Below are 144,179 nucleotides of genomic sequence, written 5' to 3' on the forward strand. Positions count from 1 at the left end.
GTATCCTTTTCAACATTTTGTGTTTTTATTTATATATGTTAATGTTTGTCTTGTGGTAGTCTTTTTTTAAACAATCCTAATAAAAGTTATATTTTAACTCTTACGGCATAGACCATCCCCCCCTGGAAACTACATGTTCTAAATTCATAGCCACATTTTTTCAGATGTGAGTGCTAATACGTGTACACTTTTCAATCTTAGTATTGAATCAACCTTCTTTTATAGAAACAAACAGTACACAGCACCGAACTCGAATACACTAGTCAGGTAAATCACCTGCCCAACTGTTATAGAGCATCTCAAGAATACCGGATAGTAGTGCCATTAGCCCCTCTCCTTTTATGTATGTATCTATGTATGTGTGAGGGAGCAGGTGTATGTGTGTGTATGTATGTATCTATGTATGTGTGAGGGAGCAGGTGTATGTGTGTGTATGTATGTATCTATGTATGTGTGAGGGAGCAGGTGTATGTGTGTGTATGTATGTATCTATGTATGTGTGAGGGAGCAGGTGTATGTGTGTGTATGTATGTATCTATGTATGTGTGAGGGAGCAGGTGTATGTGTGTGTATGTATGTATCTATGTATGTGTGAGGGAGCGGGTGTATGTGTGTGTATGTATGTATCTATGTATGTGTGAGGGAGCAGGTGTATGTGTGTGTATGTATGTATCTATGTATGTGTGAGGGAGCAGGTGTATGTGTGTGTATGTATGTATCTATGTATGTGTGAGGGAGCAGGTGTATGTGTGTGTATGTATGTATCTATGTATGTGTGAGGGAGCAGGTGTATGTGTGTGTATGTATGTATCTATGTATGTGTGAGGGAGCAGGTGTATGTGTGTGTATGTATGTATCTATGTATGTGTGAGGGAGCGGGTGTATGTGTGTGTATGTATGTATCTATGTATGTGTGAGGGAGCAGGTGTATGTGTGTGTATGTATGTATCTATGTATGTGTGAGGGAGCAGGTGTATGTGTGTGTATGTATGTATCTATGTATGTGTGAGGGAGCAGGTGTATGTGTGTGTATGTATGTATCTATGTATGTGTGAGGGAGCAGGTGTATGTGTGTGTATGTATGTATCTATGTATGTGTGAGGGAGCAGGTGTATGTGTGAGGGAGCGGGTGTATGTGTGTGTATGTATGTATCGGTGTATGTGTGTGTATGTATGTATCTATGTATGTGTGAGGGAGCAGGTGTATGTGTGGAACTCCGAATGCAGGAACAGATACATAGAACAAATGAAAGAATTTCTTGAAAGCTTTACTGATTGCATGGAAAAAAGAACAGCAAATAGTGCAGAATACAGAACTACCTGATGAAAATCATTAAAAGTAAACAATACACTAGAGCAGAGCTTTCCAAACTTTTCATGTTGGTGACACACTTTTTAGACCTACATCATTTTGCGACACAGTAATTAATTCAGTTGTACTAGCAAAAAGGAGGTTAAACTAACTTGTTTTAAAAGATACGGACACATACATAAATGATATAATAATGAAATGTAATTTCAAGTAACAGTATGTATGTGCAAGAATTAAAAAAAAAAGTTTAATATCACCAATAGCTACTTACTATTTTAATGGGATGTATGAGGTTGATGGGATGAACACAGTTTCAGAATATTTGGTGGAATATTAGATAAAGACACATCTCATCATCAAGCATTTTTAAGCTTCCACTTCCTATCCATATATCAAGAGCAGGAGCAGCAATGCACTACTGGGAGCTAGTTGCAGAACAAAAAAAACACTTTGACTTCTGACTTCAGCTCAGCGTTTAAGCTGCCCTCCTCAGAGCTCTGAGTCCAACTGACTACTGCCTGCGCTGCACACTGCAGTCCCACTCACTGGCTACACATGCAGTCAAGAGACAATTAAGGAGACTACATGTGCAGTCAAGAGCCAATTAAGGAGACTACACGTGCAGTCAGGAGCCATTGTGCCGCCAAAGCCGCCAATGGGAATAGTTTCAGTTCCCACTGAGCTGCGCCATTTGGTTAAGATGATCTGTGACCCACTAGGTATCAATCACGTGTCAACCATGTGATATGCGTAGCAGGCAGGCGGAAAGTCAGAAACCAAAAAAAAATTAAAAAAAAAAAATTAAATGTAAAAAAATTTGTGCTGAAGCAGGGACACACCTACACACTGATGCCGACACACTAGTGTGTCCCGACACACAGTTTGGAAAGCACTGCACTAGAGTTTGATGTGAAAAAGGAAAGGTACAAAATACCTATTAGGTACAGCAGGCGCAGCTGATCTAGGAAGGCTGACACGGGTATAGTAGAGACAGGTTTCTCAGCAGGCACAAGATACCCAGCAGGTACTGTTGGTGAGACTGTCACTGCTTTAATAGACACAGGTTTCTCAGCAGGCACAGGATACCCAGCGGGTACTGTTGGTGAGACTGTCACTGATATAATACACAGGTTTCTCAGCGGGCACAGCTTCAGGAATAGGATGAGCATACACCAGTATCAGGTAATTTTGCTTGTCTTTCAGGATCCAGACAAGCATATGCAGGTATCATGGCAAGTATGTTTGGTCTCAGGAGCAAGGTGAGCATACACAGGTATCAAGGCAAGTATGTTTGGTCTCAGGAGCAAGGTGTGCATACACAGGTATCAAGGCAAGTATGCTTGGTTTCAGCAGCAAGGTGAGCATACACAGGTATTAAGGCAAGTATGCTTGGTCTCAGGAGCAAGGTGAGCATAAACAGGTATCAAGGCAAGTATGCTTGGTCTCATGAACAAGGTGCACATACACAGGTATCAAGGCTAGTATGCTTGGTCTCATGAGCAAGGTGAGCATACACAGGTATCAAGGCAAGTATGCTTGGTCTCAGGAGCAAGGTGCGCATACACAGGTATCAAGGCAAGTATGCTTGGTCTCATGAGCAAGGTGAGCATACACAGGTATCAAGGCAAGTATGCTTGGTCTCAGGAGCAAGGTGCGCATACACAGGAGCCAGAGAAGAATGCTCTGAATAGGGCAGGTTTTTATAGGGACTCCCACTCCTTAGCCTTCCAAGTGGGAGTTCCTCTTATCAGTGGATGACCCTTTAAATTTAGTCAACGCACGGTCGTGTGCCTAGAGAGTCAGATGGATCTTGGCATCTCTCTATGTGGGACGGCGAGAAGGAGCGCAGCACACTCATCGTTTGCCGAGACCAGGTATGTATGTATGTATGTGTGTGTGTATATATATATATATAAATAATTTTTAATTTCAATTCATCTTAAAAAAAACAACATAATGTTTCGGTGTCTAACAACACTTTTGTCAAATGTCATAAAAGCATCGAGAAACCCAATTCCCAAAAAGCACGAGGAATTGGGTTTCTAGATGCTTTTATGACATTTGAAAAAGGTGTTGTTAGACACCGAAATGTTATGTCGTTTTTTAAGATGGATTGAAATGAAAAGTTATTTTTTTATGGAAAACAGTGAGTGTCTTTTTTGATGAGACGTTAATGTAAGTTAAAGTGCACCCTGGCTGCTGAAATACATATGTAAGATTGTGCTTATCCATTCTCGGAGGATTATATATATATACAGGTATAATATATATATATATATATATATATATATATATATATATATATATATATATATATATACACACACACACACACATAACAAGGAAATGGACTGCACTCTAAAACCAGACTGGATACACATCCCATGACCTTGAAAAAGTTTACATTCAGTCCTGGGTGCTCACTAGTACTCACAGACAGCTTCATAGCTTTTAAGGACTCAGGCAGTTAACCTAAGACAAGCCTAAATGCAAAGCCATAGAGAACATGACTACACAAAATTCTATGTGACATAGAAAGTCACATAGAATAAAAGCAAAGCACTGTCACATTCTCAGTGTGTTTCTTTGAAGACATTGTGTGGCTGTAGGTTAGGTACCTAGATGAGACCTTGATGTAGCTTTGGGCCTATCAACATTTGGTCAAATGCTGTAATTAACTCTTCCATTTTTCTTTTAATCTAGGGTTGCTTGTAAGAGAGTGCTATACTTTCTATGTGTTCTGTTTTGTAATTTTCCCTATGGGCTTTGAGCCCAGGCTTGGCAGGGGTTAACTGTCTGAGTCCCTGAAAGCTGTGCAGCTGTCTGTGAGTACTGGTAAGCACCCAGAAGTGGTTACTCTTGCTGCATCCACCCCATAAATGGGATAGCAGTCTTTAAAACAGTACTTGGAAGCAAAAAGCATGAGATATTTTATGTCTAATTTGTATATTTTACCCAGAGTTCCACGGTGCATTGGTAACAATGTATACAGAGTACTTCTGGGGAAAAGCAAGCGGGGATACTTGCCCAGTATACATTGATTCTATGTCTCTTATTTATTAATTTAGGTATATATATATATATATATTAATATTATTCAACGAAAATGAATATCGAAGTGAATGAACCAACAAAATTGAAATAAAATTAAAAAATACTGACTAAATTCATCAGTATTCATTTGTTTTATTTAAATTACCCTAAAGCACTCTGGAGAGTGCACTAACCAGATCCTCTTTTCACCATAGCCCCGGCTGCACTAACAGGAGGCTTAGCACACTTGGCTTTAACTTAAAGGGACAGTCTAGTCAAAATTAAACTTTAATTGATCAGATAGGGCATGCAATTTTAACCCTTTGATTGCTAAGCAATTTCCCACCTGGGTGCTAAGCTGAATTTGAGGGGTTTTATTTTTTTAAATATATATTTTTTCAGATCCCCAATACTTTGAGAAAGTTAGGCGATTACCTTTCCAATGGTGTGTCTTGGGGGTCTGTAGCTGCTTAGATGCCTGAGATACAGGCTTCTAAGCAGCATGCCCTCATTTCCCTATACTGTCAATTGTAATTTTTCAATAAAGTTGAGCGGTGACGTCATCACGTCATTGCGCGGTGACTTCACCATGCAAAACGTGAAGCCCCGGTGATGCCTGTCACTATACAGGCCAGATCGCTGAGGTGGGAGTCAGTGAGAGCCCCCAGATTGCCCTTAAGGTGGGTGAGTGCTAGCGACGGCTCTGAGCCGTTGTCAGCACCTGACTGGGACAATTTGCGATGGCTCAGAGCTAAACAACTTTCCAATTTACGTTTATAATCAAATTTGCTTTGATCTCTTGGTATTCTTTGTGGAAAGCAAAACCTAGGTAGGCTCATATGCTAATTTCTAAGCCGTTAAACTGCCTCATATCTAAGTGCTTTTTGACAGTTAAATACTGTTAGTTCATGTGTGTCATATAGATAACATTGTGCTCACTCCCATGGAGTTATTTAAGAGTCAGCACTGATTGGCTAAAATGCATGTCTGGAAAAAGAACTGAGATAAGGGGGCAGTCTGCATAAGCTTAGAAGGTAATCAAAGAGATAAAAAGTATAGTAATATTAATATAACTGTGTTGGTTATGCAAAAACGGGGGAAAGGGTATTAAAGGGATTATCTATCATTTTAAACAATATAATTCTGGAGTAAACTGTCCCTTTAACGGGACACTCAACCCCAATTTTTTCTTTCGGGATTCAGACCGAGCATGCAATTTTAAGCAACTTTCTAATTTACTCCTATTATCAATTTTTCATCATTCTCTTGCTATCTTTTGGCTAGATTACAAGTTTTTTGTTTTGAGCTGTGCGGTGCTAACAAGCAGTTTTCCCTCACCGCTCACTTACCTACAGCGCTGGTATTACGAGTTTTTTTTACAAACTCATCGTTAAAAGGCAAGAAGTGAGCGTTGAGCAAAATTTTGCTAATTACCGCACTCCAATACCAGCACTGCTTAAGTCAGTGGTGAGCTGGTCGTACGTGTTCGTGCACGATTTCCCCATAGGAATCAATGGGGAGAGCCGGCTGAGAAAAAGTCTAACACCTGCAAAAAAGCAGCGTAAAGCTCCTTAACGCAGCCGCATTAATTACTATGGGGAAATAAAATTTATGTCTACACCTAACACCCTAACATGAACCCCGAGTCTAAACACCCCTAATCCTACACTTATTAACCCCTGATCTGCCACCCCCGACATCGTCGACAATTACATTATTCTTATTGACCACTAATCTGTCACTCCGGGCACCACCACCACCTACATTATACTTATGTACCCCTAATCTGCTGCCCCCAATGTCGCCGCCACCTACCTACACTTATTAACCCCTGCCGCCCCCAACGTCGCCTCCACTATATTAAAGTTATTAACCCCTAAATCTAAGTCTAACCCTAACACCCCCTAACTTAAATATAATTTAAATAAATCTAAAGAAAATTACTATCATTAACTGCATTAATCCTATTTAAAACTAAATACTTACCTATAAAATAAACCCTAAGATAGCTACAATATAACTAATAGTTACATTGTAGCTATCTTAGGGTTTATTTTTATTTTACAGACAAGTTTGTATTTATTTTAACTAGGTACAATAGTTATTAAATAGTTATTAACTATTTAATAACTACCTAGCTAAAATAAATACAAAAGTACCTGTAAAATAAAACCTAACCTAAGTTACACTAATACCTAACACTACACTATAATTAAATAAATTAACTAAATTAACAACTATTAAATCAATTAAATTAAATTAGCTAAAGTACAAAAACAAACAAACACTAAATTACAGAAAATAATAACCAAATTACAAGATATTTAAACTAATTACACCTAATCTAATAGCCCTATCAAAATAAAAAAAAGCCCCCCCAAAATAAAAAAAAACCCGAGCCTAAACTAAACTACCAATAGCCCTTACCTAGTTAAAATAAATACAAAGTTGCCTGTAAAATAAAAATAAATCCTAAGCTAGCTACAATATAACTATTAGTTATATTGTAGCTAGCTTAGGGTTTATTTTATAGGTATTTAGTTTTAAATAGGAATAATGTAGTTTATGATAGTAATTTTCTTTAGATTTATTTAAATTATATTTAAATTAGGGGGTGTTAGGGTTAGACTTAGATTTAGGGGTTAATAACTTTAATATAGTGTAGTGGCGGCGACGTTGGGGGCGGCAGATTAGGGGTTAATAAATGTAGGTAGGTGACGTTAATGTTAGGGACAGCAGATTATGGGTTAATAATATTTAACTAATGTTTGCGAGGCGGGAGTGCAGCGATTTAGGGGTTAATATGTTTATTATAGTGGCAGCGACGTTGGGGGCGGCAGATTAGGGGTTAATACGTGTAGGTAGGTGGCGGTGACATTGGGGGCAGCAGATTAGGGGTTAATAAATATAATGTAGGTGTCTGTGATGTTGGGGGCAGCAGATTAGGGGTTCATAAATATAATGTAGGTGGCGGCGGTGTCCAGAGGGGCAGATTAGGGGTTAAAAATTTAATTTTAGTGTTTGCTATGCAGGAGGGCCTCGGTTTAGGGGTTAATAGTGTACTTTTTAGCACTTTAGTTATGAGTTTTATGTTACGGCGTTATACCATAAAACTCTTAACTACTGACTTTAGAATGCATTAGGACTCTTGGCAGGGTAGGGTGTACCGCTCACTTTTTGGCCTCCCAGGACAGACTCGTAATACCGGAGTTATGGAAGTCCCATAGAAAAAAGACTTTACGAAGTTTACGTAAGTCGTTTTGTGGTAAGGCCAAAGAAGTGTGCGGTGCCCCTAAACCTGCAAGACTCGTAATAGCAGCAGGCGTAAAAAAGCAGCATTAGAACCTCTTAAAGGGACAGTATACACTCATTTTCATATAACTGCATGTAATAGACACTACTATAAAGAATAAGATGCACAGATACTGATATAAAAATCCAGTATAAAATTGTTTAAAAACTTACTTAGAAGCTGTCAGTTTGGCTCTGTTGAAAAGGTAGCTGGAAAGCCCCCCCTCCCCCTTCTTTTGCATATGAAAAGACCCTTTACACAAACAGGAGCAAGCTGGAGAAGGTAGCTGACAGTATTCACATAAAACTTTGGGGCTTGGTTAGGAGTCTGAAAATCAGAGCAATGTTATTTAAAAATAAGCAAAACTATACATTTATTTAAAAAAAATACTTTATGGGCTATATAAATAGATCATCTACAAAACATTTATGCAAAGAAAATGAGTGTACTGTATAATGTCCCTTTAACGCTGCTTTTTTACTCTAACGCACAACTCGTAATCTAGCCGTTTATTTGAAAAAGAAGGCATCCAAGCTTTATTTTTTGGTTCAGGACTCTGGTCAGCACTATTTTATTGGTTGATGAATTTATCCACCAATCAGCAAGAACAACCCAGGTTGTTCACCAAAAATGGGCCAGCATCTAAACTTACATTCTTGCATTTCAAATAAAGATACCAAGAGAATGAAGAAAATGTGATATTAGGAGTGAATTAGAAAGTTGCTTAAAATGTCATGCTCTATCTGAATCACTAAAGAAAAGATTTGGGTTCAGTGTCCCTTTAAGTGAAGGTCCTGGAAGCAGAGAGCGGCTAAGCCTCCTGTTAGAGCATCCGGGGCTCTGACAAGAAGAGGATAGAGTTAGTGCTTTCTCCAGAGTGTTGTTAGGGGAAGTATTGTAGCTACAGCTGAAATTTTCTTACCAAAACAAATGTAAATGTTTAACTAAAATTCAGTATTAAAACAACTAAATAGTGCAGACAATGAATATTGGGGGAAACAAATGTCCTTGAATATTCAGAATGAAAATGTGTCCGATATGCAGTAGTGCAATGCTGCTGCTGAGGATCTGTACAATATATATAGGCTTTTAAACAGAAGTGTATTTTAAGTGTTTTCAAATGATTTGCTCCATCGGAATCATGAACATTTTGACTTCCATGTTCCTTTAATCTTTAATTATTATTTTGTTTTTGAATTGTCTTTATTTTTGCCTGGCATGTTGGTGTTATATCTTTCACTTGGATGTTATAAGTTGCACTGAGTAATTACAACTGGATAAGCAAAAACTGTGTCTGTCTTTATTTCAGGCTGCAAAAAGCAACAAAATGTGATTATTTTCAAGGGGGTGCTAGATTCCGAGGAGAGCGCAAATGTTTGAGCCAGAGCGATAAGGGGTTTATCACAAGGTTTTGTGCTCAACGGGTTTACCGCTCCTATTACAAGTTGAAAGTAAATGCGATCGCTTGAGAGCAATTGCGATTTACGTTAGGATGATTACTGCGACTTCAGAGCTCTGTTAACTGTATCACAAAACTAAAAAGTTGCACAAAACAAATCAAAGTATAGATAACTATTGTACGAAAATACCATTTAATATATGTAGAAATAAATAGAACATTGGAATGTGAAATATTCATATGTTAGCGCAAATGAGAATATGCGATTGGGTTTGCGCGAGTGGGGTGTTAGGTTTTTCGCCACTTTTTTTTCTCTATTAACTCCTTTTGATGAATACGTGAACACGCACGCGATATTGTAACTTTGGCTTTTTGCGCTTGTCGTGTTAGCATAAGAGCAAAAACAGTTTACTTTCAACTCGTAATATGAGCGCAATTTGTGCTTAAAGGGACACTAAACCCAAAATGTTTCTTTCCTGATTGAGGTAGAGAATACAGATTTAAACAACATCACAATTTACTTCTGTTATCTAGTTTGCTTTATTCTTTAGATATTCTTTGTTGAAGAAATAGCAATGCACATGGGTGAGCCAATCACACGAGGCATCTATGTGCAGCCACCAATCAGAAGCTACTGAGCCTATCTAGATATTCTATTCAGCAAAGGATATCAAGAGAATGAAGCAAATTAGCAATTAATAGAAGTTAATTAGAAAGTTATATAAAATTACTTGCTCTTTCTAACTCACGAAAGAAAAAAATTGGGTTTCATGTCCCTTTAATTTGCACTCCACTGATAGCCTGGCCCATTATTTTTAACTTTAATTGTGTGTGAAATATACAATAATATGCAATCAATCTGCACTGCTGTAATCGTTCTCAGAATGTCTGTTCAACTGTAGTGTTTATACTTTCACTTCTGTATTTCAGTTCTTCATTTCATTCTCCAATTACCAGAAACCTTGCAATCTATATAACCTGTTCTAGACATATATATTAATATTAGTTCTACTTCATAATGTTTTCAGAAGATAGGGGGCCCAAGTTAAATTACAAAATAGTGGGAACTGACAATTGTAAAATTTACCTTTAAAGTCTATGGACATTTTTGTAAGTAGTTTACCCCAGTAACAGAAAAATAGGAGCCTACATTTAAAACTGAAATTCTGATCCATAAAGAAATCAGTAACCATTAGATAGAGTAACTTTATTATATGTATTAGAATCTCAGATTGGGCTATAAATACATAAAACATTTTAATATTAAAGAATACATAGTACAGGTGCAATGTTTTCAGCTGCATACACAAATATCTATGGTTTGGGTCAAGAGCAGATTAATAGGTTTTGCAGCAGATACACCAGAACCCTCAACATTTAGTAGGATGAAGGTTCTAAGCATCAGATCTGAGATAGAGCATGTAGCTAGCAAAGTGTTGTCTCTGTCATTGCTGAGTAAATAAGTAAGTATATACATACTTTGTTATTCAAGTCAAAAACCTATTTTAAAATAATGAAAATCTGGACAATTCTACCTCTTATTTAACTGGGTCAATTTATGTCCAGTCTTAATTTGAAGGATGAACAGCAACAAACAGGAGCACCAGGCTAGGTCCGTATTTTTCAACTTTATTTCAGTATCTTTACAACATTAAAAACAGTTCAGCATGTATGCCAACAATGGGTGGGTATATGGCAGACCCAGCTAACGCGTTTTGGCATTAGCTGTAATCATAGCTTGGGGTACCTGCCATAACTCACCTTCTTTTAAAATGCAAATTGTATTCTAATTGGTTAAATTAAATTCAACTCCCATTTTGATTGGCTGCTATTTACTGGTTAAAGGCACACCTGCTCGATCAATCTTACTCTGGCCAGTGTCTGTAAATTCATCTCATGGGCTTAAAGAGGCATAGAGAAACTTTTTGCATTATTTGCCTTCCATATTGTACAAAGCTTTTTTCACAGAATATTTCCAAATATATATACCAAAAGTACTAAAGTTCCTTAGTGCAAATTTCTAGACCTACAGTTGTAATATACATTATTGTAGAAAGACACATAATAGTCATATTTGTGATTTTCGTTGCTTCATAACTGTAGTTATAGGCATTTGAACCGCGGATCAGACCTTAGGAGACACACAGGGGCAGAGAGGCTGGAGACCGGGTGAGAAGAGCAACTGTGACGTCATCAGATGCCCCCAGAAGTCAAGGAAAGGAGCACAAGCTACTCACTTGCAGCGGGGTTTCAACAGACTCCGAGGGAGCACCTGTGTGAAGCACTTTGGATGAAAGCCTATAGCATCTTCTGTAGACTGACCTAGCCAACAAGCAGGTATACCGAATACTGCACACTGTAACTTGTGACAAGGACTGTCTTTAAACAAGAAAGGTTGGTGCATACTCAAAAGCACATCCCCTGAAACATAAGTATTATAACGATTCTAGAACTCTCATGTCCGTAATAAGAACTCATTTAGTTCAGTGTGTCAACTCTCCATCAGAATAACAACAATGTGTGCAGTACACACATATATAGTGCTCATAATCACTTCAAACCATACATTACCTACCCCCTCCAGTTCATATGGTGCCAAACAGATGTATTGAAATGCAAACTTGGTTCCACTGTTTCGTGAAACCAGAAGTACAACAACGTCACTTCTGGGTATGTAAAAGTATGGAAAACGTTAACATTGTAAATCAATTACATATATACGCATAGTATGTATAAATAATGACAGTGATATCTGGCCTTCTCTCTTAGCAGTGTTGCCTAATTACGAGAGGTAAAAACATAAAAAATATGCTATACGTGGTGCAAATAGCTACTGCCTGTAGTCATGGTTACTATTTGACAAGTAAATATACAGCACTCTTCGTTTGTGCGATTTTGCTATCATGTTGGCTATAGTATAACTGTTTTTAAACAGCATAATTGTGTACTAATCTCCATAGTGATATGTCTTTAAAGCATTGTGATTAAAGTAAAATACATGATTCATTGTGATTAACCCTTGTGCATATAGCTAATACATGTAGCACCGGTTATTGTGTGGCAGGTTAGTACCCAGCACATTATTCCCATGCTTAGTTACAGTTTACCTGTTACAGTCACTATTTTTGGTTACATAATTTCATACTGATAGCGTATGATCAGATATAGACCTCATCATACTGTGCTAATTTTAGCCAATTTATAACCTGTAAAAAAAGCGCTTCAAGATTATTTGTGTTATTTCACTCACAACATGTAACTCACAGGCAATTTAAAATTGTGTCAAAAATATGACTAATTCCTAACCTATGTACAATGTTATCCTAAATTCCTAAAGTTGTTCTCACTTAAAAACAAGTAATTACAGGTGCTATGCACATCATCATCCTGTATCCATTCACTTTCCTTTCTGTTATGAATTATACTCAGGACCATGTTAAGTATATTAAATAGAGGAACATGCTACTACAATAGGAGTCTATTACATATGATGGCTTGAAGGTTAAGCCGACAATAACTATTGTAACAAATGATCAGCCAACTGTATACATATTTCTTATCTACATATATAGGGTATGTTAGGGGGTGCCTCTGCCAAACCTGGCCTGTATACCACAACCTATGCTTTAGGACTATTGGCCTAATGGTGTGCACCCCCGGTATGTAATACACATCCTAGGCTCCTGGGTCATTAGATCAAATGCCAAATTCCTCATATTCTTGGATTTCTACTATGGCCAGAAGTGTTTTGAATAATGAGTGACTTTCCACAGCGTTGGGTTCCCCCGACAGTGTATGAGGCTATTAAGGCTTCACACTTTAGTCGGCATTTGGTACTCAGAGGGCAGGATTGCCATACAAGGTTGGCATACCTTCCACCTTCCCAAAAAGGACCCACAACCCCAGGAATAGCACCACAGGTATGTATCACCCTCCTTCGTTATACCAGTAGTTTAAAATCCGATACAGAGTTCAGTCCCCCTGGGTGTATGGTACCCAGCCTGTAGATCCACTAGGCCTCACGGATCAATAATTCTTTGTTCCTGTCACCACCCCTATCCAACTTAGGTATGTGGTCAATCAGTACGTAACGTATCGATGATACTGGGTGTGACATTTTTGAGCAGTGCCTCACAACTGGTTGTTCTGATTCACCTCTTTCGAGAGCCTGTCAAATTGCCAGCCTGTGGTTTGCCATACGTTCTCGTAAAGTCCCTTGAGCATGGGCAAAACAACAGGTATACTACATGTGTAGTGTTGCAGGAGAAAGAGTGTCTGATGGTAAACAACTTATTGGCATGTGGATGGTGAAAGGTTTTCGTTGCAATAAGCCTATTGCTTGTTGTGCATCCTAGGCACTATTATATGGAATTTTAATGTACACCTTGGAACGCCTACTGCCTTATCTGTGTTCTTCCTGATTGTTCTAATCATTTATGGTTTGACTATTCCTCTTAAAAGTGCCGGGGGGTGGCAGCTGTCTGCCCTCAGAATGGAATTCCTATCAGTAGGCTTACTGTACAATGTAGTGCCCAGTGTGTTTTCAGATATGTAGATATTCAGATCTTAAAAGTGTATATGTTGCTTGCTCATTGTCAGTTTGAATCTGACTGTGGTCTCAGTGTTATTGATTTTGTCAAACCAGTCAAGAAGTTTCTGCTGGCCCCCACGCCAGATGAGGAAGACATTGTCTATATATCTTCGGTAGAAAATAATAGACTCATCATTGATGCCCCAACGATATCTATCCTCAAAATGGGACATGAAAATGTTGGCATAGGATAGGGCCATATTTGACCCCATCGCTGTCCCAGCGATTTGGAGATAGAATCTTTGTTCAAATAGAAAATAGTTTTTGTTCAAAAAGAATTCAATGAGCATCAGCAGAAACTCAACTGGTGGTCCCCTATGGTCATGGTTCTGTTGTAGGTGTTCCTTCACTGCTATCAGGCCAATGTTGTGGGGAATGATGAGTGACTAGCAGGTCTCTTGTCTTAATGTGTACCCCTTTCAGCTGTCTAATAAGTTTGTTAGTGTCCAAGATAAATGAACGTATGTTTCTCACATCTACATACTGAGCTACTGGTTGTAGAAGTGACTGAACAGCTGAGACAATGGGACATCCCGAGGGTTTGTCAAGTGTTTTGTGGATCTTGGGAATTGTATACAATATGGGGATTCTGGGATATTGAGTACAACAAAATTCTTTGATTTGTTCAGTAATATATCCCTGTTCATGCCCAAATGGTATCAATTCATCCAATTATTTTTTGAAGACATAAATGGGTCATTGGGTAACTCTTTGTATGTGCCCCTGTCAGAGAGTTGTTCAAAAATGTCACTCCTATAGTCAGCATAGTTTAATAAGACTATGCCGCTGCCCTTGTCCGCTGGTCTTATGACAATAAAAGTGTCATTTTATAAGGTTTTAATTGTTTCAAGCTCTGTTTTGTTCAAATTGTGTTTCCATGTTTTATTCAGGTGCTCATAATCCAAATACTGTGTGACCAACCTTATGAAGGTCTTGGTGCTAGCGCTATAATTTGTTGGCTCAAAACCACTTGGTTTTTTACATTTATAATATAAGATTTTGTACTTATATTAGTGTTGCATTTAACTTGGGAAAATTCCTTAACCTTCAAAGTTTTGTTGAGTTAAAAAAAAATAATTTAAGGTCTAGTTCAGATATGTTAATACTTGGGACAAATCACAAACCTTTATTAAGTACCTGTCGTTCAGCTAGTGTCAATGTATGTGCACTCAGGTTTTCCAACTATGTCATCTGCCTGCCCTGTCGAGGGGCATCTGTGCCTGTTATTGCCCCCTCCTAGTATGGGGTCCATAATGCCTCCCCCTCTGGACCTCGTAGTCACCCCAAAAAAATGACTCAGGGTTTATTGTCCCCTGTGGGAGAAAGGGAAATTACGTGTATTGAAAGTGTTAGCAGAGGTAGATGAGGTTTTTTATGTCATAGAGAGGTTTTGCTCGAGGTCAGAAGAGTCTGCCCCACTTGCATCAACTGTCTCAAACAGTACAATCCTTGTTCTCTGTCTCCTCCTATTGTGTCCCTCCTGGGAGTTTGTGAGCCACTTATATACTCTGCCCTGCATGTGGTCTGCATTGACAGCATCCAGTTTTCTGTTCTTAAATGTAATGAGTTCACTCTGGTATTTGTCTATTTGTTGGTTTAATTTAGTTAGCCAATTTTCTTGCTGGTCATTGATCAGAGTACTGTTATGTGTCTGTTCAAATGTGTGTATCTCTATTTTTACCTTTGCCAAAAGAGTGGTAATCTCTTCTATAACCAAAAGTACTAAATCTAGAGAGCACTTGTTCAGTATAAAACACCATTTTTACTGAACTCAGGGTTATTTTTGCCTATGGTAGGGATGTTCCGTACCCTAAAGCCCCTAGGTATGTGACTGATTCTGTAATACTCTGACAAGTAACTGCTGTGTAATGATAAATCAGCCTCATGTTTCTTTAATTTTAACAATGAATAATATAAATTGATAGGGGTCTCACCAGTAGATCTTGTAATTGGGGCAAATAGAATCCTCACAGCATTATCATGGGTGTAGGAAGCAGTCCCAATTTGTGCCAGCCTGGCCTGGGTGTCAGGATCCTCTGTATTAGTAGCCCCTGTAATTACCGGTTCCTCCTGAATGCTCAATTCTAGGTCCATCTTGTAGTTCCCACACGTCCTGGTCCCATCAATAATATTAATAACTACACATGTAGCCAGGCAGGAGTGAGAATGTGCAGCAAAGTCCACAAGATACTGAATAAAGTATGGACAAATAATGGGGGTGTTCTGCTCAAGTAATACAACTTCTATCAAATCTTCAGACCAACCCACTGGAAGCTATTAGCCTGGGTGCAGGAATGCAATAAATATATCCTCCGTTTCGTGAAACTGGAAGTACAACAACGTCACTTCCGGGTATGTTTAAATTATGGAAAACTTTAACATCGTAAATCAATTACATACAGTCGTATGCAAAAGTTTAGGCACTCTAGACAATTTCCATGATTTTCATTTATAAATAGTTGGGTGTTTGGATCAGACATAACTGAAGGACACAGTAATATTTCAGTAGTGAAATTAGGTTTATTGGATTAACAGAAAATGTGCAATATGCATCAAAACGAAATTAGACAGGTGCATAAATTTGGGCACCCTTGTCATTTTGTGATTTGAATACCTGTAACTACCTTGCACTGATTAACTTGAACACACAATTGGTTTGGTGAGTCCATTAAGCCTTGAACTTCATAGACAGGTGCATCCAATCATGAGAAAAGGTATTTAAGGTGGCCAATTGCAAGTTGTTGTTCTCTTTGACTCTCTTCTGAAGAGTGGCAACACAAGGGCCTCAAAACAACTCTCAAATGACCTGAAAACAAAGATTGTTCAACATTATGGTTTAGGGGAAGGCTACAAAAAGCTATTGCAGAGATTTAAGCTGTCAGTGTCCACTGTGAGGAACATAGTGAAGACAGTTCTTGTTAAGGCCAGAAGTCGCAGGCCAAGTAAAATATCGGAGAGGCAAAGGATGGGGATAACGGTCAAAAACAGCCCACAGACCACCTTCAAAGACCTAGAACATCATCTTGTTGCAAATGGTGTCACTGTGCATCGTCAACAATTCAGCGCACTTTCACAAGGAGAAGCTGTATGGTAGAGTGATGCGGAAGAAGCCAAGAGTCGCTTGAGGTATGCAAACTCACATTTGGACAAGGTAAGGGATAACTTGTGCCCTACCAGTCTATTGGAACAACGGATACATCTACAGCAGTTAAATCTGCTCTTGCAGCAAGTTTTCATCAGCACACAGCAATCAGCTGTTTTTTTTTCTCACGCTACTGGAACGACAATCCATTACCTGAGAAGAGCGGAAGTTTGTGACGTCAGACGCCGACTCACATGTGCAGAGGTCTGTACACTTCTATTTTTCCAGGAACGGCAGTCACTACAGCAGAGGTCCAAGCTTTGACCGCAAGATTTCCTTTCCTCGGTAACACCCTCCAAGTACCCTCTTGACTCACGGTACAGTACATTGTATCTGTTTGTGGCACCAATTTGTTACGAATTCTAGCCGTAATGCTACAATATTGATGCTCATTTGCACACGGTCATCTGCACTGAGATTATATTTCTGGACTTGGTGCTTGTTTTTATTAATAATCCTTGCTTTTATGATTATTATCAGTGTTATGCCATACATTTAAGATTATGATTGTTTTTTAACATTTATTTACATCCTATTAATTGTTAGCTGCTATTTGCAAATATTTGCACGGACTACTGATTTTTTATCCAAGGGAGACGTCCCTACCGCTAATTTCTATATATGTTTTTATGTAATTTGTCTATTTCATTTAATAAATTTAAATATCTTTTAATGTGGTGTGTATACTTTTAGCTTGATAGCGCACTTTCTCTATCTTGAGGCTTAGGCTTCATTATTGGTCATCACATTTGGACAAGCCAGCTTCATTTTGGAAGAAGGTGCTGTGGACTAAAGAAAGATTGAGTTATTTAGTCATAACAAGGGGAGTTATGCATGGCGACAAAAGAACACAGCATTCCAAGACAAACACTTGCTACCAACACTAAAATTTGGTGGATGTTCCATCATGCTGTGGGGCTGTGTGGCCAGTGCCGGTACTGGAAATCTTGTTAAGGTTGACGGTCACATGGATTCCACTCAATATCAGCAGATACTTGAGAATAATGTTGAGGAATCAGTCACAAAGTTAAAGTTACGTCAGGGCTGGATATTTCAACAAGACAACGACCCAAAACACTGATCAAAATCTACTCTTGCATTTATGCAGAGGAACAAGTACAATGTTCTGGAACGGCAATCCCAATCCTCAGACCTGAATATCATTGAAAATATGTGGGGTGATTTGAAGCGGGCTGTCCATGCTTGGCAACCTTTAAACCTAACTGAAATGGAGATGTTTTTCAAGGAGAATTGGTCCAAAATACCTTCATCCAGAATCCAGACACTCATTACAGGCTATAAGAAGTGTCTAGAGGCTGTTATTTCTGCTAAAGGAGGCTCTACTAAATATTGATGCCATATTTCTGTTGGGGTGCCCAAATTTATGCACCTGTCTAATTTTGTTTTGATGCATATAGCACATTTTCTGTTAATCCAATAAACCTCATTTCACTACTGAAATATTACTGTGTCCTTCAGTTATTTGATAGATCAAAATGAAATTGCTGATCCAAACACCCAATTATTTATAAATGAAAATCATGGAAATTGTCAGGGGTGCCTAAACTTTTGCATACGACTGTATATAAGCATAGTATGTGAAAATAATGACAGTGATATCTGGCCTTCTCTCTTAGCAGTGGCTAAAAGTTCTACTTTTGGTTTGATGATGTGCACTGACAATGTGTGTAATTGTTTGGCACAAGTATTGAGGTTTGAGTGATATTATGTGGCACTTTTTAAGAGTGAGATGTACACTGTTTTTTTGTTCTGAAGAAGGGGATAATACATCCCCAAAACATTAATTAAATTTATACTTTATTGATAAATCCTGAGACTTCACTGTTTGTTTATATATATATATATATATATATATATATATATATATATATATATATATATATATATATATATATATATATATAGCCATATAGGAAGCTATTTTGATATAAAAATGTTTTGACCACTTGTAAATGACTTAGGAGGAGGTGGGTGACACAACCCCCCTTACTGATCAAGACATCTCAGAGTTCAAAGCAGACATTGCTTTAAAAGATTTCCTGCCTGAATAGTTGTTTTTAAAGTTAGTTCATCATAGACACCAATGTGGGGAGAAGTAGATCTAAAGTCTGAGATTATAATGGAATATACACAAAAATCCCTGGATGACCAGCAATTAAACTACTTCCCACCTAAGAGTAAAATAATACACACTGAGTTTCAATATACAAAATCTAGAAGTTGCGTCTCTACTGACTATGCAAAGAAAGTCTCTTTGAAGTCCCAATACACAATATGCTGGCTAGAGGAGGCACTTACAGGCATGTGAAAGAAAATTGGGATTTTAAATCATTTATGTTAGAATTTTTCAGATATTTCATTTACCTCAGTAATGTATGAATGTATATATATATATGGGTTCTGAGGTTTATCTCATGTCTCACCCATGTTGCACCATATATTAAATATTAAGGGAAATAAACAAATAGTTGTATTAGTGAATTTGAAATGTTTAACAAACTATTGCAGAGAATGAGATTTTAAAACAGATGCCCACTAAATAAGCTGTCCTATGAATATTATCATAGACATGAGTCAATGCACTTAAAAATTATTAAGACATGTAAAATTATAAAATAAAATATATATATATTAAATAGTCAATAATAATAAAGTAATATATATATATATATATATATATATATATATATATATATATACAGGGAGTGCAGAAATATTAGGGAAATTAGTATTTTGACCACATCATCCTCTTTATGCATGTTGTCTTACTCCAAGCTGTATAGGCTCGAAAGCCTACTACCAATTAAGCATATTAGGTGATGTGCATCTCTGTAATGAGAAGGGGTGTGGTCTAATGAAATCAACACCCTATATCAGGTGTGCATAATTATTAGGCAACTTCCTTTCCTTTGGCAAAATGGGTCAAAAGAAGGACTTGACAGGCTCAGAAAAGTCAAAAATAGTGAGATATCTTGCAGAGGGATGCAGCACTCTTAAAATTGCAAAGCTTCTGAAGCATGATCATCGAACAATCAAGCGTTTCATTCAAAATAGTCAACAGGGTCGCAAGAAGCGTGTGGAAAAACCAAGGCGCAAAATAACTGCCCATGAACTGAGAAAAGTCAAGCGTGCAGCTGCCAAGATGCCACTTGCCACCAGTTTGGCTATATTTCAGAGCTGCAACATCACTGGAGTGCCCAAAAGCACAAGGTGTGCAATACTCAGAGACATGGCCAAGGTAAGAAAGGCTGAAAGACGACCACCACTGAACAAGACACACAAGCTGAAACATCAAGACTGGGCCAAGAAATATCTCAAGACTGATTTTTCTAAGGTTTTATGGACTGATGAAATGAGAGTGAGTCTTGATGGGCCAGATGGATGGGCCCGTGGCTGGATTGGTAAAGGGCAAAGAGCTCCAGTCCGACTCAGAGGCCAGCAAGGTGGAGGTGGAGTACTTCTTTGGGCTGGTATCATCAAAGATGAGCTTGTGGGGCCTTTTCGGGTTGAGGATGGAGTCAAGCTCAACTCCCAGTCCTACTGCCAGTTTCTGGAAGACACCTTCTTCAAGCAGTGGTACAGGAAGAAGTCTGCATCCTTCAAGAAAAACATGATTTTCATGCAGGACAATGCTCCATCACACGCGTCCAAGTACTCCACAGCGTGGCTGGCAAGAAAGGGTATAAAAGAAGAAAATCTAATGACATGGCCTCCTTGTTCACCTGATCTGAACCCCATTGAGAACCTGTGGTCCATCATCAAATGTGAGATTTACAAGGAGGGAAAACAGTACACCTCTCTGAACAGTGTCTGGGAGGCTGTGGTTGCTGCTGCACGCAATGTTGATGGTGAACAGATCAAAACACTGACAGAATCCATGGATGGCAGGCTTTTGAGTGTCCTTGCAAAGAAAGGTGGCTATATTGGTCACTGATTTGTTTTTGTTTTGTTTTTGAATGTTATATTATATATAAATGCAATCCTGTGAATATAGCAGAAATTCTCACTTACAGGATACAACCTCAATCCTATGAGGTAAGATGTTGACACTGCAAAAGTGTACTCTTATGGAAATCAGCTTCCCTCTTGGTGTATGGTGAAGTTTTCAAGTACCTGACAGGAGTCAGTATTCCTTCTGCCCCTCAGATATATGATCTTTCCTTTTCAGAGTATGGCAGATCTCCCCAGGGATGTATGTAAAGAGAACAAAATGCTGCAAATAGTGTGATATCGTTTAAAAATATACGATACACTTTATTCCCATAAAAAATACACACTATAAAAATGCCTGCTTACATGAATTAAACTCAAACTGATATGAGGTATTGAAAAGGCTCTTGGGAATTTGCTTACACATGTAATAATCACTCTGGGTTAGCACCGGGCTAGTGTCCCACAAATAAGCCCCAATAGTCCACAATAGCAGGAACAAAAAAACGGGTTGTCCGGTATCAAAGTTTAGTTTGTATGTATAATGCATTTCAAAGGATCTTTCTCAATGCTTCCTTCTTCTTCAGGGACTTGTACTTAAATGAGCAGCTGTTCTCTTCTTAAACCACATATTGTGGTCTTGGAGTGGTTTTATGGACTGATGAAATGAGAGTGAGTCTTGATGGGACAGATGGATGGGCCCGTGGCTGGATTGGTAAAGGGCAAAGAGCTCCAGTCCGACTCAGGCGCCAGCAAGGTGGAGGTGGAGTACTGGTTTGGGCTGGTATCATCAAAGATGAGCTTGTGGGGCCTTTTCGGGTTGAGGATGGAGTCAAGCTCAACTCCCAGTCCTACTGCCAGTTTCTGGAAGACACCTTCTTCAAGCAGTGGTACAGGAAGAAGTCTGCATCCTTCAAGAAAAACATGATTTTCATGCAGGACAATGCTCCATCACACGCGTCCAAGTACTCCACAGCGTGGCTGGCAAGAAAGGGTATAAAAGAAGAAAATCTAATGACATGGCCTCCTTGTTCACCTGATCTGAACCCCATTGAGAACCTGTGGTCCATCATCAAATGTGAGATTTACAAGGAGGGAAAACAGTACACCTCTCTGAACAGTGTCTGGGAGGCTGTGGTTGATGCTGCACGCAATGTTGATGGTGAACAGATCAAAACACTGACAGAATCCATGGATGGCAGGCTTTTGAGTGTCCTTGCAAAGAAAGGTGGCTATATTGGTCACTGATTTGTTTTTGTTTTGTTTTTGAATGTTATATTATATATAAATGCAATCCTGTGAATATAGCAGAAATTCTCACTTACAGGATACAACCTCAATCCTATGAGGTAAGATGTTGACACTGCAAAAGTGTACTCTTATGGAAATCAGCTTCCCTCTTGGTGTATGGTGAAGTTTTCAAGTACCTGACAGGAGTCAGTATTCCTTCTGCCCCTCAGATATATGATCTTTCCTTTTCAGAGTATGGCAGATCTCCCCAGGGATGTATGTAAAGAGAACAAAATGCTGCAAATAGTGTGATATCGTTTAAAAATATACGATACACTTTATTCCCATAAAAAATACACACTATAAAAATGCCTGCTTACATGAATTAAACTCAAACTGATATGAGGTATTGAAAAGGCTCTTGGGAATTTGCTTACACATGTAATAATCACTCTGGGTTAGCACCGGGCTAGTGTCCCACAAATAAGCCCCAATAGTCCACAATAGCAGGAACAAAAAAACGGGTTCTCCGGTATCAAAGTTTAGTTTGTATGTATAATGCATTTCAAAGGATCTTTCTCAATGCTTCCTTCTTCTTCAGGGACTTGTACTTAAATGAGCAGCTGTTCTCTTCTTAAACCACATATTGTGGTCTTGGAGTGGTTTTATGGACTGATGAAATGAGAGTGAGTCTTGATGGGACAGATGGATGGGCCCGTGGCTGGATTGGTAAAGGGCAAAGAGCTCCAGTCCGACTCAGGCGCCAGCAAGGTGGAGGTGGAGTACTTCTTTGGGCTGGTATCATCAAAGATGAGCTTGTGGGGCCTTTTCGGGTTGAGGATGGAGTCAAGCTCAACTCCCAGTCCTACTGCCAGTTTCTGGAAGACACCTTCTTCAAGCAGTGGTACAGGAAGAAGTCTGCATCCTTCAAGAAAAACATGATTTTCATGCAGGACAATGCTCCATCACACGCGTCCAAGTACTCCACAGCGTGGCTGGCAAGAAAGGGTATAAAAGAAGAAAATCTAATGACATGGCCTCCTTGTTCACCTGATCTGAACCCCATTGAGAACCTGTGGTCCATCATCAAATGTGAGATTTACAAGGAGGGAAAACAGTACACCTCTCTGAACAGTGTCTGGGAGGCTGTGGTTGATGCTGCACGCAATGTTGATGGTGAACAGATCAAAACACTGACAGAATCCATGGATGGCAGGCTTTTGAGTGTCCTTGCAAAGAAAGGTGGCTATATTGGTCACTGATTTGTTTTTGTTTTGTTTTTGGATGTTATATTATATATAAATGCAATCCTGTGAATATAGCAGAAATTCTCACTTACAGGATACAACCTCAATCCTATGAGGTAAGATGTTGACACTGCAAAAGTGTACTCTTATGGAAATCAGCTTCCCTCTTGGTGTATGGTGAAGTTTTCAAGTACCTGACAGGAGTCAGTATTCCTTCTGCCCCTCAGATATATGATCTTTCCTTTTCAGAGTATGGCAGATCTCCCCAGGGATGTATGCAAAGAGAACAAAATGCCGCAAATAGTGTGATATTGTTTAAAAATATACGATACACTTTATTCCCATAAAAAATACACACTATAAAAATGCCTGCTTACATGAATTAAACTCAAACTGATATGAGGTATTGAAAAGGCTCTTGGGAATTTGCTTACACATGTAATAATCACTCTGGGTTAGCACCGGGCTAGTGTCCCACAAATAAGCCCCAATAGTCCACAATAGCAGGAACAAAAAAACGGGTTCTCCGGTATCAAAGTTTAGTTTGTATGTATAATGCATTTCAAAGGATCTTTCTCAATGCTTCCTTCTTCTTCAGGGACTTGTACTTAAATGAGCAGCTGTTCTCTTCTTAAACCACATATTGTGGTCTTGGAGTGGTCTGATAGCTGCGCTTCTATTGGCTACAGCGCACACACCTCTCCTGCGTTAGAGCGTCTTACTGATTGGTTAGCTCTAGGAATGTTTGGCACTCTGATGCTGTTTGCGGCTAAATCGCTGCTTGGCTAAAAAATGAGAGGCACCTTGATTGTCTATCTATATTTGTAAGAATACATAAATATTATTTACTACAGAAGTGATTAATACTGTTTGCGTCTGGGTCTCAATTTAACAAATTAAGATAAGGGGATCCTAAATTATCTATCTAAATTTCTGTAGTTACAAAATTTTTATTAAAAACATATATTTCAAAACTCCATTACAGTCGTACTAGATTATATAAAGTCCTTATATACCTAAAATAACTTAACCAGCTGATCTGATATACCTGATACAATGAACATTCAATAAAAACAATAAAAAAAGTAAAAAATGAATTATTTTGTGTACTTTAAACCTATTTCACATATAATATCTATATAAAATCCATATTTTCTTTAAAATATGCTAAAACATGTAGATATATAAATATGCTAAAAAATATGTAGAAAATATATTGATTAACATATATCTACAAATTAATGTTGTACCAAAAATAAAGATTTGTAATGCAATGTAACAGTTTAAAACTACCTAGATAGCATATTTCATTCATTAATTTTCCAAAAATGCAGCTAAATCTATGTCTTTATTGAGACCATAGGACATAAGGGTGTTCATAGTATGTATCCAGAATGTTTCTTTCCTTCTTAATGCAATTGTTCTGTTTCCCCCACGTTTGTGTGGTTTAACATGTTCAATTATAGTTCCCTTCAGACATTGTGGATCTTTTTTATGAATATTCTTGAAATGTAGGGACAGGTTATACGATTTCTCACCTGCAATTATATTGTTTAAATGCTCTAGTAGCCTCTTCTTATAAGGTCTAATGGTTCTACCAATATACTGCAAATTGCAGCTACACTGTAACATATATGCGACGTATTCAGTTTTACAGTTACACAGTGTTTTTATTTCAAACTCTTTCCCTGTACTGCAAGACTTTTTTGTTGGCTTGTTTCTGCTGAAGTGGTGGATACATGCTTCACAATTTTTTCTGTTGCATTTGTAGAAACCTTCGGATTGTTTCCCTAGCCAATTTGAATTATTTGTTACGTTGGTTCTTAATGGACTGGGTGCCAAAATAGATTTTAGATTTTTATTTCTCTTATATATTACTTTCGGGTTATCCCTTGTTATTTTTTTTAGAAGCTCATCTTTTTTCAATATGTACCAGTGTTTTTTTAAAATCCTGTTGATTTCATGGGCAACCTCATTATATGTAGTTATTAAACTACAAGATGTATAGTTGTGCGAATTATCCCTATTTTTTCTTTTAATAATGTATTTCTTGGGATTATTCTCATTTTTTTAATCTACCTGTTCTAGGATTTTGTGTTTATAACCCTTTTTCTGAAAATTTTTCTTCCATAGATTATCGTTCATAATCCTCCATTTTTGAACAGTTACAATGAATTAGTTGAAACTGTCCAAAGGGGATATTTTCTATCCACTTTGGATTATGGCCGCTATTTGCTTCTAAGTAACCATTGCTATCGGTGTCTTCTTTGTATAATTTTGACAGGATGTTATTGTCTTCCTGAAAGAACACTAGGTCCAAAAACTCTATTTCTCTTTGGTCTGTTTTTGTTCGTAAAAGAGAGATTAAAATCATTTCTGCTGATGATAAAAGTAATAAAATCCTCTAAAATTTCATGTTTACCTGACCAAATTAAAATAATATCATCAATAAGTCTACCCCAATAAACAATATGGGGTAGAAAAGGGTTATTTTCCCAAATGTGGGTCTCCTCCCATGCCCCCATATATAGGTTGGCATAGCTGGGGGCAAAGTGAATACCCATTGCGGTACCACTTGTTTGTAGGTAAAATTGGTCTTTAAAAGTAATTTTTTTTTTTCAAAAATAAACAATTGATTCTATTCAAAATATTTGTCAGGTTCTATATCAGTAAGTTTATTGAACCAAAATGTCATTGCCTCCATGCCCTTATTGTGCAGTATATTGGTATAAAGTGCACTAGCATCTAAGGTGGCCCACAAATAATTAGATTCCCATCTGATATTTGATATTTTATTTATTGTATCTGTGGAATCTTTCAAATGGGATTTTAGTAACGGAACCAGGGGTTGTAGAAAAGTGTAAATGAATTCTGATAGTTTTGATATTAAACAATTTATACTTGACATTATAGGTCTCCCTGGTGTGTTTTCCTTATTTTTATGCACTTTTGGCAAATGATAAAAAATGGCTATTGATGGTGTTTCGTTTCTTAAAAAATAAAGTTAATTTTCATTTAAAAAATAACTTGATTTTGCAATGTAAATTAATTCTAAGTATTCATTTTAAAAAGTTTTTGTTGGGTCCCCTTTAATTTTCTTATATGTAGCCTGATTCTCCAATAATTGTAGTGCTTCTGTCACATAATCAGTTTTTTCTTGTATTACAATACCCCCTCCCTTATCTGCCTCCCTAAAGACAATTGAGGGGTCTTCCTTTAGAGTTTTTAGAATACATTTTTTCTCTTGTATTCAGGTTATCTCGATTAATTCTATAATTTTTTACAGAATTTATCTAGATCCTCCTTAACCAAATTATAAAACACAGGTATGAAGTTGTTGAAATTGGTTTAAACGTGGTATGGGCAGCATAAGATAATGTTACTTTTTCATCATTATTACTCTCTATGTACATGTTTTATTCCTGGAGGGTAATTAGGGCCTCAAGGTCTGAATAAGTTAATGATTGTGTATTATAAATATTTAAAGCCTTTTGGGTATCTTTTTTCTGTTTTTCAAAATGGTGTTTTAAAGTAAGTTTTCTAATGTATTTAAGTCAATAAAAATTTTGAACAAATTAGGTCCCTTAGTAGGGGCAAAAGATAGCCCTTTCATCAAAATACTGATTTCCTCAGTGGAAAAAGTTCTGTTTGAAAGATTGAAGATTTTTGTCTCCAAATTAGTGTCTTTTTCAACATCTAAATGTGTGATCTAGGGATCTTATCCTTTGCTGTCCTTTTTCCCTTTCCTCCTTTACATCCTCTCTGCCTCTTTTTGTTTTTCTTGAGTCCCTCTGGTTCCATTCTAGGGGTGGGGGAATAAGTTGTTGATTTTAGATTGGTACACTGTTCCCTATATGGGTCTTTCTTTGTGGTGGCACCAGAAAACTTGTATTATTAGTATTTACATTTCTATTTATATGGACTGTCCCTATAGGAGTCCCTATTTCTCTATTAAGTTGAAAGTAAAAATGACTGTTTTCATCTAGACGGTTAAAATTGAATCTATTTCTATTTCTATTTTGTTGGTAATAACTACTATTTTCTGTTCTATATTGGTTATAATAAGGTGCTCTATTGTAATATGGTGCATCTTCTCTGTGTAAACCAGATGGTTTATTATTAAAGTGTCTATAATCATATGTGTTACCATGTTGATGCCACTTATTTACCTGATGATTTCTATAATCATGATTCTTCAATGTGTTTAGTTGTCTTCCATATGCATTATTATAGTTATGCTGTCTAGCTGCATTGCTATTTTTCCTATTTTGTGATGGGGTGAGATGAGATTTTCGATTTAGAGAGTCCTCCTTGAGTGATTTAATCCTATTTCTAGTATTCTTTTGGAAATTTCTAAAGTTTTGGTTTACAGAGAAGTCTGGAGAATGGAAATTAGACCAATTGGTACACTGTTCTATTTGGCTTGGATCCTCTCCCAAGTCTTTCCATATCTCTTCATCCTCCATTTCCAAATCAGTTTTAATTGCTCTCTCCTTTTCCTTTATAATGTTTAAATCCCTTAGGAATTTATTCTTTTTCTTACTCTCTACTTCATGTTCAAACCTCTCTATCTTTTTTTTTTTTGGACTCTAATGTCTTTAATTTGTTCTGTGGTTCTAAATTTAATTAGAAAATTCATCAATTTTACAGATATTTATTCTAATACAGAGTAGTAGTTCAATTTCTGAGCTATCAATTATTGTAGTTTTTTCAAACTGCAAACCTTTGGGGATTACCTTGTATTTCAGATATCTTTCCAAACTGTTACAATCATTCCAGTGAATGGAGGGCAAACGTGATACTTAAAAGCGGAAAGTGCAGGGTGCTAAAAAATATGAGACTGAGAAAGAGAGACTAGGTTGCAATTGTTCCCTAAATAATAACTAGAACCCTAAGCTGCTATCCCTTTAAGGAGAATGAGCACTGGAGTGGAAATCCAGTTAACACTCCCCCAATTGAAAATGGAAAGAAAGAGGACAAAAAGGAAAATAAATAGTGCTGGTTCTGTTATTTCAATTAGATACATGCAATGTATATAATAATAATGGTAAATTTCTGAATAAAACTATACTCTCAAAAATATATACACATGATAAAATAATTAGTATTAACAGAGGTTAATGGACCCATATGATAACATATTCAAACGTATATATGTTATATTATATATAATTGCAATCCTGTGAATATAGCGGAAATTCTCACTTATAGGATAGAACCTCAATCCTATGAGGTAAGATGTTGGCACTGCAAAAGTGTACTCTTATGGAAATCAGCTTCCCTCGTGGTGTATGGTGAAGTTTTCAAGTAAGTTCTGCCCCTCAGATATATGATCATTCCTTTTCAGATTATGGTAGATCTCCCCAGGGATATATGTAAAGAGAACAAAATGCCGCAAATAGTGTGATATCATTTAAAATATATAGTTAATTAATTAGTTCAGAATTCTAATTAAATGCAATGTGGTATCAGAATATTGAATGATATAATTCTATTAAAATCAAATAATTAATAGAATAACTAATTATCAACATGGTACTAGAAATATTGAATCGTCCCTTTATATTATAAGTAGGAAATTATATTGAGAAATATGTGTATTTTATATATATATATACTATTATATATATATATATATATATATATATATACACACACACACCCATGCCTGTCTTGAAATATGCATACTCAGTTATGCTTTATTAATACTAGTAAATAATAAGTATATTGAATATACATTTATAAAAATATATAAAGGGAATATATTTTCCTGTAGTTAATTATTTTGCTAGTAAAAACTATTTTACAATTTCTGTTGCCCCCAATGTTCGATGAAAGAATTGCGGCCAAAAGGTATTTGGTTGTCAGGAGAGGTAAATTGCCAAGGGCCAATGAGAGCTAAGGGCGTACCCAGAAAATGTCATTGTATGATTTAGAAATGAAGGTGGAGTTTGTCAGAGACAAAAAACACTATACAAAAAAGGGAAGACACACAAAAAACACACTTTGGTTTTGGGACCTGAGTTTGAACAGCTCTCTGTTGGAAAGAGAGATATACCTTTGTGTTTGTGATACCCTGTTTGTAAAAATAGTGAATACCTTCACGTATGACTTTGGAAAAACTCTGATTGGAAAAGCTGAAACTCTCAAAAATTGATAGCTGGTAATGTATGGCAATTTTCATAATTTATTATTTTTAATTTTTTTAATTTTTTTTTTATTTGTAATTTTTATTAGTTTTTTGAAATAAGAGAATGATAGATACAACAACTGTACGAAACAATCGTACATCAAATGTAAATAAATTAGGACATAAAACATAAGCAATACAGTCATGACGTTAATACCTATTAAAGGGATGTCAGTATTTCAAAGGGACGTAGGGTAACGTCAGGAGGGGGGGGGGGAGGTAGGAGGAAAAGGGAGGGGAGCATGTTAAGGTGACTTTAGGGGGAGGTCATGAGAAGGGCCAGTTCAGGTATACAGGGGTAAGGCCAGGCCTTCTGCCAATGCAATTGGGGGTGCACTATCGCCTAGGTGTCGAAGCTAGGGAGCCAGTGGGTATCAAACCTATTTTTCCAATCGGACCATACCAGCTCAAAGAAATCGATCCCACCAGAGGCATAATAGATGCTCTTCTCTATGGAGTATATGTAGGCCATAGTGGAAATAATATCTGACCAGGCCGGGGGAGGGATCTTTTCCAAGATCTCGCTATATTAAGTTTAACAGCCGACAGGAGGTAAACACTAAGTGAACCATAATGTTTGGGTAGTTTACATGTGCCTAAATGGAATAGAGCCGTCTCGGGTGTTCTGGGTAGGTTGATACCTAAGCTGGTTAGTGTAGAAAAACATTTGTTCCAGATAGGTTTTAGTCTGGGGCAGCTCCACCAAATGTGGATCATGTCCCCTATATGTGAGCAGTTTCTCCAACAGGTGGGGGAGGCTCCAGGGAAGATTTTCGTGAGCCTAGCTGGGACATAGTACCAATGCGTGAGTACCTTAATGTAGGTTTCAAGGATGGTAATGCAATGGAGTGTTTTCTTCATCAGTAAAAGCGTACATTGCCACTCTGTGAGGGGTTTCGTGAAGTCTAACTTCTGTTCCCATTTTAGAATATGTTGGGCTTTGTCAGCAGGGGCAGCACCTTCCATAAGGGTATAGTGTAAGGATAGTGGTTTGCCTAGCCTGAGCCCCTGTTGCCATCGAGCTTCCCAGATGGTGAGCTGCCAAGGCGAAGAGGGTTTGAAACCCCACCTTCACATGAAGCTAGCAACTCTTGAGTATTCAAACTTCATATATAGGGGTGTGGATGGAGAGACATCAAGTTGGTTAAAGGGGGAGAAGGTTGCTGGAGGTGAGGTGGACCAAAGATCTACCACTCTCGTGACACCCAGCCTAGCCCAGGCAATTGGGTGTGAATCAGGTAAACCGGACAGGAGGCAGGCTATGGAAGTAATTGGGGATGGGTGAGGGGCTATTTTAGGATTATGCCTTAGGCGGTCCCAGGTGGACAGGCATTCCCTGATAATCGGTTTAGAGGCGCCTAGGTTCCTTCTACAATGGGGTGGCGTCCATATTAGATCCCTCAGGGCAAGATTGTGTGGTAGGGAGGCTTGTTCAATTGTCCTCCATTTGCAATCTGACTCCTTAACTCCTCATTTGGAAATATGGGTGAGCATAGCGGCATCGGCATATCTAAAAAAAGAGGGAGAAGCAACACCGCCGTGATTTCTAGGGTATTGCAACACGTTATGGGCAACTCTGGGGGGCTTACCCTGCCAAATGTATTTAGTGCAAGCACTCTGAAACTGTGCGAGAAGGGTTTTGGGTACCCTGATTGGGAGACAGCGGAGGGCGTATGTAAATTTAGGGAGGTAGCTCATCTTTAGGGCCGCTATTCGCCCCAACCAAGAAATGCATTTGAAATTCCATCGCAAGGGCAGGGACCGAAGCTCGGTCAAGAGGGGTTTGAAGTTATCTTCAATAATTTGGGGAAGAGAATTGGATAATTTAACACCAAGGTGAGAGATATACTTATGGCTAGGGATAAACTTATATTTTTCGCATAGGTTCCTGGAGACCTCCTCGGGAAACCCAGAGGTAAATAATTCTGATTTAGAGTGATTTAGTTTGTAGTACGACATGGTACTAAATGTCTCCAGGAGGGACAGGAGCCTCGGGATCTCTCTCAAAGGTCTGGAAAAGAGCAGAGTGGTATCATCGGCAAACAGGGCCACTTTGTGAACCGTACCGTGTAGGGTGATTCCCGAGATCTCTTTATCTGCCCTAATGGCCGCGGCCAAGGGCTCCATGGCTAGCGCAAAGAATATCGAGGAGAGGGGGCAACCCTATCAGGTGCCATTGGAGATAGAGAAGGGAGTGGGGTCAAACCCCAATCCTCTCACTGAGGCTACTGGGGAGGAATATAAGGCCTTAATTGCGGATATAATTTGTGTAGGGAACTGGAAGTTCTCTAAGACCAGCCAAAGGTATTCCCATCTGACGCGGTTGAAGGCCTTCTCAGCATCAAGAGAAAGCACCGCTAGTGGTCTATTCATTCTCTTGGCTTCTAGGAGGATGTCAAGAAGCCTCCTGGTGTTATCCTGGTCCTCTCTCCCTGGAATAAACCCAACTTGGTCCGGGTTAATAAGTGCTGGGAGCAACTTAGCTAACCGGTTGGCCAAGATTTTGCCGTAAATCTTAACGTCTGTATTGATGAGCGAAATGGGTCTGTAATTAGCGCATAGGGTTGGGTCTTTATTGGGTTTAGGGATGGTAATGATGGAGGCCTCAAGGAATTCCTTATCGAATTTCCCTGTGGACATTGACTTATTAAAGAATCTGGTGAGCATAGGGGTGAGTTCTTCCAGGTACGTCTTGTAGAAAATGGCCGTAAAGCCGTCCGGCCCGGGGGCTTTAAGGGACTTCAGCTTTTTGACGACCGACTTAACCTCTTGGTTAGTGATCGGGGTGTCAATACACTCTTTATAAGTTTCGTCAAGGGTGGGGAGTTTTAGGGATTGAAGGAATGAACTAATGTTTTCCGAGGGGGCTTTCCCAGGTGTCGCAGTGTCACCTATATTGTAGAGCTTAGAGTAAAACTTATTAAACTGTCGGCCAATCTGGGAGGGGAGTCTAAAGGATTGTGTGCCCTGTTTAATTTCATGAATACGGGTGGCACCTCAATGCTGCCTGATTTTGTTGGCAAGTAAAGAGTCTGCTTTATTGCCTTTGGAGTACAGGAGGTGTTTTAAACGGAGAAGATTAGATTGTGTCTTACGGAATTCCAACTGGCAGATGTGCCGCCTAAGGTCTTCCACCTCAGCTTTGTAGTCTACCGGATTTGAGGTCCGTCGTTGGGTTTCAAGAACCCGTAGTCTACAGTGTGCTTTGGATAGGGAGAGGCACGCTTGCTTCTTAAGGTGAGCCTGCTTGCGGATGAAGAGGCCTCGGAGGGTAGCCTTAAACGCTCCCCATATAGTGGTCACGCTAACATCTGCGGTATCATTAGTCTGGAGGGTGAAGCGGATCTCCTTCCTGATCTCCTCCCTAAATGGGACATCCGAAAGGAGATGATGCGGCAGTCTCCATGGGGCCCTGGTCTTGGTAGTGTGGCTAGAAACTATGTCTATGGTAACAAGGTCGTGATCAGACCACGGGCAGGGATGGATGCTCGCAGAGCGGATCAGATCTAGGTCTGCGGGGTGGCAGAAAAAATAATCTAACCTAGAGTAGGTAGCGTGTGGATGGGAGAAGTGGGTAAAATCCTTATCGAAATAAGTAAACTGGCACATAAGTTCCCTGAATCTATGACAGGTGGGGTCATGGCTGGAGGGCAGTCTCTTAGGGGGGCAGGTTTTCCTATCTATCTTCCCATCCCACACCATATTCAGGTCCCCGGCAAGGATTACCCTGCCCTGTTTAACTTTTTCCACATGCAGGAGAACTTTCCTGAGGTACCTAGGTTGGAGTGAGTTCGAAAGATAGACCGAGACCAGAGTGTAAGTGACATGGTCTAGATTACAGATAAGAATGAGTTATCTGGCCTGAGGGTCTCTGAAAATGAAGAGGGGCTCGTAAGCCACTCTTTTGTGTATTAGGATGGCTACCCCTCTTGCTTTTTTGGTGAAGGAAGCCGCCTCGAATACTGGGTAATCCCTAGATTTGTGGAGGGGGGGGTGTCCGCTAGTAGGTGTGTCTCCTGGAGGAAGGCTACATCCGCTCCATGATGGTGCAGGGACCGGGAGAGAAGGCATCTCTTGCCCACAGTATTAAGGCCTCTAACATTATGAGTGAGGAACCTGAGGAAGGCCATTTAGGGATCTTGTGAGAGGGTGGAGGGAAGGGTAAGGGACGAGTATTGGGTCGGGAGGGATGGGGAGTCAAGGGAAGCAAGTGGAAGTAGTCCACCTATGTGGGGCCCTGGGATGGGCACCTGAAATTGGGGGGGAGTTAACCTTGCCTGAGAGGCAGAGGGACTAGTGCAAGTAGCCCCGCTCTACTGCAAGAAAACAACAAAGTAACTAAGTAAACATATAAATACTCACACTCTAACCAGAACTAGTTACAGTAACATTAAACATGCAAGCAAATAACAGTGCTTAAGAATGACATTGGTATTGAAGTGTAATTCAACATCCTCAGGTGGGTGAGGCTTGAGGCCTCAGGGTGTGGTCAGGGGGGTTGAGTTTTGGTCGCTTTGGTCTCTGTTCTTTAATAGCCCATTCTGGAGCTGTGACCCTCAATCTGGAGCGGACCTCTTGCTGGTTGTCAGGGGCGGCTTGGAGGCCCCAGTTAGCTAGTAGAGTGCCTCCCATAGAGGGTGAGGAGACTGTGTGACTTTGATTATCCTTGGTCACAATCAGTTTAGTGGGGAATCCCCACCTATATTTGATCCCTGCTTTCCTCAGCTGAGTAGTAATTGGGGCGTAGAGCTTTCGTTGTTGTAAGGTATGTGAGGAGAGGTTGGGTAGGAGTTGGATATCCTTGAGATTATCAGGTAAAGTGGGTTTGCTGTATGCTGCTTGCATCAACCGGTCTTTGAAGGCAAAGTGGTGGAAACAGGCGACCACATCTCTCGGCTTGTCTGATGATACTGAGCGTGGCCTGAGAGCTCTGTGGGCCCTCTCCATAGCATGCATGTTGCCCTCCAATGGGCCTAAGTATGCGGTGAACAAAGATATGAGGTACTCCTGTAAGCCACCTGTGTTTACAGTCTCAGGGATGCCTCTGAACCTGATATTGTTCCTCCTAGCTCTGTCCTCTACATCCGCCAGTTTTAGCTCGAGTTGGGAAATTTGTTCGGCGAGATTTTCCGCGTAGGCTAGGAGGTTCGAGTTGTCAGTAGCCAGATCATCTTGTTGTCGTTCGAGAGAGTCAACTCTGTCCCCTATTTCCTGAATTTCTTTTTTTTTTTTTTAAATATAATTTTTTATTGAAGTTAAAGTATAGATTAACAAACAAGCTTCGCCATGAGGCCAAGATTACATCAGAGTAAATAATACATTGTCTATAATTTGACATTATTGGAATAAGAAAAACAAGATACACAGGTAACAGTATAATTACATATCGAAACGTTATCTGAAGATAGACAATAAGTTTAGGCGAAGTGAGATATAACTTCGTTTTATATTATATTATTGATAAATGATCTCCACAGAACTATAGAAAATAATCAATAAAGTATCAGAGTCTGAGATATCAGGCTGTGGAGATCTATCATATGCATCAGCCACTCTTGGGCTGAGATATATAGGGGGGGGGGAGATATTCAGCGGGTAAGCACCGCTATACATAAGAGGTAAACAGTGTAGGGGGGGGGGGAGGGCGGAGCCTTATATAAGTATGATAAGTTTAGAGTATGTGCTAGGAGTTTAGGAATGTTCAAGTGGAAGGGTCCCCACTCTGTCTAGGGAAGATTATATCTAGTAAATCATAGAGCAGATTAGGGTATACTCTGTCATTAAGCTTCCCCTCTGTTAATATGGTTGTACCTATAGGGTAGAAGAAAGTTAGTTAGCAGAGGGACATTATCAGGGCTTAGGATGGCTTAACATTGTCATCACGGCAAGACGTGAACTATGGACAAGGAGGTTAAAAAAAAATAGGTTGGTTTTGACCATCGTGAAGTTCTATAAGAGCGGGGAAGTTAGAAAATGTGGATCAGGACTTAAAATGGCTTAGCATTGACATCACCATAATATTTGTGAGCTATGGGACAGAAGGTTAGGGGATTATGTTGGTTATAACCAGAAGGAAACTTAGGAAACTCTCCAGAAGGGACAGGGGATACGTTCAGGCGTCTGTCTAAGCTCAGGCTGGATGGCTGGGGCTCTGTGTCTGAGAGAGCTGTCATAAACAATGTAAGGGTCATACATAAATACACAGCGAATATATGCCACAGTTAAAGTATCTACGCTCTCAGGGGAGTACAATTATTAATATATAAATAAAAATTAAAAAAATGGTTTGTACAGATATACAATTCTCTGCATGCTCTAAATGATTGAGTAAGATATAGTTTCCCTACACATATCTATATATTTGCCCAAAAAATAAACATTATCTGATATAGTGTGTCTCTAAAGAATGCCTCTATTCTGTCAGTAGAGGCAGGCTTGCCTGAAACAATATTTCTATGAATTGCTCCAATTATTTGGGTATCAAAATGTTAGTTCTAGTGGTATTTAAGGATCTTCCCCAGTACAACAGTATCTTCAGGCAATAGCCATGTGTCACTAGGGGGTAAGCTTAATTATGATACAGTAGTTATACCTATATGTGGGAGTTAACACTTTTAACTAAATCTTTGTACTTATATAAAAGTAGCTTCAAAACATTTTAGCTTAAAGATAAAGAGTTCTCTGTCTGAGCAGCAGAGTAAATTCCAGAACAGACCACATACATGGAGCCTAACATAAAGCAGATATATTAAATCGTTATGCCCAGGAGTATTGATAATCATCCCTTCTATAGTATAATTACAGGCTTAGACAAAAAAAATTGCCTCATTAGAACAACTATAGCCTAAAGAGGCTAATCAAACTGACAGAAATGTTATAAGATGTGAATTATGCCAATACCATAACTCCTCTTCTACTGATATTATTGCGTTCTACATAAAATATATGGGGAAAGCATGTAAGGGGGAGGTGTAGTTAAGACAGTATATTTAACCTATAATTACTGCAATTGAACAGTCTCAGTGAAAGCAGGTGAAATTTGACCAGGGAAACATTATAATCCTGGTATAAGTATACATGTAGCATAAATGTGAATACAGATAACTGCCATCATCTTAGATAGCTCTAAACTCCAAAATGCTGAAAGATAAAAACTTAATCCTAACTGATGTTATGAGAGGAGTTAAACTCAATCTTACTGCAGTAGTATTAAGCAATATGCGATAGAAAAGACTGTAGGCTAACAACATAGATGACAAGTTTTACACGCAGTATATAGGCTATTAAAGTTAAACAAAAATAAAACTTGGTGATAACTGAATGAAAAGAAACTGTCCGTATCAAACTACTAATGAGAGGGTTGCCAGGGCACACATTGCTTCTAAAAATGGTAAGGTAACTTAAGTACTTTTGCAGCTAGCCACTAGTCCATTACCCAACATCAACTTTCTGAGGGACCTGAAGATCCTGCGGGGAAAAGTCTATTCCGGTAGCATGACATATATAGACAGGGACCCTTGATGCCCTCCTGATGCTCCAAATAGCCTGGTGATTTAAAAGGCGAAGATTCTTCATTAAAATGTGGAGGGACACCACAAGGCTTCTTAGTTGCTGCTCTTTGCGCAGCTGTGGCGTGAGAGCAAGGCTCCTAAACTGTGGATCCCCATAGCGAGCAGTCAGAGTTCTTAGAGCGGAGTCTAAATGGAATTTCCCATCGACCGGCCGTGTCAGCCCAACACCGTCGGGCAGGATGTCAGCAGTTGGAGGTGCGCAGAGTAAAGCGTCAGAATGCTCACATAACTGCCCCAAGTCCTCAGGCAAGGAATCGGCAACGCAATCTCCCACCTCATGTTGAAGATCCGTTACATCGGACATGCTGCTCCGTGCCTCTCTTCTCAGATGCTGGTAAGGTTCTAGTGCGTCTGTCCCGCTTGAGACCTCCAGCCTATTGCTAGTTGCCGGTATCGGAGTCGGATCCTTAACCGCTCTCAGCTCAGAAATTAGTTCCTGCTGGTGGTCATCCAGTGCCGACATTAGGTTACGCAGCATGTCTGCAATGCTCCCCTCCATATTTGAAGTGATGGTTATGGTAGATGTGCTGTGCTTCTGGAGATGCTCTGCCGCTATTTCAGCTTCTCTCTTTTAGCTTCCTACTAGTAGTTCTAATAAAGCTGGGAGTAGTAGGTTGGAGATCGCTAACACTCTGCAATATGCAGTAATATGCAGAGGGCCCCGAAAATGGCGGCTGGGCCTATTCATACGGAGTAGTTAGCTTCCTGGCCAATGTTATATGTCAGCTGTCTATCAACTGTTGTACAATTAGAAGGTTATCCTGCAGTCCCAGGTATAGACAAATGCAAACTTAGCACTTTCGGTAGTATATTATACCCTTTTAATTTCTCTATAATCAGGAGCTCTCATGCCACACGTCTCACTCCTTCAGCTGCTGGCTCCGCCCCCCCTGAATTTCTTTTTTAAGTTCAGCAGAACTTCTCTGGATCTCAGTGGTGATAGATTTGGTCTGAGCTGCAAGGAGTTTCTGTAGAGTGCTTTCAGTAATGTAATGGTTAAGATGTGCGACAGACTGAGAGCTTGATTGGGAACCCTCATCTTGAGATTCGGGGTCACTAATGTCCTTGTTCACTGAGGAAAGCTTCTTGCGTGGTTGAGAGAAATGGTCAAGAACAGTCTGTTTTGAGGCCGCTTGGGCCTTGGTGTTTTTTCTAGCTGAGTGTGACATATTTGGCATTGTAGAGACCTATGAATGGGTCGGTAGAATGTAAAGGAGGCCCGCTCTGACCACTTACACACAGAGGAGTCATCAAACTCTTGGACTAATCACATAAGCAAAAAGGAAACCTAGATTGACACAAAAATTAAGCTTCAACACTTAGTTAGAGCATTAGCAGTGAATGTTACACTGTAAGAGCGGGGCCAGCACAGCCCTCGGTTTGAATTACACCTGATACATAATATTAAACCTTTACATTAATGATAGCTGAAGTCCAGTAATTGAACCGTGTGCTGGCGACTGTGGTGGTTCCCAAGAGCCCCCACGCGCCTCAGGGAAGGAGGATACGACCAGAGGGAAGGGGAAAAGGAGAGTGGAAGTGACCAGCCCAGACGAGCTGAGCCGGAAAGGGGGAAGCGTGAGGGGGACCAAGGCAGCCAGTCTCGTTCGGCGAGACTAGTAGATATACCTTTATAAACACAGTGTAGGGAAAATGGTAAACAGCATATACAGATGTTTGATTAGTATTGGAAATTATAGGGTATTAGAGGTCCTGCGAGTGGTTAATGAGAGTTGGGGGGACACAGACTTAAGCAAGGGGGGGGGTCTTAGGTGGGTACGCCTAAGGTGTGTATTTATCAGTTTAGTGCCCAAGACGGAAACTCGGAGTAGAGGAGATAATTAGTTCCATAGATCAATATTCAGGCCAATACTAAGTAGTGAAGGTACTGCAGGTACTTAAGGCAAGATAATGGGGAATACTATAGCGTGAGTGTTGGGACTAAAGTAAGCAAGGGCCACAGCCAATGGTTATTACTTCAAGCTGGCTTACAGTACTGTGGGCATAGGTTGTTGGAGAAGGGTTATAGGCCTAGGCTTAGTCAGTAGTATGTGTTTGTGTGTCACTTTACTGTAATTGATTGAAAAGGGCTATGGTGAGTGTAGTGGGGTGTTTGTGTGCGTGTTATAGGTTAAGAGGCTGTGTGTAGGTGTCCAAGTGTATTTTAATGTGTTTTCTAATGCTTATATGTGTCTGAGGAAGAGAAGAATGGGTGTAGTGTGAAACTTGTATAAGCTGTTTTAGGCGTGATTGATGGGGCACAAATAGTCAAGAGCCAGTGCCAAGGAGTTATTGCTTGAGTGATGGTTAATGTTGAACCTAGGGAATACAGGAGTCTAAACTGAGGTATTTGAGTCTCTAAACCAACAAAATTTGTCCCCTATCACAGTGGCTTTATCTCTAGTTCTAAACACAGCAAGGCAACTCCAAACACAACAGGTAAATTATGCATTAAGTAGCCTCTCAATGTACAGGCACAATTCACAATCAGCAAGATATCTGAATACAAGGCAGGTACAGTTTACAGTCCCGGACTATGTAGATAGTTGGTAAGTAGGGAGATGGCACAGTCTCCTAGGTGCACAAACCGTTGCCTTCTAGATTAGCCTACCAATGCTGCTGGTTATGAAAGAGGGTCCAAGAGTTCCACAATGTGCACTGTCTCAAAGGGTGAGACCCAGGGGGGCCAATGCTCACCAGTAGACACTAGTTAAGACAGCCAACCAAATTTTCAGCAGTATTGGGACAAAGGGTAAGGCTGGGATGTTTCTCCCTCCCGGTAACTGAGAGATATATGCAAACGGCACCTCTGCCAAAAGTGAGGTGGTTGATGAGCGGTGAGGGTTTCTTTATTATGTGTTGGGCTTAGTATTACCTATTCCAGTATGATTGCTTAAACAGTTTGGTATGGTATGAATTAGTTTATCTGTGAGTGCCTTATTCCTTATAGTCTAAATTGTCCTCACTGAGTACCGGGGACTAGGCAGCAGGGTTAGTTGTATGAGAAAGTGTTGCATGCACAAGGCACTCTTACCCTGGTCTGTCCCGGACCTACAGCAGGAGAAGGAGGTGTGGGAAGCCGCAAGATGGTGGAGATTCGTGCCCTGAAGGTTATGGCGCACTTTCAAATTTTGGCTCCCCGTCGGGTCCCCACCTCGGGCTAGTGATGACCACAGGTTGCGGATCAAAGTGAATGATTAGCTGGCCTAGAGCAAAGGCCCAGATCAATTCCTCCCAGCGTGAGTCGCCGCTTGATGCCTCTCGTCTGAGTCCTAAAGTAGCTGCAATCTGACCCGGAGCGGAGCCCCGGCCCTCCGGTCAGTCACAGCAAGGAGAGATACACCAATTAAGCATGCGGGTTTGTAGTCCAGGTATTCCGGGTGGGGACACTGCTCGTGTCGGCTTCTTATGTACTCCGTGACTTGCGTCCAGGGCCACGGGCTGGTGGGTTGATCCGACCAGGATCTGCCTCTGCAGGTTGTCCTCAGGGTAAGCCCCCGACCTCTGGGAAAGGCACAAGGTCTCCAGAAATGCCCCAGAGCAGAGCCCCGACCCTCCGGGGACTTACTGGTTAACGCCAATGAGCTGTATAAGGTTTCTCAGAGTCCAGCAGCCTCTCACACTTCTTGCGTTGGTAATGGAGCCTGCAGGTTTTCAGTCGATTCTGGCGGTCTTTTTATTTTATCCTTTTGCCACTTGATGTAAGTAGGCTTCTGGAAGTCAGGAATGATATGAATTTTCCTTCTGTTAGAGAGTTTGAACAACTAAATATTACTTTTAATGCAAAAACAGGGAGAGCTCACAGCTTATGCTGCCATCCTGGTCTGCGGTTAACTCCGCCCCCCCCCTAATTTATTATTATTAATATAGTCATAGTTAAATTAAAGGTGTAATTTATAGTTATTTATATTTTATAGGCCTGTGTAGTCTATAAATAATTATATTAGTGCTAAGTAAATTTATTATTAAGAGGAAAGGATTTAGTATTTTCATAGGTTAAACCGAAGCTACTGTGATATATTTTAAAAATTGCATATGTTGCGGTTAAATTTAACTTATTTAATTTGATATTAATTGGTTCATGTCGAATTGAAAATATAGTGTTAAATCTGTTTGTTTAATTGAAGTACATAAGATTATTTTGGCAGAAATTAGTGAATTATATTTTCCTAAAAAATCCATTAGATTTGTGGGAGTTAAGCTAGGATTCCATTGAGAGGTTTGGACATAGGCTATATATTGAACTGGTTAATATTTCTGGCAATTATAAATTGTTTTAAAAAGATTTAATTGCGATATTTGATAATTCATTTTGAGTTACGGTAGATTTATAGATTAAATTGTGTCCATAATACAGAGGTACCAGATGGCTTAATTGAATATTAAATGATCTAAAGATTTTTTCTTAGTGTGTTAAATTACTTTAAGATTGCAATAATCACTTATTTGGTTTAGTACACAAATATAATCATTGTGTTTCATAAAGATTAACCGGTTAGTACTTAGGAATTGCTTTAATTGAGATTAAATATGAATGTTTATTAATAATTTTTTTTGTCAAATTTATAGATAACTCAATAGTATTATTTTGAAGTACACTACAGATATCTAACATTTCACTGGAGTTTACTGATAAGATTCTACTGTATTAATTGGAGAAATTGCTGACAATAATTTTATGATTGTTATTAATTATTAATATTCATAATCATATAATTGGTGACAATATTAAGATAAATACCCCAACATTTTATTTGGAGGTACTGCTGTAGACCATTATTCTTTATCACGTTGACATAATTTATTTTGTAGTAAAGTAGAAATTATAATAAAAAATGTAGTGATACTTTAAAACATTTTTTGTTAGCGATTTAAGTTAATTAAATACTAAGCTAAAATCACAATGTCTATTACTAAAAGCGAATTAAATGAATCTATACACAGTATTGAAATGTGTTCCCAAAAATTGCCCATAACTAAGGCAGAATCCCTTAAAATAGAAGCCATAACTCACATCAAAAAATAGATTTTATATTTCTATTTAATATTAATACTAAGGCCAAAAATATCTTTATTGAAAATAAAGCATTGAATGAAACAAGTGAATTTTTCCATGAATTATTAATACAAGGGTTTAAAAAACGGGATGAGATAATACTCAAATCTTGGTCGTTAGTAATATGCATTAATGATGAACTATCACGTACATGATAGAAAAAAATGCCAATTACAGCATCTAAGAGATGAAATTCACTCATCAAAATGAAATTGATACACTTACCCAAAACATGGCCGTCTTAGATAAACATAACAAAAAATGAATCGCTAAAATAAAAAACTTAAATTAACAACTCAGGAATAATAAGCCTCCCTCCATTAGTGATGAAAATAATGAGAATAATGCTAAACGTAGGGAATCCATTAAAGAGTAAATCAGTAGGGAGCTTCATAGCATTAGAGAAGAAATTAAACAGAGGAACCCGAATGGCTCAGAAATAAACTTCCCAAATAGGCAGTCACCTAATGTTTTAAATTCAGGGAATTTCTACACTTCAGAAGAAGAGTGCAGCTACTATAGTGAGTCAGAGGGCAGAGCCAGCTGCGCAGATAGCCCTTATCAAAATAATGCACATAAGGAATCTCCCCGTAGTAAAAATAGGACAGATAGGAGGCGCTCCAGCCCAATTAATAAGGTCCCTAGGAGAACCGAAAATGTACCTAATAAGGTGTATCTCACCCCCAGATAGTTAAATTCTTAAACAATGCAAAAGGGGGACCACTTCTATAATTGATCATTTAGAGGCCTATGAAAATGCTTTATCCATATTAAATGTTAATAGTGAGCAGTCTAAAATTGACTTTCTGCCATGGATATTTGAGGGTAAATACCGAAAGTTTTTTGCTTCACTGCAGGATATGATCATTCATTCTTGGAGTGAAACAAAACAGCAGTGTAAAATGGAATTTGGCCCATATCGTACCGCCACCGGTGCCAAAGTAGCTATATACAATTTAAAATGTGGCCCACATCAGAGCCCAATCAAATTCCTTTCTACACTAAAAGGAGATTACAGCATGGCCGAAAACAAACCTAAATTTGAAAGCTCAGAATTTGTCACTTTATTCTATGAAACATTACCCTCACACATCAAAGTAAATCTGGCTAGATACATTGATGATAACTGTTTATTGGATTGCCTGATCAGAGAGAGTACATGATTATACTCCATTCAGCAGTCCAATGAACAGGGGGTTTAAAGAGAAACAAGGCCAAATACTAAAATAGTAGCCAAAGCTAGGGTGTCCCCAAGCCCCCTAAATTTAGAGTCCCAAAAAAAGAGGACTTATGCTGAAGTGGTCAGGGGAAATAGTCTGCGGGCTGATAGAAGGGAGTATACTCAAAATGGGGGTATACCCCGATAAATAGGTCTCCCCAAGGAAATAGATATCCTGAAAGGCCAAGGTACCCCAGAATGATAATTTTCCCCATAGAAATTGTTTCCCTGAAAGGCCTAGGTACCCCCAGAATGATAATTTTCCCCGTGAACATAGATACTCTGAAAGACATAGGTATCCCCAAAATAATAATTTTCCCAGATAAAGTAGATTCCCTAAGGGGCCCAGATACCCTCAAAATAACCAAGCACCCCAATTAAATAGTGCACTCTGGGATATTAACGCCAGACCAGTTTAACCTCAAAGACAACCATGTCAAAATAAATACAATAGCTCTGATTGTAAGGGATACCAAGGATCCAGGAATCACTACCCTGGGGCATAAAAAAATCGGCCCATGGGTAGAAATAGCTTATATAACCAAGTAGGTCAAGAAAAATACCAAATGGGATAATGAATGTTAAATGATACTAATCAAATTCTCTATCTGCAGCCCAGCAACGGAAGCCTGACAGTAAGGACAGGTTTTTACAGACTAGAAATATTTATGACTCTTTTGCAGTTCTCCCTAAGTCTTATTCCCACAGGTGGACGTGCAGAGCAGTTCTCACCTGGAGAAGGAAGCCCTGGCTGCGACGCAGTGCACAGGAGACCCGTTATCCCTATTACAGAGGGGGCGGCTTGTAAGAATTGTACCACGGCAGGTAATGTAATGAATCCAGATAAATCGTGGCGAAGCCTCAAATGTTTAAACATGCTAATTTTATGTGTGAAATGGTAGAAACTGAAGGGAGATATCATGTATTAGCTGATCTACAGGATTCAGTTACCAACTCTATAATGGGATTAATCGATACAGGATCTCAAGCATCTATTTTATCTTACAGGTACTACATAAAGCTAAATGAGATAATGCCTCCGAAACCTAAACTCAGGGAATTTGATGGTTCATTAATAGGTGTTGGGGGTGACTTTCTTAAAGTCTGGGCCACTGCCTGGCTAAAGCTAAAGCTGGGAAACAGGGTAATAAGACACCCTGTCATTATAGTGGATCTGCCAAATGAACGTATAATAATTAGTATTGATCTTCTTAAGCGATTAAGTACCATAATTGATTGCATAAATAATGTAATTTGGTCCCAGGTCAAAAGACCTATTAATTATGAAAGGTTCAGCATACCTCACACCAGACATAACTGTCATGTGGAGGAAGAGAAGCCAGATGCTGTTGAAATTCATTTCAGGAATAGCTCTGTACCTGAAATAACTGTCCTTCAAATATATGATCAAACTGCCATAAGAGGCTCTGGTGATCATACCATTAAAAGTTTGCCTGGGAAAATAGCAAATTTTTTCCTTGACAGCGATGTATTAACCATATCTCTCCCCAAGGGGGATCCTAACTCCCCTAAAGAGGGCAATCACTCTCAATTCCTTGCAAGTGCATAACCTTGGAAGATCCAAGTATGCTAAATTAAATTTAAAACAGGAAGCTAGCTAAATAATCCAAGGCTTATTAGCACAATTAATAGATCCTAAAATGATTAAACATATATTTTTCCCCAAGATTACTGGGTCCATGACCTAGATGATAACTCTGAAAGCTATAACATTATAGCTAAATGTTTTTTTATCTATCTCCATAGGTAATAAATCAGTGAAACACCTCTTTTTAGTTTTGAATAATCCCCATAATCAAATATATATTGGCAATGATCTCTTACATAGATATGCAATACAAATAGATTTGATTAACATTTGCCTCTGGAGCAGGTTAAAAGGTGACCCTGAAATATTTCAGGATGAAAATGCAGCCCTGAACTCAAACCAGCCAATGCCATATGCTTTGAATATGCAGGTGTCTAATTATATTGTAATCCTTGCTGGGGCTTATAAATTTCTCTTACCCTTACAGGTAAAAAGAGGCCAGAATTTAAAAACTTTTGAAGCACTAATATGCATCTCACAGAAAATGCAAAATATGGGTATAACAAAGACCCATACTCCTATGGTAAATATTGGAAACATTCCCATACATGTTATTGTGCATAACATGACCCCACAGGATATCACCTTATCCAAGGGAACTACCATAGGATATGCTCTAGAATCCAGTTATTATACTTTCGGATTCCAGAATAATATAATTGAGCTAATATCTGAAAGATACTTAACTGAAGAACAGTTAATAGAACAATCATTTGCATCCATGCCAGAAGGATTATTTACAATTTAATCTATTTGATCTTTCAGCTCAGAGGAAGGCATCTGTAGAATTGAAGAAGTTTCCCTAGTATTTGATCAACCGATCAAAGAACAAGAATACCCCAATACCCAGAATCATGGGATAATGTAGATCATAATCAAGGGGACCACACATCTAGGCTTAAAGAAACCTATATTATAGGACAACCTGAAATCTCTCCAGGATTTCAGCAAATAGTCAAAGAGCAAATCTCCTAAGATAATGGCTGTTCCGGTGATGATGAACACCAACAGCTAAGGGAACTCCTGATGGAGTACAAGGACATTTTTGCTAGGGATTCTTATGACTGTGGGATTACAGACGTACACATTGCAAGAATCCAGACAGATCCCAATGCACGACCTGTCTTTGTTAAACAATATAGACTCCCTTTATCCTCATCTGAATCACTTACAGAAATAGTAAGGAACTTGGAAGAAAGGGGTATCATCAGACCGCGGCACCGCTCTTATAATAATCCTATTCTAGGTATTATTAAGCCTAATGGACAATGGCATTTGTGTGCTGACTTAAGACAGCTAAACAAACGAGCATACATGTCTGTCTGGCCTGCGCCATATATTGACCAGTGACTAGCGCAGATGCAGGGATCCAAAATATTCACTGCCATTGATTGTGCACAGGGATATTGGACCATAAAGGTACATGAGGAAGACCAGTATAAACTAGCGTTCTCATTCCAGAAGGTTCAATATTCATTCACATGGCTCCTGTTTAAATACATAAATTCAGGACATGAATTTGCAGTATTCATGCATAAGGCTATGTCTAACTCACTAGAAAGGGGAACCTTATTTTATGTTGATTATGTGTTAATCAAAAGCACAGACTTTGAAAAACACATCACAGAACTTAAACATGTCCTCAGCCAACTTAAAAGGGCAGGTGTCAAATTATCCCTACAAAAAGCTCAATGGTGCCGTACTCGTGTCAACTTCTTGGGACATGAAGTTACTTCTGAAGGGTTAAATCCTCAGAAGAAAAAGGTGGAAGCTATAATAAATTCTAAGAAACCAACTAACTTAAAGGAATTAAGATCATTCCTAGGTATGACAAATTATTCTTGTACATTTATTGATAATTATGCAGAATTAGCTAAACCACTGACACATCTTCTAAAGAAGGATGTAGTATGGCACTCAATTGTGGCTCAAGATACAGCCATAAGAGAGCTGAAGAGGAAACTCACTCAAGCACCTTGCTTAGCTTACCCTCAAGGTGGTAAACCTTTCTACTTAGAAACAGGTTACACAGATGTAAGCATGAGTGCTGTCTTATACCAAAAACACAATACTCTAAGCAAAGTTATTGCTTATGCGAGCAAAACTGTATCCCCTGTAGAAATAAAATGTATTAATTGCGAGAAAGCCCTCTTATCTACTGTATGGGCTCTACAAAATTTCCACAGCTACATACAGGGCGAGAAAATTATTGTATAAATGGCCCACCAGCCTTTGCTATATTTGCAAAGTGAGAAAATATGAGATGGAAACATATCCAATAGCCGCATAACAGCTTGGACTCTTTCCTTGCAAGGCTGGCCTTTAGAAATTCGCTATAAGCAAAACAAAAAGAATCCAATTGCACAGGGTCTTGCTGAGCTCCATGACTGTACTGCTAAAGATCATGGGGAAGAGTTAATAGAAGATAATTTCCTGGAGGAACAATTTCTTTACCCATATAAAATATACAATGAGGACCATTGTCAAACATTACCTTGGGTATATGTTGATGGTTGTTCTTACCATGTCACTATTGATAATGAGTGTAGATTAGTCGTTGGCATTGGTATATCTTGGGCAAATGGATTCCCAAATATTTCTGTAGGATTCAACATTGGACCAAAATCCAGTCAAGTAGCAGAACTTGCTGCTATTTTAGAAAGTATTGAATTGGCTATTGAACAAGGTATTCATGAATTTGTGATCATCACTGACTCAAATTATGTGTGTGACAGATTTTGAATACCTGCCAACTTGGAAAATAAATGGCATGCAGAAAACTAACAACTAGTCAGTCAAACATGGTACATTGATCTGCGAAATTGATAATTTAGTGGTTTCCAATGGGTTAACCATACACTGGAAAAAGACCAAGGGTCATTCCAGGATTCTAGGTCCTGATAAGGAAGGCAACAATCTTGCAGATTCATTAGCCAAACAAGGAGTCATAACTGGAGAGCTCCTCAACATTGACCCCTTAATGGGTGCTATTCTTGTAGAAGCCATTACCAGAAACAGGCTAAACAACAAAATTAGCCTAAACTGGTACAATGGAGTAAGGATTCTCCTAGTGAGGACCTGATCACTAGTCAAAAAGAAGACCCCATTATAGGTATCTTCTATAAAGACATACAAGACCCTGAAAACAACCCCATCTGAAAAGATGACTGTATTGGTAAGGAAGATCTTAGAATCTTAATGAAATCCAAATCACAATTCAAATTACAGGATGGTTTGTTAATTAGAACCTCCAAAACAGGTATCCAACAATGGGTGGTAGCTAACCAGTTAAGGGGTCTCATGCTTCGACATGCCCATGGTGCTCCCACATCTGGCCATGGTGGTGCCAAATTAACATATGAAATCTTGCGTGACTATGCCTTTTGGTCGCATATGTTGAAGGATGTTCAAACCTACTATTAAAGTTGTTTAATCTGTCGTTTAATGCATAGAGCGCCATTGCAGAAAAGGGGGATGGTAATGCCATGGTCAGATATACAAATTGATTTTATTGGCCCAGTAACTAGGTCATGCCTGTTCACCAAATGGGTAGAGTGCATCAGTGCACCTAATAATAGTGCTGAAACATGCGCATCATTGCCCATCAACCACGTGTTTTCCAGATTTGGTTTACCCCAGCTAATCGGGGGACCCACTTCACTAGCGAAGTGATGATAAAAATGTGGAAAATACTAGGAGTTAAAAGGAAGCTCCATATTGCATATAGAACTGCCTCTAGTGGTGGCGTAGAGCGTTACAACCAGTCCATTGTGAAAATACTGAAAAATGTTGTGAATGAAACAGGTAAGGACTGGGATGTAAAATTACCTCTAGTCCCACTGGCATTAAGAGCAACTCCAAGTAGTGCCACTAAGATATCACATTTTGAATTGATGACTGGTAGAAGAATGGTTCTACTTCAACATTTACTGTATCGTACATCAGACCAGAATTTAATAAACGCTGCTACAACACATCAATATGTGGAAAATTTAAGAAAGCATCTGCAATATGCTTTTGCATTTGCTCAAAGGAACATAGAGAATTCCTCAACTGCCACTAAAACCTGTTATGATCTTAAAACTTCCAAAAAGAAATATGAAATTAATGATAAAGTTTATCTTTATAACTTTGGAAGAGACCAGGTCAAGGAGAAAAAGTTCCTTCCATCATGGAAGGGTCCTTTTGTCATTACTGACAAAATATCCCCAGTTGCCTATAAAATAAGGATACCTAAAATTGATACTTTTATGGATAAATGGGTCCATATTAATCAGCTGGGAGCATGCCATCCTAGGTCCCAACTTCAAGTCATAGAGGGAGAATGACAGGCCATATCCCCAAACACACTAATAAAGTGTTGTAATTTAAATATGAATAAGATGTCTAAATAACATAAATATGAGACTTGAACAATAACAGACTCTCTTCTAGTAAGAATGTCTATAATGCATACTGTCAGTACACTCACCAATTACCACTGGATTTCATTCAATTCCAATACATATGCCCCACATATCTTGGAATGGAAAGGGGGATTTATGTCAGGGTATTGCTAAGTGACATTTTGTGCGTATGTATGTGTATGTATGTATGTATGTATATATATATATATATATATATATATATATATATATATGTAACATCATATTGATAAATGTTGCACCCATATATGAAGCTATTTTGATATAAAAATGCTTTGACCACTTGTAAATGGCTGAGGTGGGTGACACAACCCCCCTTACTGATCAAGACATCTCAAAGTTCAAAGCAGAAATTTGTCAAACCTCAAAGGAATTGCCTTCAAAGATTTCCTGCCTGAATAGTTAGTAATAAAGTTAGTTCATTATAGACCCCCTGTGGTGAGGAGTAGACCTAAAGTCTGAGATTATAATGGAATATACACAAGAATCTCTGGATGACCAGCAATTAAACTGCTTGCCGCATAAGAGTTAAGTAATACACAATGAGTTTCAATATACAAAATCCAGACATTGCATCTCTACTGACTTTGCAAAGAAAGTCTCTTTGCAAATCCTAATACACAATATGCTGGCTTGAGGAGACACTTACAAGCATATGAAAGAAAATTGGGATTTTAAATAATTTATGTTAGAAATTTTCAGATATTTCATTTGTAATATATATATATATATATATATATATATATATATATATATATATATATATATGGGTTCTGAGGGATATCTCATGTTTCACCCATGTTGCACCATATATTAAATATGAAGTGAAACAAACAAATAATTGTATTGGGGACTTTGATATATTTGCCAAACTATTGCAGAATTAATCGCATTTTCTTTTATTTCAGAAATCTGATTTACCAATGAAATTTTGAAACAGATGCCCACTAAATAAGCTGTCCTAAGAATATTATCATAGATATGAGTCCATGCACTCAAAATTTATTAAGACGTGAAATTATGAAATATAATATACTAGTACTAAAGCCTGTGTACACGGGCCATTTTTTGCAGTACAGCGGTCCCACCTCTTGCTCTCTCCCCCTCTCTTTTTCTTTCTCTCCCCCTCTCTTTTGCTTTCTCTCCCCCTCTCCTTTGCGCTCTCTCCCCCTCTCCTTTGCGCTCTCTCTCCCCTCTTTTGCGCTCTCTCACCCTCTCCTTTGCGCGCTCTCCCCCTCTCCTTTGCGCGCTCTCCCCCTCTCCTTTGCGCTCTCTCTCCCCTCTTTTGGGCTCTCTCTCCGCTCTTTTGCTCTCTCTCTCCCATCTTTGGCTCTCCCCCCCCCCTTTCTTTTGCTCTCTCTGCCCCCTCTTTGGCTCTCTCTTCCCCTCTTTGGCTCTCTTTCCTCTTTTGCTCTCTCCTCTTTGGCTCACTTTCCTCTTTTGCTCTCTCTCTTCCCCCTCTTTGGCTCTCTCTCCCCCCCTTTGGCTCTCTCTCCCCCCCTTTGGCTCTCTCTCCCCCCCTTTGGCTCTCTCCCCCCTCTATTTGGCTCTCTCCCCCCCATTTATTTGGCTCTCTCCCCCCCTCTTTGGCCCTTCTCCCCCCCTCTCCTGCTCCCTCTCTGGCTCTGTCTTTCACCCTTTGCCTCTCTGGCAACGCCCCCATCGCGGCACCCAGCCCGGCCACGCCCCATCGCGGCAACACCCGCCTGGCCATGCCCCTCGCCACGCCCGGTCACGCCCCTCACCACACCTGGTCATGCCCCCATCATGAAGCTCCACTCAGCCACGCCCCCGACACTCCGCTTCAGCCTTGCTCTGTGCTGAGTGCTGAGTGTCAGGATCCAAACGGCCAGGTATGTTTGTCACGTGCAGTCTCTACTGCGCATGATACTTGGCCATTCATTATATTGGATATATTAAATAGTCAATAATAATAAAGTTAAAATATATATATATCTATAATAAATTAATTAGTACAGAATTCTAATTAAATGCAAAGTGGTATCAGAATATAGAATGATATGATTCTATTAAAATCAAATAGTTAATAGAATAACTAATTATTAACATAGTACTATAGTACAATATTGAATCATAACCCCTCATAGAAATATGACTCCTAAAAATCATTCCTTGATATTCTAAGTAGGAAATTGTATTGAGCAATACACTAGGGATATGTGTATTATATATATAAATATATATATATATATATATATATATATATATATATATATATATATATATGTGTGTGTGTGTGTGTGTGTGTGTATAAATACAGTATATATATATATATATATATATATATATATATATACACCCATGTCTGGTCTTGAAATAGGCATAGTCAGTTAAATTAGATGGGCCATATAAATTTAATCATTTGCTCTATTAATACTAGGAAATAATAATAAGTATATTGAATATACATTTATTAAAATATATAAAGGAAATATATTTTCCTGTAGTAAATTATTTTGCAAGTAAAAACTATTTTACAATTTCTGTTGCTCCTGGTGGTCGATGCGAGAATTGCAGCCAAAAGGTATTTGGTTGTCAGGAGAGCTAAATTACCAAGGGCCAATGAGAGCTAAGGGTGTACCCAGGGAATATCATTGTATAATTTAGAAATGAAGGTGGAGTTTGTCACAGACAAAAACATTATACAAAAAAGGGAAGACACACAAAAAACACACTTTGGTTTTGGGGCCTGACTTTGAACAACTCTCTGTTGGAAAGAGAGATATACCTCTGTGTTTGTGATACCCTGCTTGCAAAAATAGTGAATAATTTCACGTATGGCTTTGCAAAAACTTTGATTGAAAAATCTGAAACTCTCAAATATTGATAGCTGGTAATGACTGGCAATTTTTATAATTTAATATTTTAAATCAAAGATAGTCTCTATAGCCATAGTTTAATAAAGCTGGGATTTAAATGTATAATTTATAGTTAGAATTTATATTTCATAGGCCTGTGTAGTCTATAATTAATGTTATTAGTGCTAAGTAAATTTATTATTAAGAGGAAAGGATTTAGTATTTTAATGTACATAGGTTAAACCGAAGCTACTGTGATATATTTTAAAAATTGCATATATTATTGTGGTTAAATTGAACTTATTTAATTCAATATTAATTGTTATATGTTGAATTTAAAATATAGTTTCAAATCTGTTTGTTTAATTGCAGTACATAAGATTATTTTGGCCTAAATTAGTGAATTATATTTTCCAAAAAATTCCAATTTGTGGGAGTTAAGTTACAATTCCATTGTGAGGTTTGAACATAGGCAAATACAAATGTTGTTAAATAGGCTATATATTAAATTGGTTAATATTTCTGGCAATTATAAAATGTTCTAATAAAATTTAATTGCGATATTTGATAATTAATTTATTTTGAGTTAAGGTAGATTTATAGATTACATAATACAGAGTACCAGATGGTTTAATTGAATATTAATTGATATAGAGAATTTTTTTTTTCTTAGCGTGTTAAATTACTTTAAGATTGCAATAATCACTTAATATATATACCTGGTCATAAGTGATATTCGGTTTACTACACAAATATAATCATTGTGTTTCATAAAGATTAACTGGTCAGAATTTAGGAATTACTTTAATTGAGATTAAATATTAATGTTTCATAATAATTTTGTTGTCAAATTTAAAGATATCTCAATAGAATTATTTTGAAGTACACTATAGAGATCTAACATTTCACTGGAGTGAACTGATACGATTCTACTGTATTAATTGGAGATATTGCTGACAATAATTGTATGATTTTTATTAATTGTTAATATTTATAATCATATAATTGGTGGCAACATTAAGATAAATACACCAACAAGTGACTCTATACCTTGACAACACATTGGTTCAGGCTCCATTTTTGGCCTTCAGCTGTATTTCCTACCAACAGACTACAGTTGTTTTTTTGCACACATGATTGGAAAATTAATTTTAAAGTTGACTTTCTCTTTTCTTGATATCATTATAGACCCAGTGACTATGCAGCTTTCTCTAACAGATCAAGGATTAAAATTAGTCAGTTTGCTCAAACCTACACTAAATTTCCAACCACCTGTATCTCTATGTATGGAAGTGTTAGGTCTGATGATTGCAGCATCAGATGTTCTTTCTTTTGGAAGATTCCATATGAGACCTCTTCTATCTCATAGAATCCTATGGGATTCTTTAGTAAAGCATTCTCTGTCCTGGTAGATAGTTTTCCAAACTTTCTTTCCGGGGTGTCCTTTATTCACCCTACTTGTTAAATAAGTTCTCTTGGATTGAGGTTTGGTCTGGGGGTCCAGGAGAGCCCAAAGGGATTGGTTTCCACAGGAGGTGAGAATACAAATAATTATCTTTAGGTTCCTTCAGAGCTGTCCTCTTCTGTAAGGAGAAACTTATCTGAGTTTTCATTCAGACAATGTTACAGCTGTAGCTTACATCCATCATCAAGGGGGAACTTGCAGTTCCTTAGCAATGATTTTTGGTGCTCTTCATTCTCTTTTGTTAAAAAGTATTCCTTGGTAGGCTCAGGAGCAGCAATGCACTATTTGGAGCTAGCTGGTGATTGATGGCTGCAAATCTATGCCTCTTGTTATTGGCTCACTAGATGTGTTCAACTAGCTCACAGTTGTAGATTGTTACTCCAAGCCAACCTTGGCTTGCTATTCACCAAAAGATACCAAGAGAATTAAGCTATTTTTTTAAATAAAATAAATTGGAATTGCATTTAAAATTGTATGCTCTATATGAATCATTAAAGTTTGGTTTTAACTTTACTATCCATTTAAAAAACCTAAACTGGCTTGAAAGACTTTGTTTTGTTAAATAATTGCTAATAATACACATTTTAAGAGCCATTTAAAGTATATTAAACAGCCTGTTTCATTATAATAAAAAAACTCTTAGCTGTGGGTTATACTAATAAAATCATTGCAATATGTATTATTCATAATTTCAAAAAGGATTTTACCATTTATTTATGTTTTTTTTTACATCATTTGTGCAGTGTCCATTACTTTTTTTCCCAGCCATACTAGGAGGCTGGAGTCTCTACAGGAAGGAATATGTAGCTCTAGAGTAACATGAGCTGGTTTACTATTTAGATACTTAGTTTTGCTCATGCTCAGAAAAGGCAAAATTGTTTTTTTTTTACACAATCTGTTTCTTTGTATGTTTACTTTGATTTGGCATATTTGTTTTTACTAAAGGAATACTGTTTAATACCCATTTAAATATTCACATCACAAGTACACTGTCTTCTTTATTAACCATGTGTGGGAACATCTGTTCTGACCAGAGGGGAAACTTAGATTTTTCTTCTTTTATTCAAGTAGGTTGAGTAGGTTTACAATCAAGAAAAAAAAAGGGATTAATTGTTTTACAATAGGATGACCAGATTTTGAAAAATGAAAAAAAAAAAAAAAAAACACTTGAACTGCAACCAATTTTTAAAGGTATGTTAAATACAGATTCTCCATAAAATTTTCCTTTATGAGTAAAAAAAACTTTCCAATCCAAATTCATTATTTATAAAAATAGACTGGAGTGCATCTATCCCTATCCATCTATCCCTGTCCCTATCTCTCTAGCCCTATTCCTATATCCCTATACCTCTATCCATGCCCCTATTCATCTGTCCCTGTCCCTCTATCCCTATTCTTTTGTCCTTCTATCCCTCTGTCCCTTTCCCTCTGTCCCTATCCCTCTGTCTCTATTTCTATATCCCTCTATCCCTCTGTCCCTATCCCTTTGTCCCTGTCCCTCTGCCCCATCCCTCTATCCCTGTCCCTCTCCCTCTGTCCTATCCCTCTATCCCAATTCCTCTGTCCCTATCCCTCTATCCGTATACCTCTGTCCCTATCCCCCTATCCCTGTCCCTTTCCCTCTGTCCCTTTCCCTCTATCCCTGTCCCCTATTCCTCTGTCCCTCTATCCCTATCCCTCTATCCCTGTCCCTATCCCTCTGACCCTATCCCTATGTCCCTATCCCTCTGTCCCTATACATTCCCTCTGTCCCTGTCTCTCTTTCTCTATCCCTCTGTCCCTATCAGCACTCTAACCCTCCCCCTCTCTATTGCCACCATCTTAGGTACTGGCAACTGTCGGTACCTATAAACCTCTTTTTTGCTACTCTTTGTTTATTTAATTTTTTCTGTAGTGTAGTGATCCCACCACCTCCCCCCCTAAAATCGCCATTTATCCCCCCACCCCCAAACCCCTTTTCTGTAGTGTAGCTGCCCCATGCCTCCCTGTCCTTTTTTCCTTTCTGTAGTAGGGCACTCCCACTCCCTCCCTTTGTAGCTGCCCCATCACTCCCTGTCCTTTTTTTTTCTGTAGTAGGGCACTCCCTCCACTGCTGAGCCGCCCACACAGTGTCACCATATGTAATGATCAGGCATCTGGCCTCATATGGAGGCGGAGCACCGATCATGCTCCAGCCCCATATTTGGTAAATGCCTGAAGCTTCAGGAACTCCAGCTCTCAGTTGTTATGTTACAGCTGAGAGCTGGAGCTCCTGAATCTGTCTCACGCTGCAAGCTGTGGGCGCAACTGCCGATGGCGACGGACGCATTACAAACACAATTATGTTATAGATATGTGAAAGAGCTAGTATTTATTTATTCTTATCCCTCTGTCCCTATCCCTCTTTCCCTATCCCTCTGTCCCTATCCCCCTTCCAACCCTCCCTCCCCCTCTATTGCCACCATCTTAGGTACTGGCAGCTGTCTGCCAGTACTTATAAACCCATTTTTTGCTATTCTTTGTTTATTTTTTTATTTTTTATTGTAGTGTAGTGCTCTCACCCCTCCACGATCGCCATTTATCCCCCCACCCCCAAACCCCTTTTCTGTAGTGTTGCTGCCCCATGCCTCCCTGTCCTTTATTCCTTTCTGTACTAGGGCACTCCCACTCCCTCCCCTTCATAACTGCCCCATCCCTCACTGTCCTTTTTTTTTGTAGGGCACTACCAATCCCTCCCCTTCCCTCCGCTGCTGAGCTACCCACCCCTTCCGCTAACACCAGCAGAAGATAGTTACAGACGGTGACACACACAGTGTCACCATCTGTAACGATCCCTTGTTATTTCCCAACTTGACTACTGCAATAACCTACTCAGTGGCCTTCCTCTTTCCTGCCTCTCTCCCCCTTCAATCCATCCTAAATGCCTCTGCCAGGCCTCTGCCACATTTCCCGTCGCTCTGTATTTGCTGCACCTCTCTGCGAGTCCCTCCATTGGCTCCCCATTCACAGCAGAATTAAATTCAAAATTCTCACCCTTACATACCAAGCTCTCACCAACGCCGCTCCCCTCTACCTATCCTCTCTAATAAACAAGTATACTCTAGCCCGCCCACTAAGATCCAACAATGACCTGCTCCTTGCATCCGCGACTATCACCTCCTCTCATGCTAGACTGCAGGACTTCTGTCGTGCAGCACCTACCCTCTGGAACACTCTCCCTCGTGCTGTCAGGCTTTGCCCTAATCTTTCTTCCTTTAAATGCTCCCTGAAGACTTTTCTGTACAGGGACGCCTACCACCCAACCCAATAATGAATTAATTTCACTTACCTAACTTTTCCCTCATCTAACTCTGTATTAACATCTTTCTCAATCTTGCAGTCCTTACCGCCTGTTTCTCAACCTCCTACCCTTCTAGATTGAAAGTTCCCACGGGAATAGGGCCCTCAATTCCTCCTGTATTTCTGTGTTTGTAAATTTTGTCCTGTCTCTTACAAGTTTTATATCACTGTTTTATTTAAATGAAGTGTAACAATGGACAGCGCCGCCGCTGCGGAATATGTTGGCGCTTCATAAATAAAGTATAATAATAAAAATAATAATCAGGCATCTGGCCTCATATGGAGGCGGAGCACCGATCGCGCTCCAGCCCCATATGCAGCAGACGCCTGAAGCTTCAGGAGCTCCAGTTCTCAATTGTTATGTTACAGCTGATAGCTGGAGCTCCTGAATCTGTCTCATGCTGCAGGCTATGGGCGCAACTGCCAATGGTGACGGACGCGTTACAAACACGATTATGTTATAGATATGTGAAAGAGCTAGTATTTATTTATCCCTATCCCTATTCCTCTGTCCCTATCCCTTTGTCCCTATCCCAGTTAACAAAAGTATGAGGCACTGCTGATGCTGATTGGCTCTTGTGTGTTTTTCCCCCAAAGCTGACAGTAGCTGAAGGATAACTGTCCACAGAGCTGAGGCAAAATATCTTCCTTTTTACATTGAGGTGTTCAGGTGATATTTTCTTGTCATCTTAGAGTTATGCTACATCATTTTTAAGCTATTTAGCATATGGGTATTAAATCCCTTTAAGATAACATTTTTGCATGAAAATGAAGCTCCTTAGGAAAATAAAACCACAAGGTCCTAACCCTGGTTCACTATACAATAACGACAAGGAGGTTTGAGTTGTCAGCATCTCACTGAAACATATAAGGAAGGATATGTTACTCTCTGCCGTCTGGTATTATGAAGGATGAGAAAGTCATATCATTTATATATTACAGATCAGGAAAAAGAGACCAGTTTCATATAGCTGGTGTTTATCAACTTCGCATTTGCCTTTATTAACTTCCTTTGCACCATAGCAGGATGCTCCTCATATACAGATATTTTCCTCTAATTCTAGGATGTTACAATGCCGCACAATCTGCTACTTGTGTTTCTTTTTTCATGCAATGTCGCACTAAGCTCTCTCCATTTCCTAGTTGTGCAGTCACTCGTACTCATTAAATGCAGCGCAACATGCAAGGAACAATCACCTTGCTACATTTAAAATAAAAATTTACTTTTCGGATCCTTTTTACATTTTTAGAGGGAAAACAGGACCAGTCCTTGTAAAAAATAAACAATGACATTGAAATGGAATGTCTGCTCAACCTCAATTTTACAAAGAATACAATAAATACAATATTAACATCTAATTAAGACACACTTTTTAATTCAAGCAACATAAATAATATTTATGCTGTTTTTTTTTTTCTTCTTTATTATTATTTTTTTAAAAGTATCAAGAACGTTTCAAGAAAACCCAAACATAAAAAATTCCCAAATAAACAGAAATAGAAAAATATGCATATATGAAAAAAAAAATGTAACAAAACCATAAACAATGCATTCTGAATACAGTATAAGAAATTATAGGATTATTACATTGATTTGATATTTTTCTTGTAAACAAGCAAACTGTGGGATTAATCAGTCCTCCGTGCTAGGAGGTTAAAGAGATTTAGGGGTCAATTTATCAAGCTCCATTGATGCCCCTTGTTTCCGATTAGCCTTCAGGCTCGCCGGAAACAGAAGTTAGGAAGCAGTGGTCTAAAGAGCGCTGCTCCATAACTTGTCCGCCTGCTCTGAGGAATACGATCGGGTTGATAGACACCCCCTTGTAGCTGGCCGCAAATCTGCAGGGTGTGGCATTGCACCAGCAGTTCACAAGAACTGCTGGTGCAATGATAAATGCCAACAGCGTATGCTGTCGGCATTTATCAATGTGCAGCGGACATTATACGCTACATCCTATCATGTCTGCCCGCACATTAATAAATGTACCCTATAATATTACTGTGTAATTAACATCATATTTGCTTTAATTGTTCCCTTATTAGAAGAGCCAATCCGGACTTGCCATTGGCATTGTGTTAGCAACACCTGCAGTGTCTTATCTTAATCTTCTGAAGTTAAGGACAAATATGTAGCAGTGTTAGACTTGTAAAGTCTGCAGTGTGTACTTCAAGTTCATAATGTGCTCAAATTTGCAAGAAGTATTGCTTGCAGATTTGAGCACATTACAAGAGGAATTGGACACACATAAGGAAGACACAAAATATTAAGCTTATGTCAAACAGTATAATGAGACACTAGAAAAATTAGACAAGGAAATCATGGAAAGGAAAATTAGCAAATACCATCGTGATTGTAAAGACTATGAACTAAATGTTGTTTACAGTTGGAATACCAATAGCAATGGGAGGAATGGAAGAAAAAGGAGAAAAAATAAAAATAAAAGAAGAAATTCTGGAAACAGAAAAGTTACCTTTAATGAAAGTAGTAACAGCACAGATTATTCGACTGATGAAACAGATAACACAGCAACAAATTCAGACACAGAAATAACAACAGATGTTAATGAGGAGCAACAGATATATGTAGAAAGAGAACCAGAGGTGGAATCTATAGAAAGTAATTTAAACAAAGAAAGAGAACAAGGTGCAAGATCCAAAGATCATCCCACTACAAGACCTCTATTGGAGCTAGTGACAAGAGGAAATACAACTGACTCAGGAGATAAGAAAAAAACACCAGAAAAAGATGAAGTACCAAGATATCCCAGCAGGGCTAATAAAGGGTCAAAAAACGGAAAAAGTCAGGGGGGCAGGATGTGATAAATTTATCAGGAAAAGTTCTTACAGAAGAACAATACAGGGTTCTATCTAAAAGACTCGGTTATGCTCCCTCTAATAACTAACTTATTTGATACACTGCTGGACTTGAATAAATTCATAAGAAAAGTCACATTGAGAAAACATTTTTTTGACACAAATGATAACAGTGATAATAGTATAAATACTGATACATCTATATTAAATAGTACTATGCCTGTTGATATAGAAAATCTTGACTTTAAAGAATTATGTGATCTAACTACCATGGCCTCACTGAATAGAGAAAGTATCAGATTTAATGAAGAGAATTTAATAATACCTAAAAGTAATATAAAAGTCACCAGTAAGTCATTCTACCCCTTACAATCTAGGGGAGATAATATTGATATTTTCCACACAATAGTAGAACATGAATTAACCAAACTTAACAACATTGAAGCTGGTAAGAAAGATAGATATAATAATTTAACTAGTAAAGAATGGAAGGCCCTAAGGGAATTACAAACTAATGATGACATAGTAATAACCAATTCTGAAAAAGGGGGCACAATAGTGGTAACAGACAGAATTGCCTATGTTAAAGAGGCTAATAAACAGCTTAGTGATAACAGCACCTATAAGAGATTAACATTTAACCCCACTATAAAGTTTGTCAGTGAATTGGAAAAATTACTAGCAGAAGGTGTAAGACTAGGGATGCTTAATAACAGAACAGCTGAATATTTATTAGTGAAATACCCCACAATTTCAACGTTCAAACACATACCAAAAATACATAAGGACCCCCTCAATCCACCAGGGAGGCCCATAATTTCAACCATAGGGACACTAGGTGAAAGATTAGGTGAATGGCTTGATGGATTTCTCCAGCCAATAGTAAAGAATATGCCTGGATATTTGAGGGACACCAAGCAACTACTAAGAAAATTAGAAAATTTCATTTGGAAAGATACTTATCTTCTACTCAGTATAGATGTGGTGTCCTTATATTCATGCATACCGCACAGCCAAGGCCTTTTAGCACTAGAGGAAGTTATAAAACTATACACAGAATATGATGTTGTCTTTATAAGTTATTTGGTAGACACTGTAAGATTTCTATTGACACACAACTATTTTGTATTTGAAGACAAAATATATCTACAAAACAGAGGTACAGCGATGGGGGCAAAATTTGCCCCCTCCTATGCTAACATCTATATTGGATATTTTGAGATTTTCAAGATCTTTGGTGAACTAAATGGCTTCAGGGACAACATCATATTCTATACTAGATTCATCGATGATGTTTTGATGGTATGGCAGGGTGACATCACCCAGTTGGAGAAATTCATCAATGAACTTAATAACAATAGCATGAATCTCAAATTTACATATATGTGGGCAAAAGATCAAATAACATTTCTAGATCTTAAAATTAAGATAGATACTACTAACAACCTTCTATTAACAGAAGCCTACAGAAAGGATATTGCAGGCAATACGATCCTAAGATCGGATTCGCATCTTCCAAATCATCTAAAAAAAGCCATCCCGAAAGGACAGTTTATGAGACTGCGCAGAAACTACAGCAGTCTCAGAGACTATGATACTCATGCTGAAGCCTTGAAAAACCGGTTGAAAGAAAGAGGATATAGGGAAAGTGCCCTTAAAGAATCACTCGAACAAGTCAGATTAATGGATAGAGATTACTTATTAACAGACCGACCAAAAGAGAAAACAAATGATAATAAGTTGGTATTTTCTACAAAATACAGTAAACAGTACCATAACATTTGTAAAATAGTGGAGAGACATCTGCCATTATTAAGTAATGAGCCATCATTAATGGATATACCTATACAAGGTTATTTGTGTCGAGAAGAGCGAAAACCATAGGTAATATTGTAAAAAGGAATTTTTCAAAAACAAAGCCTTCAAGTAATAAGAATTGGCTAAGTAAGAAAAATGTAACCTTTAAATGTGGAGTTAGACCATGTAAGTGCTGTAATCATGTCAAAGTAGGAGATCTTTTTTACTCCAATACAACAAAAAAGGAATTTAAAATTTACCATCATTTGACATGTATTTCAAACTACGTAGTTTATCTTATATCATGCAGACTTTGTGGCTGCCAATATACAGGTAGAACCACCAGACCCCTAAAGGACCGCTTAAGAGAGCATTTGCTATCTCTAGAGGCGTTTGAACCAAAAACACCAGTGGCAGGCCATTTTGTGAGACACAGACCAGGTTTGAAATATGATGAGGAAACAGTAAAATATACACAATCTCTATTTGAATTCCAAGCTATAGATTGTGCTACTAAAGAAATTACAGGAGGAGATAGAGTAGCCTTTCTAAATAGAAAAGGAGCTTTTTGGATCCATAGATTGGAAACAGGTTTCCCGAAAGGTATGAATAAAATCTGGGATCTTAAGTTGTTTACAGGGACATAAAGTGATAAAAATTAATAATTAAAAATTAAAAAATTAATGCTTCAATAAAAATGTGCCTAAAGATATATAAACCTAAAAGTAAATTAATAAAAACATAATTAATGTATAAAAAAATACAAAAACAACAATTATGTTGTCACCCTACCCAGGTTGAAATAATCAAAAATATCTTCAAAACCAAAAAAATGAAAACACAAAATGAAAATAATCAAATAGACAACCATTAGGCTTATAGATATAAATATATTTAATGTGCAACTTTGCAAATTAGAAAAGTACTATTAAATAACATAATTTATTAGACGAATATAATATCCTTATCTAGACACATTTAAAACTTTTACTATGTAGAAATATGCTATACTAATTCAATTATATTCTATAAAGTCTAATACATAATTTTCTCATAAATATCTTCAAGTGGAAAAAGATGTTCCATATATGTATGTAAGTAGTTGTGAAAATTTATACCCATGTTTTTATAGTGTTTGTAAAAATTTTGATTGAATTACTGCAGAAAAAATTCTGCAATAGTAACCTTTTGAGAGTGAAAGGGTTAAGTTAAAGAGGTTTAAATTTTCAACAGGGAGAGCAGCTGCTTATCCCTGATGAAGTGCTTGTTCTAAGCAGGAAACGCGTCAGAGGCAGCACCTGTGTGCTGAGGTTGTATGCAACTTGCTAGTGTGTGCCAGAATATGTGACATTTGTTTGCAGATTTTTTTTTAAATGTTCCAATAAATGTTTGATAAATTTTTAAACTCCAATTTGGTGCAACGTGTAATTCCTAAACCTTTTTTGCACTGTGTACTTCAAGTTCTCAGAATTGGATAGTCCACATTTTTCAGAGTTCAATTATAAGAACAGGGGCACAATACATAATAAATATAAGTATAAAGAATATGCATAATGCTAAAAAGATTTAGGTCCCTTTAATCCAAAATACGGTAAATAATGACATAAGTGGTTAAAACTACATAATTTTCCCTCAATGATGCTGGAAAATAATATCAGAATAAAATGCTATGGCCCTACAAATTTATTAAAAGTTTTTTTTTAACTATATCCTATCTTAACAACTTAACTCCTATTAAAAAGGATATGGCAAGATCCTACTGAATTGCACAATTGCAGAAACAGAAATCAGATTAGGGGAGAGAGACCAGTGCATTTTGGTCTAGATTACGAGTGGCGCGCTGTTGCTTGTGAGCTATAAGGGGTTTATCGCGGCTATTTGTGCGTGTTGGAAGTAGCATGCGTATTACAAGTTGAAAGTAAATGCGTTCCCTTGGGCACAATTTAATTTAACGCACGCCGGGATATCGCAACTTCCTGAGCTTGTTAACTGTTGCCAATTTAAATACGCGAGTGGGAGCTATAAATTGCGCTCCACTCTAGCCCTTTAAAAGTTTTTCCTGCAGCTAACTTGAATACAATAAAAAATGTATTAGCTTCTTGCCTGATGCTCCAATGCACCTTAAAGGGACATTAAAAGAACAATGTTCTTTTTTTTTTTTTTAAACATATTTTTATTGAGGTTGAAAACAGGTTACAACATACATGTCATGCTTCAAGAAGTATGTTAATACAGGAGAGAGTAAACAGAACAAAATTATGTCCAATATACTTTCAGAGATATAGTCACAACCAATATAACACAAAGAAATTTAAACATACAGAACAAGTACCTCGCATTTTCAAATTAAGTTTTGCTTTGAACCATTCTGAAGGTATGCATGACTAATTATATAAGATAGATAATCAAGGGATTCCCTTATATCTAGAACAATGTTCTTTTAATGTCCCTTTAAGGTGCATTGGAGAATCAGGGACTATTATTTGATTGGCCAGCCACCTTCAGGGTCAGTCAGGAATATAAAAGTATTGTATATAATAATTATTTTGGGTTTATGACAATAGTTTGTTGCTCTGTCATTTGTAATCGTATTTGTAATTAAGAACACATTTTTCATATGTGATGAAGTCTAATATTCTCTCTTTTTTAGGTTTTCTTCTTTTACTGAGCAATTAACTCTGATTTTTCTTTTTTGAGTAGTCATCATTTCCCTAGAGCTATATAATAATAAAGAATAGTATTTTTTATATATATTCTCTATTTATATAGCTTTATTAATTCCTGTGATATCTGTATAGTCACATGTATATAATGCATATATATACATTATGCTGACACCTTCTAGTTGATCATAATGGCAACCAAGAGAAAAACATCCTGAATGCTGCTGCAGTATGCATGTGTATCTATAATATAGGTTTAGTGTTATCCTCTGACCCTTATAGGTCACCAGTTGTTAAAGTCCACTGCATTAACCCTATTAGTACTGTCCCTACCTTGAGAATTAACTAATTATTTACAAACATCACTCTGTAATCTCTCTACAACCCACTGAAACCTCTGTTACTATGGAAACTTCTGTAGATGACCCCAAAACTCTGTTAGAATCAAAGAGTCCTACCACCATGACCACTTCAAGTGCAAGGACAATACTTAAAAAAAAAAAAACTAACACCCATTTAAAAAGTTGTAACACCTTAAACAAATATAAACATTGCCAAGAAATCCAAACTCCCCATAAATCCTAACATAAGAAAAAAATACCCTAAAATTCTAACAACCTGAGAAAAAAACACCATAAAATCCTAACAACCAAAGAAAAAAAAATACTTGAAAACACCCTTAATAACCATAGTTATCTTAAAAAAGCCACCCTATTTGAATTATAGTTGGAGGCTTCATGTCAGAATTGAGCCTTCCTTCTCTTTTGATTGATTAATCAGGTGATAAGCCAACCAGATGGGAAGGAGAACTCAGCTCTGATAAATGTTCATGGTAGCACGAATTTAAATACAACAACTTTTAAAATTATGGGAAGGCGAAATGTGATCTTAAAATCCTCCACTAAGCACAAATTTACAAATGCAAATTTTAACAAACAAGAAATTGTTATCCATTTTCATGCTTCAGTGGGGAGCAATAGTTATAATATTTATATTTATACAATAAAAACATTTTCCCATTTGTGAAGAGTTTTATGCTATAGATCAGATGTTTCAACCATTGGCAAAATCATTTAAATACATTATTAAACAAAATATTGGTAATTGGATATTCAGTGCACATATTTGTTACTTTTAATTGACCATTATAGAAAACAAAGGCAGCAGACATTAAAAAACAAACAAAATATGTTGTAATTGCTTCAGATTAGTACCTGTAACTGTAGTTTCACTCCAGGACTTAAACATTTATTAATTCTTGAAGAATATACATTAAACCATTCTCCTACTAAAGGCCATCATACTGATGCTTTTTGTAATATCGTATAACCAGAAGTACAAAAGCTATTACAACCACTATACCCATTATTATGAAAAATATTTTAAGAGAAGACAAAGTGCAAGATATAGTTAATCTACACACCTCTTTACCTACTGTTGACACAGGGGAGCCACATACTGTATATTTAATGTCTTCAAATACTCTGGTATTCTCCTTATACCATGTTATGAATTGGATGTTGGAGCAAGAACAATCAAGAGGATTGTGACTTAAATTGATAACACTTTTATTTGATATAGTCCTTACCAAATCTAATGGTATGATTTTAATCAAATTAAAGGCATAATTCAAATAAATTTGATGTAAATCTTTGAATGCATCACTGCTAAACACTGCCAGCTTGTTGTAACTCAGGTCAACATAATTTAGTTTCTCCAGCTTGTGAAATGCCCTTTCTTCTATAGCTGTTAGGTCACATGAAGATAAAATGAGGACCTCCAAATTGAGAGTATATTGAAACACATTGTTGTTTTTAATCATTCCTGACTGAAAGGAACTACTTTTCATGTTCAAGTAAACAAGGTTCTTCAGACCTTCAAAAATTAACACATTGCTATCATTAATTCTGCTCATCGACAAATTCATAACTTTTAGTAATTTTAGATTGCTAAATGGTCCTAATGATTCAGTGAAGAAAATACGTGTGTAGGCTAGATCTAGAACTTCCAAATTTCCGTTGTCTTGGAAGGTCACGTTAGAGAAAAATTGATTAAGGTTATAACTAAAATTGAGATGTTTTAAATTGTGGAGACCTTTAAGTTGACCTCTACAACAGGTAGTAGAACCAATATTACTATAACTTAGATCCAAATATTGCAGCTTTGAAAGATTTTCCAAACAACCATCTCCTAAATTCAGAAATTCAGTATTTTCTCTTAACGTAAGGTGTGTTAGATGATGGAAATTATCTGCCTGTATATCACAGATTTGTTCAAATTTGTTTCTACTTAATACAAGCTCACTTAAAATGTTATCTGTTTTAAAGCTCGGAAGGGTCTTAATGTCAGTACCTGTTAAATCCAATTTTGTTATATTTTTTATACATGAGAAATTAGTGGCTGATAAATCATAAAACCTCTGAAATTGTAAATTAAGCTCTTTCATTGAAATACTGCACAGACTGTGAAAAAAGGTTGGGTTTAGTTCAAAATGTTTGCTGTCCTGAAATGTTCCAACTCTCAAAACTGTAGTTGATAAACCATTAAGTCCATTTAAAAGAACAGATGGGTCAACATTTACAGCACTGCCTAATAAATCCAAAATTTGAAGTTTACTTGAATTAAATGAATTTGGCTCAATATAGTCCATATTGTTTGTTTTTAAAATGAGATTAAGATCATTCACTTGATTTAAGACTTCAATATCTCTTGCATATATCTTTTTTATTTGGTTTGATTGAAAATCCAGTGTTTTCAGGTTTTTTGTAGGAAAATCTTCTGGAAACCACAAAGAAGAGATAAAATTGTTTCCCAAATTCAAAGTTTCTAAGTCTTCCAAGTTAGACATTGGAACAAAAAATAAGTTGCTTATGGAAGTTTGCTGTAAAAAAAGATGTCTTAATGATATTGGCCCATCAAATGCCATATCTGAAATAAATATTATTGGGTTTCCAATCAACAGAATGGTATGTAGGTGAATGTTGTTTATAAAAGCATGTTCATATATCCAATTAATATTGCATCTATAAAAAAGGAGAGAGATTTAAAGGTAAGTTTTTTTTTTTAATAAACCATTTCAATTATGTCTATTTATAAATATGTACCTATTGCATACAATGTATTGTCTTACATAGTAAATATAAGTAACTCCTATTAAGAACATCTCATGCTGGTGCTGCACAGGCATTTGGTTGACAATACTGCCCAGTTTTGTGATTTAAAGGGACATAAAACTCAATTGTTTTTCTTTCATGATTCTCTTGGTATCTTTAATTGAAGGAGCAGCAATGCACTTCTGGGAGCTAGCTGAACGTATTGGTAAGCCAATGACAACCGGATTATATGTGCAGCCACCAATCAGCAGCTAGCTCCCAGCTATTGAGCCTATCTAGGTATGCTTTTAAAAAAAGGATGCCAAAACAATGAAGCAAATTAGACAAAGAAGTAAATTGGAAAGTTGTTTAACCCCTTGCACCAAATTGACGTAGATACTACATTACACAGTATTTTGTCCAGCTTACTGATCATGCTCCGTTACCATATAAAGCCAGATCATGGCACTGTTTGTCAATGTCTATATCAATCTTTCATTGGTGCCAGTGGGAGGTGTCGGGGGGAAGGAGGCAGTGAGGCGACCCAGTGCATGAGGGGAAAGGAGGGGCAGGTCTCTACACTACAGCAAAAAAGGGAGAGGGAGGGATGGGTCCCTATACTACAGAAAAATATGAGTTGGACGGGGAGGTGGTTGCCTACACTGCAGAAAATTATTGGATTGCTTAGAGGGGGGAGGTGGGCAAGGTGAGATGGAACCCTACATTACAGAAAAAAATATTTAAAATAAAATATAAAAATTGTAATTTGTTACTGGCAGACTGGATGCCAGTAATAAACAGGGCAGGGTACAGTGGGAGGGGGACGGGTTAGAGAGCTGTTTTGGAGGGATCAGGGAAGTGGGAGGGTGAAGAAGGATGCTTACACTACAGAAATTAAAATATATTTCTTTCCTAAGATATAGTGAGTCCACAACGTCATCATTTATTAGTGGGAATATCTCTCCTGTCCAGCAAGAGGCGGCAAAGAGCACCACAGCAAAGCTGTTAAATACGACTCCCCTTCCCATAATCCCCAGTCATTCTCTTTGCCTCTGTCAATGGAGGAGGTGAAGTTTGGTGTCTGAAAAAATAAAATCCTTTATGGGGATAGTTTTCCCTGCAAGCAAGGATTTGGGTATAGCTGTAGTCCATGTCAATCTCTGCCGCAGAGTAGTGGTGGCATTTAAGCAGTTAGGAAGTTTTAAGGTGGTGCTTACTTTCGCCTAGATTTAGAGTTCTGCGTTAGCCGTCAAAACCAGCGTTAGGGGATCCTAATGCTGGTTTTGTCCTACCGCTGGTATTTAGAGTCTTGTAGGTAAGGGTCTAACGCTCACTTTCCAGCCGCAACTTTTCCATACAGCTGATCCCCTTACGTCAATTGCGTATCCTATCTTTTCAATGGGATCTTCCTAACGCTGGTATTTAGAGTCTTGGCTGAAGTGAGCGTTAGAAATCTAATGACAAGACTCCAGCCGCAGAAAAAAGCCAGGAGTTAAGAGCTTTCTGGGCTAACGCCAGTTCATAAAGCTCTTAACTACTGTGCTCTAAAGTACACTAACACCCATAAACTACCTATGCACCCCTAAACCAAGGCCCTCCCACATCACCGCCACTCTATTAATTTTTTTTAACCCCTAATCTGCCAACCACTCACCGCCGCAACCTACATTATCCCTATGTACCCCTAATCTGCTGCCCCTAACATCGCCGACCCCTACATAATATTTATTACCCCCTAATCTGCCCCCCCAATGTCGCCGCTACCTCCCTACAATTATTAACCACTAATCTGCCGACCGGACCTCACCGCTACTATAATAAATGTATTAACCCCTAATCCGCCTCACTCCCGCCTCGCAAACCCTACAATAAATAGTATTAACCCCTAATCTGCCCTCCCTAACATCGCCGACACCTAACTTCAAGTATTAACCCCTAATCTGCCGACCTGACCTCGCTGCTACTCTAATAAATGTATTAACCCCTAAAGCTAAGTCTAACCCTAACACCCCCCCTAAGTTAAATATAATTTAAATCTAACAAAATAAAATAAATCTTATTAAATAAATTATTCCTATTTAAATCTAAATACTTACCTGTAAAATAAACCCTAATATAGCTACAATATAAATAATAATTATATTGTAGCTATTTTAGGATTAATATTTATTTTACATTCAACTTTGTATTTATTTTAACCAGGTACAATAGCTATTAAATAGTTAATAATTATTTAATAGTTACCTAGTTAAAATAATTACAAAATTACCTGTAAAATAAATCCTAACCTAAGTTACAATTAAACCTAACACTACACTATCAATAAATTAATTAATTAAATAAACTATCTACAATTAAAACAACTAAACTAAATTACAAAAAAACCAAACACTAAATTACAAAAAAACAAACACTAAATTACAAAAAATAAAAAAAGATTACAAGAATTTTAAACTAATTACACCTACTCTAAGCCCCCTAAAAAAATAACAAAGCCCCCCAAAATAAAAAAATGCCCTACCCTATTCTAAAATAAAAAATTAACAGCTCTTTTACCTTACCAGCCTTTAAAAGGGCCTTTTGCGGGGCATGCCCCAAAGAAAACAGCTCTTTTGCATTTAAATAAACATACAATACCCCCCAACATTACAACCCACTACCCACATACCCCTAATCTAACCCAAACCCCCCTTAAAAAACCTAACACTAAGCCCCTGAAGATCTTCCTACCTTGTCTTCACCACGCCGGGTATCACCGATCCGTCCACAAGAGGGTCCGAAGTCTTCATCCTATCCGGCAATAAGAGGTCTAGAAGAGGGTCCGAAGTCTTCATCCTATCCGGCAAGAAGAGGAGATCCGGACAGGCAAACATCTTCATCCAAGCTGCATCTTCTATCTTCTTCCATCCGGCGCGGAGCGGGACCATCTTGAAGCAGCCGACGCGGATCCATCCTCTTCTAACGACGCCCTAAGTCCGAAGGAAGGTTCCTTTAAATGACGTCATCCAAGATGGTGTCCCTTGAATTCCGATTGGCTGATAGGATTCTATCAGCCAATCGGAATTAAGGTAGGAAAAATCTGATTGACTGATTGAATCAGCCAATCAGATTCAAGTTCAATCGGATTGGCTGATCCAATCAGCCAATCAGATTGAGCTCGCATTCTATTGGCTGTTCCGATCAACCCCCCCAACGTCGCCGCTACCTACCTACACTTATTAACCCCTAATCTGCCGACCGGAGCTCGCCGCTACTCTAATAAATGTATTAACCCCTAAACCGCTTTACTCCCACCTCATAAACCCTATAATAAATAGTATTAACCCCTATTCTGCCCTCCCTAACATCGCCAACACTTAACTTCAAGTATTAACCCCTAATCTGCCGACCGGACCTCGCCGCTATTCTAATAAATGTATTAACTCCTAAAGCTAAGTCTAACCCTAACCCTAACACCCCCCTAAGTTTAATATAATTTTATTCTAACTAAATAAATTAACTCTTATTAAATAAAGTATTAAATAAAGGCTTTAATGTCGGCAGTGTTAACAGCTGAACACCGCTGATTTTGTCTCAGTCTGCATTGATGTGGTGCAAGAACTTCTGAAGGCATGGTCGTCATATATGTGCCTTCTAGATATTTGAAGTTGAGTCCCGCCAGCCCAGGAAGTGGGAGAGCTTGGAGAGCCACTGTTTTCGACAGATACAGATCAGATACTATTGGTGAACTAGCAGGGCATATCAACACTAAAATTCAAAGACACGACCACTACTAGGATCACACTTGGAGGATTTTTTGCTTTCATTTTTTGCTTTCACCATTAATAATTTTTTCACTAATTTTTTAGTTGTTTTTTTTCACACTATATATATATATATATATATATATATATATATATATATATATATATTTTATATATTTTTATTTTTTATTTTGTATTTTTCATCAGATTTTTTCACAATTCTTCACTTTACCACATCAGCTTTGTCATCACCACCATTTTGGATTTAAAGATTTTATTTCTGTGACTTTTTTGATTCAGGATTTGGACACTTGGTTTCTGGACACTTTTATTTGTTGGACACTTTTATTTGTTGGACATTATTTGGACATTTATTGTATCTTGGATTTTATGTATCTTTCACCTAGGATTTCCCATCCACATTGTACCACTGTTTATATTTATTGTTTTTATACTATTATATTTTGTTGTATTAAATTAATATTTTAACAATTTAATTTTAATTTTCATTTTGAACATCTAAATTAAAATATTTGGTCAGAAACAGTGACTTATATATTACCCAGCCTTTCAGGCGCTTTATACATTTTCTAATATCTATCAGTCTATTCTGAGGCCAGCTAGGAAGCCTCACGTATAAAGCTAGAAGGTATATACCCGTGGCGCTTCTAATCTAATCTGTGTTACTTATATATATATATATATATATATATATATATAGATAGATAGATAGATAGATAGTTTTCTTAGGTAAATAAAAAAACAGGGGCTCTGTTTCTGTTTAAACAGAGTGATTTCAAAAATGTCATGCTCTATTTGGTTCATAAAAGAAAACAATTGGGGTGTCATGTCCCTTTAAGAACAAAATAAGCATTTGCCATGTGCTTGGTTGTTCTGTGTGCTATTTGTTTAGCCTCTATGCCTGACTTGCTTGCTACTGTGGCCTACCAGCATGCTATGTACCTTTAAGTTAATTCAAGAATGCTTGAGATATACATTAGGGCTATCCTAACAGTTACAGTTGTGCTCATAAGTTCACATACCCTGGCAGAATTTATGATTTCTTGGCCATTTTTCAGAGAATATGAATGATAACACCAAAACTTTTCTTTCACTCATGGTTAGTGTTTGGCTGAAGCCAATTATTATCAATCAACTGTGTTTACTGTTTTTTTAATCATAATGACAACAGAAACTACCCAAATGACCCTGATAAAAGGTTTACATACCCCAGTTCTTAATACCGTGTATTGCCCCCTTTAACATAAATGACAGCTTGAAGTCTTTTGTGGTATTTGTGGATGAGGCTCTTTTATCTTCTCAGATGGTAAAGCTGCCCATTCTTCCTGGCAAAAAGCCTCCAGTTCCTGTAAATTATTGCACTGTCTTGCATGAACTGCATGTTTCAGATCTGCCCAGAGTGGCTCAATGATATTGAGGTCAGGAGACTGAGATGGCCACTCCAGAACCTTCACTTTATTCTGCTGTAGCCTTGTGTTTAGGATCATTGTCATGTTGGAATGTCCAAGTACGTCCCATGCGCAGCTTCCGGGCTGATGAATGCAAATTTTCCTCCAGTATTTTTTGATAACACACTGCATTCATCTTGCCATCAATTCTGACCAAATTTCCTGTGCCTTTGTAGCTCACACATCCTCAAAACATCAGCAATCCACCTCCGTGTTTCACAGTAGGAATGATGTACCTTTCATCATAGACCTTGTTGACTCCTCTCCAAATGTAGCGTTTATGGTTATGGCCAGAAAGCTCAATTTTGGTCTCATCACTCCAAATGACTTTGTGCCAGAAGGTTTGAGGCTTGCCTCTGTGCTCTTTGGCGTATTGTAAGCTGGATACTTTGTGGCATTTGTGTAGTAATGGCTTTCTTTTTGCGACTCGACCATGCAGCCCATCTTTCTTCCAGTGCTTCCTTATTGTGCATCTTGAAACAGCTACACCACATGTTTTCAGAGAGTCCTGTATTTTACCTGAAGTTATTTGTGGGTTTTTCTTTGCATCCCGAACAATTTTCCTGGAAGTTGTGGCTGAAATTTTAGTTGGTCTACCTGACCGTGGTTTGGTTTCAACAGAACCCCTCATTTTCCACTTCTTGATTAGAGTTTGAACTTGACTCAGAATCCAGAAACTTCAGTGCAGCACTGGATGAAAGATACAAGGGTCTATCAGGAGTCCAGAAACTCATTGACTTTTTATACACACACACTAATTACAAGCAAACAGATCACAGGTGAGGATGGTTACCTTTAATAGCCATTCAAACCCCTTTGTGTCAACTTGTGTGCATGTTATCAGGTCAAAATCACCAGGGTATGTAAACTTTTGAGAAGGGTCATTTGGGTAGTTTCTGTTGTCATTATGATTTAAAAAGAGTAAACACAGTTGATTGATAATAAATGGCTTCAACCAAACACAATTGGTATGTTGTTTAAAATTGTATTCTCTTTCTGAAGTATGAAAGAAAAATGTTGGGGTTCATGTCCCTTTAATGGACTATGTAGTTCATATCGTCAGACAAAATCTCTGTTTATTTTTCTGCTATTGTACCTGCTGATCATTGGCCATTGTTGTGTCCTGTTGGTTTTTACCATTGTACCAGCAAGTCACAATCTCCTGCTTTGTTTTCCTGGTCTACTGCCATTTTACCTGCTGGTCTGTGACCACTGCGGTATTCTGCTGGCATATACATTTCATTGTATGTGGTAGTCTTTATTCACTGCCATAGCCTGCTGGCCGAAATCTGACATTTTTATCCTGCTGATGATACCTGCTAATATCTGCTGGCTTGCTGTTAGGCCCTAACTTTTTCCCCTGGGCTTAGTTATGTTGACACCTGATAGGCCTAGCATCTTGCAGACTCAGAACTTATCACTGCTCTTCAGTCTCCTGATTAATGTTGTATCTATATAGTTAGATAAAGGTTTTTAAAAATACATTCACCACTTGTCTAGGATGAATATATAATATGAGTTACATAGGATTTCCATAGGATTTTCTGGGGACAGAGTGCAGTTCTGGGGTAATTCTATGCACATGACTATTTTTTGAATACTCTGCACTAAGTTGTATGTACTTTAAATCAACTGCACAACATCTAGACAGTTAAGGCTTGTAAAGAGAGAGAGGCTGGTTGCAGCTATGCAGGATGCTACACGTCACGTAATGGTGGTGATTATGGGGTACTATTGCTATTATGTTTAAAGCAGATAATAAACAAAAAAATGGAGAAGCGCCACCTGGACTCAAGTGAAGATATTTAATGGCATAAAGACAAATAATAATAAACAAATCGTCAACAAATATACTCCAGCCTGTCCTCTAAGATCCAACAACGACCTGCTCCTTGCATCCTCTACCATCACCTCCTCCCATGCTAGACTACAGGACTTTTCTCGTGTGGCACCTCTGGTACGAACTTCCTCGAGCTGTCAGACTTTCCCCTAACCTGTCCTCCTTTAAACGCTCCCTAAAGACCTTTTTGTTCAGAGAAGCTTATCACCCGACTCAGTAACAAATTAATTTCACTTACCTAACAGTTGCCCTCATCTATCTCCTCACTAATATCATTCTCACCTTTGCAGTCCGCACCTCCTGTTTCCCATTATCCTAGCCATCTAGATTGTAAGTTCCCACGGGAATAGGGCCCTCAATTCCCCCTGTATTTGTCTGTAAAATGTTGCCTTTTATTGAATTGTTTCTCCGTTGTACTTTTATCTTTGTACCCATGTGCAGTGCTGCGGAATCTGTTGGCGCTTTATAAATAAAGAATAATAAAAAAATAATACATTCACGCCCACAGCTGAATGCAATAGGACGAGGTTCCTTGCAGTTAGAGACTGACTAACTGACTTCCAAAATTGAAACAGCTGGACTAACGGTCGATCGATATACAGCTGATACAGTGAACCGGGAGTGGCACTGATGCAGCAAGACTTCACGGCACTCACCTGCCCTAGAGATTTTATCTGATATGCATGCAATCATTTTAACTCTGGTACGCAGATTACCACTTTTAATATTTCTCTTTATGCCATTAAATATCTTCACTTGAGTCCAGGTGGCGCTTATCCATTTTTTATGTTTTTCAGCCTCTTGTCCAACGTTTGGGGGTTAATCACTGATACATCCCCCAGGAGAGCAGCACACACTTTGGTGTGGACACTGGTGTGGATAATCACAAACATTTGTGCACCTTTTCTATTTTGGTCTGTATTATTGAAGCATTTTAGACTTATCTATACAGAGGTATTTGATTTCACATATACCTGTGGACTTTTACTGCGCATACTATTGTGAATTTACCTGTGCACTTCATTTACTTATTATTATCTTTTGGCATATCCAGGTTCATATATTCTAGAAGTGCTGTTTTATGATCTTTGTTTTTGTTAAAGCAGCTGATATAGAAAGTAATAGCTGTCACTCACACAATTAAGCTACTTGACTGCTAGAGCTACTCAAACTTTCAGCCTTTAGGACATTATGGATTTTTAAACAAAGTTGTGCAATTATCCCTATCACTGTAGAGCAGGGTTCCTCAAACCACAGGTCGTGACAAATTACTTGGTCACAACACAATGTTTACTGGGTTGTGACTTGTATGTGTGTGTTAAATGAGAGTGTGTGTAGTTTGTGAGTGTGTTGTATGAGTGTGTTATATGAGAGTGTGTGTGGTGTGTGAGTGTGTTGTATAAGAGTGTGTTATAGGAGAGTGTGTGTGGTGGGGGAGTGTATTGTATGTGGTATGTGAGTGTGTTTTATAAGAGTGTGTTATATGAGAGTGTCTGTTGTATAAGAGTGTGTGTTGTATGAGAGTGTGTGGTTTGCATGTGTTGTATGAAAGGCAAAGCATAAAAACTGGGTCTTGGGAATTTTTTTTTGAAGAACCCTGGTGTAGAGTATCCTATAGAATCTAGGCTAAAGTCTTCAGTTATGCTTGCATGCCTCATCTGTGGTGGAGTTGTGTAGAGTTTACATTTTGAGTTTCTATTAAATGGGTACTAAAACCAGGAATTTCCTGTGTTTTTTCTTGGTTCAGTGTTTTATTACTGCAATTTAATCTTTATTTAAAGTTGAATGAAACAAATAAAAAAGTCATTTTCTTGGATAGAGTCTTTGATTTATTTGTTACTTCCTATTTTAGTAATTTCTTGCTCAATATCATCAGTCTACATTAGAGTATATGTGATATAAAATCATATAGAGTCATTGAACTATTTTAACCTTCAGAATGTTGACCAGTTCCCAAGAACACATCTGCACTTCCCTATGTACATGAATTAATAAAAAAAAAATATCAGTTTGTAACCTTCCATGCTAAAGTAATAGCAGCACCTTAATATGCCAACTGGTGTCTCACTTAGCAGTTGTCCCAGACACAGAAGTCATAAATGGCTGGCTGAATAAGTGTAGAATGGCACATTTAATTTAGAAATACAATTGTATCCCATGAAGCCCATTTATCAAGCTCCATATGGAGCTTGTGGGCCAGTGTTTCTGGCGAGCCTGCAGGCTCGCCAGAAACAGCAGTTATGAAGCAGTGGTCTAAAGACCTGTCAGGGTGCCAGGAATCAGACTGAGATGAGAAGTGCAAAAATAATCACACCTTTATTAATAGCAAAAAATAATAAAAAGTCCACAAATCAAATAACAAGCCAGGAGTCAAAACCAGAGCTGGTAGTCAGACAAGCCAAGTCAGGAGCCAAAGCGAATAGTCAGACGAACCGGAATCAGGAACAAGGAAAACAGCAGAGTCAGGAACAAACCAGGGATCAGGAACCAAGAAGGACATCAGGCAGCCAGCTAATACACAGGAACTCTCACAAACAGGTCTGAGACAACGCAAAGCATACTGAACAGAGGCCCTTTAAATAATAAGTGATGACATCACAATTCTGAGACTCATCCTGTCTCACATGGATGATGCACACCAGTCTGGTCATAAAAGGAAGTGCAGGAAGTGAGCAGCATCCCCCACAATGCACCAAGTCAGGAAGAGAGGTGAGTAAAATGGCTGCCAGCAGCACATGGTAAACACAACAGGGAAAAACCCTGACAGTACCCTCCCCTCAACGACCCCTCCCCCACGGGAGGACAAAAGGCTTATTGGGGAAACGGGCATGGAAGGCACGGAGGAGGGCAGGAGCATGAACATCAGAAGAGGGAACCCAAGAACGCTCCTCTGGACCGTAGCCCCTCCAGTGAACCAAATACATACGAGAGTCAATAATGCTGCTGACCTCATACTCCTCATGGTTGTCAACAAAGATAGGACAGGGATGAGGCAACACAGTGGTAAACCGATTACAAACCAATGGTTTCAAGAGGGAGACATGAAAAACATTGGAGATGCGCATAACAGGAGGAAGGTCAAGAGCGTAGGCCACAGGATTAACCCGTCGGAGTTTTCAAAAAGGACCAACATATCGGGGAGCCAATTTATTGGAAGGCACACAAAGGTTCAAGTTGTGGGAGGACAGCCAAACTCTCTCACCAACCTGGTAAGAAGGTGCGGGCAGACGCCTACGATCAGCCTGGAACTTTTGGCGCTGCATAGAATGATGAAGGCAATCCTGAATCTGCCCCCACGTGGAACGGAGTTGCCAAAGATTCTCCTCCAAAGCCGGAATACTCTGAGACATGAATGAATCGGGCAACAAGGATGGTTGAAACGCATAATTCGCCATGAACGGGGATAACTTAGAGGAAGCATTAATAGCACTATTACGAGCAAACTCTGCCCAAGGTAACAATTCAGACCAATTATTGTGGTGATCTGAGACATAGCAACGGAGGAACTGTTCCAGAGCTTGATTAGACCGTTCCGCAGCCCCATTGGATTGAGGGTGATATGCCGAGGAGAAGGAAAGCTGTATCCCCATTTGAGCACAAAAGGAACGCCAAAATCTGGAGACAAACTGGCTATCCTGGGCAAAAATTAAAGCAAGCCCCTGAGCGGTAGGCAGCTTCATCAAGGGAATGCAATGTGACATTTTAGAAAAACGGTCAACCACCATAAGGATAACAGTATTGCCATTGGAAACAGGGAGCTTGACAATGAAGTCCATGGAAAGATGTGTCCAAGGACACTCACCATTAGCAATAGGTTGAAGAAGACCCACAGGAAGACGTCAAGGAGTCTTATTCTCTGCACAAACGGAGCAGGAGGCAACATACGCAGCAACATCAGAACGAAGACCTGGCCACCAGAATTGTCGAGTGACAGACCAAATCATTTGGTTCTTGCCTGGGTGACCTGCGGCTTTAGGATAGTGGTAAGTGTGCAAAAGTTTAGTTCGAAGATTCTCAGAAACAAAACACTTACCACTAGGTTTCTCAGGAGGTGCATTAGTTTGTGCAGCCAGGATCTCCTCCCCCAAGGGAGAAGTCAAATTAGTACGTATGGTAGCCAAAATATGGTCAGGAGGTATAACAGGAGTAGGAACAGACTCCTCCTTGGACAGAGGCAAAAATTGTCGAGAGATGGCATCAGCCCTAACATTCTTACTACCAGACAGGTAGGAGACCACATAATTAAACTGAGACAAAAATAGCGCCAATCTGGCCTGTCAGGGCGAAAAAACGATTTTCTTCAGATAGATAAGTTAAATTCTTGTGGTCAGTAAGAATGAGCACTGGCACGCTAGTACCCTCAAGTAGATGCCTCCATTCCTTGAGTGCCAAAATTATGGCCAGTAATTCCCTGTCCCCAATTTCATAATTGCACTCCGCTGGAGACAATTTATTAGAGAAGAAACCACACGGATGCAAGGAACCGTCAGGCGTAGGACGTTGAGACAAGAGGGCACCTACTCCAGTCTCAGATGCATCGACCTCAAGAATGAAAGGCAGGACAGGGTTAGGATGAGCCAGAACTGGAGCAGCAGCAAAGGCAGTCTTAAGACTATCAAAGGCCTTAATGGCAGTAGGTGACCAATGGAGTGGATCATTCTCTTTACGGGTCATGTCTGTGATAGGTTTGACCAAGGAAGAAAAGTTTTTAATAAACTTTCTATAGTAATTGGCGAACCCCAAAAAACGTTAAATAGACCAAAGACCAACTAGGCGAGGCCACTGCAGAACTGCAGATAACTTGTCAGGATCCATGGAGAACCCTGCAACAGAGATAACATAACCTAGGAAGGTTACTTGAGTCTGATGGAACTCACATTTTTTGAGTTTACAAAACTCTGAAGAACCCGTGTAACATCAGAACGATGAGCCTCAAGTGTGGGTGAGTGTAGGAGGATGTCGTCTAAGTAAACCACAACATGCTGTTGCAACATATCTCGTAGGAGATCATTAATAAATTCCTGAAAAACAGCAGGAGCATTACATAGGCCAAAGGGCATTACAAGATACTCATAATGCCCGCTCATGGTGTTAAATGCTGTTTTCCATTCGTGGCCCTCCTTAATCCTAACGAGATTGTACGCTCCTCTCAAATCAATTTTAATAAAGACCGTAGCTCCCTTGAGGCGGTCAAAGAGTCCCGTAATGAGTGGAATAGGGTAAGCATTCTTAATGGTAAGACGATTAAGACCCCTATAATCGATACATGGTCTTAACTCGCCACCCTTTTTCTTCACAAAGAAGAAGCCAGCCCCTGCAGGAGAGCAGGATTTGCAGATGATTCCCCATGACAGAGCATCGGCAACATACTCCTCCATAGCACAATTCTCTGCAACAGACAGAGGGTACACCCGGCCCCGAGGAGGAATGGCTCCGGGTTGCAGGTCTATGGCACAATCGTTAGACCAGTGAGGAGGCAACGTACTGGCAAGCACCTTGTCAAACACGTCTAGGAACTCTCGGTACTCCTCTGGCAATTGAGTGACCGAAGAAGTGGACAAGATTTTAACTGGTTTCCGAAGACAAGTGGAAATACGTTGCGGGGACCACGACAAAATTTCGGACCTGCGCCAGTTGAGACTGGGATTGTGCTTTTGGAGCCAGGGATAACCCAGAACAACTGGAAAATGCGGAGAGTTTATCACCTGGAACTGGAGGGTTTCAAAATGGAGAGCCCCAACAGCCATGGACAACGGAGCAGTTTCGTGAGTAACGAGTACGGGCTGAAGGGGCCTGCCATCAATGGCCTCAATAGCAAGCGGAACGGACCGAGGCAAAACAGGAATGGAGTGCCTTGATAAAAAAGCACTGTCAATAAAATAGCCCGCAGCACCGGAGTCAACAAGAGCCTGAGTGACTATGGAGGAGTCCATCCAGGAAAGGACAACCGTGACCAAAGGTTTCTCCTTAAGCGGTTCCGGGGACAAGGATAAACCACCCAAGGTCTGCCCCCGACAGGACCTTAGGTGTGAGTGTTTCCCGGCCATGTAGGACAAGACTTCAAAAGGTGGCCCTGTAACCCACAATAGAGGCAGAGCCCCTCCCTCCTCCTAAAGGCCCTCTCCGCCGTGGAGAGACGCGTGAATCCCAACTGCATCGGCTCAGCAGTACCTGGTGACTCGGGACCAGGAGGCATGGGAGGAGAGGGAGGCATGGGTGGGAACGAACATGTAGGAGACAACGGAACAGGAGGCTTCCGCAAGCGCTCCTTGAAAGAGGGCCTCTCTCTGAGTCTGATGTCAATTAGGATAAAAAAAAGACACCAATGCCTCGAGATCCTCTGGTAAATCTCTGGCAGCAACTTTGTCTTTAATCGCATCACAGAGCCCATGAAAGAAGGCGGCAACAAGGGCTTAATTGTTCCAACCTACCTCTGCGGCAAGAGTACAGAACTCAATAGCATACTGAGCAACAGATCTTGTACCTTGCTGAATGGACATAAGTCGTTTAGCAGCAGAGGAGGAGCAAGCCGGTACATCAAATACCCTTCGAAAGGAGGCCACAAATTCAGGGTAATTTGAAATCACAGATTTATTAGACTCCCACAAGGGATTAGCCCAGGCAAGTGCTGTGTTAGAGAGTAACGAGATGAGAAATCCCACCTTAGCTCTGTCAGAGGGAAACGCCTGAGGTAACATCTCAAAGTAAATGCCCACCTGGTTCAAATACCCTCTGCACTGAAAAGGATCGCCTCTATATCACTGAGGTAGAGGTGCAGAACTGGACATGCTCCTGGTAGGCATAGGTGCAGTAGCAGAAACAGGAGCAGCCATAACTTGCGGGACACTTTGGTCCAAATGTGCAGTGCGAGTCATCAGGGTTTGCAGGGCTAGTGCAAATTGATCCAGGATCCTGTACATCCATCCTGGAAATTATGGCAGGTAAAGTTGGATTATTAGCACCATCAGGATTCATGGCCTTTGCGTAATGTCAGGGTGTCAGGAATCAGACTGAGATGAGAAGTGCAAAAATAATCACACCTTTATTAATAGCAAAAAATAATAAAAAGTACACAAATCAAATAACAAGCCAGGAGTCAAAACCAGAGCTGGTAGTCAGACGAGCAGAGTCAGGAGCCAAAGTGAATAGTCAGACGAGCCGGAATCAGGAACAAGGAAAACAGCAGAGTCAGGAACAAGCCAGGGATCAGGAACCAGGAAGGACGTCTGGCAGCCAGCTAATACACAGGAACTCTCACAAACAGGTCAGAGACAACGCAAAGGCAAAGCATACTGAACAGAGGCCCTTTAAATAATAAGTGATGACATCACAATTCTGAGACTGCATCCTGTCTCACATGGATGATGCACACCAGTCTGGCAATAAAAGGAAGTGCAGGAAGTGAGCAGCATCCCCCACAATGCACCAAGTCAGGAAGAGAGGTTAGTAAAATGGCTGCCAGCAGCACATGGCAAACACAACAGGGAAAAATCCTGACAAGACCGCTGCTCCATAACCCTGTCTGTCTGCTCTGATGAGGCGGACAGAGATAACCACAATTCAACCGAATCGAGTACGATCGGGTTGATTGACACCCTCCTGCTGGCAGCCGATTGGCCGCGAGTCTGCGGGGGTGGTGTTGCACCAGCAGCTCACAAGAGCTGCTGGTGCAATGTTGAATATGGAGAACGTATTGCTCTCCGCATTCAGCGAGGTCTGTCGAACCTGATCCGCACTGTCGGATCAGGTCCGACAGACCTTTGATAAATAGGCCTCCATATCTCTAAGATTAGTATCATTATAATAACCAATTACCATATTCAGGGCTGGATAAGGAGTGGCACGCTAACTGTTGTGACAAGCGAAAAGGGATTTATCACAGCTCTTTGTGCACGTCGGAGAAGTATGATGAGTTGACACTAAATGTGTTCACTTAAGCGCAATTAAATTTAACACGCGTCGGGATAGCACGACTTCATCGCTCTTGTTAACTGTTACGTGAGACAAAAAAGTTTCACAAAACACATCAAAATTACATTCGAAAGTGCAGTTAAACTCATAAGAACACTATGCAGCACAATCCCAATCCCCACCCTATTTCTCAATGCATCACAGTACTCCTTAAAATACCATGGCACCAACATTTCAGATGTGTCTCTAAATTGAATGTCCATTGGCTTCTTATCTCTGCATGCTATGACAGCCTGCACATTAGTTTTCTTGTTACACAAACTTTATCATTGGCTTATGCACTAAACATTTACATAACTTCACTGAGCATATGATCCCCCCTCTATGAAGCTTTTTTGTATTATTAGATAATCAGAAGTTAAAAAACACTGAATTCGGGGGAACTTCCGGGCGTCGGCCATGACAGGTCCCAACTGAGAGCTGGAGCTCCTTTTGCATGCAATCCATTAAATATACTTTGATGGATAAACCTTTGCAAGCCTTTGAGGTTCCAGAATATAACTTTCTTTTTGTAAACCTTCTCCAGAGTTCCGGAATATTTTAAGCATTTGGCGATGGTTGAAAAGGCCTATGTTTAACCCCCCTCGGTGGCGACACTTCTGGACCCGCGGAGTGAGCAGTGCTATCTTGCTTGTCACTGCATCATCCCCTGCCCTGTACTTTACTATGGAGGACATTAGCATATTTACCCTGACGGCTTTAAAAAACCTTCTGCCTACATACCTCTATAAGCTTAGTGGCAGTGATTACTTTCCTGCCAGCGCTAAAGCTAAGAATACACTTAATAGCAATACAAGAAATACATGCCTCTAAGCCATATTTCATGTGAAGTCTCATCTACTGTGGCCAAAGAACAATTAACAAGAATACCTCTCAGAAAAAAAGGAAAACTTCTTATTAGCAAATCTCTTGGCGTTGGAGCCCTTAACTGATTCAGTTCCGCCAGATTTTTCTCTCTCTTTTTCGGCTGCTTACATACCCTTAACACTTAACATCAGCGCTTCCAGACAATTTATTAGCCACCCTGCCTTTAATCCACTCTGCTCCTGGTGCCTGGGAATTAAGGCCCTCCCTTTGCCTGTACTCTGATAACTGCCTTTCCCATGTCGACAGTTTACTCTACAACAGGCAGTGCTCCTCAGCGCTCAGGAATAGACTGAGAGATTTGCTGCATGGTTTGTAAAGGACACATGTTAGCATATCGCTAAAAGCATATTATTGGCCCTAATAGTGTTACTAACTGTCTTCTGGGTTCATACAGTTGCTTATATGGTCATATGGACTTGTACAAAACAATAGTATTTAACTTTATTCCATTCTAAAAGACTGCTGTTGTCTGATTATCTAACCCTCCCATTATTATTCTAAACATATATAGGATTTTACTGTTGGACATAGGATGTAACAAAGCTTTAGGTACTCTTTATGGCTCTCTCTGTAAACTATATATGTGATTCCAGCTAACCATATAGTCTACAGTTTATGCTACAACTAAGGGGCTTCCTTGTTGTATTAATTACACACATATGTACTGTACATATTTGTTCTCCTATGGTATAAGCGCTTATCTTGTATATTGTTTGATTCTCCACTCTCAACATCTTATGTAATTTTTATTATAGCTACTTAATTTAGGGGTGGCTCTGTTGTCAGAGGCCGAGATCGCAGGGTCTACTATACCTATATAATTACAAGCATAATAGGGCATAAAACAGATATTTTTGCCCATGCTTTCATTTAAAATATTATTATTTACCAGTGTTGTGTATGAAGTGTCACTATTAGTTTTCACCCATAAGTCCCACTTAGGTGAAAATGAGTATCACAACTGTTAACTTACTACTTGGTATCACAAGTTAATTCTGGTTTGAATGTGTGGTGTATAAATGTTAGAAGCTCTGTATATTCCTTATTTTTATTATTCTAGGTAGAGGCCCTCTACTTTTTTACAGTTCTAACAACTATTTTTACTATACCTTGGCGCCTGTATTTCATGACACAAATTATATTTGCTTATTTTTCTCCCTCCATCTACATAGATCAGAAATTACACTATATTATGAACTATATAAAGTGCAACAATTCCTACCTAGTTTTCTATCTAGCTATATAGACCTAATAAATTGATTAGAAGTGTTTTATATTCTTAAATCAACTGCTCTGAAGTTAGACACAATTTATTTACGGGAGCTGCTTCTATTATCTCCTTTCTACAGTGGATATTTCTGTTAGATAGACCTTAGGCATTTCAATGTTCACTAAGGTTTAGTCACTATACTCATATAGTACTAGGCTCTTATTTATCTAAGTTTGCCTTAACTGATTTATTTTTTTGAGTAGCTCCCCTCATATTCAAATGATCTTGTAGCTGATTTTTTGTTTTTGCTCTTTTTAGCTACAACCAGCACATTATTTACCCAAGCTACTATAATTTATAACCCTTAATATTAAAATAAATGAGGTTTCTGTTATGAGATCCATAAGTGGTCTCCTTTAATTTAGGTAGCTTTCTATTGTTATAATTTATCCTAGATGGTATGAGGTCCATGAGTGGCCTTCAGAATTACTTAGAGGGCTTACAATTTAATTGTCATGTCTCTGTTATGTTATTATACTGCACTTAGTATCAGACATTTTTTAATTATAATTGTGTTCTGATGTAATGCATTATTTGTTTGCCATAGCCTAACCTCAATTAAAAAATTAAATAAAAAAAAAGTAAAATAAAATATAAAGCACATAATAAAAAAACAAAAAGATTATGCTATACAATCTAAGTAATTTTTTAAATCTCAGAATGTTTCACTCAGTGAATCTTCACTACAGTTTTAGCTCTGTACTCTATATACAGTATGCTTGGCTGTGTACTGTACCTTTCTCCATATTAAATAAACAGGATAAATATCAGAGGACAATGGGAAGATAAAGGTGACATAATGAAATGCCTTTTTTCAGGTTCACCCAGCCCCTTTACACACACTCAGCCCCCTCTGTCTCACACCCCAGCCCCTGTACACACTCTCAGCCCCCCAGCGCAGGGATGATGGGGACCAATGAAAAAGAAGCATAAGGCACCCGGTACCTGTACCGAGGAGCCTGAAGCTCAATCTCGTAGGGGCATGCAACATTGAGTGAAAAGGTGGCAACCCTATATATAATATGTTGGGATAGAAGAGGGTGAAGGAGAACAGGAAAAGAGGAGAAAAAGGATAACAGGAAAAGGTTAGGAGACAAATCAGAGGAGTGAATAATGAGTTGTTAAAGGGCCCCATATAAGGAGGTATAGGATTTTGTATTGTATGATATAAGATTTTGTGAGCTGAAAAACTTGTTGCATATTTAGCTGAAGCAAATCCTTTCATAATATTTATTAATAATTAATAAGAATTATTTCTATGTTGGATTCGCTTTTTATTGATTTTTTTAAAATCTGGATTATATAGTTTTGTTTAAAATTGACTTTTTCCCCCTCAAAATTGAGAAGTAATTTGAGTACATATTTTTCTCACTCCTACTTTGCAAATATTTTGCAATCAAAGACATAAAAACAAGAGGAAGTTGGAAATATTAAACAGAACCTTTATACAACTGATATGGTTTACTGTGTCTTTAGCAACACCGCAACAGCCATGTAGCCTCTCCCTTTGTACTTATGACCTTAGTCTAGAGAAAGTCACCTGCTTCTTTATGGCTGTGGTTCAGGAGGATGTATATACTAGTGCAAACTGTGAATGATTGTTGATTTTGGATTTTCAGTTATGGATTTAGATGTTAACTTGATACATACGAGTTATTCTTTTGTGTTTCCATGCATGCTGTTTTATAAAACACACCAAACTATATGTACTTTTGTGCTAATTATATGCTTTTAATAAGATGCAGTTGTCTTCATCAGACTCCACAAGGGATTAACCACAACTAAAGCACAACAAAAGAAATTAGCTGCCCATGTCAAAAGAATTGCACCCATGTTAATTTTAGAACACTGCCTGGTTCACGCAAAGTGACGCCAATGGGTCATGGGATGTGAACACAGTTTATTCTGAAAGTGCTGCTCAGGTCAGGGATGTGAATCCAGTTTATATTGAGAGTAGTGCTCAGGTCAGGGATGTGAATCCAGTTTATACTGAGAGTGCTGCTCAGGTCAGGGATGTGAATCCAGTTTATATTGAGAGTACTGCTCAGGCCAGGGATGTGAACACAGCTTATTCTGAGAATGCTGCTTAGGTCATGGGATGAGAACCCAGTTTATATTGATAGTGCTACTCAGGTCATGGGATGTGAATCCAGTTTATATTGAGAGTACTGCTCAGGTCAGGGATGTGAACGCAGTTTATTCTGAGAGTACTGCTCATGTCAGGGATGTGAATCCATTTTATACTGCGAGTACTGCTCAGGTCAGGAAAGTAAATCCAGTTTATTCTGAGAGTGCTGCTCAGGTCATAGGATGAGAACCCTGTTTATATTGAGAGTACTGCTCAGGTCATGAGATGTGAAACCAGTTTATATTAAAAGTACTGCTCAGGTCATGGGATGTGAATCCAGTTTATATTTAGAATACTGCTCAGGTCAGGGATGTGAACAGTTTATTCTGAGAGTGCTGCTCACAGGTCATGGGATGTTATTCCAGTTTATATTGAGAGTGCTGCTCAGGTATTGGGATGTGAATCCAGTTTATATTGAGAGTACTTCTGAGGTATTGGGATGTGAATCCGGTTTATATTGAGAGTACTGCTCAGGTCAAGGGATGTTAATCTAGTTTATTCTGAGATTGCAGCATGGTCATGAGATGTGAACCCAGTTTATTCTAAGAGTACTGCTAAAGTCATGGGATGTAAATCCATTTTATTCTGAGAGTGCAGTTTAGGTTATGGGATGCAAACCCAGTTTATTCTGAGGGTACTGGTCAGCTCATGGGATGTGAACACAGTTAATTCTGAGAGTGCTGCCATGAAAGTGCGGCACAGGTCATGGGATTTGCACCTAGTGTATTCTAAAAGTGATGCTTAGGTCATGTTTATTGCACCTAGTTCAAACTATAAATGCAGTCCATTATCTGGATCTATATGTATTTTCTAAGAAAATGGCTTTAGGCTTGAACACTCTTATATGTGCAATTGGCAAACATTTTTAGAAACCTGAAAAATAGGCTAAGGTTAGGATATTAATGCAGGAGGGGAGTTTTAGTGAGGCATTTGACCATATATTGGATTGTCTGAAATATATAAAGTAATTTTTTGTTTTCTGTTTGTTTTGTTTTTTTAGTATTTGCTATATGTAAATAATAAGCATCATTTCTCTTATGCCTTTAATTCAGAAAATAAGTGGAGAGTAGAATACTTTACGCACCCGCTTGAGCGCTAACTCCTCTAGAAGTAAACTTTTTACGTATGTCGGGCAGTGCTCGTATTAAAAGTTCAAAGTAAACAGTTTTTGCTTGTGTGCTTTCCCAATGCACGTAAAAAGCCAAACATAGAATATCGAGTGTGTGATAATGTAAAAAACACCCTACTCTTGCGCAAACATAATCGGATATTCTCAAGTGCACTTACCTGACATTAAAATATGAATATTTCACATTCCAATGTCCTTCACATTGCAGAATATGTTCTATTTAATCTTAAATACATATGTCTAGGTATATATGATGGTATTTTGTTATATGATATAGCTATACATATATATATATATATATATATATATATATACACACACACACATATATATATATATATATATACATACATACAGTAGATTATTATATATAGGTATAGACATATACAGATACATATAGGAAGGAATATCTATTTAAAAAAAACTTAGAACATATGCTGCTATGTGAAAAACATTGGAATGTGAAATATTTACAGTAAATACTTTCTTAAATATGAATATTGCATAAATATGCTCTTTTCATGTTTTCATCTACTTGACAGCAAAGTGCGCCAATGCACTTACAGTGCCCTCCACTTATATTGGCACCCTTGGTAAATATGAACAAAGAAGGCTGTGAAAAATTGTCTTAACCTTTTGATCTGTTGTTTAAAAATACACAAAAACACTCCGCTCTCATAGATATCCAACAATTGCAAACACAACACAGCCCTTTGCCAGCTTTTTTTTCTAACACCTGAGACCTCATATCTTTGAGCCCCTATAACTTTTTTTGTGCAATATTTAATATTTATCACTGTACCTTGTAATGTATTTTTGATGTGTTTTGTGCATGATTTTTGTTTCTCCGAACAGTTAACCAGAGTTCTGAGGACACAGTAATTATTCTAGTGTAAATCAAGATTGCACTCAATCGATCAAGTTTACTTTCAACTTGTAATATGAGCGGTAAACCCGACGCACAAACACCCGCAATAAACCTCTTTTTGCTTGCATGCAACTGTTAACACACCACTCATAATCTGGTCCTTAATCTGTCAAATCTGGAAATGTTACTTCAAGCTGTACCACCAAGCAGGGCCGCCATCCGGGGATAACAAGGGGGTGACAGGGGTGACTCCTGTAAGGGGCCCAATGGGCCAGGGGGCCCCATGAGGCAAGAACAACTATTATTTAAAGAAACATTTTTTTTATTTTTTTAAATTTTGGCAGCCACCAGAGAGTACTACAGCAGAGTGCTATTGAGCGTGGGAAATGTCATTACAATGAGTAAAGCATTAGCATTTCAGAGGATTTCTGAGTGCGCACTAAACCACTATGCACAGTGTGAGACAGACTTGGCACTTAAGTTTGTACAGTGTGTGCCTGAGTCAGAGGGCAGATCACTTTCATTTGCAGAGGAGGTAGGACTTACTTAATAAATGTTTTTAATTCTTTGTGCAATTTCGGATTGTAACTTCAGTGTGGTAGTAGTTGTATGATGGGGCCAGGGGTCCATAAAAACACATTTTTAGCAATATGCAGTAGTGCATTTATGGTTATTTGACAATGCTGTAGAAATTCTATATTTAAAGCCATGCAGAAATGTTTCCTCCTCAATACACAAATGGTAGGGGCCCTTTTGGCAGATATGAGTTTTTTTAATTAATATATATATATATATATATATATATATATTAATTACATTCCAGTTTACTGACCCTTTATGCAAGGAATTTTCCGATGCAAGGAGGCATTTTATTTAAGATTTTTTACATCTGCAGAAAATGTTATACTCTCAGTCTAAGATTGCTCAGTATTTGAGACAGGTTAACTTAACACTGTTCAGTTTACACTACAGCTGAATTAATTTTGAAATACATACAAAAAAGCCTAAATCCTGCATTTTTACCAGATCTAATGCTATGAGACTGAGTACCACAGTTTATGGTTCCACCAAGACCATATAGAGTACAGCATTTTCAAATTCCATAAGTACAGCTGACAGATAGGAACATTTGTACACCATATTTGAAGTGGTTCTCTTGGTTGGGGAAAATGGGGGGGAAAAAAAGGAAATTTATGCTCACCTGATACGATATGACGAGTCCACGGATTTCATCCTTACTTATGGGATTACGCCTCCTGGTCAGCAGGAGGAGGCAAAGAGCACCACAGCAGAGCTGTATATATAGCTCCTTCCTTCCCTCCCACTACAGTCATTCGACCGAAGTTAGGAAGATAAAGGAAAAGCCAAGGTGCAGAGGTGACTGAAGTTTAACAAAAATAAAGACCTGTCTTAAAAAAATGACAGGGTGGGCCGTGGACTCATCATATCGTAAAATAAATAAATTTATCAGGTAAGCATAAATTTCCTTTTCTTTTACAAGATATGACGAGTCCACGGATTTCATCCTTACTTATGGGATACAATACCAAAGCTACAGGACACGGATGAAAGGGAGGGACAGGAACCTAAACGGAAGGCCCCACTGCTTGAAGAACCTTTCTCCCAAAAAGAGCCTTGGATGAGGCAAAAGTATCAAATTTGGAAAATTTGGAAAAAGTGTTAAGAGACGACCAAGTTGCAGCCTTGCAAATCTGTTCAACAGAAGCATCATTTTTAAATGCCCATGAGAAAGCCACAGCCATAGTAGAATGAGCTGTAATTCTTTCAGGAGGCTGCTGTCCAGCAGTCTCATATGCAAACGGATGATACTCTTCAGCCAAAAAGAGAGAGAGGTAGCCGTGGCTTTCTGACCCCTACATTTCCCAGAAAAGACAACAAACAATGAAGATGATTGACGAAATTCCTTAGTCGCCTGTAAGTAAAACTTCAGGGCACGGACCACGTCCAAGTTATGTAACAGACCTTCTTAGAAGAAGGATTAGGACACAATGAAGGAACAATAATTTCCTGATTAATATTTTTGTTGGAAACAAGCTTAGGAAGAAAACCAGGTTTGGTACGTAACACTACCTTATCAGAATGAAAAATAAGGTAAGGAGAATCACATTGTAATGCCGAAAGCTCAGAAACTCTGCGAACAGAAGAAATAGCAACCAAAAAATAAAACTGTCCAAGATAACAACTTAATATCTATGTAATGCATAGGTTTGAATGGAACCCCTTGAAGAACTTTAAGAACTAAATTCAAACTCCAAGGAGGAGCAATAGGCACAGGCCTGATTCTAGTCAGAGCCTGACAAAAAGGTTGAACATCCGGAATATCTGCCAGACGTTTGTGTAGCAAAATAGATAAAGCAGAAATCTGTCCCTTTAAGGAACTTGCTGACAACCCTTTCTCCAGTCCTTCTTGGAGAAAAGATAAAATCCTAGGAATCCTAATCTTACTTCATGAGTAGCCCTTGGATTCGCACCAATAAAGATACTTACGCCATATCTTAAGGTAAATCTTTCTAGTAACAGGCTTACGTGCCTGGATCAAAGTATCAATGACCGAATAAGAGAACCCTCGCTTAGATAAAATCAGGCATTCAATCTCCAAGCAGTCAGCTGCAGAGAAACTAGATTCGGATGAATGAGAAGGTCCTGCCTCAATGGAAGCTTCCACGGTGGTAGAGAGGACATGTCCACCAGATCGGCATACCAAGTCCTGCAAAGCCACGCAGGAGCGATGAGAATCACTGAAGCCCTCTCCAGTTTGATCCGAGCAATCACCCGGGGAAGGAGAGCAAACGGTGGAAACACCTAAGCTAGGTTGAACGACCAAGGTACTGCCAAGGCATCTATCAGTTTGGCTTCAGGATCCCTGGACCTGGATCCGTATCTCGGGAGCTTGGCATTCTGATGAGATGCCATAAGATCCAGCTCCGGTCTGCCCCATCTGAGATTCAGGGTGGCAGAGACCTCCGAATGGAGTTCCCATTCCCCCGGATGAAACGTTTGTCTGCTCAAAAAATCCGCTTCCCAGTTGTCCACTCCTGGGATGTAGATTGCTGACAGATAACAAGAGTGAGCCTCCGCACACCAAATTATCTTGGATACTTCTGTCATCGCTAAGGAACTCCTTGTTCCTCCCTGATGATTGATGTAAGCCACAGTCGTGATGATGTCCGACTGAAATTGGATGAATTTGGCCGAAGCCAACTGAGGCCAAGCCTGAAGCGCATTGAATATTGCTCTCAGCTCCAGAATATTGATTGGAAGTAGAGACTCCGACCGAGTCCACACACCCTGAGCCTTTAGGGAATTCCAGACTGCTCCCCATCCTAGTAGACTGGCGTCCATTGTCACTATCACCCATGTGGGTCTGCGGAAGCAAGTCCCTTGGGACAGATGATCCGGCGACAACCACCAAAGAAGAGAATCCCTTGTCTCCTGATCTAGGTCTATCTGAGGAGACAAATTTGCATAATCTCCATTCCACTGTCTGAGCATGTTCAGTTGTAGTGGTCTGAGATGAAAACGAGCAAACGGAATGATGTCCATTGCCGCCACCATCAATCCAATTACCTCCATACACTGAGCCACTGATGGCCGAGAATTGGACTGAAGGGATCTGCATGTATTCAGAATCTTTAACTTTCTAACTTCCGTCAAAAAGATTTTCATGGATATAGAGTCTATTAGAGTTCCCAGGAAAGGAACTCTTGTCTGTGGAATTAGTGAACTCTTTTCTAGATTCACCTTCCACCCGTGAGTCCTTAGAAAGGATAGAACAATGTCGGTATAAGACTTTGTCAGCTGATAAGACGACGCCTGGATCAGAATTTCGTCCAGATAAGGCGCCACTGCAATGCCCGCAGTCTGAGAACCACCAGCAGAGACCATAGAACTTTCGTGAAGATCCTGGGTGCCGTGGTCAAACCGAAAGGAAGGGCCACGAATTGAAAATGTTTGTCCAGAAAAGCAAACCTCAGGAACTGGTGATGATCTCTGTGGATAGGAATATGAAGATATGCATCCTTTAAGTCCATGGTAGTCATATATTGACCCTCCTGGATCAATGGAAGAATTGTCCGAATAGTCTCCATCTTGATGGATGGAACTCTGAGAAACTTGTTTAGACTCTTGAGATCTAAAATGGGTCAGAACGTTCCCTCTTCTTTTGGAACCGCAAAAAGATTTGAGTAAAACCCCTGCCCCTGTATTGGAACGGGACAAATTACTCCCATAGTGGAGAGGTCTTTTACACAACTTAAGAACGCCTCTCTTTTTATCTGGTCTACAGACAATTGTGAAAGAAGAAACCATCCCCTTGGGAAGGAATTTTTGAACTCCAACTGATACCCTTGAGACACAATTTCTAGTGTCCAGGGATCCTGAACGTCTCTTATCCAAGCCTGGACAAAGAGAGAAAGTCTGCCCTCTACTAAATCCGGTCCCGGATCAGGGGCCGCCCCTTCATGCTGTCTTGGGAGCAGCAGCAGGCTTCTTGGGTTGTTTACCCTTGTTCCAAGCCTGGTTGGGTCTCCAGGTGGCTTTGGCTTGAGAATAGTTCCCTTCCTGTTTAGCGGCAGAGGAAGGGTGGACTCCTTTGAAATTACGAAAGGAACATAAATTACTCTGTTGTCCCCTTTGCTTAGATGTTTTGTCTTGAGGAAGGAGATGACCCTTACCTCCCGTAATATCAGAAATGATCTCTTTCAAATCAGGCCTGAATAGGGTCTTTCCCTTGAAGGGAATAGCCAAAAGCTTTGATTTAGAGGACACATCCGCAGACCAAGATTTTAACCATAAGGCTCTGCGCGCTAAAATGGAAAATCCTGAATTTTTAGCCGCCAATTTTGCGATCTGAAAAGTGGCATCTGTAATAAAAGAATTAGCCAGCTTAAGGGCCTTAATTCTATCCATTATTTCTTCTAAAGGAGTCTCAGTCTTCAGAGACTCTTCTAGGGTGTCAAACTAAAAGGCAGCCGCAGTTGTGACTGTTACAATACAGGTCGCTGGTTGTAATAGAAAACCTTGATGAACATATAGCTTTTTTAGAAGACCCTCCAAACTTTTATCCATAGGGTCTTTGAAAGCACAACTCTCCTCAATAGGGATAGTTGTACGCTTAGCCAGGGTAGAGATAGCTCCCTCCACCTTAGGGATCGTTTGCCAAGAGTCCCGAACGGTGTCAGCTATAGGGTGCATCTTCTTAAAAATAGGGGAAGGGGAGAACGGGATACCCGGTCTTTCCCATTCCCGTGTAACAATTTCCGAAATTCTCTTGGGAACTGGAAAAGCATCTGAATAAGAAGGGACCTCTAAGTATTTGTCCATTTTACTTAATTTCTCTGGTGGGACCACAATAGGGTCACAGTCGTCCAGAGTCATTAAAACCTCTTGCAGCAAAAGACGTAGGTGTTCAAGTTTAAATCTGAAGGACATGACATCCGACTCTGTCGGGGGTAATGCACTTCCTGAATCAGACAGTTCCCCCTCAGACAGGGCCTCCCTACCCCCCAATTCAGAGCCCTGGGAAGGTATATCGGAGATAGCCATCCCAGCATCAGAAGTCGCAGGGACTACATGAGTCTCTGTCCTACTGCGTTTGTCCTGTAAAACTGGCATCTTAGATAAAACTTGTGAAAGCGTGGATGACATAACTGCAGCCATATCCTGCAGAGTGAATGAAGTGGACGCCGTTGAAGAACATGGCGTCGCTTGGGCGGGCGTTAAAGGTTGTGCCGCTTGGGGAGAAAATTGTGGCATACCTTGAATCTCATCAGGCTGAGAAACATCCTTAGATACACTTGCATTAAAGAAAATTTGTTCTTTAAATTGTAAAGCCCTCTCGGTGCATGAGGGACAAAAAGTAATAGGGGGTTCCACATTGGCATCTAAACACATAGAACAAATGTGTTCCTGAAGCTCAGCCATGACATAAAGCAAGTAATAGCAATATTGGTCATGGTACAAATTAAAAATAACAAGAACTCTAATAAAAAATTAATTTTTACAAAAACGAGTGTACTGTGACTTTAAAAATAAAACTCTTCAGTTTTTAATTGCCGTAACAAAAACAACAGTGTAAAAACAGTCTAAAAAACAGGGGTCACTATAATGATTTTCAGAGATCACCCCTATAAGAGTACACTCTACAAACTTATCAAAGTAAAAACACTAGCACCACACCACTGCTGTGGCACCTACCTGCCCCCACGATCCAGTCAATAATACTCCGTGGACTGCGTGACTAAGACCGCTTGTGAATTTTTGTTAAATAAAACAAGTGGACTTAGGAGAACACCGGAGCCTTGAGGTACACTGCCGGAACCTTAAAAAAAACTGCGCAATAGAGCGTGCAACGATAAGCCCCGCCCTTCGTGGGCGTTAGACTAACTCCGATAAGGAGAACCACATGGCCTACATAAGTTGCAATGCAAACACCGAAATAAATTGAATAAAGAATGCGCCCCCTTTCATACTCATGTATAAGCACCGGATTATAGGAACACATATCCCCAGCGTCAAACCCACTCTCAATGCGACCGGACTAGAATTAAAAAAAAGCCCGGTATCACTCACAGCTGAATTCCTAGGTTACCCTAACATGTCAGCCCATAAAATATCAGGGGGGAAACAGCCATGCATAGCACACACTCGCAAGTTGATTACCCCTCCTTGTTGTGGAAAATAATGGCCAGTCTGTTCTGACCTTGTGTTCGATTCCCCAGAAAAAAAGACTGTACATACCGCAATGCTGGTGCAGGCTGCACCTGTCCCACATGAAGAAGAGAGTCTTTCATACCTCCTACAGATCTGTGGGGACAAACAGGGCCTTAGATAATATCTGCTAAGACCATCAGTAGGGCAGCAACAGTATGGGAGACACAGAGAAATGTAGAATCTCCTCAGCTCCCATTATCGAAAAGCCTGCAGCTTTACCCTTGAGAAAAATAGCACTCACTGGCACTATATTAAAATAATAAAATCTTGATTGAAGAATCTAAACTAACACCTCACTTTACCTCTTCCTATCACTAACACAGGCAAAGAGAATGTCTGGGGTGGGAGGGAAGGGAGGAGCTATATATACAGCTCTGCTGTGGTGCTCTTTGCCTCCTCCTGCTGACCAGGAGGTGTAATCCCATAAGTAAGGATTAAATCCGTGGACTCGTCATATCTTGTAAAAGAAAACAAACATATTTAAACCTTTCAAATGTACTTTTCTTCATCTAGCCATCTACCCAGATCATTAATGTACAATTTTGAATTCCCAGAATTATTTTTGTTTGCACATTTACAAATATGATTCTTTAAAAAGTGATCTTTTAATTTCTGCAATTTTTTTATCATGCACTGTTGATTTAGGGGATGCAATGTGCAGAAATTTGACCTCCTGTGAGTGTTTCTGTGGGTGTCTGTGTTTATGTCTTTGTGCTTTTGTTTGTGTCTCTATGAGTGTGTATGTATTTTTTTCTGTGGGTCTCTCTGTGAGGGTGGGCGTGTATGTCTTTGTGTATTTTCTATGGATGTCTGTGAGGGTGTGTGCATATGTCTTTGTGCTTTTTCTATGGGTGTCTCTGTGAGGGTGTGTGTATGTAAGTCTTTGTGCATTTTCTCTGGATGCCTCTGTGAGGGTGGGTGTGTATGTCTTTGTGTGTTTTGTGTGGATGTCTCTGTGAGGGTGGGTGTGTGGATGTATGTATGTCTGTTTTCTGTGGATGTCTCCATGAGGGTGTGTGCGTATGTCTATGTGTTTTCTGTGGGTATCTCTGTGAGGGTGTGTGGATGTCTGTGCATTTTCTGTGGTTGTCTCTGTGAGAGTGTGTGTATGTCTTTGTGTGTTTTCTGTGGATGTCTCAGTAAGGGTGTGTATGTATGTCTTTGTGTGTTTTATGTGGTTGTCTCTCTGTGTCTGTATGTCTTTGTGTGTTTTCTGTGGGTGTCTCTGTGTGTGTGTATGTCTTTGTGTGTTTTCTGAGGCTGTCTCTGTCTGCGTTTCCTTGGGTGTTTGTGTTTGAGTTTGTGTGTGTGTGTGTGTGTCCATTGTCTCCTTTTATGACATTTTGACCTTACTACTGATTATTCACATCTTTCTACAGACTTTGAGACTAATGAGACCTTTGCGGAAGTCACCAATCCACCATTTAACCTTTAAATTATTGTTTAGGCAGTTCAGGGCCCTTCCTTTCTGCCACTGCATGCTGTTGTCATCATTTAGTTTACAAAAAGATAATCAGAACTCCATATTTTGTTTTGTAAATCTCCTTTTTTGACAAAACTGTAGTCTACCTCATTACTTGTCAGGTCAATGTAAACAAGTGCTGAGTGTCTGTTTGGGTGTCTGTGTCTGAGTGTGTTTCTTTGCGTGTCTGCTAGAGTGTCTATATGTAAATCTTTATGTGTGTGTGTGTGTTTTTAGTGTATGAGTGTGTCTGTGTGTTTGTGTGTTACTACCTTTACAACATTTCCAAGTTTGACTACACTTAAGTGCATATATACGTTTTACATTTTAGTCACTTGGTCAAAAATTGCACATGTCAAAGGGGGGGGGGGCGTGATCAATGGTTAAGTCAGGGGCCCCAAAATTTCTAGTGGCGGCCCTGCCACCAAGGACAATGTTAAAAAAAGATTTTTTGTAATTGCTATCAGATTTAGGGCTAGAATACAAGTGGTGCGCTAATTTTTACACTGAAGGGGAAAAAATTAGCCTGGTCAGATTAGCATTGGTGTTACAAGTGGAATGTAAAAAGTTAGCAAGCGGAGGAAAGACTCAGACACGGTAACTTCAGGACTTTGGATATCACGACCCGTGCTAACTCCCTCTCCCTATAGACTTCTATAGGGAACAGGGATTTCAAGTAATTATATTCAAAACACATTCAAACATATTAAAATAGTTTAAAATTTATATTTCATGTTTCAAGGTATTTGACTGGGAAGGGCTCAAAAAATTTATTTTTGTATATATGTATGTATGCACATACATATTTACACATATAAACATATAAATAAACATGTATCCACATACATAAACATGTATAGATATACACATACACATATTAAGACATATGTATATATACTTTGGAGTATTTTCCAGTCAGACACCTTGCCATATACCATATCCCTTTTTAACAAAATTAACAACATTACAATTATATATTTTTTTTATTAAAAAGTATATACTGTGTGTGTGTGTATATATATATATATATATATATATATATATACACTGTATATATATATATATATATTATATATATATATATATATATATATATATATATATATATATGAGTGTAATACTTTTTTTTTATGTGTTTTTTTAATTTTTTTAAACTTCAGATCTCAAGTCGAGCAACATATTCTAGTTCAATTTCGGATTTTGTTTGAGTGCAAACTATAACTTTCAACATGTAATATTAGCGCTATTTAGTGTGGTCGCAATAGTCATTGAACATATAGAGTGCATTAGAGCGCTGTCGGCAGCGCTAGCCCTTCTCTGGTAAATCTGATTAACAATGAACTTGTAATATCAAGTTGCGCACAAATGTCGCATGGTCCAAAGATATCACGTATCATGTTGCGTGCTATCATTAGCACACCACTTGTAATCTGGACTGTAGTGATCTGGAAATCAGTAGGACATTGGTATATGCGCTTTTTCATATAGAGTGTACAAGAGTTTAGAGAAGTTGCATTTAACAGATTTGTTGGATAGGGATGTTTCTGTTGTGAACGTTTTATGTGAGGTTGTGAATAGACAGAGTGGGTGATTTTGTGAGCAGAGATGTTTGTGGGGTCTGAATTTTCAGATGTATTCGCTATCTGCTGAATGTAGGATTATGGGTTGTGATAAATAAACTAAACCCACATACACAACTCACACACTCAGTTTTGCATGTGCAGGGTGGGCTTATTGACTTGAATTGGTAAAGGATTTTTATAACAGAAGAAAAGAAGACTAGATAGGATAGATGGTAAACTATATATTATATCAAGGCTTTCCAGCTCTCCTACAAAAAATACTGGATGACCAGTGGGTGATTAGGAGTAACTGGTTGGGTGGTCATGATCAGAACCTGTTGTTTAAAGCCTCTTGTCCTTATCACACCTCAAATCTATGCCCCTGTAGCTTATCATAAATATGTCAAAAACTGTTTTTAAATCAGACTTCATTACATAAAGGGACAGTCTATTGAACATTTTTATTGTTTTAAAATAGATAATCCCTTTATTACCCATTCCCAGGTTTGCACAACCAACACTGTTATATTAATATATTTTTTACCTTTGTGATTACCTTGGATCTAAGCCTCTGCAGGCTGCCTCCTTATCTCAGTGCTTTTTACAAGCTTGTGTTTAGCCAATTAGTGCTGGTTCCTGCATAACTCCACGGGAGTGAGCACAATGATATCTACATGGCAAACATGAACTAGCACTGTCTGACTGTGAAAACAAAATGCACTGAGATAAAAGGCGGCCTGCAGGGACTTAGAAACAGACAGAGATTTATAGGTTATAAAGTATATTAATAAAAAAATGTTGGTTGGGCAAAGCTGGGGAAAGAGTAGTAAATGTGTTATCTATCTTTTTAGACTTTCCCTTTAAATGTCCAGTGTTTTTACATATATTTTAGCAGACAGGCAGCCTAAATAACTGGACTGACCAGTTAAATACTGGACATCTGGCAACCCTAAATATATCTTAGATTGATGGATGATTCAGTTTAAGAACATATTCATTTTGGATTACTATTTTGCATTCTGAACCTGTTGCATTATAATATTTATCTGTCAGTCTGTGAGATGCACCCGGAGTCTTTATTTTACTGTAACCTTATTATAAGGGTTGAAGGTAAATACAGAGCTTATGCATTGCAGTTTCCTGTATCTTTAAACAACTAAAATCACAAAGCTACAGAAGGGAAAGAGGTGTTTCAAATTAGGTATGTTGAAAGTCACAGCTTTGAAAGGGCAAAACAAATGCTGGAATTCTATTGTCATTTTCAGGTCACACAAGTAAAATTGAACCTATGTGAGACAGGCCAGCAAGGTCACCTCACCATGCGCTCAAATCAGTTAAAAATAAAGTGAATTGTTTTACTTAAATCCCCAATTCCTCAGGCCCCAACATTTGATTGTATTGGTCTTTATCAAATTGTAAGTATTGTAGATAACAAAATGCCCTAAGCTCGGCATATAAATTCAGTTTTGAACAAATGTTCATAGATATGACACATAAACAGCACAAGTGAATGTCTTTACCTTGTTAAGTCTACTTTCCTAAGGTTTGGTAGATTTTTGAAGGTCAACTTGTAAAGGGCATTAAGGTAATTGAAACTAAAATCCAGAATTTCTGTTGCATGAGGGATGCTCTCAGGAATATTTTGCAGGCCTAAACCTTCACAGCTATAACTCAGATTTGCAGTTATCTGTGAATAAAATGTACAGACAATGAGAGTCATAGTAAAGTAGTATAGTGAACACAATAACAATATCATCATGTGAAACATTCTCAGAATAACGATTTTTAACATTCAAGATATACATTATGATTGACTAGCTTCAGTTTATCTCACGATTATTCTGATAGAATTATGTTTTTTTTTTTTTTAAATAGTTCATTTATTTAGACTCAGATATGTATTGTTATAGATTAACTTGTAAATGATGTAGCATCATGTTTATATGGGTTGAACTAGTTTGTTAACTGGTATAGGGAGGTTAAAACTGATGAGAAGTTTGCTTGACCTGGGCGTTTCCATTAAAGGGACACTGAACACAAATTTTTTCTTTTGTGATTCAGATAGAGCATGCAATTTTAAGCAACTTTCTAATGTGGTCCTATTATCAAATTTTCTTCGTTCTCTTGTTATCTTTAGTTTAAAAAGAAGGCATCTAAGCTTTTTTCTTGGTTCAGAACTCTGGAAGCACTTATTTTATTGGTGGGTGAATTTATCCACCAATCAGCAAGGACAACTTAGGTTGTTCACCAAAAATGGGCCGGCATATAAACTTACATTCTTGCATTTCAAATAAAGATACCAAGAGAATAAAGAAAATTTGGTAATAGGAGTAAATTAGAAAGTTGCTTAAAATGTCATGCTCTACCTGAATCTCGAAAGAAAAAAATTGGGTTCAGTGTCCCTTTAAATTGGTTAAGTGCACATAAGTATGACTGCAACACTAAACACAGTAGGACTGCATAATCAACAAAAGCATAATACAACAACAATGCAAAATAGTGGATTTTTTTTACAAATGTCAAAGTTAGTTACATTTTCCTTACTAATGTATCATGTGACAGCCATCAGCAAATCACAAAATGCATTTGTATATTCTGTGAATCTTCCACATGCTCAGTAGGAGCTGGTTACTCAGAAAGTGTACATATAAAAAATTGTGCACATTTAGATAATGGAAGTGAAATGAAAAGTTGTTTTTTCCTTGACGGTTTCCTGTACACATGCTTTGTGATGTGAAGGTATTTTTTAGATATAGTTGGTGAATTTGTAATAACAAGGCTGTTGTTTGGTGCACTTAGAGTGAGGAATGATGTGAGGTGCAGCTGTGTGGATGTTAGATGCTAGCAAGTAACTGTAATGAGCATCAGAGAGGCCATGGCAGTCAATAGCAGAGATATTTAAAAGAGGGGTCTAGACAGCATGGAAACAAATCTGAAGGTCCTAGTAACTTCAATGCTTCTACAGTTGTGAAGGGGAGCAATGGTCTTAGAGGGATGTTGTGTATAATGTGTACCTGTTAAGATCCTGTGCTCAAAGACAAGGTGTCATAACAGGCACGTGTCATTTCTGCATCTGCAGCTGTTAGGTGTACTGTACCTTTAAGGAGGCCTAGAAGATCAATTAGGCCTTAAATGCAGTAGTCTATATTAGCTCTGTGTTTGTACATGTAGTTGCTTGTGTATGAGTTACTGAACCTCTTACTCTGTCAATTACTTATTGGATATACTGGTTTGACTTCTGTTCTTCCTCTGACTATGCTTTTGCATTAACCCCTTGTTTGTGACTTACTTGGTATTCCACTTTGGCTTGTTTGTGGCCTTTTTGTGCTGCTTCTCCCTGTGAGACCTTGACCTGGACTGTCTGACTAAGTTTACCTTTACCCTACATCACTGGTTTTCAATCTGTCCTCAGGCCTCCCTAACAGTCCACTTTTTGAGGAGTTTTTAACTAGAGCACAGGTGAAATAATCAGCTGATCAGTAAACGTGGTTATTTTACCTGCTCTCATCCAAGGTAATCCTGAAAACCTGACCAGTGCCCTTGATACATCTGCTATCAGAAGATCTGCATTAAAGGGACACTAAACCCATTTTTTCTTTCATGATTCAGAATGAGCATGCAATTTTAAGCAACTTTCTAATTTACTCCTATTATCAATTTTTCTTCGTTCTCTTTCTATCTAAAAAAAAAATTGGGTTCAGTGTCCCTTTAAGTAATTTATGCAAGTTGCATTCGTCTTGATAGCGAGACTAAACTTTTACAAAGGTATGTCTTTCTTTGATATTTGACACCCAAATCTACCTTTCTGCTCCGGACCTATCTGCTTCCTTGGTTAAAGGTCTTTGTCATATCTCATCCTGGATGTCCTCTCACTACCTTATGCTAAATCTCTCCAAAACTGAATTCCTTATTTCCCACCCTTCTTACAAAATATCCTCATCATTACCCCTACCCCCTTATGCCCACTGTCTTGGGGTCACAATTGAATCAGATCTTTCTTTCACTCCTCACATTCAACCATTAGCCAATTCCTGCCACTTCCACCTTAAAAACATTTCTAAAATGTGACATTTCCTTACACAAGACACAACTAAGATTTTAATCTACTCTCTCATCCTTTTCCACCTTGACTACTGCAACTCCTTCCTCTCTGGTCTCCCCAGCTGCTGTCTAGCTCCTTTACAATCCATAATGAATGCCTCTACAAGGCTTGTCTTCCTTACACATCGCTCTTCATCTGCTGCACCTCTCTGCCAATCCCTTCACTGACTTCCTCTTGCTTCCAGGATTAAAAGCAAAATTCTGACTCTGACATAGAAGGCCCTCAACTGATATCAATAATAAAATAATAATATTCAAATTTATAATCTTACAGTTACTCAGTTGTTGTTTGTTTTGTAGGAGTTGATTAACCCCTTTGTGGTGGTGCAATAGTGTTGTTCTGATATAAACACTATTTGTAAAAAAAAAAAAACTTAAAGGCTATCACGTTATTTCAAGGCCGGGATCGGATCACGATGGACTGTCTGCGGTGCTAGGCATGCCCCCCCAGGCTGATACTTGCTTACATCAAAGGGCCTAGCTGCAGCATGCCATCCTAATAGTGTTAAAGCCCAGTGCTGTTAGGACAGCATGGAACGTCCTAACGGTGTAAAAGGGTTAAAGTACTTGAGAGAGTTTAGCTACTACATTTAGTCTTATTGCTCTCTTACCCATGGCCTCTGTTGAAACACTGTGCTGTTAACGTCCAATGTATCAGTAAGGGCTTGTGGTGAGCTGAGTCTCTCAGCCTTTGAATCCATTTTGTTACATTTGAAACAACAGCATAGCGCCTGACACTGAGAAGAAAAGGGCTCAGAAAGGAAAGCTGTTTGCTGTTTTTTATAAAAGGAAGGAGATTTTGAACAATTAAGAGAGAGAAAAATACAAGGTAAATGAAGTGGCCATTACATTGAACTGAAGAATTATGTCACTGAATAAGGAAGATGTTAAGGAGAGAAATCTGGTGGTATTAAAGTAGTGAAGGAACCGTGTGTACGATCAGGAGTAAGGTAGATTACTACAACACTCAAAGACATACAGGGTGAATTTAAAAGGAGCTAAAAGGTAAGAATACATTAAAAATAAGGTGCCAACACTGCCTCCTTATTTTTTTACTTAGACCAAGGAATGTTGCTAAAGTGAAGGCCACCAAAGGATGATAAAAGATTTAAAGATGAAAAGGTCATTAAAGGGCAACTAAACCCAAAATCTTTCTTTCATGATTCAGATAGAGAATAGAAATTTAAACAACATTACAATTTACTTCCATAATTTATTTTGCTTCATTTTTAAAATATCTTTATTTGAAGAAAAATCAATGCACATGGTGAGCCAATCACATGATGCTTCTATGTGCAGCAACCAATCAGCAGCTAATGAGCATATCTAGATATGCTTTTCATCAAAGAATATCAAGAGAATAAAGGGGGCGGAGCTAGCCAGCCTGAGAGATGGCGGCTGTCTGACTGAGCTCTTAGGCCCCAGCTAGGTGAAAACGCCTTAGGCATTAGCCATCCCGCACTTTAAGGCCACAAACCGCCAGATAAATGAGCGACTAACTCCAGACATAGGTTCTGCTTGACCTGTGTGCCTCGCTACAAGAGATCTGCCTTTTGGGAGAGAGCGCACTGAGCGCTCATATACACCTCGCTTCAAACTCTGATGGCGGCATGGTAAGGGAAGATCAGGGTCCGGAGACACCTACATTAAGGGATTCCCAGAGACAAATCATCCGGTAAGCACATAGACTTACCAGAACTCCGGCACCTCAAATGCCACACAGGAACGTACTGAAGATAATGCAGCGACGGGCCGCAGCCTGTACTAAAGTTTTGATGCGCACTTAAATTGCCTTTCACCGGGAGCAAGCTACAGCAAATAGATCACTGCAATAAAGGGGTAAGAAAAACGGATCTTATAATATTCACCCTGCTATAAAAGTAAAGTTGTGCTTCATCACCCTCACAGTGTTAAAGACTTATTATAGCAAGCGGTGCACTAAAAACTTTGACAGCTAGATTAAAGGTGTTATAAACATCCCCTCAAGTGCATTTGACAAAATGAAGGCTTACATACCCTGCTACAATTAAAACATACGTTGCTGCATGTGGAAAAGTCTCATAGAAACAAACACAGCCCTCCAAGCACAGACAACCAAAAAGTGTCACACATTATATGGACATTTGTACAAGCTTCTGCACATGGAAAACTTGATCACACCTTAACTACTAACAGCTGCAGTGTGTTCACTCTTTATGGGCCAGATTAACAGATTATACTTCTTATAAAGAACCTGCAACGACAGTATAAACTCAAAGAACTTTGTATTCAGCACCAAGATCTTTATTTATCTTTTAAGGATTTAGTGAAGGCAGAGGGGCAAAATCCATCCAAAGATGTCTCCAAAAAAAATTAATAAACCAAGCAAGAATGCTAAACCCCTGAAAACACCCACTCATACAGTAAACAATTTTTTCAAGACGCTTGAAACAAAAAACATAGCGCCTACAGAAGATGCAATGCCAGACCTTAGGTCTGAACACAGTTCTTCAGAATCTGAAAGCGACCTCGCTTCAGAAAGCATTACCATCCCCACAGCTCTCTTCAAAACAATCCCTTCAAAAAAGGACTTTTCTTCTCTTATTTCACAGGTCAAGCAATGCATCAAGGAGGAAATCTCAGACCTCAAAAAGGACATCTCTGACATTGGTCACAGAGTAGAATCACTCGAAAACACCCAGGATCTACATGCAGACACTATCACAGACCTGCAAAGCACCGTTCAGAAACAAGATACAGCTATCAATGAGCTGGAGGATAAGATAGATGATATCGAAAATCGCAGCAGACGTCATAATGTTAGACTACGGGGAATCCCTGAAACCATTTTACCACCAGATATTGAACAATATCTCCAAGACTTCTTCAGCACGTTAAAAAAAGAAGAAACACCCTCAAAAATATGCATAGACAGAGCTCACAGAGCCCTGCGACCTAAACCACTAGCAGGACAAGCACCAAGAGACATCATAGCCCGCATCACTAATTTCCAAGAGAAAGAGGAGCTAATGAAGTTAGCCAGAGAACAACAGCCCATAAAATATGACAACATGGACATTCAAATGTTCGCCGATTTGTCACAGAGAACTCTTTCAAAAAGACGAGAACTTAAACCACTCACGTCGCTGTTGAGAAAACTAAACATCCCCTACAGATGGGGGTTCCCCTTTCATCTGTTAATCCTTTGGAAAGGAAGACGCATCACTTGCACATCTACTAAAGATATACCAGACATATGCAGGGATCTGGACATCCCTATCCCTCAGCTAGAGGAAAATGCTGAGCCTCAAGAGAAACACACAAGTCCAAGCAAGCTGAACCCTCTACCACAAAGGAGTGAGTGGAGACAGGCGTCTCAGAAGAAACCCCGCAAATCTGTACAATCCACATCTCCATCATTAGAAGAAAAGGGATGAAAAGTCTTTGCTGCACACAAGGACATATCCTGAACTCTCGAATAGTCCCCTATGGAGACCCCTAACTGCAAGTATTATCTATACTCCAGAACTCACGAGGCATACAGAACCTCAGAGATATTAAAATAGTGTCTTAAAGGTTAAATTGTTAACAGTTAACTAATGTTGACTTTAATTTTTTTTTCACCTAGCCGGGAGTTTATCTCCCTAGAATAGAATTATGTTGTTTGAATATGTATTGAAATTATTGTGTTTTACTGTTCTTCCTCTTTACCTATTCTTCTCCCTTCCTTTCTTTTCTTTTCTGTCCTGCTCTCTATTGAAGCATATGACACCACTTATATGTTCACCAGTATATAATCTATGTTCACACATACTACCCTCTCTGACACATTTACAACATGTTGATTAACCACTCTCCACAAAATTTAACTATCTTCACACAGAACGCTAAAGGTCTCAATTGCCCTAACAAGAGAAGGCTAGCTATACTAGACCTCCAAAAAAAAGGAGGACACATACTAATGCTCCAAGAGACCCACTTCAAGGGGAAAAATATCCCCAAATATTTCTCCTCACATTACCCCCTACATTTCCACAGCACTAACCCTCACAAAAAAATTAATGGAGTAAGCATCTTAATCCACAAATCTCTCCCCTTTGTTAAAACCCAAACCATAGGGGACAAAGAAGGCAGGTACATTTGTTTAAAAGGTCTCCTATATGGTAAACCAGTAACTCTAATAAACGTCTACACCCCTAACTCACACCAAGATAAATTTGTATCCTCAGTTGCAGACCTTCTCATTAAAGAAGCAAAAGGCTCCTTAATCATGGCAGGAGACTTGAATCTCCCCCTAGACCCCACAGTCGACTGCTCAAACCCCTCTTCTAGAGCTAAAATCCCGAACCTTCCTAGTATCTGGCAAAAATTTAAACTCCTCGGCTTACATGATGCCTGGAGATATTTCAACCCTCAAAAAATAGATTTTACCTTTTTTTCCCATCCAAGATGTAATTATTCCAGACTGGACTACATTATGGTTGATCACCTAATCCTATCACACACCACACACTCCTCCATACATCATACAACTTGGTCAGACCACTCCCTAGTATCATGCACCATAAAATGGCCAACGGCCCCCATAAGAACTTTTCAGTGGAAGTTGGACGACACATTACTGCTAGACCCAAAGCAAACAGAGTTATTTTCAGAACAGATAAGCTCATACTTCTCTATAAACGAGACACCAGATGTAAATGTGGTCACCCTCTGGGAAGCCCACAAGAGTACTATAAGAGGGGAGTTTTTCAAAACTGCTGCCCAAATAAAAAAGAAAAGACGTGAGGAAATAAATCTCTTGGCTAAAGACATATCAGACTTAGATTACAAACACAAATCTAACCCCTCTGATAGATCCACTCTAGAACAACTACAATCCAAAAGAGAACAAATGAACCTTTTACTACAGATAAAATCACAAAAACAGCTTCTACACCTTCAGCAAAATTTTTACAGGGAGGGTAATAAGTCAGGCAAACTCTTAGCTAGAGCATTAAAAAAGCAACAACAAAAAACCTATATCCACGCTATAAAGAACCCAGATGGCACACACCTAGAAGACACAAAATCAATAGCTAAAGAGTTCAAGAAATTTTACCACAAACTCTATAATCTTTTCCCATCTAGAGACCCTCACAGCCACGCATCCCTCTGTAATCAATACCTAGAAAATCTTCCTATCCCCAAACTGAGCCTAGACCAATGCAACCAATTAGATCGCCCAATTCAATTGTCAGAGGTTACAGAAGCGATAAAGCAATTAAAACAAAATAAAGCTCCAGGCCCTGATGGCTACACAGGTTTATATTATAAAACCTTCGCTCCTCTGCTAGCGCCACATTTAACATCCCTATTCAACTCAATCCCAGAAAAATTCCCTTTTCCTGACGAAATGTTGCAAGCCAACATTTCAGTTTTAACAAAACCTGGCAAACCCCCGATCTCACCGGCACATTTTCGTCCAATCTCCTTACTGAACATTGACCTCAAAATGTATGCGAAAATTCTAGCAACCCGACTTAATCAAATTCTCCCCTCCATAGTTCATCAAGACCAAGTAGGGTTTATCCCACAGAGAGAAGCAAAAGACAACACGGTCAAAGTATTAAATTTATTGGATTATGTTACACAGACAAAAACCCCGACTGTTTTCGTTTCCACTGACGCTGAAAAAGCCTTCGACCGACTAGACTGGACTTACTTACGCACGACCCTACAACACTTCCACTTCCCAGAACCCTTCATTTATAAAATCCTTGCCTTGTACTCAAACCCTACTGCACAGGTTAAAATCAATGGTACCCTTTCGGACCCCTTTGAAATCCGAAACGGTTCTAGACAAGGCTGTCCCCTCTAACCACTTCTTTTTGTTTTATCCCTAGAGCCCCTAGCTATCAAAATACGGTTAAACAACCAAATTCAAGGCATATCTATTGCTAACCAGACACATAAACTAGCCATGTTCGCAGACGACATCCTCTTAACACTTACAAACCCTAAAGTATCTCTACAACAAGCCATCACTGAACTAACACAATTTGGCACAGTTTCAAATTTTCTAGTAAACATGACTAAATCAGAATACCTCCCTATAAACCTAACAACCCCCACCCTTAACAACCTGAAATCCACCTGTCCCCTAAAACAACAAACCAAATACCTCAAGTACCTTGGCATTCACATTACTCCAGATAAACAAGACTTGCGCAAATACAATTATGGTAATCTAATCACAGAGCTCCTAACCTTAACATCACATTGGCTCCCAAAAAATATATCGTGGATAGGCAGAATGCAAGCAACAAAAATGATCCTGCTCCCAAAAGTATTATACATTCTCCAAACAGTCCCCATCCCAGGCATACAAAAAGACCTAGACACTATGCAAAAGATCATAAACGGATACATTTGGAACCGTAGACCCCCGCGAATTAATAGAGACACACTTTTTAAACCTCCATCAGAAGGAGGCCTTGGGGTCCCACATCTCCTATCCTACAAACGTGCCATATCGCTACAGAGAGTACAAGACTGGTGTAAATTTAACACTTCCAACCACAAAAGCTGGGTGCAAATTGAAATCGATCTAGCTCCTAATCATGACCTCAGCACAGCATGTTGGAACCCTGTTTACCTTAACAGACATTCCATCTCTTCGTCCTCAATCTCTAATGAGACCTGGTCAGACTGGGAAATTCTCTGTAATACGTCAAATAAAATCTCTTCCAGATTCTCACCCCTCACCACGCTCTTAAATAACCCAGAATTCAGCCCCGGGAAAACCTCAGATTGCAAACTCCTTACAGACCCACAAAAACTCCTACCCATGTACCTTATCACTCACGAGACTAAGTTTATTAAAGATAAAACCCAACTTGACCTATTAGAGCACCCTTTCTTATCATCTTGGCTCCATGTACACCAAACAAGACACTTCATAATGACACATAAATTTAAAAAAGACCTCACTAGGCCTCCCACAATATTCGAGCAAATGTGTATCACTACAGAGGAGATAAAAGGAGCCATCTCCAAATTGTATAAACTCATCTTAACACATACCTTTCCCGATCTCCCCTCATACACTAAAAGATGGGATAATGAGTTACGCCTAAATACCCCTGCTAAAACTTGGTCGCTCAGGTTCTCATCTCTGTTACACTCCGCTCACTCAGCCCATGCAAAAGAAACCAACATCAAATTATTGATGAGGTGGTATTTAACGCCAGCCAGAATCAAGTACATACACAAACATTCCCCAGGTTCATGCTGGAGAGGTTGTCACAAAGAAGGCCACCTTTCCCACATCTGGTGGGAATGTGAACATATTAAACCATATTGGTCCATTATTTTTTCGAGTATTAATAAAACACTGCACACTCAAATAACACCTGGTCCAGAAATAATAATGTTAAGGCACCCACCTTCAATTACATGCAAAATACGGCAACATCTATTCCATATCATGCTAAATGCAGCTAACCAGCTAATACCAAGAAAATGGAAATCATCTGTAGTGCCCACAATGTCGGAATGGATAGAATTAGTTAATAGAAACCTACTCCTAGAGAGACTATATTACCTCAAACTAGGTCAAATTACACTACACCAGGACATGATGTTCTTGTGGGAATCCTTCAAATTTAGTGATCTAGACACATAAACCCATCTCAGAGATATATACTCACACTCCTAACAATTTGGTCTATGCTTCTTTCCTCTTTTTCCTCTTTTCCTATTTCCTCTCTCCTCTTCCTTTCCACCTTTTCTATTTCTCTCTCCAATTGTAACATTGAACAAGTTAATTTGGATTCATGAAATTCATAACAGAACTGCACTAGAAATAAGAGAAAATAATTTTCTGATGTCCCCCCTTAACGGAACATGGAGAGGCTCATATACCATTCTCCTCAACTCAACTACCTCGAGCCTACCATAACATTTGCAAAACTGTGAAAAGACTTTGAACCACGGGACAAAGAAGAAAAGACTCTATTTAATAATATGTGCAACATTTACTGTAACAAAACCCTATTTACCTGTAAGAATTCTGAACCACTCTCTGGTTCTATTGTTTTGTTTTCTTGTTAAAGTTTTACTCCAAACTATAATAAAAATAATATAAATAAAAAAAAGAATATCAAGAGAATAAAACAAATTAGATAATATAATTAAATTAGAAAGATGTTTAAAATTGCGTTCTCTTTCTAAATCATAAAAGAAAAAATGTGGGTGGCATGTCCCTTTAATGGGTGTATGTTTGATATGAATAGAGTGTGTATACCAAAGAAAACAGGCGACTATGCCAGCAGTATAGACAATCAATGGCTATATGTTTGTAGGGGTCACATCTGTTTTCAAGGCATATGATATTAGATGAATATGGAAACATATTTTAATGGCTGTGGGGCCAAAATTAGGTGAATATACCTGGTAGCTAATATAAGAATTAGTGGTAGATAAAATCAGTTATAATTGGCTTTACAGTAGTATTTCAGTTGACTTTTACAGGAATATGGTGGGGACATAATCTTGAGAAGAAAGAGTAGGATTATAAGGAGAGAAGAGGAGATTATACTGTCTAGTTCAATGGTTTGGGGAGTGGTGCTGCTGACAGAATAAAACTATAGACCTAAATATGCTGAAGGCTGTCTGAAAATGCCAGTAATATGCAGTTCTAAACATAAATGCTTCTTCTCCAGAGTTAGTGCTATACGGCTGCTTTTGTGCATTAGTTAGCAGCTTTAAAAGACATGAAAACCCATGTTTTTTCTTTCATGATTCAGACAGAGCATGCAATTTAAAAACACTTCCAATTTACTTCTATTGTCTAATGTGCTTCCTTTTCTATATATCCTTTGTTGAAAAGCATACCTAGGTAAGCTTAGAAGCAGCAATGCACTAATTTGAGCTAGCTGCTTATTGGTGGCTACACATATATTTATGTGTTATATATTTATATATATTTCCATTGGTTAACCAGATGTGTTCTGCAAATTTCCAGTAGTACAGTCCTTCAACAAAGGATACCAAGAAAGAGAATAAAGCACATTTATAACAACATAATTAAATTGGAAAGTTGTTTAAAATTGTATGTTCTAACATCTGAATCATGAAAGAAAAAGCTTGGGTTTCATTTTTCTTTAAAGGCTCAGTAAACACCTTGTAATTAATTGTGTTGCTATAGAATAACATATCAGGGGCGCGATCCGATATAGATCGCAGTTTGCGGCGCAAGCGAGGGAACCCACGTCGCCCGCAGTTTCAGCTCGCAACTGGAGCCATCCAATATGCGGCGCCGTCACTTGCTAAAGTGGCGCAAGTCTCACAAACCAGCGATGTCCAGAAATCTGCGTAAGTACAGATTTTTGGAGTCGCCAGTGACTTGCGCCACGTTAGAAACTGCCGGCGCCTATAAAACCTGACTAAAGTCTAAATCACCCACACTGTCTAACACGCCTCCCTAACATAGCCCGACACGTCTAACACGCCTCCCTAACATAGCCCGACACGTCTAACCCTCTATCCGCTATCCCCCCTCACTATCCTAACAATAAAAAAGCTATTAACCCCTAAACCGTCGCTCCCGTACCCCGCCGCAACCTAATAAAGTTATTAACCCCTAAACCGTCGCTCCCGTACCCCGCCGCCAGCTATATTATATCTATAACCCCCTAAAGTGAGCCCCTAACACCGCCGCCATCTATCTTAAAATTATTAACCCCTAATGTAAGCCCCTAACACCGCCGCCATCTCTATTAAAATGATTAACCCCTAATTTAATCTACCTACCCCGCCGCCAGCTATATTATCTATATTAACCCTAAGTATATTATAGTTAATATAGGTATTACATTATATATATTAACCCTAATTATATTAGGGTTAATATAGTTAATATAGTTACTATAGTATTTATATTAACTATATTAACTCTATCTAACCCTAACACCCCTAACTAAATTTATATTAAATTAATCTAATTCATTTATAAACTAAAATATTCCTATTTAAATCTAAATACTTACCTATAAAATAAACCCTAAGATAGCTACAATATAATTAATAATTACATTGTAGCTATGTTAGGGTTAATATTTATTTTACAGGTAAATTGTTAATTATTTTAACTAGGTATAATAGCTATTAAATAGTTATTAACTATTTAATATCTACCTAGTTAAAATAATTACCCAATTACCTGTAAAATAAATCCTAACCTAAGTTACAAATACACCTACACTATCAATAAATTAAATAAACTACAAACATCTATCTAAAAATACAATTAAATTAACTAAACTAAATTACAAAAAAAAACAAACACTAAATTACAAAAAATAAAAAAAAATTACAAGATTTTAAAGCTACACCTTATATTATATTATATTTCAGCTCTTTTGCATACAAATACAATACCCCCCCATTACAACCCTCCGGCGATGTCTTCCTCCAAGCGGCAAAGAAGAATTCTTCCTCCGGCGACGTCTTCCTCCAAGCGGCAGCAAAGTCTTCATTCTTCCGGCGGCATCTTCAATCTTCTTTCTTCGCTCCGCCGCCGCGGAGCATCCATCCCGGCCGACGAACGATTGAATCAGCCAATCAGATTCAAGTTCAATCCGATTGGCTGATCCAATCAGCCAATCAGATTGAGCTCGCATTCTATTGGCTGTTCCGATCAGCCAATAGAATGCGAGCTCAATCTGATTGGCTGATTGGATCAGCCAATCGGATTGAACTTGAATCTGATTGGCTGATTCAATCAGCCAATCAGATTTTTCTAACTTAATTCCGATTGGCTGATAGAATCCTATCAGCCAATCGGAATTCGGCGGACGCCATCTTGGATGACGTCATTTAAAGGTACCTCATTCGTCGTTCAGTCGTCGGCCGGGATGGATGCTCCGCGGCGGTGGAGCGAAGAAAGAAGATTGAAGATGCCGCCGGAAGAATGAAGACTTTGCTGCCGCTTGGAGGAAGACGTCGCCGGAGGAAGAATTCTTCTTTGCCGCTTGGAGGAAGACATCGCCGGAGGAAGAATTCTTCTTTGCCGCTTGGAGGAAGACATCGCTGGAGGAAGAATTCTTCTTTGCCGCTTGGAGGAAGACATCGCCGGAGGAAGAATTCTTCTTTGCCGCTTGGAGCAAGACATCGCCCGAATCGGATCAGGAGTTCGGCCCGGTGTGGTGAAGACAAGATAGGGAGATCTTCAGGGGGGTAGTGTTAGGCTTTTTTAAGGGGGGGTTTGGGTGGTTTTAGAATAGGGGTATGTGGGTTGTAATGGGGGGGGGTATTGTATTTGTATGCAAAAGAGCTGAATTCTTTGGGGCATGCCCCACAAAAGGCCCTTTTAAGGGCTGGTAAGGTAAAGAGCTTTGAACTTTTTTTAATTTAGAATAGGGCAGGGATTTTTTTTTATTTTGGGGGTTTATTATTTTCTTAGGGGGCTTAGAATAGGTGTAATTAGCTTAAAAATCTTGTATTTTTTTTATTTTTTGTAATTTAGTGTTTGTTTGTTTTTGTAATTTAGTTTAGTTAATTGTATTTTTAGATAGACGTTTGTAGTTAATTTAATTTATTGATAGTGTAGGTGTATTTGTAACTTAGGTTATGATTTATTTTACAGGTAATTGGGTAATTATTTTAACTAGGTAGATATTAAATAGTTAATAACTATTTAATAGCTATTATACCTAGTTAAAATAATTAACAATTTACCTGTAAAATAAATATTAACCCTAACATAGCTACAATGTAATTATTAATTATATTGTAGCTATCTTAGGGTTTATTTTATAGGTAAGTATTTAGATTTAAATAGGAATATTTTAGTTTATAAATGAATTAGATTAATGTAATATAAATTTAGTTAGGGGTGTTAGGGTTAGATAGAGTTAATATAGTTAATATAAATACTATAGTAACTATATTAACTATATTAACCCTAATATAATTAGGGTTAATATAGTTAATATATATAATGTAATACCTATATTAACTATAATATACTTAGGGTTAATATAGATAATATAGCTGGCGGTGGGGTAGGTAGATTAAATTAGGGGTTAATCATTTTAATAGAGATGGCGGCGGTGTAAGGGGCTTACATTAGGGGTTAATAATATTAATATAGCTGGCGGCGGTATAGGGGGATTAGATTAGGGGTTAATAATTTTTATATAGGTGGCGGCGGTGTATGGGGTCAGATTAGGGGATAGATAAGGTAGATGACAGCGGTGTAAGGGGCTCTAATTAGGGGATAGATAAGGTAGATGACAGCGGTGTAAGGGGTTCTAATTAGGGGATAGATAAGGTAGATGGCGGCGGTGTAAGGGGTTCACATTAGGGGATAGATAAGGTAGATGGCGGTGGTTTTAGGGGTTCACATTAGGGGATAGATCAGTTGGATGGTGGCGGTTTTAGGGGCTCACAGTAGGGGGTTAGTTTATGTAGATGGTGGCGGGGTCCGGGAGCGGCGGTTTAGGGGTTAATAACTTTATTAGGGATTTCGGGGGGGATCGCGGTTGACAGGTAGATAGACATTGCGCATGCGTTAGGTGTTAGGTTTATTTTAGAAGATCGCGGTTGACAGGGAGATAGACATTGCGCATGCGTTATGTGTTAGGTTTATTTTAGCAGCCAGTTTAGGGAGTTACGGGGCTCCAATAGTCAGCGTAAGGCTTCTTACGGCTGCTTTTTGTGGCGAGGTGAAAATGGAGTAAGATTTCTCCATTTTCGCCACGTAAGTCCTTACGCTGCATATTGGATACCAAACTGCGCTGGTTTGGTATACCTGCCTATAGCCCAAAAAACTACGGGTGACGGCAGAAATATACGCGCGTAACTTCTAGGTTACGCCGTATATGTGATACCAAACCAGCGTAAATATTGGCGTCGCCGGCTTTTGCGAGCGACGATTTTTATCGAATCGACCCCCAGGCAAGTCTAAAAAAAATTAAACAATTTAAAATCTTGTTAATTAATAGCCAAACTTCACCCGTCACTTGCCTTATTTGGAAGAGCCAATCCAGTCTTGAGTCTGCTGACAACAAGACTAGTCATAATGTTAGTATAAGCGGAATTGTTTTGCAGTTGTTAAAGGGACAGTCTACTCCAAAATGTGTACTATTTAAACGATAGATAATCCCTTTATTACCCATTCTCCAGTTTTGCAAAACCAACACTGTTATATTAATATACTTTTTACCTCTGTGATTTACCTTGTATATAAGCCTCTGCAGACAGCACCCAATTATCTCAGAGCTATTTATTTATTATCTATTTACTGGCATTTTAGCCAATTAGTGCTGTGTTCCACTCTACGGGAGTGAGCACAATGTTATCTATATGACACACATGAATTAGCAGTGTCTTGTTGTGAAAAGCTAAAATAAATGCATGTGAAAAGAAACTGTCTGTAGTGGCTTAGAAACAGTCAGATATGTAAAGGTTTAAATGTTATAAAGTATATTAATATAACAATGTTGGTTGTGCAAAGCTAGGGAATGGGTAGTAAATGTAGTATCTATCTTTTTAAGCAATAACAATTTTGGTGTAGGCTGTCCCTTTAAGTTAAAGTTAATTATTGACAGACATATATAACAGGGTTAATCTCAAGAAGTCAGAGCTAAATTAAAAATGGAATTGTATTGCAAAGTTGTTTTACTATGCATAACTTTACATTTTATATTACAATCTCCCTGTAACATTTCATGGTGGGTCAAGAACAGTTTTACAGCAAATGCATAATACATACTGTATATTGCAATGTTTATTTCCTCTACACATAACTAAACGTTTTATATTCCAATCTTAAAGTGTTTGATGCCTATTTTAACTGCATCACTTGTTTTGTGAAATGCATCTCAAGTTCAGAATATTAAATCTCCATTTACTTATAAGCATTTTGTTTAGAAAAGATACAGAATTATATTAAACTAGTGAAAGTGCATATAACAAGTATAATCTAGAACTAATTGCTACTCAGTTTTCTCTACTAAGTAGTTAGCAGGGACTGTAGTGCAATAGATACTGATTATAATGTTAGATTAATACGTACAACTCCTTAAATAAAAAGTAGCAAACAATATTTTTTTTCTTTAAATACATTTTATTGACACAAAGGACAGCACCTAAGGTCAATGTAATATAATAAGCAGTAACTTTAAATGTCTAATCTTACCTCAACGCAACTGAAATCTGTTGTGCTTTCCTCCTCTTTGGCGCATACGGGGTAAAATAATAACACTGACAAAAAGTACAGTGTAAATGCCATATTCAGTATATTAAATGTTTCAGGTAATATGATTTATCAAGCTGTTAAGGGACAATCTACAGTCCAAAGAATAACTAGTGAGTTCTTTAGCTTTTAGGTAACAGAATGTGAAAGTAGAAACGGAAGAAAATGCAGTAACAGTGCAAACACTGATTGCCAAATAGCAGAACTTCATAAAGGTTTATCACAGAGAAGTTTCGATTTGTGAGACTAGAGCGATACACATTGTATTTAACCTTTTGTTAAATAGGAAAGGAAATGTTGGTTTTTCTTTTATAACTGCAACTATAAATGGTGAAAGTGGACTTTGGAGTTTCTCAACTCCAGTTCTCAGGACCCTTACCAGGCCAGATATTCATTATATCTTAACTAAAGCACAGGTGAAATCAGTAACCATGGTTACTAAACTGCTCTCACCCTTCAGATGATTATTTCACCTGTGCTCTAGTTAAGATATAATGAAACTCTGGCATGATAAAAATCCTGAGGATTGGAGTTGAGAAATATTGTTATAGAGCATAGAATTGAAAAATAGCAGAGAGTTATGAGGATAAAAATAGTCAAGTTTAAAATATATTTTATAATCAATACCTGTAAGTTAAGGAAGGAGAGGGGCAGATTTGGCTGTTGAAAAATGGAATTTATGTTTTAATTGGGGAGCTTGGGTTGGGGTATTAGGCACCGGTATTGAAAACATCAACAGAACAATGAGAAACTGTTGATATATATTTGAATAAAAGGTTTGGACCCACGAAGTGCAGGCAAGTGGCAATGTGTCGCCCATTGTAAATTATATATGGATCGTGACCAGCAAAAGTCTCCCACTTGTTGGCACTCTCAAAGGGTGGGGGGCTGTATTTGAAGTGTTCCTGTGTAGGAAAATTTAAAATAATGCTGATGTGACTTTACTGTCACTAAACCTACACTACCTGCCTCACACTCTAAAGGTGGCAAGAGAAACATGGCTGAACCCCTATACTTAACCTGTAGGGCTGCCCTTGGACTATATCACACTACTGGCGATTTATCCCAAGTAAAATGCAGGTTACTCTCCTGACACACCCAAAATGCCAACATTTACGTCATGTCTTCACTATACCTGTCTAGTAAGGACAAAAAACCCTCCCTATTATAACTACAGGAGCTATGTTAATACATTTAAATACATATGCATTTTCATGTATAATGCATATTATTATATTCATTGTACAGAAATGAAACTGCTTTTTGTGTGTGTTCTTTTTATGATTTGATTTAAATCATAAAAAGAACATACAAAAAAAAGAACCAGTTTATTTCTGTATAATGATTTAAATAATATGCATTATATGTGAAAATGCATATCATGTAAACATTGTAAAGAAATGTAATGTTCCTCTAAAGTTTCTATTAAAGCCTTCACCCCCAGTGCAACCTATACTAATAACCCCTAATCTGTCATAAACTAAAGACCTATCCACCCCTAACCTTTTAACCCCTAAACTGCCAATAGCCCACCACATTATCCCCTACACTACTTAACCCCTAAACCACCTCAACCCCCCACTGCAAGAAACCCCCTAACCTTTTAACCCCTAAACTGCCAATAGCCCACCACATTATCCCCCTACACTACTTAACCCCTAAACCACCTCAACCCCCCACTGCAAGAAACCCCCTAACCTATTAACCCTTAAACCACCACAAACCCTGAATGCAAACTACCCATACACTACTTAAATGGACATTGTACACTACATTTTTCTTTGCATAAATGTTTTGTAGATAATCCATTTATATAGCCCATCTGTGAGTGTTTTTGTAAAAATATATAGTTTTGCTAATTTTTAAATAACATTGTGCTGATTTTCAGACTTCTAACTAAGCCCAACCGTTATAGATGTATACTGATGTCTACAGATTTCTTCTAGCTCCTGTTTATCTAATGGGACTTTTCATATGCAGGGAAGAGGGTGGGGGATGTCTGCTCTTCCTGTTTTTCAAGCCCATTTCAGTGGGTGTCTCAGCCTAACCTCATTAACGGTGCTAAATTGGGAGCTTCTAAGTAAGTTTTTAAAAGGTTTTATACTGGATTTTTATTTCAGTATATGTGCATATTCTTCTTTATAGTAGTGTCACATGCAGCTATACGAAAATTGGTGTATACTGTCCCTTTAACTACTTAACAGATAACCTTACACCCCCTAAGTTACACAAAATAACAATAATTATGCTTACCTGATAAATTCATTTTTTCATGGTGGTGAGAATCCACGATCCTTTATTCCTGGGAATTACTCTTTTTTATCCCTAGGAGGAGGCAAATATTCACAAGCCCTAAGAACTCTATTATACCCCTCCCACTTCACCAGTACCTAAGTATAATGTCTAGTCAAGCACAAAAAGAAAGGAAACGTAATAAGAGCCAACAAAATAGAAGCAGGTAAAAAAGATGTGTGCAAAAAGGGAAAATCCAACCCAGAAAAAACAGAGTGGGGTCTCATGGGTTCTCACCACCATGAAAAAAAGGATCCATTATTCCTGGGAACTAATATCCAAGCTGTGGGGTCCACGAGTAATAACAGAAAAGGGTGGGATCTAAGAAACATCATTTTTTCACTGAGAAACTAAATCCACAACCCTAATAGAGCCTAAAAAAACGCAATAGAAAAAAATAACAAACAGGCAAAAATAAATCAACCTGAGACAACTGCCTAAAGGGAACCCTACCAAAGGCTGCCTCAGAAGAAGCAAGAACATTAAAATGGTAGAAAAAAATATGCAAAGAACATCAAATAGCTGACTAGCAAAAATGTGTCCACTGATTCTAAAAACACAAGAAGTGCAACTGGTCTGAAAATATTTGTAAAAAGGTATCTAGATGGAGGCTGACCTGCCTCAAAGAAAACTAAATAAATCAAAATTTGACGAAGCCACACCTTACCAATAGACGAGGGGGTGAAACGCGCGTCGGCATCAGCTGACCAACCAGGTGACCTTGTGTACCGATTCAGCTTGAATCTGGACAAGCATTTGTTTGTTTCTCCAAAACAGGAACCTACAGCCACAGCAGTTTTGGAAAGAAGGTGTAGTATGCTGATGTTACACACCAATTGAAGGACTGTTTTTTTTTGTTTTTTTTAATTTTTCAAAAGCTTTAATATCTATTAAATATGAATTAGAAAGAAGTAAAACAGAACACAAAGACAAAAGCAAAGCATATCGATAAATTATCAGACTCTGCATATACAATTTGATCTCTTTGAGAAAAAGCATTAGGGTTAAGGGCACTTTGACAAAGTGCGAAAAGAGGGCAAATCTGCCCACAACTTTACTTAAACCAAAGGTTCATGAGGAGGGGGAGGGGAGAGGGAAAGGATCACGACTCATTTTTGAGTCCTAGACTTTCAGACTCGTAGGCTCTCTCCACAGCTAAACTCAGTCGGTAGCCGTAACATTAGGTCTCCAGTCTGTGTCATGTACGTCTTTCCAGTCGGCCCAAACAAGTTCAAAGAGGTCTGTATTGTCAAGGTTGTAGAATATATCCTTTTCCATAGTATATATATAGGCCATCATATTACAGACCATGGTCCAGGGAGGAGGGGGCTCCTTTTTCCATGGCATTTTTAATAGTCATGAGAAGGTAGATGTATGAGTGGTGCTTCGGTAATTTATGTACTCCTATATGTAATAAGGCTGTGGATGGCGTTTTGGGGAGGGGTATTCCAAATTTGGACAGGGTCTGGAAACCTATGGTCCATAAAGGCTGAATCTTAGGGCACTCCCACCACATATGCATTGTGGTACCCTTCTGTCCTGAAGGAAAATAAGTGATAGATTGCGCTGGAAAAAGAGGGTATGGCAGGTGAGTTAAGATAGGACTTCCTCTAAAGAGACAATTTTAGTATGCAAAGAGAAAACACACCAGCGCCAAAGAATGGCTAGTATACCCTAAAGAACACAGAGTCTATGTATAAATGAATAAAGGTATGTGTTTATTACTGAACTTTAAACATAACAATGCAGGTAATAAAATAAAAGAAAATCAAGGATCATATACACTGAGAGAAATATCTCACTCAATCTAATAAACTAAAGGATGTATAGGTTGGCCAACCTTAGATAAAATATTAAAATATATGTGTTTCTATGAAAAAGCAGTTAATTAAGCTGTCTTGGCATATGAATACAGCGATAAAAAGTGTCATACAGTACACTGAGCCGACTCCCCTTTTCCACAAGCAGGAAAAGGGGAGTCGGCTCAGTGGAAGGAAGTCTCGGTGCACTAATTAGCGAATTGCTAGGGGCTATTTAAACCCCATAGAGACATTGAGAAGCAGCTTGACAAAGACTGAGTATTCTCAGTTGAAACGCGTTGCTGCTATACTTCCACAACCTAAGGAAATCACAGAGGACGTCTAAGACATCTTAGGAGATATTTCCTACTGAAGCCGTAGAGCCGGTATCCTCATCGCAAGCGGCCACTCCCAGCTACGAAGCTAGGACCAATCAGAGACCCTTCCGGAGAAGGCGCGTACTCTGCAGGTTCACAGCGGGAGAACGCCGAATATTCTAAACCGGCTTCACTATCGGCTTTCTTCAGAACATAAGGATCCCTATGCCCAGCTTCCATTAAAAGCAACACAGTGATTCCACATTGAATGGACAGAATCGTATTATCTATTAAGGTACCATTCAGCTGCATATGGTTAAACAAGAACTTTTATTACTACCATTTTTAACCGCCTGTCATCTATTGATACATTTTGCTACAGGAACATTCATTTCATATCATTTTATATACTAAGAGGCCTCTTATATATTTCAAAGACTGTGTTAAACCACGAATATAAGTGGATTACTTCACCAGTGTTCTGTGCACTGATCTAATATCCCCGGATTTGCTGCTATATATTTTTATTTATATCATCATTATTTATATTGTTTTAGGTCCTAATTTCAGTTTAAATCTATACTGTCTTATTGTAGTATGCTACTACTTTTTAGTACTGTATGCCACTTTTTATCGCTGTATTCATATGCCAAGACAGCTTAATTAACTGCTTTTTCATAGAAACACATATATTTTAATATTTTATCTAAGGTTGGCCAACCTATACATCCTTTAGTTTATTAGATTGAGTGAGATATTTCTCTCAGTGTATATGATCCTTGATTCTCTTTTATTTTATTACCTGCATTGTTATGTTTAAACTTCAGTAATAAACACATACCTTTATTAATTTATACATAGACTCTGTGTTCTTTAGGGTATACTAGCCATTCTTTGGCGCTGGTGTGTTTTCTCTTTGCATACTAAAGGTACCCTTCTGTCCACAATTCCTCCAGCAGTCAGGAGATGTGGTCAGGAACATCTTGGCCAACCTAGTGGGAACATAATACCAGTGGGAAAGAAGTTTATAGAAAGTTTCATATAGTGTAATGCAGTGGATAGCCTTCTGGGTAAGTTCTAGGGTACGTTCCCAGGTGTGGGGGGATACTGAGATGTCTAGGAGGGACTCGCCGTTGTCCCACACGGATTTGCAGGGGTCAGCGGGCGAGCCAAGCCCGGCTTAAATCCCCAGCTAACCAGGAAGCTTCTTATTCTATAGTATTCGAAAGGCAAGAGTGGATGGGTAGTAGGCCCAGAGGCAAGCTGAGTGAGTGTTTTGAAGGATCCCTGGGGGGAAGAGGACCAGAGGTCCGAGACCTGTGTGACACCAAGTTGAGCCCACTTATGTGGGTAAGTATCCTGTTATCCCGAAAGGAAGCCGGCCATAGAGGTTATAGGAGAGGGGTGCGGGGCTATATGGGTATGATGTCGAAGCTTGTCCCACATGTCTAGGCATTCGCTAACCACAGGATTAATCAAATTTAATCCTCTACGACAGTGGGGTGGGGTCCAAATTAAATCGCAAAGATGGCCACTTCCCATTGTGCAATGTGGGTGAGCATTGCACCCTCATAATACCGAAGTACAAAGGGGGACGCAACGCCTCCCAAAATTTTAGGGAGTTGGAGTATTTTATGCACCACTCTGGGGGGGTTTACCTTGCCATATGTATTTTGTTAGTTCGTTTTGGAATTGTAGTAGTATGTGTTTAGGGATCTTAATAGGGAGGCATCAAAATAGGTAGGTAACTCTGGGCAGAAAAGACATTTTTAGCGCTGCTATTCAACCCATCCAGGAGACATGAGTTAAGTTCCAGTCACGCTTAAGGGAGCATAGCACTGACAAAAGAGGTATGTAATTATCTCTGATTATCTGGGGAAAGCTACCAGAGAGCTTACCCCCAGATGTAAGACAGATTTCTCTGTCCAGTTGAAACTGAATCTGGATTTCAGAGAGGCTAGTTGAGCACAAGGTACTGTATATCCTGCGTATATATTTCTGTTTTTAGTAAGTTTAGCTTATAAAAAGAATGGGCTCCAAAAGAGGCCAAGATATCCATGAGTCTAGAGATAGAATATGCGGGGTCCGAAGGTAAAAAGGTTAACATGATCCGCAAATAGAGCGATCTTGTGCACTGTGTCAAACAAGGTGACTCCCTTTATTTGGGGATCTGATCTAATTTGTTCTGCTAAAGGTTCTATAGCAAACACAAACAGCAGGGGAGATAGCGGGCAGCCCTGCCTAGTACCATTAGCAATAGGAAAAGGAGAGGAGTGAAAACCATGTATGCTTACTGAGACTGTGGGGTTAGAGTAGAGTGCCTTGACAGCCGTTACCATTTCCTTGGGAAACCTAAAAGTCTCAAGTACTTCCCACAGGTAGTGCCACCTTACTCGGTCAAAGGCCTTCTCCACATCCAGAGAGATAACCGATAGGGGCCTGTTGAGTTTGGAGGAGAGACTAATAATATTAAGCAGCCTCCTAGTGTTGTCTGGACCCTCTTGCTGCTGGACAAACCCTACTTGGTTAGGATTGATGAGGGATGGTAAAAGACCTGCAACCCGGTTAGCCAATAACTTAGAATAGAACTTTATGTTGGAATTAATAAGGGATATTGGTCTGTAACAAGTACATAAGGAGGAGTCTTTGTTTGGTTTTAAAAAGGTAACAATGGCAGCTTCTAGAAATTCCTTTTTAAAGGAGCCCTCTTCCCTAGCAAGATTATAAAGTCGAAGCAGAAGGGGGGAGAGTTCTCTACAGAAGATTTTATAAAAATGAACTGGAAAACCATCCGGGCCTGGAGACTTAAAAGACTTTGAGTTCTTGATGACCCTCTGGATTTCCATAAGTGTGAATTGGGAGCTTAGAGAATCACGCTGCTCAGTGGTAAGTGTGGGGAGCTGTAAAGAGTCTAGATAGAGACGCAAACTGTCCAAAGGGGTTGCTTGAGGTTTCTCTGAGCTATTTATATCATACAAGTTTGAATAATATTTGGCAAATGCGCCTCCAATTTGTGAAGGGATTTTTAGAAGGGAGTGTGCAGAGTGTATGCTGTGTATATGTGAGATACCTGTCCTGTTCCTAATTTTGTTTGCCAGTAGGGTGTCTGCTTTATTACTTTTATAGTAAAATAACTGCTTTAGTTTAGCTAAGTTAAGTTGAGTTCTACGAAGCTCTATTTGGGAGATGTGATGCGTAGTAGCTGTAATTTGACTAGTTAGAGCCGAAGAAGGGGTGCTTCTGTTTCGAGTTTCTAGAGTTCGGAGTTTGAGGTGGGCTTGTGAGAGAGTGAGTCTAGCCTGTTTCCTAAGGTGTGCCTGCTATGTAATCATGAGTCCCCTTATAGTAGCTTTCGCAGCCCCCCCATAAAGTGTCATCCCGGACTAGTGAATTATCGTTGGTTTGTATGAAGTGCGTGATATCTCTACGGAGTTCCTTTCTAAATGGGATATCTCCAAGAATTTGGTGGGGCATACACCATTGGGTTCTGATGTGTGGGGAATTTGCTAAATGTATGTCGGCCAACACAGGGTCGTGATCAGACCACGGACATAAAGGCATCCAGGATCGTGTAACTAAATCGAGTGAGTCAGCTGTGGAGAATAGGTAGTTAATTCTGGCATATAGTTTATGTGGGTGTGAAAAATGTGTATAGTCCCTATCTTGTGGGTGGATGGCCCTCCAAATGTCGTAGTAACCTGAGCAGGACATTAGGTTACGAAACCTGTTGGCTAGTAGTTCAGCAGTCGGGTAAGTTTTATCTGTATCAGTGGTCTTTCTGTCAACCCTATGATCCCAAACCATATTTAAATCTCCAGCAAGGAGAACTCTACCTTGTTTAACCTGATCAAGCGTGTGTAAGAAGTGCTTGAGGCATTTTGGCTGATGGGTATTGGGTAGATAAACAGAGGCCAGGGTATAGGCCACATGATTCAGTTTACAGATCAAGATGACGTATCTTGCTTGGGGGTCCCTGATGACCTGGATTAATTCATAGGCAAGGCGCTTGTGGATTAGAATCGCAACTCCTCTCGCTTTATTAACAAAGGGGGCATACTCGACATGAGTTTAGGACCTGGAGGAAAATCTAAGGGGCTTGTTCGCTAGCCAATGCATTTCCTGTAGGAAAACAATGCCTGGGTTGTGATATTTCAGGGATCGAGTTAGAAAACTGTGCTTATGAGGGGAGTTGAGGCCTCTTACATTATGGGTGAGTATGCGTACAGGAGGCATGTGCTAGTGTCAAAAAGCGATGGATGCCCAAACAGCGGGTATTAATTATCGGAAATGGGATGAAGGAGAGAGGGTAAGGGGTAGGGTTGGGAGAATAGGGTAATATAAACACTAGTAAAGTGTCTGTGAGTGTGGTGGAAGTAGTCCACCGCAAGAGAGCCCTAGAGTGGGCTTCTAATTGGGGGGAGAACACTGTGCTAAAGAGCAGAAGTGAAAAGAACCAAGAGCATCAGCCCCGCTCTATACATTATGAACATGTAACTGTAACATATAAACTGTAAACCTCAACATATACATTACAAATTAAATAAGGAACATTGTAAACAATACGTGTCTGGTGTTTACTGGTGTAAGCCAGGAAACAGTCCAAAAGAGACAACTTTTAGAGTGCGTTGAGTTGCTTCTGAGGTCATGAGGTGCTCACTGAGGATTTAAGACCCAGTCTAAATAGTCAAGAAGCGTCCTCCTGAGCTCTATTAACATCCTGAGGTTGGTGTATCTGAGGGCGTTTTGTTCTCCGGTCTTTCATTGACCATTCTGGTGCAGAAGCACGTAATTTAGGATTAGGATATAGTTCTCCTACAGGAGACCCACCTTAATCAGCAAGAAGCAGCGAAATTAAGGACAAAGTGGGTAGGGGAAGTCATTTCCACATCTGGCAGTACTAGAAAATGTGGGCTAGCTATTCTTCTACATAAGGATTTAGACTATAAAGTGATCAAAACAAAAATAGATGAGGCGGCTAGATATATTGTTCTTCAAATTAAGTTAAAAAATGTAAAATTGGTGATTTGTAATGTGTATGCCCCAAATAATTTTTCTAGAGTTTTGGGAGAACATAAAATTTAAACTATTTCCTTTTGTCTCTGAAAATTTAATTTTAGGGGGTGATTTTAATGCAACTCTTTGTCCTATATTGGACAGATTCTCAAAGAAAAATATCCCAGTTTATAACAGACACGCAAGATTTTTAAAACAATTCTGCAGGAGGCTGAAGCTAGTAGATATCTGGCGATTAAAAAATCCAGATAAGTTGTCATACTCGTGTGAGTCTAAAGCTCACGGAACATTCTCGAGAATAGATCTACTTTTAATTTCCGAGACAATATCGACGCAGGAAGTAGAGACTGAGATAGGTGAGATTAGTATATCAGATCATGCTATTGTCTCATTAGCTTTACTATCCGGTAACAAAGATAGGATTTCCAGATTTATTTTTCCTCAACACTTATATACCAATCCTAAATTTGTCAATTTTTTTAAAGCTTCTTGGCAGCGCTATTATAATGCGAATTTAAATTATGTTAATAAACCTGAGATATTTTGGGAAGCTTTTAAAGCTGTTTTAAGAGGGGAGATACAAGCATATGTGGGCATAGGAAAGAAGAAGAGTAGAGCACGAGAAAATCAAACTATAAATCAAGTAAGGAATGCTTATACAAAATATTGTTTAAATCCCACAGTGGGTAATTGGGGAAAGTACAGAGAGAATAGAAAAGTAAGAGATCTTTTTTTAAAACAAAAATTAGTAGAGGAAGAAACAAAGATAAGTCTTCACTTTAGAGGTGTCCACGGATGTTCGGCCAAATATTTGGCCAAACTTACTAAAAGTAGAAAAAAGAAAAACCTTATCCAGACGATTCAATCAGATAAAGGCAGAGTTACAGAAAGTAAGGGGATATCAGAAATTTTTTATACCTATTATCAACAGCTCTACTCTAAATCTGTTATAGATAACGTCAAGCAGGATTTCTTTTGGGACACGATAAAGGTCCCCAAATTATCTAATGAGGATCTCCTAGCTATCAACACTCCGATCTCAATGCAAGAAATTAGGAGGGCAATAGATCATTTAAAAATGAATAAAGCTGCGGGACCGGATGGATTCCCTGCGGAATTCTACAAATGTATAGGTGAAGACTTGTCTTTGATACTAGAAAAACTCTTTAATTTTTATTATGGTACAATGCAGCCTATCTCAAACTATTTCTCTGCTGCAAATATTTCCCTTATCCTAAAGAAAGGTAAAAATCCGGAAGACCCTGCTTCTTACAGACCAATATCAGTCTTGAATATAGACTATAAAATATTAATGGCAATTATTGCTGCGAGAGTATCTAAGTGTCTACATAATAATATTCATCCAGATCAAACTGGTTTCATGATAGCCAGAAACCCGACTAAAAATACTCGTAAACTAATTAATCTGCTGGATTATGTTTGGAATGTGGACCAGGATAGGGAGAAACCCTTATGCCAAGATGCTGCTATTCTTTCTCTGGATGCTGTTAAGGCATTCGACTCCATTGTGTGGGAATATCTATTTAGGTCATTAGAGCAATTTGGTTTTAAGGGAGATTTTCTATATTTCATCCATAGGCTATATCATAATCCAATATCTTATCTTCTTATCAATGGGATCCTATCGTCAAAAATAATATTACAGAGGGGCACCAGGCAAGGGTGCCCGTTGTCCCCCTTACTTTTTAACATTGCATTGGAGCCTTTAGCAATACGCTTTAGAGAAGCGTTATCCGGAATCCGGCTCGGTACACATTCTTTAAAAATCTTATTATATACTGATGATGTTTTATTATTTCTGGCTAATATACAGCAATCCATATCGGTAGTGTTACAAATCCTGAAACTCTTCAGTTCTTTTTCCGGTTACAAGGTTAATCTAGAAAAGAGTGAATTACTATGTCTTAATAAATCCTCGACCGTGATATCCCAGTCCCCTTTCAAACAAGTTGAGGCAATTAAATACCTCGGTTTAATTCTGCATAGAAACCCTAGTTTTTGGTACAAGGCTAATTTTGAGCCTTTATTTCAAAAGATTGGTGCAGATCTTCAACTCTGGGCGGTATTCCCATTGTCCATGACAGCTCGCGTCAATTTAATTAAATCTATTATTTTTCCTCGCCTGTTATACCCGTTGCAGAATCTTCCTTTATTTATATTAAATAAGGATTTGAAACTAATTAATGCCTTATTTTCTAAATTTATTTGGAACAATAAAAAACCGCGAATCGCTCTTGCGAGACTCATGCAAACTACGGGAGTGGCCGGGTTAGCGCTTCCTAACCTTAAACTCTATAATTTGGCCGCATTGGTTAAAATAGCAATAGATTGGCTTGCTGGTTCCAACATTGTATCATCTGAAGAGATAGAATCTTTTTTAATTACACCGTTTGCTCTGAAAGCGATTTTACACTCTCAAGTCCAGAAACTACCTCAGAATGTCAGTTGTCTTATCTCCATTAAGAACATAGTTTATGCATGGCAAAAATGTTGTTCACTTCTAGACTTAGATTATAAGTGTTCGGAATTTCTTCCTATTATCAGTAACCCCAGTTTTCTCCCTGGGTTATATCAAAAAGCATTCAAAGACTGGGCGGATAAAGGACTACATTATATAAAACAACTTCTTGACGAAAATTATCAAGTAATCTCGGCTGAGGCTATGTTCAGTAAGTTTGCTATACCTAGATCTAATTTATTTGCATATTTCCAAATTCGTCATTTTATCCTAGATCAGAAATGGAAGAGTATTGCCGCAGCAGCTTGGGCTTATATTAAACTGTGTATTAATAAATTTACCACAGGTGATGCATCAATTTCATTGATGTATGATATTATGCTAAATAAGCAGAGTCTGCTCATTAGGGATAATATATGCAAATCGTGGCTACCAGTAATTCCGTCAATAGATCATGAAATGATCTCTCAGAGTTTCGATGCATTATATAAATGTAAAGTTCCAGTGACGTGGAAAGAATCACATATGAAGTTGATAAATAAGTTTTATGTCTCACCTTGGAAAATGTATAAGTTTTATCCTTCTTTGGTTAACCCGTGCCCGCGTTGTTCACATTACAAAGCAGATACACTTCATATGTTTTGGACATGTCCTAAAGTTAGACAATTATGGCTGAAAACTATTTACTGGTTTAACAAACTATACAAAGTTACAATTGCATTAGCCGCCTAGGATATTTTCTTGTTATTTCCACGTAATGATGCTTTCAACAGTAATACTATAATTAGTTTAAATACAGTCATATTAACAGTTAGATACTGTATACTTAGAAACTGGAAAAGTAAGTCTCTACCAGGATTAGCTATGGTGTTCAAAAAACTTCAAGATCAAATTGTCTTTGAATCATTTCATCTTTATGATGCCTCGGAGAATAGAATTAAAAAGTTCCTATGGAGATGGTCTCCAGTCATTTTAACCTACCCAGTTCCTAGTCAAAAATTGATTCTTGCCCCCTTTTTATCATCAGTAAGCTATGCGGAATTGACTCTATTGAATGTTATTCCACATAGTTGGATAAAGCAGTCGTGAGGAGTGCGGCTGGGAGGAGGGGTGAGGGGAAGAGGGGAGGATTTATGTTTCCCTTTTTTTTTGTTTTTTTTTTTTTTGTTGCCTGTGTGTCTAGTTTTGTCTTGGGTTGTTAGTAACTCGTGGGGAATACTCTGGTTGTTTCATATATCTCCCAAGAAGGAAGAAATAATCAGAGTTCACACCAAGGTATTATTTGTTTTCAGATTTATAATCTAAAATATGAAGTCCATATGGGAGCTGTGATTTTATTATCAATATTATGACGGAAGCAGTGTCTTCCGGAGATCCTTTTGTGTGTGGTTTATAGAGCTATACGGAACATATAGGCATTTGAAGACATTTTTGAATGTCTATTGTGAAATAACCAGTTAAAAAAAAAATAAAAAAAATGTTTTGTTGTTTTTGTTGTTGTTTTTTTTAAGTCAACTATATGTTTCAGATATTAATTTCTTTTGTATATAAGATTGTAGTTTGTTAGGTACAGATCGGTATCTATGTACTATAAACAACTATTCTGGTCAAAATTGCCATCTTTGCCCTGCGTGGCATATTTTATTTGTGATATGTTTTTTTTTTATGTTTGTTGGCTTATTCAATAAAAAAAATAAAAAATAAAAAAAAGGATTGGGAGGCCCTAGTAAAGGTGGAGGATCATGCAGTAGACCCCAAGATGTCAAGAGGGAAAGCCCCTGGGGTGGGGTAGTGACCACAGTGGTTTCATTATCCTTGGTGATGATGAGTCTAGTGGGGTAACCCCACCAGTATCTAATGTTGGATTTGCGCAAGATGGTGGTGAAAGGTTGGAACTGCCGGTGTTGTTGGAGGGTATGGGCCGAGAGATCTGGTAGGAGCTGGATATCTTTAAATCTTTCGCTAAGGGAAGGCTTCTTAAATGCAGCTTGCATTAATCTGTCCTTATAGAGGAAGATGTGAAAGCAAGCTATGACATCTCGTGGTTTGTCCAGAGCCACCATCCTGGAGCGGAGGGCTCTATGAGCTTGCTCCATTGTACTAGTTAGGTCCGCTGGGGAACCACTTGAACAGGGCCTGTAAGTACTCGTGAAGATCTCCTTACGACACAGACTCTTGTATCCCTCTGAACCTTATTTTGTTGCGCCTGGATCTATCTTCAACATCCGCCAGCTTAAACTCTAGTTGTGAAATTTAGTATGCAAAATTTTCTGAATACGAGAGGAGGTTGGATTGGTCCACTGACTGTGTGAAGTGGTCATAAACCGTGTTCTTTGACTTGGGGTTAGATTTGAGGTTCTTTCTAGCTGAATGAGGCATTTTAAGAACAATTGATTCCCTGGAGGGTCAAACTCAGAGGGAACTATGCCTCAGCAGATGTATACACAATACCCACCTCTGGAGAAGAAAAAGAGGGGTTATATCACATAAAGCAGTTACATGTCAGACATTACTAAGTTACCTTTAGAGCGGGGCTGAGTAACGGGCCTCACTAAACACCTCTACATATTAGCTATGACTGTTACTGTACCGTCTGTGCAATAAGGACAGTTTACACAACTTAAATATAAGTAAACAGAATTGCGGCTCTGTGGGACAAGCCCACTAAGTGCCACACGTCTGCTCAAGGACTCAACACCCCCGCCTCCGGGAGAAGGGGGATACAACCAAAGGAAGGGAAAAGGGAGAGTGGTGGCGACCAACCTGGAGGGCCAGGTCGGAAGAAATGAAGGGGGGGCGTGGTCATAGAGGTTCACAAACTATGATGCAACAATTGGGGTAATAAATGCACTTTATACTATCAAATAAGTACTGAGCAGTGGCAAAACTCTTACAGAAAGGCTTCCTATTCTAATAAGTCAGGGCACCAGTAATGTTATGTTTAACACTCTCTCATAATCCTGCAAGTAATAGAGGTAATTTACACAATTTAGATGCAAATATACAGTATATCGTGTTTCTCAAGACCAGGCCTGTAGAAAGCCACGCACATATCAGTATATAACAGGTATACAAAATGTTAGTGAATGAGCAGAGGATTATACTGAGGTTGGCTCTGTGATACTATTTACCTAATAGCGGGCAACAAAATGTGCAGGTAACGTTAAAGACTTAGTAGCAAGCCCAGTGTCCAGATTTTTACAATGGCCAGAGTTTTTTTGCTTGTGAGTAGGGGATATGAGCACATTAGTATCTTCCCAGGACAAGACCTTAGTGAACACAGAGAGCAGGTCCTTTATTAATTCTTGGTGCTAGACAAATAGAAAAGCAGTCAGCTTTTAAGTGGTAGGCAACCCTGAAGTCACGGGCCTTGTAGTGAGAGCTGGGACTCCCCATGAGATTTCTCAACAGGCCCCCATGCAGTTCACAAAGGGGATTGCAAGTCCCTTAGTAATCTGTACCCCCACAAGATTGCCTTGAGTGTAGTGAAACTCAAGTTTCCAATGTAATATGTTAAAGTGTGGGCTCCAAGAAAAGGGTAAGTTCACTCATGAGCACCTAGGGCTGTTCCTTTCAGAGCAGGTGACAGAGGATATGACCGTAAATAAAGTTCCCAAATTGGGAGGCAATGGGTGTGCTTATTACCCAGGACGGTTGCTGGAGAGGGCTTTAGGGATGTGGAGGGAGGTAAAGGAGAGGGTATAGACAGTGTTGATCCCTCGTGAATATCGTGCTGTGCACAGAGGTCGGATCTTACCCACATGGCTGAAAACTGCAGACCTCTCTCGGTAGCTTCTGCTTCAGACTAAACCAGAGGTCAGATGAAGATGAGGAAAGCCCCAGGACCCGGTCACAAAATTCGAAAGCCTTTGTAGTGTAAACTCTACAAGGTGGTGCAGCTGGGTGGTCAGCAACTTTAAGGTATTCTTCTTAGGCCGGGTAGACAAGATGGCAGCCGTTCGCGCCACTTCTGTAGTCACCTTCACTGTCGGCCGTGTGCGGCATGGCTGCCGTGGAACTTCACTAGCTCACCCAGGGCTCATGCCAGCTGTCTTTCCGGGCTGCCACCCCGGTCCCAATCTACTTCTGAGCCTAGTTCGACCCCAATGGACCCTCTCTTCGGCTCAACGTGTCCTCGTACCCCCTCGGATCAAACAACACTCGGGTGTTCAGCCTTCCCAGCTGCTCTGTCTTCACTTTGATCAGGTAAGCGGCAGCTCCGGAGCGGAGCCCCGACCCTCCAGAGCCTCAATACCAGTAGAGACTGATGGATAACTGCGTCCCACAGATAGGAGATGTGGCCGTTGCAAGTACTTAGCGCAGGGTCCCCTCTTCTGCCACAATCAGCTCTCTGAAGTCAGGGTAAGTTAATGTAGTATGCCCAAGTAGTATCCTCGGCAGTTAGGTAGAATGTTTAGGGTGGAGAGGCTACCCTAAATCAGAGTTTTAATTCTTAAAAGCCAGGAGCTCTGCTTCAATGTGTCTGCACAGTACGGCAGTTAACTCCACCCCCAAGCACTAAGTTTTAAGTGCCCACGCTCAAAGTACCTACACAGTAGCTTATTGCCTTTGGAGACGCCTGCAAGGGCGACACTTAAAGTACTAAAACTGCAGCACCGCTAAAAGGAGAACTTTATTTGCCGCAGAGGCATTCTTTCTGTGCACGGAAAAATGGAATGGGCTCGCTATACATGGCTTTGGAACATTCTTTCTAACACAGCTAACTTCTTTCCATGTTAGAGCTTGTTAATCCTATGTGCATATTTTGCTGTTCGCCTATTGCCTAACACCTTGCTTGGCTTAGAGTGTTTGATTGCACAACTTAGATCCCATTTCGAGATTACCTGTCCAGGACATACCTCTTAATTTGTTTAGGGGTTCTGTGAGCAGCAGGGTGTAGTTGTGTGTATCATCACTCTATCTAATTCTTGCTACTATCTGCCATGTCTCTACTTATTGAATGGCCTATTAATGATGTATTACACATTCTATATATATATATATATATATATATATACATTACATGTCTTCTACTTGCTGTAATAAAAAGAGTATATTATTTATAACTTGGATCCCGTACTTGATATCTGCCCAGGTCATACCTTCACGATTGCAGGTGAAGGTTCTGAGTGCAGTTGGGTGCAGTTATCCTAAATATATTTTTCAAACAACACAACATTGTTAATTATATAAATGTACTCATCGGTACTTTGGTTCACCCTGGCTGGTCAGGTTTTGTTTTATTTTGCTTTATTGTTTTGCTATTTGTAGCGATTCACCTAAGGTTTCTTATGCTGGTTAGCCTATATTGCACGCTATACTACTAATTTGTATATCTCCTTCCTTGGGGCATACAGTGTGTCACGATATTTGATTGCATATGTTAATAAAGTGTTACTTTGTTCACTTTAAATTTGGAGCTGCATATTTTTGAAAAGAGTACTGAAGTCCCTGTCTTTTTGGAGACAAGTATTTTCTTGTTTTCCTTTCTTACTTATATATTTCTTGATATATTTTTCTAAAGGGTCTGCACCATTAGCCGAATTGGTTCATTGTAGGGTGTGTATATATATATATTTACATCACAAGTCCAGCCCATAGTTCTAGCAACTGCTTCCCACTTTGTTACTTTACTTGAATAAATTAATCAAAAGCTTCAACCAGGAAGCCAAGGAAACAGCAGAAATTCTCTGAACTTCCTAAAGCCAGCAACAGGAACAAACAAACTGAAAGTTTGCCTGAAAACCTCAGTACTACGAACAGAATCCAAAACATGAGGAGACCACTCTATCCCTTTACCCTTTTTATGTTTTTTTGGCTGTGTCTCATATCTTTGCTGTGTTTTCCTTTTTTGTGCATTAGATATTTCCTTACCCACTATAGAATGGGTTGATAACATTGGTAGGAACTCTACAATGAATTGTTAATCACAATGCCACATATTACAATTATAGAAGGTTTACTATGCACTTGACGATGATCTTTCCCCCCCTTTTATAACTAACTTATCCATTGTGGATAATTTTAACACATAACTATATATGTATATAATCATCTATATCATATAAATATATAATATATATTTACACGCAACACTTTTGTTGTCAAATTTGCCTTGTTCTCATGGTTTTCTTTGTTGAAGTGATATCTAGATGCACATGTTTAGAGCAGTATATTGCAGGAAAAAAGTGCTGCCATCTATTGCTTTTGCAATTGTATAGCATTATTACAAAACTGCTGCCATATTGTACTGCAGAAATGTGTACGCTCCTGAGCTTATCTACTTTTCAACAAAGGATACCAAGAGAAAGCAGAACATTTGCTAAAATAAATCAATTGGAAATTTATCTGAATGTTTAAATAAAAGAATGTGATAGATACCTGATTATATTCTGTTTTATATAAGCGGATGTTATTATTTTCTCTCCGGCAGTCAGTTGACCTTTATGACGGTTTTGCTCATACACGTTCCACAGACTGGTTTAATCAGTAACTTAAATGACCCAGCTTTTGCATTTTTTTAGTCTCTGATACTTTGCAACCATATAACATTATAAATTTATACATAGTGACCTCAAGTTACGCTTCTGGCTTAGGGACTGTTTTATGAGATTTCAAGAGAAAGAGTCAAATTAACTGGAAAATGTTAAAATTGTAAGTTAAAAAACAAAACAAACAAAAAAAACCCACGTTTAACACTTTTGCATCTGTCTGTGCTACATATTGCAGCCGTCCTTGACATCAAATGGGCTAATTGCTTTATATACTGTAGATAAAAGTGCATTTTTAGTTTAATGTCAGATAATGAGGGAGGGAGTGCAAACATTTAATTCATCTTTAAAGCTCTAGGGCTAGGGGGCAGCAGGGCTGTGGGTAGTCACATGTGTGGGTCAGAAGTGGAGTTGCTGGTGATTTCTGGGTAAAGCAGGGCATGTCATAGCTGGAATTGGCAGGTGTGGGTGGGGCCAGTCGGTATGTGGGTGTGGTTACCTGGGAGGGGCAAGCACAAGTGCCTCCACACAATAGGGTTGAAGACTTAAAGGGACATTCTAGCCAAAATTGGAATCCACATGGATGCATTTTTGTTTTAAATAGAAGCATTTTTCTAATATATATATATATATATTAGCAAATATGCTTCTAATAAAAGTTATAGCTGTTTCAAAAGTGTATATTAGTGTGCGCTGTTCACCAGCATTTTAACAACAGCACTTGCTCAGAGAGCCTAAGGTGCTTGTACCATCTAGTAATGACTCAATTTGTTAATTGCTGACATGATTACAAGCCCCACTGGCGCTCTGATCAGCTGCAGTATTTAAAATGCTGGAGCACTGAGAATATGTAGCTAAGCTTCACATGCACGTGTAGAGAAAAATGTTAACACTAAATGAGCCATGACTTTTACTAGAAGCATTTTTGCTAATACATGTATATTACAAATATGTTTATATTCAAAGATGTAATTAATCTATGTGCATTTAAATTTTGACTGGAATGTCCCTTTAAATTGGTATTAACCCTTTTGTGCCAGGGTTAACATGTCTACATCGGAACAACTGTTCAGATGTAAACAAATTAAAATCTCGCGATCGTGCACGTGATCACGGGAATTAAATGATGAGATCGGGTCAGGGGGCATCCCTATGATGCTAGGCATGCCCTCCGGACCGCAATCTCTTTTTGGGAAGCCCCAGTGGCTTTAGAAAAACCAAGCGGTTAGGACGTTGTATTCCATCCTTCTGCGCTAAAGCCCAGCAAAATTTGGACAGAAAACAATGTCCTAATGGCATTAAAAGGTTTAACACCTCCTGCTTTTGTTTACAAATTGTTCTTTACTTAGAGCTCCCTAAAAAGGCCATAAAGCAAATTATTTAACCTGATGCAAATCAAATAGCTCATTAACGGCTAGATTTAGAGTTCTGCGGCCAAAGGGGTGCGTTAGCTACGCATGCTTTCCCCCCCCCCCGCACCTTTTAAATACCGCTGGTATTTAGAGTTCACAGAAGGGCTGCGTTAGGCTCCAAAAAAGGGAGCGTAGAGCATATTTACCGCCACTGCAACTCTAAATACCAGCGGTGCTTACGGACGCGGCCAGCTTCAAAAACGTGCTCGTGCACGATTCCCCCAAAGGAAACAATGGGGCTGTTTGAGCTGAAAAAAAACCTAACACCTGCAAAAAAGCAGCATTAAGCTCCTAACGCAGCCCCATTGTTTCCTATGGGGAAACACTTCCTAAGTCTGCACCTAACACCCTAACATGTACCCCGAGTCTAAACACCCCTAACCTTACACTTATTAACCCCTAATCTGCCGACCCTGCTATCGCTGACCCCTGCATATTATTATTAACCCCTAATCTGCCGCTCCGTACACCGCCGCAACCTACATTATACCTATGTACCCCTAATCTGCTGCCCCTAACACCGCCGACCCCTATATTATATTTATTAACCCCTAATCTGCCGCCCCCAATGTCGCCTCCACCTACCTACAATAATTAACCCCTAATCTGCCAACCGGATGTCACCGCTACTATAATAAATGTATTAACCCCTAAAGCTAAGTCTAACACTAACACCCCCCTAAGTTAAATATAATTTAAATCTAACGAAACAAATTAACTCTTATTAAATAAATTATTCCTATTTAAAGCTAAATACTTACCTGTAAAATAAACCCTAATATAGCTACAATATAAATTATAATTATATTGTAGCTATTTTAGGATTTATATTTATTTTACAGACAACTTTGTAATTATTTTAACCAGGTACAATAGCTATTAAATAGTTAATAACTATTTAATAGTTACCTAGTTAAAATATTACAAAATTACCTGTAAAATAAATCCTAACCTAAGTTACAATTAAACCTAACACTACACTATCAATAAATAAATTAAATAAACTACCTACAATTATCTACAACTAAACCTAACACTACACTATCAATAAATTAATTAAATACAATACCTGCAAATAAATACAATGAAATAAACTAACTAAAGTACAAAAAATAAAAAAGAACTAAGTTACAAAAAATAAAAAAATATTTACAAACATTAGAAAAATATTACTACAATTTTAAACTAATTACACCTACTCTAAGCCCCCTAATAAAATAACAAAGACCCCCAAAATAAAAAAATGCCCTACCCTATTCTAAAATTAAAATAGAAAAGCTCTTTTACCTTACCAGCCCTTAAAAGGGCCCTTTGCGAGGCATGCCCCAAAGAATTCAGCTCTTTTGCCTGTAAAAAAAAACATACAATACCCCCCCCAACATTACAACCCACCACCCACATACCCCTAATCTAACCCAAACCCCCCTTAAATAAACCTAACACTAAGCCCCTGAAGATCTTCCTACCTTATCTTCACCTCACCGGGTATCAGCGATCCGTCCAGGCTCCGATGTCTTGATCCAAGCCCAAGCGGGGGGCTGAAGACATCCCTCCTCCGGCTGAAGTCTTTATCCAAGCGGGCAGAAGAGGACATCCGGACCAGCAAACATCTTCATCCAGGAGGCATCTTCTATGTTCTTCCATCCGATGACGACCGGCTCCATCTTGAAGACCTCCACTGCGGATCCATCCTCTTCTTCCGACGACTAGACGACGAATGAAGGTTCCTTTAAGTGACGTCATCCAAGATGGCGTCCCTCGAATTCTGATTGGCTGATAAGATTCTATCAGCCAATCGGAATTAAGGTAGGAAAATTCTGATTGGCTGATGGAATCAGCCAATCAGAATCAAGTTCAATCCGATTGGCTGATCTGATCAGCCAATCAGATTGAGCTCGCATTCTACTGGCTGATCGGAACAGCCAATAGAATGCGAGCTCAATCTGATTGGCTGATTGGATCAGCCAATCGGATTGAACTTGAATCTGATTGGCTGATTCCATCAGCCAATCAGAATTTTCCTACCTTAATTCCGATTGGCTAATATAATCCTATCAGCCAATCGGAATTGGAGGGACGCCATCTTGGATGACGTCCCTTAAAGGAACCTTCATTCGTCGTCTAGTTGTCGGAAGAAGAGGATGGATCCGTGGTGGATGTCTTCAAGATGGAGCCGGTCGTCATCGGATGGAAGAACATAGAAGATGCCTCCTGGATGAAGATGTTTGCCGGTCTGGATGTCCTCTTCTGCCTGCTTGGATCAAGACTTCAGCCGGAGGATGGATGTCTTCAGCCCCCCGCTTGGGCTTGGATCAAGACATAGGAGCCTGGACGGATCGCTGATACCCGGCGAGGTGAAGATAAGGTAGGAAGATCTTCAGGGGCTTAGTGTTAGGATTATTTAAGGGGGGTTTGGGTTAGATTAGGGGTATGTGGGTGGTGGGTTGTATTGTTGGGGGGGGTATTGTATGTTTTTTTTTACAGGCAAAAGAGCTGAATTCTTTGGGGCATGCCCCGCAAAGGACCCTTTTCAGGGCTGGTAAGGTAAAAGAGCTTTTCTATTTTAATTTTAGAATAGGGTAGGGCATTTTTTTTATTTTGGGGGTCTTTGTTATTTTATTAGGGGGCTTAGAGTAGGTGTAATTAGTTTGAAATTGTAATATTTTTCTAATGTTTGTAAATATTTTTTTATTTTTTGTAACTTAGTTAGTTTATTTCATTGTATTTATTTGTAGGTATTGTATTTAATTAATTTATTGATAGTGTAGTGTTAGGTTTAATTGTAGATAATTGTAGGTAGTTTATTTAATTTATTTATTGATAGTGTAGTGTTAGGTTTAATTGTAACTTAGGTTAGGATTTATTTTACAGGTAATTTTGTAATTATTTTAACTAGGTAACTATTAAATAGTTATTAACTATTTAATAGCTATTGTACCTGGTTAAAATAATTACAAAGTTGCCTGTAAAATAAATATAAATCCTAAAATAGCTACAATATAATTATAATTTATATTGTAGCTATATTAGGGTTTATTTTACAGGTAAGTATTTAGCTTTAAATAGGAATAATTTATTTAATAAGAGTTAATTTATTTAGTTAGATTTAAATTATATTTAATTTAGGGGGGTGTTAGTGTTAGGGTTAGACTTAGCTTTAGGGGTTAATACATTTATTATAGTAGCGGTGAGATCCGGTCGGCAGATTAGGGGTTAATTATTGTAGGTAGGTGGAGGCGACGTTGAGGGGGCAGATTAGGGGTTAATAAATATAATATAGGGGTCGGCGGTGTTAGGGGCAGCAGATTAGGGGTACATAAGTATAACGTAGCTGGCGGCGGTCGGCAGATTAGGGGTTAAAAAAATGTAATCGAGTGGCGGCGATGTGGGGGGGCCTCTGTTTAGGGGTGCATAGGTAGTTTATGGGTGTTAGTGTACTTTAGAGCACAGTAGTTAAGAGCTTTATGAACCGGCGTTAGCCCAAAAAGCTCTTAACTCCTGTTTTTTTTCTACGGCTGGAGTTTTGTTGTTAGATTTCTAACGCTCACTTTAGCCAAGACTCTAAATACCGGCGTTAGAAAGATCCCATTGAAAAGATAGGATACGCAATTGGAGTAGGGGGATCTGCGGTATGGAAAAGTCGCGGCTGCAAAGTGAGCGTTAGACCCTTTAATGATTGACTCCAAATACCAGCGGTAGCCCAAAACCAGTGTTAGGAGCCTCTAAAGCTGGTTTTGACGGCTAACGCCAAACTCTAAATCTAGCCGTAAGCATTTTGAAACATTTTTAAAAGCCTAGATTACAGTTTTGCTTTTTGGCACCTCCACAGATCATCAGAGAAAGCACAATTTCTTACACAAACTCAAAAGGCGTTTAATGGGTTGCTTTTCAGCCTCTATATACCCGTGTCGAACCTCCACTGGCTTCATTTAGTTAGCTGCCTACTGCTATTATTCCTGGGAAATAATAAATAAACAAATAATAGTAATAATATAATAATAATGTTACAGTTGTGTATGAATAATGCATATACCATGACTCAACATATCATGCTTAGTTTTAAGGATTAAAAAATTGTCATCCAATTTTGGTCAACAAAACAGCTACATGGATTAATAATTATAATAAAAACCTACTTACATTTTTTTGAAAAGGAAACTATCAATATTATTGATAATTTCTTCTTCTTCTTTTTATCAATAATCATTGTTGCAGGAATCTACCGCCCACGTAGCTCCCCTGTGCATTCCCTTTCTGACATAGCACATCTCCTTTGTGAAACCATAGCTCAAAACCCAAAAAGTGAAATTTTGGTTTTAATATTGATTGGCTGAATTCTAAAAATAATAGTTCTTGTTCGCTGTTTAAGACTTTGCAGCTAACACAATTAATCTCCTCCCCAACTCCCATAAACATCAAAAGCCATAATCACACCCTCGATTGGATTCTCTCCACTTTTCCTGACTGAATCCAGGAGGCAGGTGTTCTCCCTAACAGTTTCAGTGACCACTGCTCAGTGTACTGCTTGCGCAAAATAAAGGCTACTAAACCTTCTCTCAAGGTTAAAATCACCAGGTCCTTCAAAAAATGTAATCTTCAATCATTTCTAAATGACATCAAGAACCTCCCCTGACACAGATTAAACCTAATCCCAGATTTAGACTCTGCAGTTGAATTCTTTCAGTCCGAACTCCTACAAGTTTGGAATTTGCATGCCTCACTGCGTAAGGTGAGAGTAAAAGGAGCACATTTGAATTGGATCACAGATAACCTCATTCAAATGTACCAGTTTCGGGATTCATTGTGGTCAAAGTTCAAGCTTATTGGCTCTATGAACGATCACTGTGTATATAGACAATGGCGAAATATATGCACTAAACAAACAAAATTGGTCAAGGCCCAATATTTCTGTGAAAATTTGAACAATAACTCTAGAAAGTTTTGGAAAGTCATAAATAACTTACAAACTCCACCAATCCACTCCCAACCCTCCACTGTCAAAGTGGACAACCAAACCCTGCAACTTCCATTAGAAGTAGCAAATGCCTTTAACAATTATTTTGTCAGATGCTCCACCACCCTGATTGACAAACTAATAAATGAAACACATCCTGAAACTACAAATGTGGATCAGACCCCACTAAATCTGCAAAGACCTAATATAGAGAAGTTCAAATTTAGACCTGTACCCATCAATGTCATTAAGAAACACCTTAATAATCTAAAAATGAAAAAAACAGTCTGGACCTGATCAGATCCCAGCAATGCTGTTGAAGCTCAGTGCGGCGGCAATTGCTAAACCTGTCACAACCCGAATTAACGAATCCTTGGTGTCTGGATACATACCCAAACTTTGGAAGACTGCAAGAGTAGTGCCTATCCATAAAAGTGGTGATATAACCTTGGTTTCTAACTATCGCCCAATATCATTGCTCCCAGGGTTGTCAAAAATCTTAGAAAAATGCGTCCATACGCAATTATGTGAGTATTACCAACAATCTAACTATCTGACCCCTGTTCAATCAGGTTTTTTCCCGAATCACTCCGTTACAACTGCCCTCCTAAAAGTTTGCAACGACATCCCAACTGGCATGAAATCAGTAGACCTAACTGGAGCTATTTTCCTTGATTTTGCAAAGGGTTTTGACACAGTAGACTACAACATTCTACTACTCAAACCAAAAAACTCAAGTATTGGTGATCGTCCGCTAACCTGGTTTCGATCATATGTATTGGATCGATCACAATATGTCTCCATTTCTGACAGCGACTCCCTCACTCTCCCAGTCACGTGTGGTTCCATTCTCGGCCCTCTACTATTCACATTATTTATAAATGATCTGCCTAATGTCTGCATATCCTCAACTGTACACATGTACGCAGATAACACAGTAATCTATGCAAGCAAATCCGATCTAACGCAGCTTGAAGCAGTGCTCCAAGACCAGTTCACATTGGTAGAAAAGGGGATCTCAAAAAACAAACTCTTCCTAAACACTGACAAAACTGTCACAATAATCTTTGGAACGGGACCTAAATTACACAAACTACAAACAAAATTCCCATCTATGTATCAAAACAAAATCAAATTGCACACTGACCACAGTCCTCTCTTTCAAATACTTGGGTATGTTGTTAGACCCCAATCTATCTTTTGGCCTCCACATAGAAAAACTTGCATCTAAACTTTATCCCAAACCAGGTGCCCTGTACAGAAACAAATCCTGCCTCAGCCCTACAGTAAATGAAAAGATTGTTCAGCAAATGCTGATGCCAATCATTGATTATGGAGATGTAGTATATGCACCTGCACCGCAAACTCACCTTAATAAACTTAATACATTGTATAACTCATTCTGGCGCTTTGTGCTACAATGTAACTACAGGACCCACCATTGTGACATGCTTAAAGAACTAAACTGGCTGTCGCTGGAATCCAGACGCACCCTCCATCTTTCCAGCCTTGTGTTTAAGAGCTTTTCTGGGAAGTGCCCAACCTACCTGAGCAGAATGTTCTCCCCGGCTATTCCCACCTCCTATAACCTCTGATCCAGTACCAGCACATTATTTAGTTTGCCTCAATACAAAAAGAAAGCAGCTCGATCCTCCTTTTCCTACAGAGCACCACAATTATGGAACAACCTCCTGCACACTTTCAAACCTTCCCCAAGCCTAATATCCTTTAAGAGATTCCTCTCTACATATCTCAAAACAGAACCTGTCATGGTTGATTATATATTTCCTACCTGTTCTATGTAAAATGTTGCATATATTGTGTGTTATTATTGTTTTTGTATTTTATTGTACCCTATTGTATCAATGCAATGTTTTGTGGACCAAGGACATACTTGAAAACAAGAGAAATCTCAATGTATCCTACCTGGTGAAATATTTTATAAATAAATCATTTAAATAAATGACATCATGAAAGAGAGCTCAAAGAAAAGAGCTGTCCGACATGAATTGTAATACTCAAATTAAGTAGCATTCATTTACATATTGAAATGTTCTAAGCACAACCCTCAATGCATGTGCAGTCAAATCTGTTTACTCACGCATGCACACTGATATACCAGAAGAACCTTTTGCTAGGCCTTCAGAAGTAAATAGCGCATGCACATAGAAAGCTTTTCATTCCACAATGCATTCTTTACATGGGGCAGCGCTGTGTGAGCGCATTTACATCGCTCCGGTCAAAGTAAATGGTTTACTGCTTGCGGTCACATTGGCAATCACAAGCTGAAAACAAAACTGAAAGGAATAGAAATAGTTTTTCACTTCAGTCACATAGTTCTACTCCTCTTCCCTGCTGTGGTTGTGGCTTTGAATCTACGCCGGTCACATGATTAGTGTTTAGTGGCGTAGTGACTTGGCTGCAAAAATGTGCATGCGTGTCACAGCTATATTACAAATGTGCATGCGTGTCACAGCTATATTACAAATGTGCATGTAATACTTAAAGGAAGCTACCCAGAAGGGCCAAGAGAGAGAGCACCCAGGTTTCCCACCGTGGTATGCTAATGAGTCCCATGTGGGCTGGGAATGGAACCGGATTATAGTAGATGATTGCGGTGAACAGAGAAAATAGCGATACAGGAAGGTGTTTTAGATATTTTTCATACTATATTGAATTATGCATGCTGCAAAAAATGTTTGCCCTTTAAATAAAACAAGACTCTAGACCACTGGTTTTCAAACCTGTCCTCAGGCCTCCCCAACAGGCCAGGTTTTCTGGATTACCTTGGATGAGAGCAGGTAAAATAATCATGTTTACTATTC

The 144,179-nt window shown here is 38.8% G+C and overlaps 1 protein-coding gene across 1 annotated transcript; it reads right to left on the bottom strand.

The window, feature by feature from the left end:
- Positions 1-65,253: 65,253 nt before the first annotated feature.
- Positions 65,254-116,675, bottom strand: CD180 (CD180 molecule). Its single transcript, XM_053700449.1, has 3 exons — positions 116,541-116,675; positions 99,796-99,962; positions 65,254-67,165 (listed from the first exon to the last, which is right to left on the bottom strand). Exons 1-3 carry the CDS (start codon positions 116,631-116,633, stop codon positions 65,431-65,433), a joined length of 1,995 nt encoding a protein of 664 aa, XP_053556424.1. The 5' UTR covers positions 116,634-116,675; the 3' UTR covers positions 65,254-65,430.
- Positions 116,676-144,179: the final 27,504 nt, after the last annotated feature.

This window comes from Bombina bombina, chromosome 2, assembly GCF_027579735.1.
Source record: "Bombina bombina isolate aBomBom1 chromosome 2, aBomBom1.pri, whole genome shotgun sequence".
In the NCBI taxonomy this organism is placed as follows: domain Eukaryota; kingdom Metazoa; phylum Chordata; class Amphibia; order Anura; family Bombinatoridae; genus Bombina; species Bombina bombina.

What these genes read in the sequence shown, in the direction of transcription:
- CD180 (XM_053700449.1), bottom strand. Translation starts at nt 116,633, where the DNA reads ATGGCATTTACACTGTACTTTTTGTCAGTGTTATTATTTTACCCCGTA. An exon ending in CAGATTTCAGTTGCGTTGAG is followed by an intron (nt 99,963 to 116,540) that starts GTAAGATTAGAC and finishes TTTTATTCACAG; the next exon opens with ATAACTGCAAATCTGAGTTA. An exon ending in AGGAAAGTAGACTTAACAAG is followed by an intron (nt 67,166 to 99,795) that starts GTAAAGACATTC and finishes CCTTTTTTATAG; the next exon opens with ATGCAATATTAATTGGATAT.